Source organism: Nelumbo nucifera, chromosome 3 (genome assembly GCF_055504915.1).
Source record: "Nelumbo nucifera cultivar China Antique chromosome 3, China Antique-T2T, whole genome shotgun sequence".
Lineage (NCBI taxonomy): Eukaryota > Viridiplantae > Streptophyta > Magnoliopsida > Proteales > Nelumbonaceae > Nelumbo > Nelumbo nucifera.
Genome location: NC_142651.1, coordinates 45477262 through 45589203, shown reverse-complemented (window position 1 = coordinate 45589203; position 111942 = coordinate 45477262). Strand labels below are relative to the sequence as shown.

General features: G+C 37.0%; 4 protein-coding genes across 11 annotated transcripts; 3 read left to right on the top strand and 1 right to left on the bottom strand.

Moving 5' to 3' along the window:
- Nucleotides 1-11071: 11071 nt before the first annotated feature.
- On the top strand, nt 11072-27777 carry LOC104611434 (cyclin-T1-3-like). 2 transcript variants are annotated; one of them, XR_737667.3, is made up of 8 exons: nt 11072-11210; nt 17864-18205; nt 19089-19170; nt 24824-24958; nt 25187-25362; nt 25474-25625; nt 26017-27309; nt 27503-27777. XR_737667.3 is itself a non-coding variant. In XM_010278468.3 (7 exons), the coding sequence occupies exons 2-7, from the start codon at nt 17979-17981 to the stop codon at nt 27141-27143; spliced, it is 1899 nt and encodes a 632-aa protein (XP_010276770.1). In that variant the 5' UTR covers nt 11072-11210; nt 17864-17978; the 3' UTR covers nt 27144-27777. The 2 variants fall into 2 exon arrangements, 1 of the variants encoding a protein (XP_010276770.1); XM_010278468.3 differs by having other exon boundaries at nt 26017-27777.
- Nucleotides 27778-51331: 23554 nt separating this feature from the next.
- LOC104611433 (secretory carrier-associated membrane protein 4-like) lies at nt 51332-82879 on the top strand. Of its 5 annotated transcripts, XM_088900653.1 has the most exons (13): nt 51657-51780; nt 57074-57136; nt 57266-57376; nt 57457-57522; nt 57674-57707; nt 57820-57942; nt 70621-70683; nt 70789-70882; nt 71637-71682; nt 71774-71841; nt 72833-72881; nt 75202-75267; nt 82519-82879. In XM_088900653.1, exons 3-13 carry the CDS (start codon nt 57371-57373, stop codon nt 82549-82551), a joined length of 648 nt encoding a protein of 215 aa, XP_088756779.1. In that variant the 5' UTR covers nt 51657-51780; nt 57074-57136; nt 57266-57370; the 3' UTR covers nt 82552-82879. The 5 variants fall into 5 exon arrangements, with proteins under 5 accessions (XP_010276767.1, XP_088756777.1, XP_088756778.1 ...); XM_010278465.3 differs by lacking the exon at nt 57074-57136 and having other exon boundaries at nt 51332-51780; nt 57460-57522; XM_088900651.1 differs by lacking the exon at nt 57074-57136 and having other exon boundaries at nt 51441-51780.
- Nucleotides 82880-88160: 5281 nt separating this feature from the next.
- On the top strand, nt 88161-91798 carry LOC104611432 (phosphoribulokinase, chloroplastic-like). The gene is made up of 5 exons (XM_010278464.3): nt 88161-88941; nt 90330-90414; nt 90503-90587; nt 90755-90999; nt 91324-91798. Exons 1-5 carry the CDS (start codon nt 88385-88387, stop codon nt 91573-91575), a joined length of 1224 nt encoding a protein of 407 aa, XP_010276766.1. The 5' UTR covers nt 88161-88384; the 3' UTR covers nt 91576-91798.
- Nucleotides 91799-98814: 7016 nt separating this feature from the next.
- On the bottom strand, nt 98815-101216 carry LOC104611430 (protein BASIC PENTACYSTEINE7-like). 3 transcript variants are annotated; one of them, XM_010278461.3, is made up of 2 exons: nt 100859-101216; nt 98815-100067 (listed from the first exon to the last, which is right to left on the bottom strand). In XM_010278461.3, exon 2 carries the CDS (start codon nt 99917-99919, stop codon nt 99065-99067), a length of 855 nt encoding a protein of 284 aa, XP_010276763.1. In that variant the 5' UTR covers nt 99920-100067; nt 100859-101216; the 3' UTR covers nt 98815-99064. The 3 variants fall into 3 exon arrangements, with proteins under 3 accessions (XP_010276763.1, XP_010276764.1, XP_010276765.1); XM_010278462.3 differs by having other exon boundaries at nt 98815-99999; nt 100859-101139; XM_010278463.3 differs by having other exon boundaries at nt 98815-100732; nt 100859-101058.
- Nucleotides 101217-111942: the final 10726 nt, after the last annotated feature.

Sequence of the window (111942 nt, the reverse complement as noted above, 5' to 3'; positions counted from 1 at the left end):
AGCTCGAGCGCTTCGTATTTGCCTGTAACTTGGTTGACCACGAGCTGGGAATCACTGCAGATAACTACGTGCTTTGCTCCAACCTTGTGTGCTAGGTTCAGCCCGGCTATCAGTGTCTCGTACTCCGTCTCGTTGTTGGATGTCGCGAACTCAAAACGCAGTGCGTATTCCAACTTTGTTCCGCTCGGGCTGCGTAGCACTATTCCAGCCCCGCTGCCTTGCTGTTTGAGGAGCCATCTACGTGAAGGATCTAGGGCTCCTCATCCCAGTTCGCGCTTGGTCTAACTAGGAGAGATGCTACACTGGCTGCTACTTCACGGGGTTCGGACTCGATTGGCTTGGGAGCTCCGAGCTCGCCCGAGCTGGGGATCTCGGGCTCGATCGGCTCAGGGGCTTCGAGGCTAAACGTGCATTCTGCGATAAAATCTGCTAAGGCTTGGGACTTAATGGCAGTTCTTGGCTTGTACTGGAGATCGTACTCGCTGAGTTCGATGACCCATTTCGTCAGTCGACCGGAAACTTCGGGTTTGAGTAAAACTTGTCACAGAGGTTTATCGGTTAGGACGATGACGGTGTGAGCTTGGAAGTACGGGCGGAGTTTCCGAGCTGCTATCACCAGTGCATATGCTAGCTTTTCTATCTGCGGGTACCTTGTCTCTGCTCCCTGCAAAATTTTACTGACATAATATATGGGTCGCTGGACCCGGTCTGTTTCCTTTATTAGTACCGAACTGACCACCTCGTCGCTTGCCGAGAGGTACAATTCTAAGACCTCGCCCTCCTCGGGCCAAGCTAAGGTTGGCACACTGGCAAGGAAACCTTTTAGCTCGTCAAACGCGAGCTGGTAGTCTTGGGTCCACTCGAACCCTTTGCCTTTGATTGCTTTGAAGAAAGGTAGGCAGCGGTCTGCTGACTTGGACATGAAGCGGCTTAGAGCGACTATGCGGCCATTTAGCCTCTGGACTTCTTTTACTTTCCGATGTGGTCTCATATCTAGGATGGCTTTTATCTTGTCCGGGTTGGCCTCAATACCGCGCCGATTGACAATGTAGCCTAGGAATTTGCCAGAGGTGACGCCAAAGATACATTTGTTGGGGTTCAATTTCATGCTAAACTGACGCAGGATTTGGAAGACAGAATCTAAGTCTTGTGTTAATTCTTGTGAAAACTGTGCCTTGACGACCATGTCGTCTACATAGCACCCTATCTTCGTGTCAATCAGGGGTCGAAACAGCCTATTTACAAGTCTTTGGAAGGTCGCCTCGGCATTTTTTAATCCGAAGGGCATGACCTTGTAACAGTACAGACCGAACTCGCTTATGAAGCTGGTTTTTTCCTCACCGGACCGGTCCATCCGGATTTGGTTGTGCCTCAGTAAGCATCCAGGAAGCTTAGCAACTCATGTCCCGAGGTCGCGTCCACTAGGCGGTTAATTCTGGGGAGGGGGAAGCAATCTTTCGGGCAAGCTCGGTTCAGGTCGGTGTAGTCAACGCACATGCGCCACTTTCCGTTCGCCTTTTTTACCAGCACAGGGTTGGCCACCCAGCTCGGGTAATGGACCTCCCTTATGGAGTCTGTTGCGAGGAGCTTCTCGACCTCCTCGTTGACCGCCCTCCAGCGTTCTGGGGCTAAGTTGCGTTTCTTCTGTCTAACGGGTCTGACTATAGGGTCAATGTTCAGTTTGTGAGTTATAAGGCCAGGGTCAATACCGGGCATATCGGCCGCAGACCATGCAAAAATATCTAAATTTTGAAGTAAAAAACTCACCAGTTCGGTCCGTAGGGGTTCTTCGACGGAAGCACCAATCCGGAGTGTGTGAGCTGGGTCCATAGGCGAAGTCGGGATTGCGACTGTTTCCTCTGTGGGCGAAGCTCGTTCCTCGCCTTGCTTCGCAGGCCACTCCAGATCGAGGTCGCCGGCTGCCTTGGTTTTTCCCTTCAGGGCAGCAACATAGCACTTGCGGGACTCGAGCTAGTCGCCCCGCGCCACCCCCACACCGAAGTCCGTAGGGAACTTCATGGCCAAATAGTAGGTGGAGACCACCGCCCGTAGGATATGCGTGATCGGCTGCCCTATTATGGCATTGTATGGGGAGGGGGTCGCGACCACCAGGAAGTCATGGTTGAGTCTGACCGCACAAGGCCATGTGCCGACTTTCATAGGTACTGTTATTTTTCTGAGGGGCCTGATTTCCTCTCCACTGAAACCCACCAGGGGAGTGTTCGCAGGCTTCAGTTCACTCCTCCGTAGCTGTAGCTGGTCAAACGCTGATTTGAAGAGGATGTCTGCCGAGCTGCTCGAATCTACGAGTACGCGTCTGACCTCGAAGTCGCTGATCCTTAATTTAATGACAAGCGCGTCATCGTGGGGGTAGCGGACTCCTCGCGCGTCGTCCTCTGTGAAGAAGATTGGTTCTTCGGTCTTTGGTCTCTTGGGAGGGTTCCGCTCCTCGAGGGCCGCTTCGCGAACTGAAGTCCGGGCTGTTGCCGAGGTACACCCTGCTACCATCGAACCTCCCACATTTACATGGATGGTTCCCCGAACTGGCCTCTCCACCGAAGGCTGTCGCTGCAATGGTTCGGCAGGCCTGCTGCTAGATTCGGGGGCATCCTTTTCGTGCTCCCCTGGCCGATCTGCCCTATTGTTATTATTGTTGTGCTGTACAAAGTTTCTCAAGTATCCGCGACGGATGAGCCCCTCTATCTCGTCCCGGAGATTATTACACTGCTCGGTACTGTGACCATGGTCTGTATGGAAACTACAATACAAATTCTTATTTCTTTCGTTCGGATTTCCCTTTAGGTGAGGTGGCCACTTCACGTATGGGGCATCCTTGATCGTCATTAAGATCTCGGTCCGCCTTGTGTTCAGTGGCATGTAATCCATCCGAACTGCTAGGGGAGCTCGGAACGACTGGTTTGGCTTCGGCTCTCGGGCCGGGTTTTTCCGGTCGACTGGGTTAGAAGGCTTGCCTTCCCTCTTTCTTTTCTCATTTCCGCCCTCAGTTCGTTGGTTAATTTCTTCCTCTGTCCTCATGAACTTGTCCGCGAGCTTGAGGAATTCAGCCACGGTTGCGGGCTGGTTAGCTACCATGTGCCATTTGAATTCTTTATGCGTTACCCCTCTTTTTGCCGCCGCGAGCTGCACCGCGGGGTCTAACCGCGGTATCTGCAAGCATGCTTCGTTGAATCACTTGATGTAGCCCCGTATGGATTCTCCTTCCCTTTGGACTACTCCGAAGATGCTTTCCTCTGCTCTGGGGCACCGTTTGCTGGTGACAAAGTGTGCGGTGAAGACCTGCACGAACTGAGCCCAGCACTTTATCGACCCGGGGGCCAGGTTCCTGTACCAAGTGCGGGCTACCCCCCGGAGGGTGGTGGTGAAGGCCACGCACATGCATGATTCGCTGGTTCTGGCGAGGTGCATTTGGGACTGGAAGGCGTCAACGTGGTCGAAGGACCCGTCATACTTGTCCAGAGGTGGGAGCTTGAAATCTCTAGGCAAGGGGACCGCCAAGAGTTCTGATGCGAGGGGGGAAGGAACTGAGAGAATTGGGGCAACTCCTATCTCGTCCGAGCTTGTCTCTTCTTTGCCTCTGAGCTCTGACAGGACACAGGTGGCGGTTCGGCGACTTCGTCGGCACCTTCGCTGTTGAGTGGGCCTTGTACTGGCGCTGCTGGCCTCCGTGTTGCTGAGCTCGATGGGCTCGGAATGCTGGTAGTCTGCTGCTGCCAGTGCGCCGAATTGGTTTTCCGTAAGGGGGAACTCGGGCTTGGAGCGCCGAGGTGCCGACCTCGCGGGCGAGGTTCCTGACCCGCCTGCGAGCTGCGAGGCGGGGATGACTTTTTTCTCTCTTCGGCCTGGGTACGAGGCCTGGCTGTTAGGGGGGTTCTGGGGCCCGGAGGCCTTTCCTTGGTGGGGGTGCCCATCCTGCGGGGAGGCCTTAACCGGCCTCGGAGCAGGGTGGCGAGTTGGAAGTAGTGATTGGTTTAGTGGCAGTTGGGGGAACTGCTGTTGATAGTGATACTGGGAGATGTTGTGCAACACTTGGTGCTGGTGAAGCTGGTGTTGCTGGAACTGTTGCATTTGGGCTTGCATTGCCCGCATGCACTGCATCAGGTCGTCCAACTGGTTTTGGCTGACTGCCAGGGGGACGACAGTCGGTTCAGTAAAGGTTGTCTCAATAGGGGGAGGGAAGGGGGTGCTTGTGGCGCATTCAAACTGGGGATTCCATCCACTGAAAGGGGGACAGTGAACTGTCCAACGCACACCATGGGAACTTGAAGTTGTTCCCTGGTGGTATTTGTCTCTGTGCCGCGTCCGGCGTTGCTGGAAGAGGCCATGAGTGTTGGGTTTGGAGGGAGGCTTTTTGAAGCGTTTGGAGGGAGGCTTTTTGAAGCGTTTGGAGGGAGGCTTTTTGAAGCGTTCCCACAGACAGCGCCAATTGATGATGCACAATCCGGCCGGTCTTAGCTGTCAGCGATCTTGCCTCTGAACCGAGTGACAGGGAACCTGAAACGAAGGAGATGATGAAGCTCCGGGGAGGACCCGGTGTAAAGGCTCCGAAGCTTAAGTTAGAATCCTTCAAAGGCAAGATAAACCAGATAGCGCAAAGTTTGCATACCTCCTCTTTGGGGGTGGAGCGCCTTTTATAACCACCTCGCGCACTCACTCCTAGACTCCTGTCAAGTCGGGAATGAGTATTTCTGTGCTTCTGCCAGTCCGGGCGTCATCGCCTCTGCTGGGGCAGAACCGTCACTGCTCCTTTTGTCGGAGCCGTCTCTGTAATTGGAGGCAGTGGTGACAGGTGACGGTGGCAGGTGCGCCGCCCCTAGATACGGACTCCTTCGGTGTCAGGTACGGCGTGGTTCGTCCAATTCAATGCTCCGGAAGCGAAGTGCCTGGAGTGGTGCGTAAGGCAAAGTCTCGAGTTCGGAGAAGGGGAGGCCCCGAACTGTCATAAGACGAGCCCGTTCGGGTCTCTGCTTTGTGTGACGGGGTCAAAAGGGAGAGTTCAGGCTCCTCGCAGGGAGTCCGATCACTAAGTAGGGAGTTCAGGCCTCTTGCTAGGGAGTTCGAACTCTAGGTAGGGAGCTCAGGCACTAAGTAGGGAGCTCGGGCCTCTTGCTAGGGAGGTCGAGCTCTACGTAGGGAGCTCGGGCCTCTTTCTAGGGAGTTCGAGCTCTAAGTAGGGAGCTCGGGCCTGCTGGTCCCTTCCCTTTGACGTTTGTACCCTCGGTATGCTGTCTTGAGTGCCGAGCTGTTTGCCTTTTTTGCCACGTGTCGTGATTTGCGTGGTCGGGCCAAATCTTCTTTCATCAGATTGGTTTGTGATCAATTGCTTCATCATTGCCCGGTTGCTACAGGGCGGAGATCCTGTCGGACGAACCCAAGAAGAAAATTAAGAAGCAAACTTCTTCTCTGTGGATATCGTTGACAGAAATAAGCAACCCGACTTCACCACTGTTTGCTGATGATATCTCAATTTCTGTCATCGGCTCCAACCTCCATGCGTTTATGCTAACAGGTGTCTTGATTTCTTTCATGTCAATACATGGAATACATTAACTTTTATTACTTAATATTTACATAAAATCCCAATAACCAACATACACTTATCTTCAATAACTCCAATTACAAATTAAAAAGAATAATATTTAAAACCAATATTTTATAAACCAATAGAATAAATAATCTACCAAATCCACATTTATATAAAAAATTTGATTTTTAATTGAAAGAAATTTTAAAATATTAATAATAGAATAATTATTTTAATACTCAAAATTTACTAATTTGCACATGATATTTATCTCAAAATTTTTATAAATTATTAATTAATATTTTAATTTGCATTAAATAATCATGTATTTATTATTTACAAAAATAAAAATATTATTTATAAAATATTTAAAATGTAATATAAATTGAATCTATCAAATCCACTAATCTATATTTATATTAATGTTTTTTTTTATTTTAGAAATTTATAAAAATAAAAATATTAATAATGAAATAATTATTGTAGTAATTAAAAATTGTGAATTTTCATATAATATATATCTTTGAAATTTAAATATATTTGATATGTTTTAAGTTAGGACTATATTTTTATAAATTATCAGTTAATTTTGATTTTCATTTTATAATAACATATTTATTGTTTACAAAAATGAAAATATTGTTTCCCAAAATTTCGAGACTTAATTTTTAGTTAACATTTCTGTTAATGTTAAAATTTATAAGTAGTAAAATAGAAAAAATGATATAATAATTGAAATATAGTAGTTGTGTATGTTTTGTGCCTTGGACTTTAATATAAAATAAGATAATAATGGCTTTATGCATGTATTAATTTGTAGAAATCTATATAATATGTTTATTGGAATCTTGATTAATGCATATCAATAAAATTGTATGATATCTACACATTATGCTATATTAATTGTAATATATTTCTTCATATATACCGTCAAAATATACAATTCTTATATATTTATACATTATTTGTAGTTATTTTGACATTAAACCTATTATTTGTAATATATTTGTGGAATTAATATTCATTTTCCTAGCGTATCCAAGTGTTTTAATGTTTTTCGTCTGTATCGTTGCGTTTCCAAAGCGTATCCATATCCATATATGAGTTATCCGATACCAATACTTTAATCCTTGGTTTATACTTTCTCATAGTAGTAAAATGCTCTAAGTTGACTTAGCACCAACAAGTCCTTGTAATTGACCCTCATGGTTAATGAATAAATTCTGTTTTTTAAATAAATTTATTCATTTGAGAATGACAAGAGCGAAAAGGCACCTATTAAAATGCATAGGCAAAACATTTTTCAGGTAATGGCTATAAAGAATGGTGGATTTAGGACTATGTTCACCCTTACTTTGTTTAATCTCAATGAACAAGACTATGAACAATGTCTTCTTCTAAAGGGTAAGTTTGAAATTTTAAAATGTTACAAACTGCATGTGACATTACATGTGTAAGATAACTGATGGACTACTAATGGTGGGTACTAAATTGATAATTATCAGGAATTCAGGTACTACAATGGCACATTTTGAAATTGAGTAAATGAGACTTTGAAATTTTAAAATGTTACAAATCACATGTTGACGGGCTATTGATGGCAATTACTATATTGATTAGTTTTTGGAAGTTCAAGTACTACAATGATACGTTTTGAAATTTGAGTATTAAAGTGAGACTAACCCTAAATATGCAATTTACCCTTTATTTTTAAAAAATATTGAAATTTGAAAGTAAATTTAGAATTCTTATGTTTGGATGTGATGTATTTGACTACTTGCACAAATAACCGCAATTAGGGTGGGCTTTGGCTGAGCATTTGCCAAAATTTGAATGTGACTGGCTCGACGACTCGGTAATCAATACTGTGTAAATTCTTCAAATTGTATAGTCAATTTACACTTTCTATAATTTGGAAAAAAAATGTATATGGTCAAATACAAAATTTGGAAAAAAAATTGTAGATGGTCGAATACATCTAACTTTTTAATACTACTTTTGTAGTGTTTTAGAAGGTGGAATGACTTTACACTCGTGATTTGACCAATGATTTGGATTTTGCTTCCTTGCACTTCTAAAGAATCAAATTCTGTATTTAGTATTGCATTTTTTGTTTGTTTCAATATTGTCCATAAAAAGCAAACAAAAAAGAAGTTTTTGAGAGTATGTTCTTATGTTTTATGTGGGGGTATGGACCACAATAGGGTCCGGATGTAGTAGGCACGTTAGGTAAACACAATGAGTGAGCACTTAATATTTTTGTAATACATGTCCTAGTTTATGTGTCTTTCATCCAAACGATTTTATTCTGTTAGGCAGAAATTATCCATTATTTTATTATTTTTTTTCAAAATAATTAAAAATAAAAAACAATAAAAAAAATGTAAATAAGTCCCAACTCCCAACACGTTTAGGATGAAAGGCACATCCCCTACACTGTCCATGCAATGACTGATCCATAGATTCCGGGATTTACAATGAGTCATGAGGACCACCTATCTACTCATCATTCTAACCATTGTATGATTGCAAATTTCATTGATAGCATGGAGAATTTATTTACTAATGTTATGTTTGGTTTGAGGGAAAAAGTAGGGAAAAAAAAGGAAAGGAAGTGAGATCTTTACAAATATTGTATAGATTTTCCTGTATTTTCCTTCTTTTCCTTATTTTTTCCTTCAAACCAATCATAGCCTAAGGGATTCATTCAATAGATAAAGAAGACAGTCTAATCTGGACCACAACTGAAAAGGGTATTTTTACAACAGCAGCAGCCTATAATTAAGGAGTTATTACTTACAAACTGTCAATCATCCTCAATCCATCCGGCATTTGGCAATGTTACATGGGAGGTATTTTGGATAATTAAATGCTTGTCATCACCCCGTATTTTGTTGTTTCTATGGCGGTGTATACATAATATATGCTCCCAGTTTGTGCTGTGTTGGCTACAAAGTCTCAAAAGATTTCAGTTATTTGTCCACTTTGCAATTCTCATGATGAAACATTAGAACATCTATTTATTGATTGTGATGCATCACGATTCACGAGCTGTCTGGTTTGGTGATCTTGCTGATCGCGTAAATTCCGGTGCAGTTCTTTCGTTGCTCGATTGGTTGGCTACATGGGCACAGATAAATGATATTACACATGCAATCTTCTTATCTTTCCTTCTTTGCCAGGTGTGCTATTCTAATGTGGAACGTTTCGAAGATTAATTAGATGTTTGGCTTGGCAGTGCTATTCTAATGGGTCTAGTGCCAGTTTGGTTCTCAAATTTTTAGTTATTAAGTAGTATTTGAAAAAGACAAAAATGTCATTCAAGTGTTATTTAATTTTCTTTATCAATTATGTAAATATTGATAAAAAATTAATAGTCCCAAATCTTTACCTTTTCCATTCAAGAATTTTGAGTGGGCATTCTGGTGATCCCAAGTTTTTTGAATAGAAGAGGCAAGGATTTGAGACTGTTAATTTTTTTTTAATGTTTGGATGATTGATAAAGAAAATTAGATGACACTCGAAGGGCATTTGTGTCTTTTTCAAATGACACTTAATGATTGGTTAACAGCAAATACTAGATTCTCATATTTTGAAAGTTCGGGTACTGAATTGTCGCATTTTAAAGTTTGGGGACCAAAATGGCACTAGACCCAAAGTACAGGGTACTAATTGGGAATTTTCCCTATATAATATACTGAAATTTGATTTTAGAATATATATTTTATAATATATATATATATATATATATTATGTTAGAATATATAATAGAGTATAGATTATTAAAATTCGGTTTTAATCGAAATAACTGAAAACCGAACAAAAAATTTCGATTTTGGTTATTTCAGTTTTTCTAAATTTTGGTTTCAGTTTTTATTTTTTTTAGTTCAATTTTTAAAATTTCGGTTTATTCAATTTGGTTTTTAACCGAATAAGCCGAATGCTCACCCCTACATAAAGTCCTAGTATTTAAGGTATTTTCTCCCATTCACTCTTTATTAAATCCTACTTTTGAATTTGGTCTCTCTGATAATGTAATTTGAACTACTACTTTTCATTTAATTGAATTCTCTCTTATTCTTTCTCGCTAGATCATGTATTTATGGTATTTTTGTTTTTCATCAGTAAATTATTTAAATTAAATGCATATCTAATATTTTTAAGAGTAAAAGATTTAAACACACCTTGATGTTTCAGCAATTGACTTAGTTAAACAAATTTTTTACCCATTAATTATCTTTTGTATCCTTTAAATCTTTTTTGTTGCATTAAAAATTATGAAAAGATAGGAAGAATAATTTCTTTACTCATGCATGCATGTTGAGAAACTAGATGGCCCAGTCTCTCTTGCATCGAAGTCATGATCAACATTACACTCGGGTGATTTTAGGACGCTCGCCATTGAATGGTTAAGGAGGTAAGATGCCACTTCAAAGATCAGTTTGGCCAACTAAAACCGAGTGTTTCAAAGCCAAGCTAGCCAAGGATCTTGCACGTAAGGCCTTTTGGGTTGTTCATTGCAAATGCCTTTGTTTGAAAATTTGAAGAAGGGTGAAGGCTAAAATAGTCTTTCAGTTGATTATAGTTGATTATGTTAAGTCAATTTGTGAAAATTGAGGATATGTTTTAAGTATTTTATCCTAAATTTAGCAATACAAAATCTATGTAATTAAGACGTTATACTATATTTTCATCTAAGTGGCAGGTAAATCTAGGCCAAATGAATTATTGATGATGTCATAATTAAATAATAAAAACTTAAGAATAAAGTATAAAATTTAAATTTAACATAAAAATAAAATTGATTCATATTCTAGTGGCCAGTCAATGGTTCAATATTTCAGGTCAAATCGATCAATACATGATGTCATAATTAAACAATGTAAATTAAAAAATATACACAAAAATTATCAAAAAAACACGTGGCATATTGAAAAATGAAAAGTTCAGCATATTTTTTTTTTGCAAAAATATGATAAAAACGGTTGAGAAATTGAGAATTCTATTCCTGATTATAGTACAGAGACCATTAAAATATAGTACTGGGGCCGTTAAACTAAGAGAGAATGACGGTTCAGCCCAAGGCCAGAATTTGTAGGCTCAAAACATTTGGGGTAGGTGCCAGTTCGGAATTGATGCCAATTCACGAGTAGATATGGGTGCATAGAACGTGAATTTTTGATATTTTGAATGTTTATAGTTCTATAATGGAAATCAAAAATCTATAATGGGCCTGTCTGTACTTCTCCATTAAACTAATAGGGTGCAATTTCTATTTTACCCATTTTATGATAACGTGGCATTCCCAAAAATGTTCTCTGCCCCCAACAGCCAAAGTTTTTCCCATAGAAGGTGTGGATTGGCCACATCATCCCTCGGCGTGGCTGAAATTATAATTAATTTTTGTAATTTGAACCCGAAACACTGTCATTCGAGGGCTGGATGACAAACCCGAAACATTGTCAAAAGAAAATGCAATAATAAGAAGGTCTTCCAGTTATTCTTCAAGTAGGATTAGGACATCTTTGTAATTTGAAGCATAAATGGTGGAATCTCGAATTTATGGAATTGGAATCTTGTTGTGGGAGAGCCCTACTTTTTCTCTCTCTGTTCACCCAGTTAGGGTTTTGACGAGGCGATCTCTGGCGGAAGTTTTGTTCAGCCCAAGGTTAGATCTCTTATTCTTTTCTCTTTCCTCCTCTGAATTCATAAAGCTTCCTAGTTTCCCGTTCGCTCCGATTCTGTTATTTGCTTTTGCTACTCGCTTCTGATGCTTTATTTTCAAACTTTCTATTGGAGTTTTCGGGTTATTGGATTGTTGAAGTCCTGCGAAGGGCTTCGTGTTTGAAAACCCTAATTTTTTGGCTTTAATTGCGTGCTTTCTTTAATACAACTTTTCCTTAGCCAATTTGAGTTGTTATTCGGAAGAGAGAAGTTAAACGCTTCTCATAATGGCAACCCCAATTGGATACACCGTTTCAATCTTCCACTGGGGTTCTCTTTGAACTGCTTTCTATGTTTGACGATAGTAATGTGAAGCTTCCTGCAATGTTAACTGCATCCAGCATTGCCCTGAGTTTTTGCTGCAGTAAGAAAGCAGATATTGTAAGCAAAACCAATCGCAAAGTTGATCATAGGTAGGGGGATTTGGCGTGCCTTCGGTTTAAATATCCAACGTATCATGGAACCCCGCATCGTAATATATTAAGCCAATGGCAGCTAAAGTATTCCAACTAAGAACTTATTTTTGGGAACATATCTCTTACAAATAGATCTATATAGCTATCCATTTCTTTACTACTCTAATGTGAACGGGGAATCGCTTAGCAGTAATTGAAATTTGGCTACGAGTATCAAGGCCTTTTTAAACTTGATAAATGCATGACTTATTGGTTGTTTTGGAAAGGGAGGCATATTTGAGCTTCCAACTAAGAAACAATCATATCTCTATTTCAGAAAATCCCTTCCTGGCAGATACTTTACATGTCAAGAATATGATGAAACGAAACTGGTATTAGTTCAACCACAGCTGGCCACTTGAATATCCTTAACATAAAGTAGAATGCTGTTTTGGGACTATATCCTTTGTAAGAGTTCATAAGAGTCTTTTCTGTCTTAACCAAATGAAATGGATCCCAATGGACTTTGACCAATATAAATGGATCATCTAGTTGAAGAGATAGATAGGAATTATAGGAAAGGCTGTGGTTAATGGGACGACCCATGATAAAATGTAGGTGATTTAAATGTGATCAGATTCTGTAATGGGGGATGGAAACAATAGAATGATTTTCAGTCTACCAGCAGGAGGAAGTTTGAGAACATTATTAATGATTGTTCTGTTAAGGACTTCTATTCAATGCTAGATTAGCATGACCAAATATGCAAATCACTCCAGTATTGCATAAACTGGACAGTTTCCTGATGGGCCTTCAACACTACCCTATCTTGCTTTTTTTGACATTTTGCAAAGTGTCTCCTCTCCTTCCAAATTCGAAAACACGTGGACCTTGCACCAATTTGTTCAGAGATTAAATTAGTTTGTGGAAGGAGCAAACTAATGTGTCAGGTGTCTGATTTTGGATTTATGAAGAAATTATAACTCCCTAATGTGAACCTCAGGGAGTGGAATAATGGAGGTGCTGGAACATCGGGGAAACAAAGCCTTTGTTGTTGAGACCGATAGATGACTTAGATGGAAGGATGGAAGAAATCTCACTAGGGAGAGTTGCCACAAAGAAGAGAATAGAATAGTGCAAGTAAATCAGTCAGAGGCAAGAAACATGACGCAAATGGATTAATTAGGGGGATAAGGAGTAAAAAGTTTCTGCTGTTTAGCAAATGGATGATGTACTTTATTTCCAAAGAGATGCAGAATGACATTGAGGTGATTAGGAGGAAATCAAGAGAGCAATGTTGTCTCATTTTGAACTGTTGTGCATTTCCTCATCTGAATCATAGTGCGTAGTCAAATGATTGGATCAGGAGAATTTAACTAGAAAGGAAGAAATGGCATGTTGGGAAGCAGTATTGCATGGACTTTCCTAAATGGATGATGTGTTCATGTTGGGCATGCACTGGAGTCTTGCACTCTACACATTCTTGAGGACACATTCACATGAAATTTTCTTTCTATTCCTGGCTTATCTGACATAAATGAACAGCTAATGTACAATAAGAATGCCATTTTTCATATCAAAGGTTAGTAACAAATAAAACATTTGATGCCGGTATAAAATGTTAAAATTTAAAAATATAATTTTCCATAGATGTTTCCATGTGTTCATGTTTTCTCATCTTGCTGAGTTAGACACTTGGACACATGGTTGGTTCTGATTTCTGTGTATGTGTTGATGTAGCATTGTTGTTTTCAGCATAAATGTGGATAAGGCTATTGGACTTGAGGGTTTCACTAGGGCCCCCTGCTAGACTTGTTTCAGGAAGATGAATTGCCAGAGATTTTTAGAGAATGCCATAAGAAGAGATAGGATGATGTAGAATGACCTTGAGCTGAGCAAATCTCTCAAAAATATAATAATTAAAAAAAGTGGACAACCAAGAGAAGAAGATAAAGGAATTGCACCTTTCTTCTCAAATGAATTCACTCGAAACTTAATATTAGGCCTTCAATGGAATAAAAACCCAGACAATGAAAGTTCTTGAGCATCATAGCCAAAGAAAAGGAACTAAAATGAATGATTTTATTTTTTGCTGGTGCATAATTTTATTTTCTATCTCGCTATTCTCCTTCATCGAAATATTTTCGACTTCATTTATATTTATTTCCCTTAATTTGAAGACTCACAATAACTCCCCTGATGCATACTTATAGCTGAAATAACTTCAAAACTAACAAATCCCGCTGCCACCAGGGTTGGGGGGGTTTAAGGGGATGGGCTACCCCCATTGTGTAGCCCCATGAAGCAAAATAAATCAATAAATAAAGTTACATGCTCTCAGAGTGTGGGTACCCGTTGAGCCTCTCAGGTGGCGACTTATTAAAATTATTATAGATTTATAGATAGAGACCTTATCGTTGTCTTTCTCTGATAGACGAATCTGTTGTAAGAATTTTAATGAAACTACTCATCATTTTGAAACCTCTTTTTGAAATCACCAGCTGAGATAGTCTTTTTGAAACCTCTTTTAATGATAAGTATGGATAACGCAGAGGCCATTAAGAGCAGGGCTTTATGGAAGAACAAAATGCAAGGAACTTTCATGACAATTGACAAGGAACATTTTTCAGCTATGATGAGAGAAACCAATTTAATGAGCTAGCACATTGACTTCCAATCCTAGAGGACTTTTTTTTTGAAGATAAATAAAAAATAAACTTTAATAGAGAAAAAGGAAAGAAAATTACAGAGGACTTTGGGTGCTATAATATTAATGGCATTTTGATATGGCTCATTCTCGTTGTTCTCTTCCATAAGTGAATGAGGTAAAACTCAACTAGATGGTTTGAACTAAGGAAATCCAGGAAGTTTTGGCATTTGGGGGAGAGGTATTTACTTTGTAGAAACCAAGATGGTGAAATGTTGCTAATCTACTTGGGCCAACTTGGGATGGAACTTTAACATAAGCAAAATTGTGTTGATTACTTCATGGTTTTGCAATATTTTTTTGAGTGGTAGCTTTGTACTTATATTAAGAATGATATTGCCAACGAGTCAGCCAAACTGTTTGATGCCCTGTGTCCATGACCAAGCAACTCCCAACTCTCTTGCTAGAGTTATAGCCTGTCTTAGAGTGTACTTATGTTGCTGTGTTCCGTAAGAACTGTTTCTCACTTCTCAGCCTTCTGATCAATGATCACTACCTGAGAGTCTCCTTGAATTTCTAAAATTGTGCAGGTTAAGGCTCTTGCATGTTTTTAAGCCTTGAAGGGAGTTCTTGCAGTTCTTCTGTCATGGAGTTTCCCTCACCTATTGGGCCAGAGTAGAGAGCGATAAAGGCACCTTTAGCATGCCAGGGACCCAGGTTACCTATGCTGTAGCCATCAAAATGAAGTTAGAAAGGCCTTGTAGCTTACGGTGTTCACTTCCTTGCCATCCTTTGGCTGTTATGGGGTTTCCTTCATCTATTGAGCCAGAGTATAGAGCAATAAAGGCACCTTAAGTATGCCATGGATCAGGGTGTCCATTTCCTTGCAATCCTTTGACTGTTAGTGCTAGTGTCTGTTATAACCTGCCAGCCCCTTTAAAGCATCTTCTTTAGAGAAAGGATTAGAAATCTCCAATGTCCTAACCTAACTCACCACCCTAGATAATATATTCTCAACGACCTCCTTTGTTCTTTTTAATTTTTGTTATTACTCACTTCTCAAATTGACCAAAGGGCATCTGTCCTTTCACATCTCCATAGGATTTTCCCTCTTCTTTTTCTTGGGTTGAAAAAGATTGTAGAGAAGATAGATTTTAAATCATCAGGTGAGACCACCCTGGCATCCACACCCAAATAGAGAGAAGATATATTCCCAATAGTTCTGTTTCCAAAAAAAGATATATCCACAAACACTGAAAGCAAAAATTCTGTTTTCATGGATTGACAATTGCTAATAAATTTACAAATCTAGAAATTGAAGGGACTCCCAAGTGGTGATAGGTGGATGATGGATGAAGTCTAGTCCTCGGCTACGCCTTAACGCTATTAGAAGGGCAATGTTCCTGGCATATAGCTAAATACCTAATATTGCTGGATTCACAAGTCATAAACTTGGCTCTCTCTTTGGCTAGGTAGGGAATGTCTGAATTGGAGACTTGCCCTTTAGTGTAGCCATGTAGGTAAGTTGTATTTGTAAATATAGGAATTTGTCTATTTGGAGTTTTTGGCTGGTAGTAGCATAGTAATTGCTTTTCTTATATATTTGTACTCTTTTTGCTTGCTAAAATTGCACCATCTGTTTCTTATGTTAATAAAGGAGACTTTCAGGTGGTGATAGGTTGAATAATCACCTTCAAAGATGGTCCATGGCAGTTGTTGTATTAGGGAATAGGGAGCCAAACATCAGCTACAAGAATGAGCAGCTCATTGAATCATGTGGTGAAGTCCATTTTGCAAGCTTGGCAAGGCTAGGTGTTGGGGGAGAGTGAGTATTTGGGATAAACCTTTGTGGTTGCCTTGTGTCATACCTGAATATTACAAGGGTGCCCTATTGTCTTATTAGGTACTAGGGTGGAAAACATCAATACACAAATGAGCAGCTCATTCAATCATGTAGCAAAGTCCATTTTCCAAGCTTGACAAGCCTAGGTGTTGGGGGAAAGTATGGGGACAAGCCTATGTGATTGATTTCTTATCTCTATGTCTGTACAAGGGTGCTCTATTGTGTCGGGTGCTGCAATTTTTATTGTAAATTTTTTATCTAATACCATATCCAGCTGTTTCCTTGCTGTATCCATGTAACATATGTTGGCTTGTCATGTGGATGTGCTATTTTTTATCAGTCTTCATGAGAAATGCTGTTCTATCCTGCCCATTGTTTTAAAAGTGAAAGGTGCAAAAAAAGCGCAAGGGCCAATTTGCGTCTGAGGCGCGAGGTGCAAGGCGAGGCGTGTGCCTTTTTGAAGCAAGGCGCAAAAATACAAAAAAATGCTAAAAAATTAAAAAAAAGCCAAAAAATTTTAAACATAATATTGATAAAAAATATAAACTTAAATTTTAAAATAAATGTTTTAAAAAACCTATTATCTAAAACTAAAATACATAAACATAACATGTAAAGCGTATTCAAGCATGTAAAACTCACGATTTCTTTTTTTCCTTAATTGCATTACTTCAAGTAGCTGATGTGATGTAAAACATATTGCATTCTTGATTCTACAAGTCACCTTTGTACCATGCCCCTCGAGGCAAGCTCGAACAAGTCCATGTTAGGGTCTTAAATTCTTATTTCTCACATAAAAAGTAATGATTTTATAACTTTAATTGCCTTTTAAGAAGATATTTTATTAGAACGAATGAATGAACAACATTAGCAAATAGGGGATTCTCGGAGCTCCACTCTCAAGGGGCGTGGTCAGAGGTCCGGGGGCCCCCAGCTCAGCTGTTAGGCTCGAAAAAAAGCAAAAAGCACAGAATTTAAAAAAGGCGCATGCCTGGGCTATGGCACAAGGCGCATCAGGCGCACGCCTAGGTGTACCAGACGTGCACCTTTTGAAAGGTCTGTGCCTAGGACCTAGGCGAAGCACATACCCTAAGATGCGCCTCACCTGTGCATGTAGGCGTGCCTTTTAAATCACTGGTCCTGCTCTATTTGGGGTAGGGCTATACTATTTGATTCTTATTTTAGCAGAACTTTTTGATCTTGTTACCAATAAGAAAAAGCTCTCTCTCCAATCCCCTTCATATATAACTACCCCATATCCTTTAAATTGTTCAGCCTTAAAGGCAATATATGACATGCCTCTGCATATCTGCAGAATAACCCTTTATTTGCCTTGAGAAATTCTTTCTGTTCTCTTCAATTGCCCCATGATTCCATGAATGATGTGAACTTCCTTGAGATTCACCCAGTCTTTAGGAGGGATGGCGTACCCTATCACAGCTTTTGTTTTGAGCTAGTAATTGGAAGGTGCTAAATCATGAGTTGAAGCAGTGATGATGGATATGCTGTTACTAACCATGGATAGGTAGAGAGCAATGCAAAATTGTGTTAAAATATTTCGTCATGTTTTATTGTTGAACTAAATATTGAAGTCTACAGTTCTTCATAAACATTGCTGATGTACTACTAGAATTTTATGTGGAGTATATAAATATAAAACTATATATAACAAGTGGTTCTATGTTGCTGACAGCCTTCTGTTTTTTGCACAGGAAGCTACTCAATGGTGGTGATGTGTTCATACAGGTTTCAGTAATAAAGACCTTCTCTGTCAATACTAAGGATTTTTGTCTTCTGAATTATATGCCATTCTTGTAAGAGATATACATGGCTGGACTGTTACCTGGGGATCCCTCACATCATGGAATGGTTGAAAGTGGGCCTTACAACTTTTCCCAGGACAGGTCTGAAGAAGTTGGCCGCTGGTATTTATCTAGAAGGGAAATTGAAGAAAATTCCGCATCTAGAAGAGATGGCATTGACTTGAAGAAAGAGACGTACTTGCGCAAGTCATACTGTACATTTCTGCAGGATTTAGGCATGAGACTCAAAGTGTGAGTTCGATTTAGCTGTTGGAAGTTATTTTTGTCCTATTGTCCTTCAATATCCTTATTTTTTGTCTTTCCTTTATCTCCAGTTATATGAGGGATTTGTACTTAGTTTTTGCTTTATGAACTATTCTGGTGTTAGTTTGGTTTAGTTTCAACTATTAACTTTTAAGTCAAGAAACTAAGAAAAGGTAGAAAACAAAATGATGACAAGAACAGTGGTTGCCATTTTATTTGAAAACAATAGTACATGCTGACAACAACAACCAGCCACCAGCGGTAACAACACTCACGCACATCGCCATTTTTGGTAGAGGGAACAATCTTGATCATTAGTCAAGATCAAGGTTCAAAGTATTGATAAGATACACCCCATATTGGGCATATTGCATTGTATCTAAGGGTCACTGATACACTGTATTAGAAAAATTAGGTGAATTTCATAACTAAAAGTCAAAAAAAGTAAAGAAGATTGACCTTTTTACATGTCTGATACTCAGTTTTTGATTATTGAGTGCTTTGATACTTAGAACCTTGGTCAAGATGATGTTGTAGAAAGACGAGAGAGTACCTTTATGTAGTATGCATTAATTTTTATCATTGTAGACAGGGGTATCTTTTATTGTTTCATTGAGCGCTGTCCCTTTTGTCAAGAACAAGGTGTGAACAACCAGTTCTCCAATAATAAATTACTGCTTCTGGTATTACATATCTGCTTGTATTCTATCTTGTTTTTTTTTTTTTTTGTTTAGGTTCATATTTATTCTCTTAATTTGGTAACATTTTCTTTTTTTAGTCTTATATTGCTTTTTACTTCAAATTGGTATTTTCCCTTCACTGTAATTCTATCTATTGTCTATTGAGTGTGACTAAATTCTTTTGATTGCAGACCCCAGGTAACAATAGCTACAGCGATAATTTTTTGTCATCGCTTTTTTCTACGCCAATCTCATGCAAAAAATGATAGAAGGGTGAGTGATTATTGGTTGGCTTTAGTGGTTGTTTTTTCCTTAACTATTTAGTGTTTGCTTATTGCAAGGCGTTATTTGATCTTCTCTCTTTCTGGTTCATCTTGTGGTATGTAACACACTGTTTTATCTTGAATAGTGGTGAATATTAAATAACATGTTGCATTGGCTTGAATGGTGGCAAACATTTTTGTTTAAATTTCTTGGACAGTACAAAATAAGAGGACACGATAACGAGGTTAAATAAAAATTACCTCTAATATAGAGGTAAGTTGCCTTGAGGGTAGATGATAGGAACTTTATTACCCTGCCTCAAGTGATTTTCTAAATTTATTGTGCTGCAACATACAATATATCATTCAGGATGCCTTGATCAAGTCTTCATTCCAAGATGAATCATTTTATGCATCATTACCTCCTGACAACTTTTCCTTATTTCAACATTCACAGTAGCCATGTGAACATACAACATATCATTCAGGATCCCTTGATCAAGTCTTCATTATGAACCATGTTATTCATCATTACCTTCCAATGACTTTTCCTTATTACAGTATTTATAGTAGTCATGTGATCCAACACTGTTGTGATGCTCTATTTGATCAAAATTCTATCATTTAAGCAACTGATTCTGGCTGGTATTTGGCATAATTGTCAAGGTGTCTAGGTGATTCTGGGCAATAGTAGAATGCCTAGTAGCCTAGGCCTTAAGAATTTAACAAAAAAAAAAAAACTAAATTTTAGTTAGTTCCCTAGTTCTATACATCATTCAGCATGCATATTAATTGGAAAAGTGGGCGTTTTCTTTATTTAGAATATTAGGTTTTTTCTAAAACCATGGCAAACCGTTGTATCTAAGACAAGGCAATGGTATTTTAAATATATCAGTTTCTATATTTTCAAAAATAATATTTATATAATAAGTATTTAATGGAGCAATTTCATATCAAAAATAGCATAATTAACGCACTCTGCTACTGGTCATGGATCCTGTCTCGCCATTCCATTCTGTTGAGTGCCATATCCATTGTTAAATTATAGGTCCTTAAATCACCATCCTAGCTGACCCTTGCCCATTTGGCATTACTTAGTTAAGGTGTAGAACATTGCTCCTGGGAAATGCCCTAGAATGAACATGAAAAGACAAATCAGGAATTCAGGATCCGTCATCGTCATGATCATCATCCGTGCTTTATCCCAACTAATGGGATCGGCTACAAATCTGGATCCATGACCAATTGACCATGAGATTTCTTTTTTTGGCTCAGGATGGAAGGAATTCGAAGGGCAAAGGAGTTGAATAAGGAAAATTGTGGTTGAAGGTGACTCGCAGGTATAGTAGGATGGCCACAAGAGGATAAGGTGGGATAGTGGAACTTTAGCAATGAAAAGAAAAACTACAAGTGGCTGACAAAGGATACGGAAGTGAAGTACAGCTAGGTGAAGGAAAATTGGATGGTTGAAGGGCTTAATGGATGGGGCGGTCCATTCTATCAAAAAACAGGTATGGAAGAGTTTAGTGAGTTTGGCTGGAAAGAAGTATGAAACTGAAATGAGGAGGCAGGAACGTTAAAGGGTGGTTTGTTGCTATTATGGAACAGACTGGGGACAACAGAAGGTGATCTATGTGCTGGAAGGTAGAGAGAAAACAGGGTGGAATCTTTTTGCCTACTAGCTCTAGGAGTTTATGCTGAGGGTGGAGGATATTCAATTACAGGAGTGGTGCTTTGGTTTAGGGCCAAGAAAAGTTCAGAGGGGTAGGGATAGCTTGTTGGAAAGAACACCAGTAGAAGATGCTTCACCGATTAAATAAAACTGCAACCTATTTTTTCTATTTTACTTTCATCTTGAATTTTTATTATATAAAATTAAAAACCTTCTATAGTTGATAATTGTACGAAACTGCTCTATTAAATACTTATTGTAGTAGTATCATTTTATAAAATAATGAAATTAATATATTTAAAGATTTTTTATCATTAAGATATGATGCTTTGCCACATTTTTAGAGGAAATTTAATGTTTTAAATAAGGAGAATTGCTATTTTTTCAATTAATATGCATGCAGAATGGTATATAAAACTAGGGAAGTAGCCAAAAGTTACTTCTTTATATTATAAAATTCTTATTGCCTAGGGAGCCTAGATGACTGGGCACCCCAGTGTTGCCTAGAATTGCCTAGATGCCTTGACAGCTATGATGTCATGTTGCTTTACCACATGTGACATGATAAATTCCACATGTGAACTTGTTATTTATTGAATTTTATAATATAAAAATGTCTGATGACCCATAGTTGTGCCATTTCACATATATTTTGCCACATTTGTGGTCATCTAACTTGGCATATATTTTTCCATGTGTCACAAATTTGACACATGGCATATAATTTACCATATTTACAAATTTGTGATGTGGCATATATTTATGAGCATCATGACCCATTGTTGTGCCATGTGTCATGAAATTTTCCATTTTCATATACATTTGCATCTTAAGTTTTGTGAAAAGTTGGCCCAAATGTGCTTTCAAATCACTAAATAAGAAAAAAGACTTGTGCTTTTTGTTGCACAAGTGTTTCTGCTTTGTGTGTTTTTTCTCTGAAAATGCTGAAGCTTTCTTTTTTTTTTTTTTTTTTTGTAGAAGCACGAAAGTACCTTTAAAAAGCTTATCCAAACATAACCCAAGTTTTCTGCATTTGATAGCTTGTCTTGTTAATGTTGAAAAGATTTAGATCTTAAGGTGATCGTTTTACTATGTATTACATGGTCTTCGGTATGGGTATGTGTCTAGGAGTTGGGTTTATCCAACTTTAAAATCTTGGTATATTAATATACCAAAATTTTATCCAAAATTAATACACCAAGTCTCCAACTAGTACTAATGTATGGATGCATCATACCTTGGATAATAAATATTAATTTTCAACAATGCAAGTAACCTGTGCTTAATTTGGATATATTCAATTTTTTATCAGAATAGGTACATTCCATATACCATTGTATGATGTGTCCATATACCAATTTAGTACATGATCGTGGGAACTTATGTTAAAGTTGGGTTTATCTAACTTTTATCAGAATAGGCACATTTCATATACCAATGTATTACATGGTCTTGGCCTCTTGGGTATGGGTATGTGTCTAGGGGTTGGGTTTATCCAACTTTAAAATCTTGGTATGCGGGAACTCAGGCTAAAATTGATACACCAAGTCACCAACTAGTACTAATGAATGGATGCATCATACATTGGGTGATAAATATTAGTTTTCAGCGAATGCAAATAACCTGTGCTTAATTTAGATATATTCAATTTTTTTTATCAGAATAGGTACATTCCATTGTTGATATCCAAAAAGGAAAGCATCAAGAACAAAAGAGTGAAAAGAGAAAGTCAGATTGTATAAAATGGCAATTAAAAATCCTTGTGGTTCTGGAAAGAATCTGAAGGGCAAAGGAGTTGAATATAAGGAAGCTTGTTATATAAGGAAGCTTGTGGTTGAAGGTGACTCAGAGGTGGTAGTAGGATGGCTAAAGGAGGATAAGGCAGGGCTGTGGAACTTTAGCAATGAAAAGAAAAATTACAAGTGGCTGGCAAAGGATATGGAAGTGAAGTACAGTTGGGTGAAGAAATCTGCTAACTCCTTTGCTGACAGGTTAGCTAAGCAAGGGGTGGCTTGGGATTCTTTATTTTGGGCTATGTTGTATTTCTTCTTTATTGCTTTTATGGGGGCTCTTGCCCAACCCGGGGAGTTAAGATTTAAGAAAGTTTATCTCCCCTTGTAATTATTTTTGTTTCATTTTAATGAAAAGTTGTTATATTAAACAAATCCATTACATAATGTTGCATAGAAAATCCATATTTATGAGTTTTTTTCCTGCTGCAACATATTTATGAGGTTTAACTGATAAAAAAATCATGTGTATGAGATTTAAGAGGGCTTTCTGGGCCATTTTATAAAATAAAAAATGTTAGACTCAAGAAGGGACGGGTATGGTTATAGTGTACATGTTGGATAAGCTAAATCCATGCCCTTTTTTTTTCTTTATGCCAAGTTTAGATGGATTGGATATGTGTCCACTTAATTAGAAACACATCAAGTTTTGTTTGCTTTGCTAATGTGTCGGCCATTTGCTGATCCATAGACCCACTTGAAGATCACCTCAACTTCTCTTGATAAACTCCCAATCTCCCTCATTTCCTGCCTATACATTCAAGGTCCTTCATTGTTATTCACCAACCAGCCCACTACCAGCAAGGAGTATACTTCAACATCTATTTGATTCATGTTCAGCTGCCTTTCCTTGTAGGAGAGAAGTGATTTCTGCTTTCGGTGAGTCTCCAGTTCCTATTGAATCTGAACAAAGACCCAGTACAGATCCATTTCCCCTATGGTCTTTTTTTTCTTCGATGCTCAATCTTTATCAACAATTTATTTCCCATAGCATACTTTGTATAATTGGAAAAAGGCTTTGGAGTGACATACACTGCTGAGAAGAAAGAAAGAAAGGTGATGGAGTGGAAGCCCCCAGGTCTCAACAAGATTAAGCTGAACTTTGATGGGAGCTCTATAGGAAACTTAAGTATGACAGGCATTGGTGGTATGATCAGAGATTCCTCAAGCAAAGTATTGGCTATGTACTGAGGACCCTTAGCGGAAGGTGATTCTTTAAAAGCTGAACTATTAGCTCTGCTACAAGGATTAAAAATTGCCAAGCAAGCATATCTTGAGAACTTGGAGATAGAAGGGGAATAAAAAATGGTGATTTCTTGGACCAATTCAAGTGGTAATGTTCCTTGGATCTATAGACATCCATTAAGGGAGATAGTAAGCATAGCAAGGGAACTTAATACCTCATTCACATGGATCAGGAGAACTGCAAATGGAATGACTGATTCTCTAGCGAAACAGGGAATTCAAAGGCAACAGCTTTTTTGGGCTTTATTGTAACAATTTCTGTTGCAATGTCTACTTTCTAACTGCTGTAATTCTGTATTTAATTCTCTTAATTGAATAAAATTCTCATTTTTCTAATAAAAAAATATTCTAACATCATTGGGTAAAGGGATTTTCAAAATGGAATCTTTTCAGCATTCATCATTCAACTCCTAGTTCAGCTGTTATTAGAAACCACTTTAGGCTTCCTTTTACTTTATTTTGTCTTGTGCTGTTCTACTTTTGGAACTGTAAAATGTATCCTAAATTAATGTGTTTTGGAGTTTATTGTAGTTTTTGAAGTTATTATAGACTTGGGTCCATTGATGATTTGCTGGTCGCAAAATTATACTCTCCTGAGGAGAAACTTTGTACAGAGTACATTTCACAGAATTTCATTGTGGATGCTGAAACTCTTTTAACAGCTAAAATGTCATTACCCAATGTTGGTCCCAGCTATCTGGGGTCTTTGGAGGGTAGACTGGATGCGGTCCTAAACTTTGGCATTTTTATGCACAAAGTGACTGCTCAAGTTATGACCCCTATGCTGAAACTTCTACAACTGCTGATGAGTAGTGTTACTTACAGAATCTAGGTAAATCTATCTATATGGCTGGATATACATGCTGATGGAAAAAGAAAGGAGTGCTTGGGTGACATTTGTGCTGTATTTTCATTGATAAATTTTTAGTTATTGATGTGGTGAAAATGCTCTGCAGACCATTGCAACAGTCTGTATGTTCCTTGCCGGGAAGGTTGAAGAGACTCCACGGCCACTGAAGGATGTCATTCTTGTTTCTTATGAAATCATTCATAAAAAGGATCCAGCTGCTGTCCAAAGAATCAAGCAGAAGGTACCATCTCGCTTGGTGGTTTATGTCTGTTTGCATATTTAGTTTGTTGCTCCAAAGCCAACTTTCATCTGGTTTTATTTCCATGTTTAGTACAAGTTTTCCCCATATTTAACTCCAATAGAACAAGAGTTACTATTGAAACTATTTTTTTTTCTCAATACATTTCTTTTTATCCTTTATAAGTATTGTGTTGTTTTTCTTCTTATTCCTTCTTCATCCTTCATGCAGGAAGTGTATGAACAACAGAAAGAGTTGATTTTACTTGGTGAAAGGGTTGTTCTTGCAACTCTAGGTTTTGATCTCAATGTGCACCACCCATATAAACCCCTTGTGGAGGCAATAAAGAAATTCAAGGTTGCTCAGAATGCCCTTGCCCAAGTTGCATGGAATTTTGTCAATGATGGGTATGATGTGGCTATTGTGTTCCCTTTTTCTTTTTATTTCCAACTCAGATAATGTGCATTCAATAGTCTTTCGTTTCTTTATCTCTTAACGAACTGGAGAGCGCCATGCAGGCTACGGACGTCGCTCTGCCTGCAATTTAAGCCCCATCACATTGCGGCAGGTGCCATCTTCCTTGCTGCTAAATTCCTCAAAGTGAAGCTCCCATCGGATGGTGAGAAGGTCTGGTGGCAAGAATTTGATGTCACCCCACGCCAATTGGAGGGTTGGTGATCTTCCCTTCTTTGCATTTGTAATGTACTAATGTTGAAAACCATTGAGGCAGTATATTGAAGGCACAATGGTGTACATGTTGCAGATGGTGGAGCTGTCCATTTGGAAGCATTCCATCTCTAAGATCTGCATTGCCAAATATTGACCCAAGTGACTTCAACTCCTCTGACTGGTAGCTATAGTAAGAGTGACTATGTTGAATGGATGGTTGTAGTCATTTAATCAGGTCAATGGGCTTTTCCCTTCCAAATGGAGACATCCTGTCCCATTAGCTTGCAGATTGCCTTGTGCATCTGTGTCATTGATATCCTGTCCATCTGTGTCTTCCGAACAGATATCTTTTGACTTCTCTAATATTGTCATTATGGTCATGTTTCTTTCAGAGGTAAGCAATCAAATGTTAGAATTGTATGAACAAAACAGAGTACCACCTTCCCAGGGGAGTGAAATGGAAGGAAGTTCTCAAATTGGACCAAGTCACCGGACCCCAGGGAAAACTCCAGCTGGTAATGAGGAACAAGCATCAGCTAATGGTTATGGTCAATCAGGAAGTTCATCTACAACAAAGCCTGGAGCTGCGGTACCATCATCTCGGCCTGCATCTGACCAATCAAATGTTGACAATCATGGTGGGCCTCAGAGGAGTACTCAAACTCGGAGCAATGACCATGGGAACACAGAGATGAGAACTGTTGTTTTGGACAAGGTGGATATTGAAAATAAAGAGCGTCGGCACTCCGAACAAGATTTTTTTCATTGCAACAGGGAGAATATTGGAGAAGCTTCAAACAGGCCCAAGTTTGGGTCAGATGGACATGTGGAAGATCATGAAAGAAATGGTGGGAGAAGTGAAACCACTGAAGCGGGGGAGTGGAAGAATGAAGGTGCACAATCCAAGTTTGGAAACACCACTAATCGTAGAGAAGGACCTATAGGTCAGTCTCCACGGGATGCAATTAAGAAGATTGACAAGGACAAAGTCAAGGCAGCTTTAGAGAAACGGAGGAAATCTCGTGGTGATGTGGCCCGTAAAATGGATTTGATGGATGATGATGACCTTATTGAGAGAGAGCTGGAAGATGGAGTTGAATTGGCTGTTGAAGATGAGAGAAACAAGCGGGAGAGAAGGCAGAGCTGGTCTAAACCTTCTAACAGATTGGAATCTGAAAACCTAGCTTATGGAAAGGATTATGATGATGCTGCAGATGGAAAATACCCTGTGAGGGAAGGGCCATCGTCATGGGTTCCTGATGGAGAGAATGTGGAAGAAGGGGAGGTATCCTTGTTTGATGATGCTGAGCACGATCACCATTCTCCCAAGTTCAGCAACCGTAAGAGAAAGGCAGTTAGTCCACCAGACAAACATTTTGAGGGAAAGCAACGGCATGACTACACACCGGGATACCATCATAATCATAATCATGATTTGATGGAAGACGGAGGCAGGATGGGACGACATGGTTATGCAGAAAGGGATCACAAAAGGCATGTACAGGAAAATCATGTGTGAGACGGGAGCACCATCTGCTGCTTGGTAGTGTAGTAAGACAAACGTCTTTTATTGGATATGCATGACTGGAAAATGTGGTTTCCATGTATCTTAAGAAATCAATCATGGTAAAAAAATGGGAGGATGACCGATCAAAAATTGGAGAGATGCTTCAAGTTCCTTTCTGGTATGCCTTCTGAACCTAACAAGGCTGTTTATTCTTGTTATCTTTGAAAGTTTCTGCATCAAAAGAAGAAATGAGAAGGAAGAAACGTTGAAGCTTCACTTCAAATTAATCATAATTTATCGATCTTCATCCCCACTTCTCTTTTCGTTGGGGGGAGTACGGGTTTCAAATGTATGACAAGATCTTTCTGCAGGTTTACCACTATACAGACACCAGTAAGCAGGACATACAGTCAAACTTGTGCTCTACAACATGCGTGGTGAGGTCTTTGATCCGCTACATAATTGCTATGCTCATTTGTGACTGAATGATATCCAAATGTTTGGATCTATAAACCGAATTGACCAAGCCGGACTTGGATCTAAAATATCAGTTCAATTTGTAATGGTTTGAATGTTGATCCTCCCCAATTTAATCTGATTAAGATCCAAATCCCATAATATTGATTTGTATGTTTATGTGCCTATATAACGAAATTTTAATACAATGTTGGTTCGAATAATTAAATTATCCCAAGTCTTTTCTCTCGTGGAGGCTATTTCTAATTGAGAATTAACTGCTAATTATTGCATTAAAAGTCTGAAAATTACAGGAATTATGTACTAAGATGCAAAATGATATATTTATTTTTAGCTATATTATAATTTCAGCTCCGGTTAGATTTCCTTTAGTTCACCGTTCGGGATTATTTATAGAAGTTATCCACAAACATTTCAAGTATTTTACATGACCAAACTAGTCAAGTTTATTAAATATATTTTATGACAAAATTACCCCTGATTCTGGCTCAAGCCTGCATCGGGCCTGTGAATTTTAGTATGCATATATGTTATTTTATGTTATGTTATATATTTTACATATAAATATCAAGGTAAAATGCTGAAACCTTTTTGGTAATTGCAATCACCTTCCCTGAACTTTCTGACATAGTTGTTAGTTGTTACTAGACCCAGTCTCTTAGAGGCATGAAAATGTCCAAAATTATAGCACTTGTTTTTTTTCATATGACAAAATTATAGCGCTTGAAATATGTCAAATATTTCTATAACTTTTTTTTTATATTTTTGTTATTGTAATTCTATTTATTTTTATTGTTTAATTATGACATCATTGGTAGACTCATTTTATCCAAACGATTGGATTTTTTTTTCATGGGGATACACAATGGGGGGTAACGGGATCTGCTCCTCACAAAAGAGCGTTTCACATGCACATCCACTGTGCATTGGGAACATCTCCAGTGAATAATAACTAATAAGAACGGGAGATGTTCCCAATGAATGATAGGATGTGCGTGTGAGGTGTGTGTGAAGCGCCAAGTGTGAGGAGCAGATCCTCCCTTAAACACCTCTCAATCCTTGGTGTGGCATTGGCATTTGATCCCAAGTCTCTATTCCAATAAGTCAAAGATCCTACTAACAAAACCACCATCAGTTGGATAGTATGGGCCAAGGTTCAAAGTATTGATACGATAGGAGTTTCGATCGTATCGTATCAGTACTTAGAAATGGCTGAAACTTTATTTTTTTTTAAGTTTTTTTTTCACATTTTGGTTTTTTGGGAAGCTTTTAGCATGTTTTTTATTATTAAAAAAATTGGGGATCTGAAACACCTGGAAATAGGCGTTTTGGACCATATTTTTTTCGAAAGATATGATACGATATGCCCCATATTGGGCGTATCATATCAATACTCCGAACCATGTATGGACTGAGTTTATTCTCAACCTAGGCCCATGCCTATGCATTGGTCCAAAGTTTTGTTGCCTAAAGTCGACCTTGATCTATCCAACTTAGGCCCAACCCACATTAAAATTTGATGATGCATTCAAGTTGGGCTCATGCATGGATTGATAAATCATCCCTTGACTAAATACATCAACGTATGTTTATATCTATACATGAATGCAAACTTTTGGGTAGATAATAAAGATTTTACTAAAAAGATCACAAAGGATACATATTACAAAATCCCACAAAGAGGTGCGAGGTGCCACTGTAGTCTTTGATATGTTTGATGTTAACCATCTGAACCTTCTCAAAGCCCCTCTGTAGAACCAGGCTGTAGTCTTTGGCTTTTTTATCCACCTAGTTGAGAGTCACCTTCAATGATTATGTGTTCCAACCTCAGTTCCTTAGCAAACACTACTCATTTTAGAGCAACTTGGATTTCTGCACTCACTGAATCTCCCACACCAATAGAACCAAAATATAAAACTATGATCTGGCCCTCACCGTTTCTTAAAACTCCCCCAATTCTGGACACCCTGGGTTACCTTAAGCTATTGCCATCAAAATTTAATTTAATAATTCCTTCTCCAAGAGGTTTCCATCCACCAAAGGCTTGGTCTAACAACAGTACTTTTAGTAATTTGCTTCCAATTTGTCTAGAAATCATCAAAGGGAAAAAGGTTGAAACAGGTCTAGTGACTTTGCTCAACTTATGGCCTTATTTATGATACTTTCCCATAAACTAATCTCACCCCTCCCATTATCATCGAAGATTTTGGCATTCCTTTCTCCCAAACAGTTCACACCAAATCAATTCTCACACACCTCCACAAGACTATTACTTTTCTTTGGACACTTAAAAGAAAATCTGTCTTGGTTCTGTCCACCTACACCCAAAAAGATCAAAAGGCTTCTCCCAAAGGCCGACAACAAAAGGACAACAAGAACTTAGTAAATGGTAGCAACTTTTTTCATTTGCTTTGCAAAGGGTACACCAATTTGGGGGGATGCAAAGATTAGGTCTTCTTTTTTGCAAAACTTCCAGAATATTTATTTTTCCAAAGAGACAATTCCCAACAGAGGGTTGCCACATTTGGAGAATTAGGCTTGGACTAAATCTCCTTGCTATGAAAAGGTTGAGGATTAGGATTTGAGCATAGAGACGAGAAAAAAGAGGCACAGGAGAAGGAACTCAAAGAATTAGGCAACCAAATGTGACTATTTGAAGATGAGGGGTTCAAACAAATAGGTTCAAGAGTTTTATGGAGCAAGGCAACCTGGTCAAGTTCAATATCCCTTAAATCTCTCCTAAAGCCCAAATTCTAGTTAAGACCAGAGGAAACAAGGAAATAAGCAAACCTCTGTCTGCAATTATGTGCCTATATATCTATATGTATGATACAGCAATGCTTGAGCTATCTTAGTCTTGGCCTAGGTGTAAGTCGAAAAATCAAAGCCCAAACGTTTGGGCCTAGGCTTAGGTCTAGCCCAAAGACTAAAAATTCAAGCCAGATTGTCTAAAAAGTTGGGTTGGTCCAAAGTGCAGACTCTAAGCCTGCCTAATTTGCATCCATATGGTTCATTGACCACCCAATTAGATGGAAATGTAGTTTTTTTGTTTTAGTTAGTTTAAATTTTATTTCCCTGTTTTTCAGTTTCTCTCGCTCTGACATCGGATGACTTATGGCGGTCTAGCTTAATGCCACATAATCTTATTTCTTATTTACCGCATGGTAGCCATCGTATGAAAATAGGTCGTATTTCTATCCCTAGCTTAAAGTCAGAGCTGTCTAGTTCTACTTCCAATATAGTTCTTAGCATTGCAGCAGAAAGCTCTAGTTGCCTTAAAAAATAATAGAAAAAAACGGTCATTGAGAAATTTGTTGAATTTTTTAGATTGGTGGATTTACTGTTAAATTTTTTTTTCTAGTGTTTAAGATTATTTTGGATTTATTTTTCAAGATTTTAGAATCCTTGCAATGTCTATCATTTCCATGAATATGATTACAAAGTTATTTCGTTTAATTATTGACGTCTAGAAAATATGACCCGAAAACAAAACCGTTCTAGCCACCGGTTTTTAGGTCAATGGTTCAACCATCCAGTTTGAACGGATAGTCTATTTTGACAACAAAAATTAAAAATAATTACAAATAAAAAATGGTCAAAAACCATTGAGCAAGTAGACGGTTCGACCGACTGGGTCAATGGGTCATTGACTGATTCAATGATTTTTTGCCAAGGATCGGGTTTGGGGTAAAACGGAACCGGTTGCCTAGACGGTTTCCGGGCCGAACGGTCCTACCATCTGGGTCAACTAGGAGTTCTCGAATTATCACTGTATGATTGTATTCTTTTATATGACATACTTTGTTGAAGTAGTATTCAAAAAACAAGCACATGATAATCTCTTTTAAGTCTTTATATGAGTTTCAAGACTTGAGTACTTATAATTGCAAGTTTCTTAATAAAAAACTATTATTTTTTGTAATGTAGCAAATAGCAATGTTACAATTCCAATCCAGCCCTTGCAAAGAAGGGGTCTCTCCACTAGTCTCCTATAATTCCAAATCCCTTACATCTTAATGAAATTGGAGGAAATCTTACCTTTACTCGACCCAATTCTAGAAACAGTGGAAAATAGCCCATTATCATCCAGACCAAGGTTTTTAAAATTGACCCGGAGAATGAACCGGTTAGGGGTCCGGTTCCTGGGTCGAACGGTAGGCCCATTCTAACAAAAAATAAAAAAAAAGGTCAAAGCCATTGAACGATTCAAACGATTCAACCGCCAAGATCAACAGTTTACTGACCAAATTAACATTTTTTTGCAAATATCCGATTTTAGGGAAAAACAGAACCGATCACCTAACCGGTTCCCAATTTTCTGGTCCGACCGTCCGATCAGGTCCGGTTTTTAAAACCATTACCCAGACAACCACATTCATTCAGATCTCCTATAATTAAGGGTGGTTTAAAAGCAAACTAACAACCAATAAGATAAAGAAGGGCCCACCACTATTTTTAAAATTGCAGTTTTTGTTCTAGATAACGAAACTATGTACATCGGCGAACTGTCCCTAAATTTGGATGACAACAAATTCCAGGCATGACAACAGAATAATCAATAATGAGGTTGTTGACCCAATAATGAATTGAATGGATCAATCAACATTTTCTATTGACTTGTATGATGAATGAGATAATTTGTTTGCATGCATCAAAAACAAATTGCAAACATAAATCAATTGAGGGAAAGCCTAAATTCAAGAAGGAAAGAATACTATCTTTTGTTCGAGTTCATGCATAGGAGATCGGATTTAATTCTTAGAAGGCCGTGTTCACATCGTTCACACAGTCCTGTGCTGTGTTACATTGGGAATCTCTCCATAATTGTACAAATGGTGTGGGTATAATCATGTGAGGACCAAATCCTATTTCATGCATAGAATACCATCTACAACAAAAGTAGAAGAATCAGGGGCGTGGCCTAAAGTAATGAAAAAAAATGGGAAATGATTTTTAAGGGTCCACGATAATGCATATATTAGGGCTAGATTACTAAACCGGCTTGGCCCAGCTTCATTAAAGTGGAACCCAATCCAGGTCTATGTCATAAATGGGGTGAATGTGGATTCGCTAGAACCCAATATATTGATTCAATCTTAATATGACAAATCTAAAATAAATATACATATCTACATAAAACTAAGTTTGGTAAAGGTTATTTTGAGTCATTTTATTCATGATGAAATGTAAAAATTATTTCTAGTTCATATTACTAATAATATATAATATTATGGTACTTTTTATTTTAATTAATAGCAATGTCCTATCTGAATTTGATGATAACATTCAATTCAAATCTGAAAACTAATTGATCAAATTTGAATCTAGACATATTATATTTAAATCTTATCCACTTGTAACCCATTAATGGATGAAAATCAAGTTGCATATAAGGCAGAGAGAGAGAGAGAGAGAGAGAATAGACTACTTATTGCTTAACAAACTACTTGTTGTCCAAACTATAACCAATGTTTAATCCATTAAAGTCTTGTTAATGCATTAATAACTGTTAACCAACTATTCAATTAGTGTATAACTAAATTGAATGTTTAATCAATTACTTGTGTGTTATGGGTATTTCCATCCTTTCAGATAATGTTGTGGTTCGAAGATAGATAGCTTTTTGAACATACAAGAATTTGATGTATTTGGTTACAAAGAAAATGAATGAAAGAATAAGGGAATCCAAAAGAAGTGGTTATTTTCCCAATAGGGCAATCTAAAAAGGAAGTTACATTAATTGAGACAAAACAAGAAGTAAAATTTCTCTTCGACCTCTTTTATTTTTCTCTCTAAGGGGGTGTTCTTTTTTTGGATTTTGAGAGGGGGGAAAGTTGGTCAATGGGATTTTGGTTTCCATTGATCAAGAATCTCATGTTTTTTTTTTTCCAGATTTATGTGGGGATTAGGGAAAGTTTATTTTCCAGATGGGTAAGTGATACCCATCTCCTAGGTGGGTAAATAACTTTCCCACCTAGGGGGGAAGTTGCCAACACTTGAATAAGACAAAAATGCCCCTTTTAATAATGGATTTTTATGGAAAAAATGGTTATTGCCTTATTTATATGAGAAATAAAAGAACATGGGTAAATGCACTTACCCGGGTAAGTGTTTCCTAGGAAAAACTTACCCAGGTAGTTGCATTTACCCGGGTAAGTAATTTACTGAAAAGTGAACAAGGACTAAAAATAAAAGGTATAGAAGGTAGAGGTAAAGAGTGGAAAGTGAAACCAAGAAAATATGGGTCTATTCTATTCCAAGAGTAATCTTTATGTTCCTTTACCGTGTTTTCTTCTTTGGAACCAAATACAGTGGTCAGTGTATATATCTTGTCCATTATATCATGTTCTTTTCAGAGGAAACATGATAACACTGATAACATATATATCCATCTAATATGGGAGTCTGTACAATTGGGGTTTCTTCTTTTCTTCTTTTTTCTTCTTCTTTCTCTTTTTTTTTTCTTTGGCCTTTTGGGGTGGTGTGTGGTGGAAGGTCAGTGGATTTGGCTACTTCTTACATCATTTAGGCATTTTATGAAATTCCATGGCAACTTAGGCCATGTTTGGTTCAATTCTCACTCTTTCTCATTCTTACCCAAGATGAAATTCTAAACTGGAAAAGAATGGGTAAAAATAGGAAGAATGAGAAAATATTGCTATGAGTCAAACAATTTTTTTCCTAAAAATGAATTCTTTTCAGACTGACAAGTGTCCTATATTGCTCATTTTGATTATTTAAAAAAAAAAAAATTGTGACGGTATTCACAAACGGCTAGCCTAGGTCTCCAATAATCAATGTTTACCAATTGACATAGATGTTTTGTAAAAATACTTCCATAAAAGTGCTTTTATAAAAATACTTTCATAAAAATGATTTTATAAAAGTACTTTTGTAAAAGAGCTTTTATAAAAATACTTTCATAAAAGTATTTTTATAAAAGTGCTTTTGTACTTTCATAAAAGTACTCTTGTAAAAGTGCTTTCATAAAAGTAATTTCGGAAAAGTGCTTTCGTAAAAGTACTTTTTAAAAGTGTTTTTGTAAAAGTGCTTTTATAAAAGTACTTCCATAAAAGTGTTTTTATAAAAATACTTTTGTAAAAGTGATTTTATAAAAGTACTTTCGTAAAAGTGCTTTTATAAAAGTACTTTCATAAAAGTACTTCCATAAAAGTGCTTTTGTAAAAGTATTTCCATAAAAGTGCTTTTATAAAAGTACTTTTGTAAAAGTGCTTTTGTAAAGGTGCTTTTATAAAAGTACTTTCATAAAAGTGCTTTTGTAAAAGTGTTTTCATAAAAATATTTTCGTAAAAGTACTTTTATAAAAGTACTTTCGTAAAAGTGCTTTAGTAATGCACTTTTATAAAAGTGCTTTCATAAAAGTACTTCCGCAAAAGTGCTTTTATAAAAGTACTTTCATAAAAGTGCTTTCGTAAAAGTACTTCTATAAAAGTGCTTTCATTAAAGTAGTCCCATAAAAGTGCCTTTATAAAAGTGTTTTCGTAAAAATATTTCTGTAAAAGGGTTTTCGCAAAAGTAAACATTTATGACAACAGTTTTATAGGTAGAATTTCCTCAAAGAATGGAATGAGCAAGATGGGGCATGATTATTTTTCATGTTGCAGGCTAGTCAGTTTTTGTGCTATGGGGCCGATTTTTCATTCTAAAAGGAATGTGGCCCTAGGCAAGAATTTTGTAACCAAACATGGCCTTACCTATATAGTAAATATGATTACTTAATTAGAAATCATGAATGCTTAATTCAGAAAAGAAAGAAATTATTGGGTGAATTTTATTAAATCAACAAAAGTACTTCTATTGGAATATAGTACAATAAAATACTTCTATCGGAGCTAGCCAATTTCTGCTCTCCCACTTTTCCAACATTAACTCCACTCAATATTAATCATCATAAGAACTTTGGCTAAATGGATATTCACCCCACATTACAGACCGTCTAATAACTTCTACATGGGAATCAGCACAAGGGCAAGATACCCGATATTTTGTTTCCCTAATTTAATGTTTAAAATTCCATGGGCCTTCCATCTATTCTTTTAGTCATAAAACAATAGTATTTGAGCACCAAGTCATAAAGAAAAAAAGAAAAAAAAAGAGCCTAAGATTCATTGAAATAGTCGACATTTCTCCTAGAAAACTGAAATGCCATGACATGGTGCATATTTCCTCTTCATAATACTAAGAAACATAGCCATATGTATACAACCTCTATCATGCAAAAACATAATAGGGAATGTAGGAATCGAAACTAACCAGCTACAACTAAATTTGAGAGGACCAGTAGTTCCTTCATTCGAGAAGAAATGGTGCAACTGCAATGGCAAGCTCAACTGAACTTATTTAGATGTCAAGATAAAAACAAATAAAAATGGGAGGTGAGATTACATAGGTTGTAAAACAAGGAATGATAAAAGCAAGTTGGCCTATATTGAATAAAAACAATAAAGATTGGGGAAAACTAAGAAGAGAAACATGACCTTGATTTGTTTTGACAGTTTTCTATTGACTATTATATTCCAGAGTTTATTAGAATGCCAATAATGATGGAGGGGAGAATGGGTGAAAACAAAGGCTATGAACAATTTGTTGTTTATGGCAATGCATGTTTGATTTATCTCTTGCTTTATGTGAAAACTCTTTTTATTGTTATATATATTTGTGCCATGCTTTTTAGTTATTTGTCCTTAAGTTCTAAAGAAAACCTTGAGAAACCATTATCAATTATCCACTGGAATACCAGGTATTCCAGAGCTGATCTGTTTTTCCAAAATGTACCATTTGTTTCTTGACATGTCTACATGATGAGAGGTTTCCTAAAAGTTCCAATCATGAACATTGCTAGGGTTTTCTTTCATTTCTTTTACCTTGAGTATACATATTTTGGTAAGAATATCTAGGTTAGGACCCTCTCGAATAATCATCAGGACTTAGGTTTCTAACTAATCTAGACTTCTAAGCCTAAAGACCCTTTGGTCCAACAGCCTTTTCAAATAAGAGTAATCCTATATGATAGAAAGTCTGGAAGATGGTTTGGTTATGTGCATTTAAGACCACCTAATTCACTAGTAGAAGGATACAAATTAAGGTCCTTTCAACATGACATACCAAAAAGTATACTAGAAAATGATAGTCTGGCTCACTAAAGGGCTTTGGATGAGGAAAGGCCATAGGGTGTTAAGTAGGGATGCTCATCAAAAACCGAAAAACTGAACCTAATCGATGAAACTGAACCAAAAATTTCAGTTAACCAAACTGGTTGGTTTGGTTTCGATTGACCAATATGAAAAAACTGGCGACTAACCGGCCTGACTGGTATATATTTATATATTATATGCATTTTTCTTATATATTTTATATTATCTATATAATATATAATATATTATTTATTATTTATAATATAATATATTATATAGTTCTAGTATTTATATTATATATTTATATATAATATTATAGATATCAAAATCCGAAGAACCGAACTGGTTGAAAACCACACCAATCAACCGGTTAACCGTTTGATTTGGTTTGGTTTTGGTTCACAGTTTTCCAAAAATCAGTGGTACTGGCTCGGTTTGGAAACCGTGAGCAACCCTAGTGTTAAAGCACATCATTTAATACAGAAACATGTATAGTTGTATACTACCTGTATATTCTTTCTTACAAGTAATACAATCTTGTATTGATCAAAAAATGAGGAAAAACCATAAGAATATTCTTGATATTGTGTTTATTTGATGATGTTTAACCTTTTCAATCTCATAATATATATATAGCAAGGGCCATCTTCCTTTCTGTACATTATCTATTCTGTGTGCATACAGGTTGTATACTACCTGTACATTATCTATTCTGTGTGCATAGATACAAAAAGATTAGTAAATGCAAAAAAGAACTACAAGACATATCCATGAAATACTTGTGGGCTCCTACCCATGAATACAATCTGCCCCGTAAACCTGTCAATATGTTATCTTGTGTGTTATGTTTATTCTCAAAAAGCTTCTTGTTTCTTTCTGTCCAATTTGTCCAAATCACTACTGAAGGCACTACCCCCATATGATTTTTCAAACCTTTCAACTGTCAGCCCCATAACTATGCTCCCAATGACTTTGGGAAGCATAACTAAACTTCAAAACGTTCCAATAACTTTACCCACAGGTCCTTACAAGCTTGCAATGGATAAATAGATGATCTACCTCTTCTGTGGCCACTCCACACATTACACATCTGTTAAGTTCCACCCTCAATCCTCTCCTAGCTAGAAACCCCAGCTTTCTTGTTAAGCACTCCACCCTTGATTTGGAAACTGTTGTTCCACCCTTGTTAAGCACTCCACACATTACACATCTGTGGCTACCCACAAGTTCCACCCTCCAGGAATCCCTCCATCTCATTGGAAACTGTTGTTAAGCACTTTCAATCTCATAATATCATAATTAGCAATTTTGTCTACCCTTGATTTGCCTTTACTGTTTCTTACTTTAGTTTACATCTCTTTCCTCATTGCTCTTGGTTGTGAATCCTCATGATTGTTTCTTGAATATCATTTTCATAAGCCATGACCAAATATATCTACATCTGTAAATACCTTAAGGACTATAAATTGGACGAACATGCATTTCAGAATTCAGACATGTCAAAACCAGAGTGAATGATAATTGGGGGCAAGGGATGGGGAAGTGGACATTTTATTCTCTTCCGTACCTATCTATTTATTTATTTATTTTATTTTAAGGGGACAAGGGAGGAGCAAGAAAGCTGGGGTTTCTAGTCTTCTAATCTCCTCTTATCTTCTATACCTTTAACTTTTACAAGAAAATAAAGGTTGAGATGGCCATTTTAGTCCCACTAGAAATACATATACGCATATGTACATGCATACACTTTATACTCAATAGACATTTCATTACATTAGTTGTTAACCATGAAATCAAGTTGGTTCCTCAAAATATTGTTTGGTGGTGGTGGTTATTTGTTTAAAAAGAATGCTAATTATATGGAACCTACTGTGTTCGCTGAATAGTTGGAATAAGACTATAAAGGTGATGACGATGCTTATGTCTTACATTTCTCTACTTGATATTATTGTTTTTATGTTACAAGAGTCATACTTTTTGACGATTGATGATTTATGGACAAATGTAAGTAGATGCATATTCTCTTTTCTGCATCTGATTCCACCTTCATTCTTGTATAGGCCTTTCAATTTCTTGAAAAAGTCAGAAAGAAAAAGAATATTTTGAAAGAAATGCACCTACAATCATTGCAATCAGTGATACCTGAGATTGTATATATATATATATATACAGATAATTTCTTTTCTATTAATATAAATTGGGAGACAGGCAATTTATTCTATATTTGTAACTACTTACATTGGCTTGCAATTTAAGTACCTCTGAGTTTAAGAATGCTTTAACAGTCATACCTCTTGTTCTCTTGGCAACTAAGATGCTAATACTTCAAGTTAGTTTGACCACAAAATATTGCAAAGGCATACATGATGAAATGGTTTTGTTTGCAATACTCCAGTTTACATTATTCCCAGAAGCAGGATGTGTTCACTTTGCCTTTGAATCAAGCATTTGCGTATATTTACAACTTGGTAAAGGAAGGCTATGAGGTTTAAACATTTTACCCATTCATGGTGAAGAAAAATCAAAACAAAGATTTACCGTTTAATGATGAGGTATGTTTCCCAAATTTGTAACATGATGATTCATTGGTCACCATTCCAAAGTTATCCAGGATTTTAGTGCCATAATCAATATCAGAGAAGAGTGGAGATTCTAAGGTGGTGGTTGACAACATTGAATGATCTCTCATAAGCAGAAAACTTCCGATAACATTTTTTTTTTCACTAGAAAGTTGAAGCTGCTTTTCTGCTAATGGAGTAAGGGGAAATTTGGGGGGAGGGGGCTCTTTGATGCAAAACAAAGTTCAGGGGGATAAGTGTCACCACCCCCTAAATGCAGAGTGGCAGCTGTAATGTGGTTAAATGTGTGATTAGTTGGAGGCATCAAGGTATTTGTTTGATTTGTAATGAAAGAAATTATTATTTTAATACATCTATTGAATGAAAATTGTTGCCAACACTCTTGACTCTCAGGAAGTGATGATGGAATTCAAGCAATATTCCAAAGTTGAATATCCAAAAGGAAGACAACTATCATTACCAGCGGCTTGTATTATTAATATAATATGTCAATTGGATATTGTTGTAAAATTTGGAAGTTTTTTAAGATTCTTGTAGTGTTAATATGTCAATTGGATGTTGTATTTGAACAATTTATCTTTGGATTTTTTAATGTAATTAATCTTTAAATTACTATATGTTTTAAATTGTATTTTTTTTATTTATCAAAGTTTTCATGTATCAATTGTCATAGAATTTCGTAGGTATATTAAAATGCTAAATCATAAGAAAAAGTAATGTACCAAAAATGCTGAAATTAAGTAGGCATTTAATTTTTTTAAAAAGGAAAAAAAGTTTACGTCGGCGGTCCATATCCGGCAGCTTACCTATAAACAAGATGGAAAGTGGTGTTGCGCAGGACCTAAGGCGGCTGTCCAAAGCGCCGCTATAAGAAGGTGGATATGTTTTTTCAACAAGCCGGCCGCCAGCATAATCAGGCTCAGCCGGCGGTCTGAAAAAAAACCGCCGCTTTAGAGAGTTTTGAACCGCTTCGACCCAAGAGGAAAAGGCGGCGCTTTTCCTACCTAAGCTGGCGGTCCTAACCTAAGGTGGCAGCCACTTAAGCGTTGGACGAAAGACCACCGGTTTAGATTTAAGCCGGCGGTCTTTAGGTCTAAGGCAATGGTTTCGCGACCGCCGCCTTAGACCATTTTTCTTGTAATGGATAATGGTTTAGATAATAAACCAAATAAAGGTTCGAACAAGTAGCATCTATTGTGAGAAGATGTGAATGGGAAATAATGGTTCTTTCACAGGAAAATTAATGAACACACAGGGTTGGGAAGCGTTATTTCATGAGTAGACAACAATTTTCGATGAATAGTTCTTGCAGAACCAAACATCAGCTTTTGATAAATGGTTCTTGCAAAAGCAGGTGGAGACAAAGAGGGAAACAAGCATAGGGTTAGGAATTTTTGGTGATAGGTTCTTTCACGGGCAGAATGAGATGTAACATATGAGCATCTCTCCAGAGATGAAGAACACATAAGAGCATTGCCAGTGATGGAGCACGCGCACCGGAAAGAATTTGGCCCTGTGTGCTCATTTTTCTTTTATCATTCTCTTTAAATCATTATTAGATTGTAACCATTGATTTCAATTGTTGAAATAGACCACAATTCTTCTTGAACTTTGGAGTATTTGAGAGTTTTAATTTTCTTAATTGGATAGACTGTCAGTGTAGCTTTTAGTTTTCTTCCCAAACATATAACTTTGAGGATTGCGGTGGTGGATAAGAATAATTGTCCTACTTCATTTTCCTTGATTTAACTCTTTATCCCTATAGAGAATTGGACTGTGATAGTTTACATTAGTAAAATATTACAGACACTGAATTGCATGGATGACTAGCGAAGGCTTTTATTTTAGAAGCAAGAGTTTTTTAATATATAGATGAAATCTTTTAAAATTGGAAAACATGGGTTATTACATAGAAATATCTACTACACTATATATAGGGTCGTCGGAACAGTTCTAATTTCTGTGTATTGGAACTTTGTTACTCGTTTTTAGGATGGATTGTGTTTTCTTGATAATATACTTAGCAAGGTTCTTTGGATTGAGGCTTTTTTTGACACCTTTTGGGCTAGAGGAGAAGTAACCCAACTTCTCAATAACTCCAAGTATGATTAAACCTATTACTTGACACATGTTTAATTATTGGAATGTTTAAATGATATTATAATTATAAATTTTTATAATTTTATAAATAACAATTACCTATAATATAATTTTATATTTTTATAAATAATTGTAGTTGCTGATAATTAGTATAATCTTTTTTTTTTTACAAAATACTTTAATTTCAATAATAAATTCTGTAATTTTTTATTATGAATTTATCACTGGTTAAGTCTAAGAAAAAGTAACAATAATTACCATTAAATTTCTACTATCTCTAATAATTTATGACATGTTTTTCATAAATTATTGGTAATTTTCGGCTATTTCCACTAATTTCTGAAAATTATCATATTTTTTTTGGAAATATTGGTAATTTATTTTTGGTTAATTTCCATTTATTTCTACTGTGTTATGACAATTGGTTTTAAAGAAATGGTTAATTAAATATATTAATAATATAAAGATAGAGAAGTTGCCGGTACAGAGAATAGCCAAAAGGCTACTACTACAATACATAATTTTCATCCCATATCATCGAGTTCCAATGTTGTATAAAAATCTTAAAGTTGCATCCCTTGAATAGGCCCATTTCATCAAAGTTCTTTCCACCATTACACATACGTTCACAGGGGGATTGACCCTATTTTCAAAAATGCGGGTGTTGTTTACTTCTTCTTTCCATAGACACCAACTAACCATAAATGGTAATGCTTTCCACAACACTTTTCCTTTTTCAGAAAAGGCTTGAGAATGCCAATGAGCCATAAGGGAAGCCAGATCTAGAGGTGTAACCCAATTCATTCCAAACGACTTTAGAACATGGGTGATGGGTCCAAATTTTGTGAGAGAAGTTGCAAAGGATAAGCAAATGGTTCACAATCTCCTCCGCCTCACACAAACAATAGTGGTTCACCAACATCATGCCCTTTCTACTCAGAACATTGAGGTCCCTGAATTTTCTCTCTTCCATCTGATTTTGTCCAGCTCCAAAGGATTAGCTAACCTTGGCTTTGTTCAATGTATTCAACAAACCTAAAAGAGATTCCATCTCCCAATCGTTCACTTCCCTTCTAAGCCTTGGTACCCATATTGGATGGTTATTAGAATGAATATTCAAGGTAGTCAAAAGATAGAGGGGAATTCCAAGCTGAGGGGGTTACTGCTACACCAGCTGTCTTTCCATCACCTGACCCAGGTTCAAAAGATATGTATTTGAAAAACTCATCTCTATTCTGCATGATACTTCTCCAAACCCTAGTCCCATAGGGAGCATTAGGACTTCCAGATTTCCACCCTAAAGAGGTTTCCCCGTATTTGTCCTTGAGAGGGAGATATTAATTAAGAAAGGGTGAGCCTCAATCTGTTGGCTATCAGTTTGTATACGGTCTATAATCTTTTAGGTCCCCTGTGCCATTTTTCTTGGGAGCAAGAGTTACAAAGGTGGTTTTCACTACATAACGTTATTTCAACTGATGAGTGAAATTCTGAAAACACTGCTATTACATCAAGTTCAAGGATCAGCATTTCTTGTAAAATTCAATTGGGAACCCATCTGGTCCCGAAGCTTTGTCTCCAACTAGGTCCTTTATAGCCTACCAAGTTTCCTCTTTAGTAAACGAAGCTTTGTCTCCACTATTATACCTCACGATGCCCCTGTGGATGCAAGGATAAGCCATTCACAAGTTCTCACTAACCATACCTCATTCATCCAACACCTATTCCAGTTAGATCTTTTTATTTCTTGCAACAATATGATGCTCGACTTCCTGCTATCGACCAGATTCTTAACCCCCACCCTCTTGTTTGGGTCCTCCAATCCCCTTACGTTCCAAGATAAAATTGAGAATTTCAATGGGATTGATAATTACACAAGTTATCTCCCTTTATGCTTCTTCCCCCTCTAACACCTCCCCTACCCCGCCAACTTGAGACAATTATGTCTTGGTGCATGGCCAAATTTCCCCCATCATTCATCGTCCAATTCAATCTCTTTTGTTCCCTTTGCACCCTCGGAATTTTTTACGAGATTATTCACGGCCTCTTCTCCTTCTCTTGTGTTTCTTTTTTATGATTGCTTCGAATGGTGCCAACACTTGTTCTTCACGTCCCCTAGGAATTTGCTAATATCTTTTGTTCCCTTTCCTTATCTTGTTGTTCCACTTCAACCGCCTAGGAGATGTGATGTATGACTAGCGGGGAGATTGATACCACCTCCCTATCCTCCTCCTGTATCTCTTCACAGTATTTTTATGCCTCGTCGTTGGGTTAGAAGCTAGGTCTGAGTTTCTTGGTGGATGACACTAGTTCTGGCCTCTGGGTCAAGGTTTTCTCTTTGTCGGGCAATAAAAGGTGGGTTTGAGGGGATTCTGATGGTAAGTTGGTTTATGGTGGGCCGATGATTGATTGTGGGGGGGATATGGAATGGGTAAAGCCTCTATCTTGGGTTTGTGAAATGTAACGAATGGGCTATCTATTTGGTGGGCTAGTTGTTGCAGGTTGGGCTTTTGGGGTTAAAAGGGTCTTTGAAAGGGTTAAGGACTTTGTTAGTACTTATTTGCTCGAGAGAAATTTCTCGGTTCAAAATTTGAATTTACCTCCCTTGCTTAGTTGCTTCCTTGATTAGTCCACCCATTCCCTTATTAAGGCCGCGAGTCTCTAGAACTTTCCTGTCATTTAAGGCCTGTATTGGATATCGGATCAGGTCCTAGATCAGTCCACTCACATGCTTTGAATTTATATAACCTTTTTAAGCCTGTGAATGGGATTCTTGAGATGCTGACTACCGTCTTCAGGAAAGATTCCGATCGCTCTGTTTGTGTTGATTTCTTCCTCTTCTTGTGTCCCTTGGAAAATTTCTTGAGGGATCTTCTGGGCTTTGTTTTTCTCCCTCGTCATTCTGTTTCAGTTGAATAGGCCCTCCCTTTGCCGCTGCCCTCAGAATAGTTGCACCTTCTTTCTTGTACTGAAATGACTTCCTTTTTCCCTAAATTTTCACACACTAGTACGATTACTGGTAAGAATTCCGGCCATATAATGACAACGTAAAGAGTACCTCTTGAAACAATATTGACAGTTTCAGGAATCAATCCCTTTCAACTCACTTCCAATTAGATCCATTCACAACTCTCTCTCTCTCTCTCTTGTCACATATGAATTGTCAATTCTGATAAAATCGCCACGTAGCTCCCCTATCGTCTATATGATTTTACTGCTCGACAGGTGCATAGGTAATCCAAAGATCCTAATCCAACATGATGAGAATCTCCACTCATCCTCAATTATTCCCCTAACTCAGGGTCCCACTTCCCGATCCAGAGTTTGAAACCGTCGATCATCACACCTTTCGGCTATACCCTCAGGATGCGATTTGCCTCTTCCCCGACGGTAACAAGATAAGGAGCATTCCTTATGTCAGTTTTCTTACTTCCGGACACGAGTAGATCCAGTTTCCTCTTCAGAATAGGACTAAGCATAGTTGCGGAGATGGTAGGATCACCTTTAGACTTGCCCACTATACATCTTGCCAAATATAGCTTTCTCTCCTTGTTTGCATCTTCCTTAGTGACTAGGTAAACTACCGAATCCTCCTTCACTACTTTGCATTCCCCATGTTGAGGCCATGGTTGTAATCCTGCCACCTCTCTAAATGATCGGCTGTTTGCTTCTTTTCCTTCCCCATCCCGTTCACTTGTCCCTCCCTTCTCTAGCTTCAATCTCCCCTTGCACCATGGGGGTAGTAACGAGCCTTTCCCCCAGTTTTTAAAAGCTTTTTCTTCCTTTGTGTTGCTCACCATTACCTTCTTCAGATCCTTTTTTTGTCTGCTGAAAGGCTTCCATGCTAACTTATATTAGATATTGATTTCCTTCCTCAATCTGCCATTTTACTGCCTTTGTCTTCCTTCCACCGTTCACTGTTGCCTACAACTTCTGTTCAGGAGCTCTATCCATTTATTTAAACAAAGTCGAGGTATTGAGTTTCATTATGGCCTCTTGAATCCTTCGGATCCTCGTGGAAAAGCAGTGCTAATAGTTGAGAACCTGTTACAGTGGAGTTTTTGTCATTCTTCTTATCCATTAGAGCTACTTCATTCTTTTGATTCACTCAAATCTCTAAAAACCCTTGTAGGGACCTGCAGATCGCTAACGTGACTCAATTGTTCATCACATTCAATGCCGTTATCAATCTCATGTTGAAAGGGGCTCTGAATGTAGTGGAACAGTCAGCGTGGCAACCTTCGCAGAGTAGATGCATGGGTAATTTATTGTTGGGTATGACAATTCTTCATAAATTATTGGTAATTTTCTGCTATTTCTACCAATTTCAAGAAATTATCATATTTTTTGGAAATATCGGTACTTTTTTGTTGGGTAGTCTCTTGGTCAATTTCTATTTATTTCTACTAATTTCTAGAAAATTTATTATTAATGGTTGCTTAACGACAATTTTAAGTAACAGTATTTTCCAACAAATATACAATGATTTTCAAAAAACAAAATGCATAAATTTAAATGAAATAAACACAATGAGCAACAATCATCAATCATTTTTAACAAACAACATCAAATATAATAAAATTAAAACCTTCTTTTTCGAAGATTGTTGATAATTTTTTACGTTGATTTTTGATAATTTATCATATTTATAGGAAATTATGTTAATTCATTTTTGTAAATTTTTTGGATAACTTTTGGTAATTATGACAATTTTTGTTAAGTGTTGGTAATTTTCTATTATTTCTATTAATTTTTGAATTAATGAAAATAGATTTATTAGAAAACATAATAAATAATTAATTATTTTTAACATAAATTATTTATATTATTGAATTATAATTTCTATAATTTTATTGAATTATTTGATTTTTTGTAATATTATTTAAATAATTATTATAGTAAATAAAAATCCTAACTAGGTTGGCAATGAGATAATGGTCTTAGCTCATTGTGATAATATACTGAAGGATTTAAAGTTTAAACCGCATTAATAGTAAACAATATTCTAATAGTTTAAACAATTTCAGTTTTTTATTACAGTGTAAAATTAATTACATATGCTAGGCCTCAATTGCACTTAACCCTAGCCTAGGTCAGGCTAGGTTCAAGCCAGTAAGGTCAGGTTTGACATTTTAGCTCGGTCTCACTAAAACCCCAGGACCGTGCCCTAGTTTTCATATTTAGGGTTCGGCGTGGCTAAGCCTTGCCTAGCCCAACCAAATAGTAGAGCCATTGTCGATAATGTCAATTAGATTTAAGTTTTTTCGGTTTAAAAGAAGGAAAATTAAAAAAATATGAAATTTTAACTGTGTTTGAGAGAGAGAGTTCGATAGGACAAAAAATTGGAAAGCTCAAGATTAGATCGTTTAACTTGTAAAAAATTGTCAAATGACTAAGAATTGGAAAAGCTTAAAATGCCTAGTTCAGCCAACACTACCAAAAGGTTCCACCTAACTTATTGGAGAGTCCACAAGGTCATCATATTTGACATTTTAGCATGGTTTGATTAAAACCAAGGATGGAGCCTTGGATTTCATATTTAGGGTTGGGCATGGGATGACCTAAGCCTTCCCTAGTTCAACCAAATAGTAGTTCCATTGTTGATAGTATAAGAGAGAGAGAGACAGTAGAGTGGTTGGGGTGGCCACGAGCTGAGTCTTTTATGAGTTATTTGAGTTTGGCTCGTGAAAAATTTGGTTCGGCTTAGTTTAAACCGAGCTTCGAGCTGAATTCAAGATTGATAAATAGGCTCGTTTGCTAATCGAGTCGAGTTCGAGCCCAATGAAGCTCACCTCATGAGGCTCACGAGCCTACTATTAAATAATAAATTTTTATTATATATACATACATTTATAATAATAATTTTATTATATATATATAATAATACTTTTATTAATATAGTATTTTTATATTTTATGTATAGTAGTAAATAATTTTTATAATTTTTAATTTTCTTTCTGAAAAATAAAAAGTAATTTTATACATATAATTTTTATTTTTCAAAAAAAAAACTTGACTTATAGTCGAGCTCGAGCCGAGCCAAGCTTGAACTTGCGAGCTATGAATCAAGCTAAGCTTGAGCTCAATTCTCTACCTCGAATAGAGCTCGACCTTGATACTACTCCTACAAGCCGAGCTCGAATAGCCAAATATTTGGCTCGGTTTGGCTTGAATCCACCCTATTGAACGGGACAAAAAACAAAGAGAGAGAGAGAGAGAAAGCTAGTTTAATAGAACATGGTCAAAGACTAACAACGATTTTTTTTTTGGTAAGAGACTAACGACGATTAATTTATTTTATTTTTGGTATTGGTTACTTGTCTTTGCCCCCAAAGGGGCTGTAATTCAATTCTCCAACATAGCAAGGCTCGAAATTGCGTCTCGTTTGGGGCTACTCAATTTTGGGTGCCAATCAAACTACCAACCATATCTTGTAGCTAACAACAAATTTGGGTCTTAAAAATGTTTTAATAGTCATGCACTATCATATGCAAACCAATGGGACATTTCTAACAACTAGTAAGCATGCACGTGGTAATTCTAAACGATGATAAAGATAGTAATAATATATCCAACATTTCCTATAAATTTTTATGTATTTTTATTTTTCATTTTTATATTTTTGTTTTTATTATTAATTTGATATAAATCACAAAATCCAAATCTGATTATATAAACACCTCATCCAAATATGTGATAATCGGGTCAAGTTGTGAAGTTTCAAGTATCATTGGCAATCCTACCAGCTTGGCTAGACTCTTCTTTTTGTAGTGTTTTATCTTTTTGGTGTATATTTTTTATTCTGTTCATTTATAAAAAAATGTAAGATTTAAATAGAAGGAATTAAATGAGGTAAAAATTAGTAGTTTAATTTATAATTAAATTGGGACTAAATTAAAAAACCAGTATTTTAATCAAAAGAAAGTTCCATAATGTTATTCATATTTTAATAATAGTGTAAATGTAGAATTATAGATGTATTCAATTTTTTCTACTATTTTTTGTATTTCTGTGTGTGAAAATAATTTTAATATATCGCACATACTTTTTATTTAATATGATAAATATGTGATATTATACATGTGCCTGAATGTTTTTTTTCAAAATTTATGTATTTTAATATTTTATTAATATTTATTATTTATTTATTGCATTAAAAGTTAACACATTTAACCCAAAAGTTGAACTATTTATTATCAGTTTTTATACTTCACTTTTTGTTAGTTCTAAATTATTTATTTCATTTTCATTATCAATAAAAATAATTATTGTTTATTACACTTAGGGGTGGCCACGAGTCGAGCTCGAATAACTACATACATTTTTTAATAATAATAATAATATAATTATAGAAAATAATATATATATATATAATAAAAATATTATAGATATAACATTTTTATTTTTATATATAATAATAATAACTAATTATTATAATTCTTAATTTTTTAAATATCAAATAAAAATATTTTCTATATTAATTTTTTTATTTTTATAAAACATTTTTCTCAAGTCGAGCTCGAGCTTATAAGCTTTTGACTCGAGCCTCATACTACCTTAGTGAGCTGAGCTCAAATATCTAGCTATTCAGCTCAACTTGGCTTGAATCCACCCCTAATTACACTTATTTTTTAATTTGATTAATAAAAATATCATAAATGTGTCTAATTTTTTCTATATTTTTTGTATTTTTATATTTTTATTTATATTTTAAAAAGTTTATTAACCAACTATGACTTCATAGGTTGATTATTTTGATTCAGATGGTTGAATTACTTAGCCAACACTTAGATAAAAAATGGTACTGCTTTTTAGTTAATTTTAAAATATATGGATTTATATTGTTAAAAATATTGACATAAATCTAATTAGTAGCATTTATTAGTGAAAAATAACTTAAACATATAGGATTTAATACCTTAAGTATAAGACTTAATGAGAGGGTATTAAATGAGGTGAAAAATAATAATTGAAATTACATTTTCAACCCTTATAATTAGAGATGTATTAAATACACACACATACATATATATATATATATATGTATGTATTTTAGTAGCCATTAAAGCTATCCAAAAAAAAATTTCATATTACATTCACAATTTTATATAACAAGTATAGATAGGGATAGAGTTAGACAATCTCATAATAAGGAATTTTGCAAATAATAGGAGTAATTTAAGAGATTTCTCGTTGGAGTGGGGGGAGATTGTGAGCATTATCGTGAAATTCCTTTTATTTTTGGGTAAATGATAAAGACCCCCCTATACCATGGGGTCTGTGACAAAGATCCCTTATACAAAGACCCTCCGTACTATGACCATGAGACAAAGACCCCTTTCCGTTATCCTTTCGTCTATCAAAGCCGTTACGATCCCTTGTAATAACCTAGACAAGAAAAACACTGTTCATCTTCCCTACCTCACATACACTAACAACAGCGGCGGACCGGCAGTAATCCCCTCTGCCTCAGATTCCTAGGTCAAATGGCTTAATTCGTTAATTTCCGGGGTTCCGACGTCTGCAGACGATCCCGTTGATGAAGAGGTTACGGACACCGAGTGGTTCTTTCTTGTGTCGATGACGCAGTCGTTCATCAACGATAGTGGCCTTCCTGGTCAGGCTTTCTTCGCGTCGTCTCCGACGTGGCTTGCCGGGGGTGAGAGGCTTGTGAGCGGGCGAGACAAGGTCAAATTTTTGGCTTGCGGACGATGGTGTGTATACCTTTGGCCAATGATGTGGTTGAATTGGGTTCGACGGAATTGATTTTTCACAGATTGAGAAAGCTTGAACTCGTGACAACCACAACACCATAAGTGGCTGAGCAAATAATTCTATCAGCAATCTCATGGCTCTGAGTATTTGAATATTTAGCTCTGTCTGCAACAAAACAAGCTATTCCCTGGAGCTAAGCTACAGAAGCGTATCAGATTGGGATTCTGGCCATGGAAGCCTGTATAAACATCACAGCTCCTGAGTTTTGCATTAGGAGAGTTAGAAACGGAGGTTTTCGCAAAGGAAATCCGAGGGACAGGGAAGGTAAATGAGATTTCGGGGAGGTGCAGTATCAGGAACTAGAGCACAAGTCACAATTTTAAGCTTTTGATCAGATGGGTCATTGCAGAAATCCAATCTTTCTGGTGGAGGGGTGTAGGAAGAGCTTGGAGTCATCAGATACAGAGCCACAGTAAGAAACCGGAGGAGATGGATGTGTTGTTGGAGTTGGGTTTTCTGGCGTAGTAGATGGAGTCACGTTTTCTGGTGTAGTAGATGGAGTCGCGTTTTCTGGGGGTGGTGGAAGCAAGGCCCTTGGAGATATGTAAGGTGATTGTAAAGCTGAAACGAATGCTGATGATGGTGGGGAGATGAGGGATGGGGAATTCAATAGGGATGATTCAATTGAGCTCTTTAGGCATTGTTAAAGCAAATCGGAAGGAGATAACAGGGAGAGATTTCTTACTACTTGATTGGCTGCTGCAGGAACTTGATGTCCTGATGGTCAGAGGCTTAGTTGGAACTACAGGACTCTCCTCCAAAGCTATGATATCTAGAGATAATGACTCTTGAGGAAGTTGAGATGAAGAAAATACAAGCTTGGTGGCAGTTGTAATATCTCAAAAATTCAAACAATGCTTAAAAACCAGAATCCTACAATAGATTAAAGGGAAAAGTACGGATAAGCCCATTTCAGAATTCTAAAATCCAGGCCAATCAACAGAGGACGCAAAGCTTAATACAAATAACAAATGGACTGTTGAGAAACTGAGTTTGGAGAAGACAATGAACAGTAAAAAAGGTAATTTGGATATTTAAAAAATTATTAACAGTCGGATGAATTTTTTTTCAAAATTAATTGACAGAATATTAATAGAAGGGCTAACATCTAAAGTTTAGGGATCTTTGTCACAAAAAAAAATACAGGGGACTTTATCACTGACCCATAGTACAAGGGGTCTTTATAATTTATCCTTAAAAAAATAAGGGAAATCTGAACGGACGTAGGGATCTGTCTTAATATTGAAAAAGTTAAATTTAAATGCCATTTTAGCTTCTCAATGGGCTGGCCTGGATTTCAGAATTCTGAAATGAGCTTATCCGTATTTTTCCCTTTTTTCTTTGAGATATCCCGCGTTGTGTAGAAGCCGGGTAACCAACTCATTGTTACACGTTTTATCGTCGTTTTGAACTCAAAAAAGTGATAGGGTGTGTGAGAGAAAAAGGCAAATTTCTCTGTGTTCTTGCGGCACTTTATACGGAGTTCTATTTTCCAAAATCGGGTAAGGAATGAATCGTCGAGACGATCCGAATCCCTTTGAGGAAGAAGAGGTCAATCCGTTCGCGGTAACCACCTTGGAATCTCTCTCTGTTTCTGTCTATCTATCAGTACTTCGTTTTTTAAATTCCTTTAGTTGTACCCTAATCTTCAGTTTTGCAATTCTGCATTGGCACTCCGTGTCTGTTTGATCTGTGCACTGTTGCTACTGGTCATTATTTTGATAGAGTCTTTTGGCTTTTGAGCATGAAATATGGTTAGATCTGGGTTTCAAAACGTGGCTGTGTAAAGGCTCCATGAAATTATAGTTTCGTTGAGTTTTGTCTCTCTCAGAAAGTTAAAGTGGACTGGAAATGGACTGAATAATTCATAGTTTATGGATCTGGTGTTTAGGAAAAAAGGTGGCTAAGAGAAGAAAGAGGGTTAATAGACGTGGGAAGTTCTATGTACTCTAGAATTGTGGAATTGTAACCATTAGGAGTATTTTGTAAGTAACTATTGTGAATGTAGTTGAAAACTTTCAACATATCTCAGTCTTCGCCGTCCACTTGGTTCTTCTTGATTATCACACTCCTTGGACTTTAAGAGTGTTTTTCATTTGCTATTGCGTGTTAGGTTCTCGAATGATTATATGAATAAGTGTTCTGTTTAGGTATTTTAGTAGAGAATTAACAATAAGAGTTAGTGCGAGGATACACATTCCTGCTTACCCTTTGTTAGACATTTTGAGGGTAAGTTATGAGTTTGTTTTCGTAATGGGATGCAATGACTGGGAGATAATTGTAGTTAATATGTTAACAAGGCTATTGCTTCTTAAGAAACATTCAATAAATTGGAGCAGGGCTGTAGCACACTAGCACTGCAGTATGATAAAAATACTGGAGTGGAGAGATATAACTGCTTGGCAAGTGGACTGTGACACTAGGGGATTAGTTCTTCAATTCATTTTTTTTTTCCGGTTGGTAGAACTTCATTTCAATTATAGGATAGAACAAAAGTTCAAGTTTTCAGAAACTCAAGAGGGAATGCAATAAGGAATGTAACTAGGATGTGTAGAGTCATACCTCCCGTTGTATGTTTTACTCTGCATTGAACATCAAAAGCTTGAAGCCTGAAGATAAGCTTTACTGAACAATTGTTGATGTGTTAAAACAGTCTCTATTTATGAAGGAATAATTTCTCTCCCAATTTGAAGATTTTCTATTGAAATTTAGCTTTGAATTCCTAAAATGTAAGGTAATTGATTGCTCTGACTAAACTCGAAACAGTCTTTCATTAACAAAATCAAATGCTTAATGATGGTGAGCTTGTTTCATAAAACTAGATTTCTTAACACCTAAGAAACTTCTAATATAACACATCCCTTTACAGCAAGTATGAACTGCATCCAGTCCTAATCTAAATTCTAAACAAACAAGAAATTACTAAAACTAGTAAATTGTGATTTTACCATCAGTGTTAAACTGTTGACTAGTAGGAGAGCCTGTGCATATGTACAGTTGTACAACAACTGTATGGATAACAGGAAAAAAACAGCATAAGAGTTGGGGTTCTTGGGGTAGGAGAGGAAAAATAAGAGATATAGGAGAGAGAAATTTCCAGAATGAGAATGGAGTGGAAGAGATAAAGTAGGAGTTTTAGTACTTGGGAATCAAGTCAGGGGACTGGTGGACTGTAGTGAGTGGTTATGTGCTAGAAAAAATGACAAATGAGAAAAAATAAAAATATGGAAAAAGGAGAGGGAACACATACCTAATCTCATGCATGGATTGAATTTCACAATTTTTTTTTGAGAGCATTATTAAAAATCATAGGGGGAGCCATGTAATCTTCTCCCGCTATAACATATAGTATAGATTACAGGATTAAAACCGTAATTAAAACAACTTTCTAGAAAGAATGAAACTTAACTATGCAGCCACAGTGTTGCATGGGCATAGACATGGGATATGGGAGTTGTATCCAAATTCCAATACATATCCAAGAGCCTGCCTTGGCAGGATGAGAAAACATGGACTCAGGGGTATTCTATGGAAAGGTATATACTATTATTAAGATGATCCATATTTTTTTGGGGATACAAAGGAAATGGATATATCTGCAAAAAAAGGGGTGTTAAGTGTTGATTTAATATGGCATTTATGTTATACCCTAGTTGTTCATTTTTGTCAAATAAGCTTGGAGATGAAAATGAAATGTTTTATAAAAGTTTCCTCAAGAAGCCATAGAGTGTTGGACTCTGACTGATGTCCAACATGGACATGTTGTCCATTTAGGACTTAGGAGAGTCCATGAATCACAATGATTTCTCATCAGTTTTAGCTCTGACATTTTTTTGATGAATGAAGATAATTTATTAATCCAGAAATATGAGGCAATACAGGAGACCCAAGAGGAGGTACGAGTTGTTACCTCTTCTAGCAAGTATTACATCAAATTAAAAAACAGAAATACCCAGAAATAAAATTACAGAGCAGCCCAAAATAAATGTTTCCTTGAAGCCCCTTGCTTAGCTAACCCATCTGCTAAGGTATTTGCTGATCTTCCCACCCAAAGAGAGGTAACAGTCATGTTTCTTGTGAGCTAGTTGACTTTCCTTGACAGGTCTCTGTGTTGCCGCATAGCTGAAGCTGGGTCTGTCAGCCATCCCACAACAATCTTAGAGTCTCCTTCAACTACCAAGTGCTGAACTCCTAATTGCTCTGCAATCTGAATACCTTGTACCACCGCTAAAATCTCAGCTCTATTGGAGTCTCCTATTCCCACAGGGCCTGAAAACAATGCTAAGATGTTTCTCTCCTTATCTCTCAGCACCCCTCCTATCCCCGATGGGCCTGGGTTTCCTTGGCTGCTTCCATCAAAGTTCAGTTTTGTCCATCCTTCAGGCAGAGGCCTCCACACTACTGATTCCCTGTCCTTCCTTGTATGGTTGTTAGCCACCGCTATCCAGTTTGTCCAAATATCATCAAAGGAGAATGTATGAAATAAGTCCATTGTTCTTAACCAATGAATTGCCCTAGTCAAGATACAGTCCTCAACAGCTTGAATGCTTCTTTCCTTTTCCTTGAATACCCTTGCATTCCTTTCTTCCCAGATTGTCCACAAGGCGGTTGTTCTAATACATCTCCGCATCATTTTTCCTTTTTATGTAGGCCACACAAAAAAGGAAGGATTGAACAACTGACTTAAGTCTGTGGACAGATTCCACCTACACCCAAACAAAGAAAAAATCCAACTCCAAATAGCAGTCGAAAAGGAACAAGATACAAGTAAGTGGGAGCAATCCTCACCACTAGCCCTACAGAGTACACACCAGTTAGGGGACAAACACGAGGAAGGCCTTTTCTTCTGCAAGCAGTCCAAGGTATTAATCTTTCTATAAAACACCTCCCAGCAGAAAATAATAATTTTAGGTGGAACCGGTCTAGACCATAGCAGAAAATAGTTTTAGCTCTGGCATTGGTGTAAGCGTTTTGTAGTCATGGTGTTTTACTTGCTATTGAAATAAAAGTTCTGAATTTCTTAAGATATCTCATATTGGGTCAACAATGTTCACTTTAATAGCAACTATTTTCCACAAATGATGATAGATTGGATGAGGATCAGAGGGAGGAAAGGAGGACTTTGGATGCTATCTCATTAGATCAAAGGAGGCAAGATCTTTGGCATCTATAGTGAACCTCATCACTTTGTATTCCTAGATCAGTCAGCTAAATAGCTAATAGTCTAGAAAGAGGGGTTTATAAATTGAGGGTACTTTATGCATGTTCACATTGGAATATTTGATAGGTTCACAAACAGCCCTGATAGAACTGAACCAAACTGAAGTAATTATACCAGTTCTGGTTCTGGGTTTTGCTCCCAATTATAATTGGTGAAGACCAGGTTTTACCGTTCTGAGCTGATTAAAACCCAATCCTTTTATGTATTTAATAATATATAAAATTATCATAGTTTTCTTGTAATTTTTGTTATACTTTATGTCTAAAAGGGTAAATTTCTTAAGTGTGTAAGATAATTTTAGTTAAAAAAACTTGTTTTATTAACATATAAATAGGTTTACTATTTACTGTCTTTTTATTAAGGTTATATTATCAAAATTGAAGTTTCAAATTGGTATATTACAGGTAAATGTAGATGCTAAATACTTTTTGAGAAAAGGTAAGGTAAGAATTTTATTGCATAATGAAGGACATTACGGTTCAACAGGTCTCATGGGTAGGAGTGCACACACAAATCCCACCCCAGCCAAAGAGCCACACTACAAGTTCCACTGATTTTCGGAGTTTAGCAGTAGAAATATATTCTGAGGCTTAAACTCCTTAGTTACAGAATCCAAGGTCGAACCTTGCCCAATGCAAATCTAATGAGATCTTCAGTGTTTCTCCTATTGCAGAATAGCCTGTTGTTTCTCTCTGCCAAGATAGTTCCAATTACCGCAGTAGGGATAACCTTCCACACAAACTTTCCTCTCTTACTCAGCCCTGGCGGGTTCCAACTCAATAACAGATCCTTCACAATCCTCGTCATTGGCCAATTTAGCCCAGCTGTACTGAAAAAGTGCCACCAGATCTCAGTAGACAGTGAATATGCAAATGGTCAACAGATTCAGCCACCTGGCCACACAGCCCAGAGTTCTAGTCCTGAAGGTGCACTCTTCTTCTCCACAAATTTTCCTTGGCCAGACATTTACCAAGCACAGAAGCCCAGACAAAGAAGTTCAACTTTGAGGAGGCGATTGGGTTGCAGATTTGTCTAGCTGGAAAAAAAACTCCTGCTTAGTGTCAGAAAGAAAGACTTAATAGAGAACTGTCCATCAGATCATCCTTGCTCCATTTCCACGTCCACTTGTCCACTTGTCTTGCATCAACAACTTGATTGTTGACCTGTTAGCCCAATTAATAATCAATTTGGTTCTTGGTCTGGTTTTATAGAACCAATAGGGTGTTGGTTCAGAACTGGGTCTTTATAGTTGTCTTTTTGTTTTGGGATTGGGTCCTCCCTTTTCTGGACCCGACCTGACCCATTGACAGCTCTATAAACAAAAGAACATAAAAGGGCCAGATATGAAAAAATAATATAGGATTTTTAGCAAAACATATCATGATTTTGTTCTTTACTTAATAAAAGTGCATGCATTTTCATATGAATTTAACTATGAATAAATATAAAAAAGCTTTACAAACACTAATTACTGTGTTGTAATACGAAATGAGACCTGAAAACAGATTTCACTAGAAAAAGAATGATAATAAGAAGATTTTGCCTGAAATGTTGTTAGGATTGCACATATAAGTGAAGGACTTGTCATTGCTAGCATGTGAGACACAATAATGTGACATCTGAAATTTACTGTCTTAGCTGTTGATCTGATGCTGTGATTTATTCAAAGATATCACTATATGGGAAAATTAATAATGAGATGTGAGTTTCTGCTGACCCTACTTCTATACATTTACAAGTTACAGGATTATTCTAATGTGCACTTCATAGATTATGAATTTATTTGTTTTCTATTGCTTTTTTTGATGCCACTTATGTGATCTCTTACAGAATGGCTCTGCACCTGCTTCAAAGTCACGGATTCCTTCATTCTTACCTCAATCCTTGGGTTTTGGCCACAAACATGATGCAACTGTAGACATACCACTAGATACTATGAATGTGAGATAAATTAATTAATTATATCCTCAAGTTACTCCTTGAAGAGCTGAGTTGTTTATAGGAAGGTATATTGATATTAGCAGGATCCTAAGAAAAGAGAGAAAGAGCTTGCAGCTTGGGAAGCAGATTTGAAAAGGAGGGAGCAGGTTATCCTTTATCTTGATGACCTAGTTTTTTAAATGCTTGTTTGCAATTACATTTTCTTTTTATAAATAAGAGTTTCTCCATGTTTTCTTTCCTTTAGGATACTTATTTTAAATATTATTATGATATTTAACATTTGCTCCTCTATGGCAGGACATAAAACGTAGAGAAGATGCTGTTGCTAGAGGTAAGCTTTAAAATTACATCCTAAGGTGATATTATATAGAGACATGCTTAGTTTCTCTCCTATATCTTTCTCTATAGTAGTTAAGGTGTGCTTTCTGATTTTGTCAATGCAGTTGGCATCCCCACAGATGATAAAAACTGGCCTCCATTTTTTCCTATTATTCATCATGACATAGCAAACGAAATTCCAATTCATGCCCAGAGGTTGCAGTATCTAGCTTTTGCAAGTTGGTTAGGTATGTAATGCATCTTTGTTATGTCTTCTCTTTGTTGAGGAAGTTTAATTATTTCTGTTAATCTTTACTTTAAATTATTTACCCTCCACACTTTTCAAAGAAATCCTGCCTAGTTTTGGGTGGGTTTGCCCTCTAAGGCTCTAATGCTTGCAATTCCCACTTGTTCCCTGGGCTTTTTTTTTTTGCAGTGCAATTTCATTTGTACTAGTCCAAATGCATATGAGTACAAATGAGAAGAATGCAAAATTTAGTTACATGTGCTTCAGGCTTTACCTTACTTTGTCTACACCACAAACAAATGAGGCAAAGTAGAAGTCATAACAAATTTAAAGAAGAATTTACATTTTATTTTCAGTCCCATGCTGTTGTGCCATAATAAAATTGCATTGTAAACAAATGACTCAACGAGACCCCAATTCTTTTTCTACTAGAACTACAGTCTTGAGGCAAGAATCTTTAAATAACCATTTTAGTTTCCTTGGAAGAGGGTGGGCCTTGGCGCTATGGTTGGGTTGCTCCTTTGCAGCTTGGGTGACCAGGGTCAAATCTTGGAAACAGCTTCTCTGTATGTGAAGGGGGTAAGGCTCTATACATCTGTTCCTCCCTTGATCCCACATTGGCGGGAGCCTTGTGGACTGGGTTGCCCTTTTTTAGTCTCCTTGGAAGTTGCAGCCAAGTAATATCTTATGATTTGGGGGACATGGCTACAAGGAGCAAGCATGCCAATATGGATATGGACATTTGTTGATAGGAGTTTGGATGTATGCATATTGTTTTAAAATACAAAAGAAGAGAACTTTAACCCTTTGAGTAAGTAGGTAATATACCTTTATCTTCAAGCCTTTTTTGTTGATAATAAATAAAATGGAATTTTATTAAAGAAAAAGCTTAAGGAATTTGGTCAAAAGAGAAGCAAATTCTGCAGCCGGTACACTTGCTAAACAAGGGGTGGGAAGGAATGATTTATTTTGGGCTGTACTGTAATCTTTCTCATGGGGAGGGCTAAGAGTGTTTATCCCTCCCCCTTTTTTGTACTAAATTTCTTATTTTAATAGAATTGGTTCTATTATTGATAAAAAAACAAAAAGCTTAAGATACACAGCAGAAATAAGAGGATGATGAGGTAACATCCTGACAAGAAAAAAAAAACAAAACAAAACATGGATGTTAAAGTTTAAGGAAACAGAAAAGAAAGACCCTTCTGACCTTTCCAAAGTGACCCAAAAATCAGATCCAAATGAATCTTTTTGTATATTAGCAAAATCTGGTGAGGTCAAGATCCAGTCTAGCACATTTATTTCCTATTTCCACGTAATGCCTCTTCCTGCTTTTTGTTTGTCTTTCAAAATCCTTACTACTTTCTTTTTTTGATCAATAACCAGAAACTTTCATTAATTAAAGAAGATACAAGTGAACATCCTGGTGAGAGATAAACTCTTTCAACTCTCTTAACTTTCATTACTTTCCTTCCAAAAATACAGCTCCAGAAAATCTTTCCTTACTTGCTGCCTTGAAGCACAGACCATCTTCCGTCTCATGGTTCATGTGCTGATCTTCACCTTGTACCAATAAGGAACAACTTATGAAGAAGGCAATGGCCTATTTATTGTTAAGAAATTGAGAATAGTTTTGAATTCTGGTTCAACATGGTGGAGGGCGAATTCGAAGTAGTGGGAAGGTGGAGAAAGGAAGCATTGATTTAAGCAAAACTTTACAAACTCGAAGAAGTGAAAGTTTCTGGTGTTCTTGAAGATTAGAGAATAAAATTCTGTTTTGGGAAGATCTATGGGTAGGGGAAACCCCACTTAAAGACCAATTTCTTGATCTCTTTGCAGCATCAAATCTCAAGGGGGAAGCTATATCCATGTTGGGAGTACTGTGTCCAAATGGTGTGAATTGGAACTTGGGCTTTAGGAGGGGACTAAGGGAAAATGAGTGTGAGTCTTTAATCCTATTGTTGGACCTTCTAGGGCAAATCCACTTGGACCCTTCGCTGGAAGATTCTAGAATCTGGGTAGGCTCTCCACACGGTCTCTTTTCTTGCTCTTCTTTCTTCAGAGTACCCCCAACCCCCTAGGTGGGGATTTCTTTGTGAAAGAAATTTGGTGCACGCTTACTCCCTTGAAGATTCAAGCCTTTTGCTAGGAAATATTCCTTGGTAAGGTAAACACTTGTGATATGCTACAAAGAAGAAGGCCATACATTTGCCTTTCTCCTCATGTGTGCTCTTTGTGCAAGTGGTGAGACCCTATCTCATTTAATGATATCCTATTCCTATTCTTTTGTGCTTTGAATTTGGGAATTTGTGCTTCAAATTCTTCGAATTTGACAACAAAAGAAAAGAGAGATGGTAATGTGGAAAGCAACAAAGGCAACAATTTGTTGGGTAGTATGGGAAGAAAGGAATAACAGGATTTTCTTGGAAAAAAACAGAACAGTAGAGGAAGTGATTGATAGCATCAAGGTGAAAGTAGCTCATTGGGTAAAATCCTTGGATAGCTTTCAAGTCTTCTCAATCACAGTCATTGACTCATTGTAAGAACCTGGTCTAAAGTAGCACAGTCATTGAGAGTAAGAGATAAAGTAAGGCTGGAGCGGAAACCACCAGAAGGCAATAAAGTGAAACTGAATTTTGATGGGAGCTCCTTTGGAAATCCGGGCCTTTCAGGAGTAGGAATATTCAAAAATTCTGAAAGGAGGATATTGAGTATGTTCTTAGGACCGATTGGCACCGTTCTGAAGGAGTGCAAATGGGCTAGCTGATTGTTTAGCAAAACAGGGGGGCATTGAGACAACAATTATTTTGGGCTGCATTGTAATGAGGGATAGAATAGAGTGATTAAAGGGATCATCAGTCCCATCACCAAGTTGTATAAACTGTTTACAGTCTGAAATTTAAATAAAATACATGTTTACTGATCAGCATAGTTTTTAAGACGATGTTAGGCGACATTGGGGCGTCTAGGCGATAAAAAGTTTATAGTATAAAAATCTAATTTTTGGCTAGTTCCCTAGTTTTATATACCATTCAGCATGTATATTAATTGAAAAAATAGCAATTCTCTTTATTAAGAACATTAAATTTCCTCTAAAAATGTGGCAAATCATCACATCTAAAAGATAAAAATCTTTTACATATATTAATTTACTTATTTTCAAAAATAATACTGCTATAATAAGGATTTAATAGAGAATGTCACATGAATTAGCAGCTAAAGAAGGTCAACTTTATATGATAAATATTCAAGATGGAAAGTAAAATAGAAAAAACAAGGATGGGGTTTCTGTTTTATTTAATTAGAGAGAGAGAATAGAAAAAAAACAGAGCCTCTTTATAATTCTATTCTTTCTTTCTTTTTCTCTCCTCAAAATCCTTTGTTCTTTCAAATTTCAATAGTAAAACATTAAAAGAAGTGTGCAGTTATGGAAGGAGCCCGGAAAGCGAAGGAATTGAACATCAAGAAACTTATAATTGAAGGGGATTCAAAGGTGGTGATAGGGTGGCTGACCAAAGAACAAAATGATCTTTGGAAGTATAACAATGAGAAGAGGAAATTCAAATGGCTGGTGCGGGAGATGGAAGTTAAGACATGTTGGATTAAGAGATCAGCTAATTCCCTAGCTGACGGTTTAGCAAAACAAGGGGCAGAAAGGGATTCCTTGTTTTGGGCTAAGTTGTAATGTTAGTGTCCTTGTATCTTTGTATTTTCTTCTTTCCTTTCTTGAAGTTCTTTGCGACTCTTGGAAGATAAGTGTGTTTGTCTTCCACTTGTAAATTTTCTAGTGATGAATTAATGAAAGTGTTATTGATCAAAAAAAAAAAAAAGAAGTGTGTGTGTGTGTGTATATATATATATATATATATATATATATATATATAATAAAATGTATTTTAACACATACATTAATAAGATACAACAATATAAATGATATTATAAAGGTGCCTGCCTTGTCATTTTTGTCGCCTAGGCAGGCACCTAGTTGCTAAAAGTCAAGGCGTTTGGGCGAGGTGCCCAACCAAGGGCGCCTAGTCGCCTAGGCGGTGCCTTGACAACTATTCTGATAAAAAAAGAGCCATGGTGTATCTTCAAAAGGAGGTAGCAGCTTGGCTGAAAGAATTCCTGGATGTAGCTTTAGTCTTGAGGAAGTCATAGGCCTGGAAGAACTCGATAAAGATAAACGGAAAGGTATTCGTAGAAGAGCTACGATTCAATAGAAAGGGCTGGTTTGTCACAGTCTCAGAATGGTTTGGTGAAGGTAGAAAACAGATGATTTGTGTCCCTATGGGAAAACAGAGCAAGGGGTGGGTACTGTTTGTAAGGGAGTTGCACAACTTCTTATGGAGGAATGAAGGAAAACCAAGAGATATCCAACCCAACCAAGCATCGGAAAATCAATCAGCTATAGACGGTAATAAGGAAGCTCTAGAAAGTGAAGGTCCAACCTATCAGAACTGGCATAAAAAATGTGATACTTGCAAACAAAAGAGTAAGTAGGTGCCTAGGTGGGGTTGTGTTGTAGAGGAGATTAAACGAAAGCTGAAAGTGGAGGGGTGCTTCTATCTTCAACCGTTTCAAGAAGACAAGGCGTTGTTAGAAGTAGACAACCTTGTGGAAGAAATACATGTGTTTCCCATCCAAACGTCTGAAGGAGTAATGGTGATTAGTCAGTGGTGTTCAAGTGCAAATCGTGTAAATCTGACAGAAATATTCCGCCTAAAAGTGCTAGGGCTCCCATTTCATCTTTGGTTACCCAACAACTTCAAGAAAATCACAGCTTTGTGCGGAGGAGTCCTGGGAGATTTGGATTTGTCCAATCTCAGTGCAATAACGTTGAAACTGGGAGGAGTTAGAATAGAAACAATCCTGAGAACAGTGAAGCTAGAAATAGGTGAAATGCATGAGGTGGTATGGCTGTTGTTGTCGGTGGAGGAGAGACTTTGTAGAAGCTTGCGGGAGGCAGAAGATGATGACATGGTAAGGATTAAGGAAGGGGGAAGTGTGAAGGAGAAGTTTGACCATTGGTGCAAAGAAAAGGTAAATGTTCAGACCATGGATTCGAAAGAGGTTGGTCAGAATTCTAAAGAGGGACTATAATCTGGGCCATCCATTCCAGATTGTGGGGTTACTAAAAGATCCTATACTGAGGTGGCAGCCGGAGGGGGCGACATAAAGCATAAAAATTTTGAAAGTGTGCCAAAAACCAACTTGGGGGTTAAACCGATTGAACCAAACAACCCAACCCCAACTTATATTTTAACCGGGTCACGTGACCACTTAAAAATGCAAGTGAACAGCCCAACCCAAAGGGTTGGAGATGGTAGTTGGGGTCTACCGTTGTCTAAATTGACCCCTGTAGCCTCCTTTGTTGTTGTGGTTTTTGAAAAACCCTCTCAAACCTCTTCCTAAAGCTCCCAGAAGCGCTAGTATAGGAGTCGCCCATGCGGATAACAACTAGAAATGGAATCTGGTGGCAAAAATGAATGCTACAACCCTAAACAAATCTAACCCAAAGTTTAACAAGCCTGAGCATGAAGATTCTGAGGTAGAAGATGACTGGGAAGACCTAAGGCAAGATGATGTGTTGAGTCAAAACACGAAACTAGCATTGGAAGCACCCCATCCACTAAAACATACAATTTGTGGAACAACGAGCTGATAGGAACACAGATCCTGTTTGGAGAACCCTCTAGCGAATCCGTGTCGGCCCCAAAAGAAGAAACAGTCGCAAGCACTGCCTCACTCTCAAAGGCAGTCCTAGTTGTAGCCAACAATGATCCAGGAGAAATTCTAAGGGAGAGACAAGCTCAGGATATTCAGGACAGGGACCCAGGTGTTAGCACTAAAGAAAACAAAGATACATAGGAGGAACAGAATTCGGATGCTATCCCAACTTTGCTTGTCAAGGACTCTCACTGAGTGGGTTTGGATCAAAGGAAGGAAATGGACTTGCTGAATCAGGGAATCCCTACACTCTCATCTCCTTTTCCACCTTTTGTCCCTTTGCTTCCTTCTGAAGAGGTCTAATTTATGTCTTTCTGCCTATGCAGGTCTAGCCAAAGCCCCACCTGCTAAGGAACTCTCAATCAGAAGTGCCATAGTCTTGGAGTCCGAGAACCTGTTGGTTGGTAGGGTAGAGGAAGAGAGGGCTAGAATTGTATCCTTAATCTTGGAAAATCTAGCTGACCCGACCTTAGGTTTGGAATGTGCTGATGTTAGCCTAAAGCACCCCATTACCCAGACGAAGGACTTATTTCCAGCCCAAAATGAGATCTTGAAAGGAGTAAAGGAAGTCAAGTGAGGAAGGATGGGATAGGAGTCAGGATGGCAGGTAAAAAGGCAGAAGGAAAGAAAGTTTACCTAAGAAAGAAGAGTAGGCAAAGGAAAAGGAAAACAAGTGAGATTGAGAGGCTTAAGTGGAATAAATTATGAGAAGGAGGAGAGCAAGAGTGTGAAGAAAAGAAGAGGGGATTGTTGATTAGTACTAGCCCAGGGGTGTCACAAGTTATTGCTATGAAGTATGAAGACAATAAGTTGGAATGTAAGAGGACTAGGAAGTGCCAAGAAGAGAAGTCTAGTCAGATATGTGTTCAGGAACAAAAAACTAGACTTGATGATGATTCAAGAGACCAAATTATCAGAGCTGAACAGAAGGTGGATAAGGAGCATTTGGGGAGCCAGGGGTCTGAGCTGGTCATATGCACCTTCATGGTGAGCTTTAGGGGAAATTTTGACCATATGGAGGAATAAGGAAATGGATTGTGTGGAAGAACTGATTGGTCAGTATTCAATCTCCCTAAAAATTAGAAGAAAATCAGATGGAAGAGAATGGGCCTTAACAAATATGTATGGTCCTAATTCTTACAGAGACAGAGAGGCTTTCTAAGAGGAATTATGCGCTATTAGGCGTTTGTGGGAGGGTCAATGGTGTGTGGAGGGTGACTTTAATGTCATCAAATACTCGGGGGAAACAATCAACCCAAACCAGGGCCTCACTACTAGCATGGGGAAATTCAATAGGCTAATTGACTCCTTGGAATTGTGAGACCCCCCTTACTTCAGGTGGACTATACTTGGTCAAATTTTTAACCCCCCAATCTGCTCCAAACTGGATAGATTCCTCATATCTCTTGATTGGGAAGAAATGTGGGGATCCTTAATAGCAAGAGGGCTACCTAGAGTTACTTCAGACCACTGCCCTATTTGTATTGAGAAAGAAATCCCAGGGGGAGGCCCTTCTTCGTTCAGATTTGAGAATATGTGGTTTGAAGACCCCACATTTAGGACTAGGTTGAAGGAGTGGTGGGAGGGATTCAGACCTCTGGGGAGGCTGAAATTAATAGGATTTGCTAGGAAATTGAAGAGGCTAAAAGAAAAAATAAAAGATTGGAATAAAGCCCATTTTGGAAGGTTAGAAGAAATAAAATATAATTTGGTGGGGAGGATAGGGAGCTAGATAGGAAAGAGGCTCTCAGAATTATTTCAAAAGAAGAAAGAGAGGAAAGATGGAATCAAAAGCAAAAACTAGAAGAGATTTTATGAAAGGAGGAAATTTGCTGGAAATAGAAACCAAGGTGTTAGTGGCTATTAGAGGGGGATGGAAACACTAAGTTTTTTCACTCTCTTGCAAATGGAAGGAGAAAGAAGAATTTATTCCTTAGTGTAGAAGAAGAGGGTCAAGTGGTAAGAGAGAGTTAGGAGATTACAAGGATTTTTGTAAATCATTTTAAGGAAATTTTCTCAAGTCCACGTGGAGTGATGTCAAACTTGCCAAAGTTGGAAGGGGATGTTCTATCAGAAGAGCAATCACTCTCTCTAGAAAGGAGATTTTCCATGCAAGAAATCAAGGAAGCAATTTTTTCAATGGATAGGTCCTAAGTCCCTAGGCTGGATGGCTTCTCCATGACCTTCTATCAAGAGTGTTGGGATATGGTAAAATCAGACATCTTGGAAGTCTTTAATGAATTCTTTTCCAAAGGGGAGTGTTTACAAAATTTGTTCAAAGGTCTTATCAGGAAGACTAAAAAAGGTGTTACCCTCGATCATTTCTCCATTCCAAGGTGTTTTTGTAGAAGGAAGACAGATTGTGGATCAAATCTTAGTGGCCAATGAATGCGTCATTGAAAGAAGAAAGGGTAGAGAAAAGGGGCTGGTTTGTAAAGTAGATCTAGAAAAAGCCTATGACTTGGTTAATTGGGAAGTCCTCCTAAAAACATTAGAAATATTGGGCTTTGGAGTTAGATGGAGATCTTGGATTAAAGGGTGCAAAGGATTTCTTCTTGGCTAAGAGAGGAATTAGGCAAGGACATCCCCTATCCCCATTCCTGTTTACCCTAGTGGCAGAAGTTCTAATCAGAATGGTGGCAAAAGCTAATGGTCAAGCCCTTATTAGAGGATGGAGGGTAGGTAGAAATTAAGCAGTTGTTATCCATCTCCAATTTGTAGATGACACCATCTTTTTCTATGAAAGAAATGATGAGGTAGTGGTGGAAAATCTGGAGGTGTTGTTGTAGAATAGTTTTGTGGGAGTGACAGGGCTAAGGATAAATTGGACCAAAAGTGGTATTATAGGGGTCAATTTGGAGGAAGGAGAACTAATAAGATTTTCTAAGATCTTGGGTGATTAGAAGCTGGCCAATTAGTTACCTAGGTCTACCTTTAGGAGGAAACCCTAGGTCAGTTGGATTTTGAAAACCAGTCTTATAAAGGTTTGATAGGAAGTTAGCCATGTGGAAGCAGTGATTTAAATGGCACAACGCACAGGCGAGGCGCATTTTGGGGTATGCGCCTCGCCCAGGTCCTAGGCGTACCCCTTTCAAAAGGTGTGCGCTTTTTTTTTTATTCTAATAGCTGGGCTGGGGCTCCGCCCCTTGATCCCCGACTATGCCCCTCAAGGCAAGCTCGAACAAGTCCGAAGCTCCGAGAAACCCCTATTTTCTAATGTTGTTCATTCATTCATTGCAATAAATTATCTTCTTAAAAGGCAATGAAAGTTATAAAATCATTATTTTTTATGTGAGAAATAAGAATTTCAGACCCTAACATAGACTTGTTCGGGCTTGCCTTGAGGGGCGTGGTACAATGGCGACTCATAGAATCAAGAATGCAATATGTTTTACATCACATTAACTACTTGAAGCAATGCAATTAAGGAAAAAAAAGAGATTATGGGTTTTACATGCTTGAAAATGCTTTATATGTTTGCTTTTATTTTTAAATTTTCATTTGAATACACTTTACATGTTATGTTTATGTATTTTAATTTTAGATAATAGGTTTTTTAAATCATTTATTTTAAAATTTAAGTTGATATTTTTTATTAACAATATGTTTAGTATTTTTTGCATTTTTTTTTTGAATTTTCTGACTTTTTTATTTTTTTAGCTTTTTTTTTTGTAATTTTGTGCCTTTCTTAAAATGGTGCATGCCTGGCCTTACACCTTGCGCCCTAGGCGCAAATTGGCCCTTGTGCTTTTAAAACACTATGTGGAAGAGGAATTATATCTCGTTGGGTGGAAGAATAACCTTGATTGGAGAAATACATGAGAGATTTCCTTTGGGATCTAGGAGAGGAAAGGAAGGACCATTTGATCAAGTGGGAGCATGTTAGCAAACCTAAGGAACAAGGGGGTTTAGGAATTGGGAAATGGGAACATCCTGATAAGGAACACAACTCTACTAGGTAAGTGGCTTTGGAGCTTTCCCTTTGAGAGTTACAGACTATGGCACAGAGTGATTGAGAGCATTCATGGGGTGGATGGAAATGGCTGGGATGCAAAAGTTTCCCCTCATGGTTCTTGAAATTCTCCCTGGAAGGCAATTCATGAAATTTACCCTACTTTCCTCAATTCCATTCGGTTCGATGTGGGACAAGGTAATAAAATTTTGTTCTGGGAAGATCTTTGTGTAGGGGAACCCCACTTAAAGACCAATTTAAGGGGGAAGCTATATCTAATTTGGGAACGCTGTGTCTAAATGGTGTGAACCAGAACTTGGGCTTTAGAAGGGAACTAAGGGAAAATGAGTGTGAGTCTTTAATTTGTTTGCTGGACCTTTTAGGGCAAATCCACTTGGACCCGTTGCTAGAAGACTCTAGAATTTGGGTAGGCTCTTCAGATGGTCTCTTTTCTTGCACTTCTTTTTTCAAAGTACTTGCATCCCCCAACCCCCTAGTTGGGGATTTTTTTGTCAAAGAAATCTGGTGCAAGCCTATTTCTCCGAAAATTCAGGCCTTCTGTTGTAAATTTTCCTTGGCAAGGTAAACACTTGTGATATGGTGTAGAGAAGAAGGCCATACATTTGCCTTTCTCCTCCTGTGTGTTCTTTGTACAAGGAAAGTGGTGAGACCCTATCTCATTTAATGACATGTTGTTCTTTTGTGTTTCGAATTTGGAAATTCTTTTGTACATTCTTTGCTGCAGATGGGCTCCCTCTCAAGATGTGGCAGGACTTTTCAACTATGAATTCTTAAGACAACGAAAGAAAAGAGGGGATGGTAATGTGGAAAGCAACAAAGGCAGCAATATGTTGGGTACTTGGGTAGTGTGGGAAAAAATGAATAATAGGATTTTCTTGGAAAAAAGCAGAACAATAGAGGAAGTGATTGATAGCATCAAGGTGAAGGTAGCTCACTGGGTAAAATCCTTGGACAGCTTTTAAGTCTTCTCAGTCACAGACATTCTAAGAATCTGGTCTGAAGTAGCACAGTCATCGAGAGTGAGAGAGAAAGTAAGGCTGGAGTGGAAACCACCAGAAGGCAATAAAGTGAAACTGAATTTTGATGGGAGCTCCTTTGGAAATGCGGGACTATCAGGTATAGGAGGAGTAATCAGAAATTCTGAAAGGAGGATACTGGGTATGTTCTTAGGACCGGTTGACACTGGAAACTCACTAAAGGCTGAACTTTTGGCATTACTACAAGGTTTGAAGCTAGCCAAACAGATGGGATACAGACATGTTGAAGTGGAAGGGGACTCAAAACTAGTCATTTCCTGGGCAGCAAACAACAGCCATACCCCAACATGTGATTAGGGAAGTGGAGAAGATTGCGAAGGAGGTTGAGGCTGAATTTCAATGGGTCCTAAGAAGTGCAAATGGACTAGCTGATTGTCTAGTAAAACAAGGGGCATTGAGACAGCAATTATTTTGGGCTGTTTCCAAGGGATAGAAAGAGTGATTAAATGGGATCATCAGTCCCATCACCAAGTTGTATAAATTGTTTCTAATCTGAATTAAATAGAATACATGCTTACTGATAAAAATTTTCTAGGAGGGGTGGAACATTATTTAACTGAAGGTTGGTGGATTAGTAGCTTGTGGTTAGGGGTTAATTGGATGTTGCTTGTGTTAGTGGTGAGTTGTTTCAGTTTCTTGGATTGTATAAATTGATTATATTGTTGAGTAGAGCAGGAATGAAGGATTCTGTTTTAGGAGGTCAATCATGCCAAACACCCTTGAAAATTTCCCATTTTTTCCTCAAAATTTCCCATTTTTCTGTTAATTTAAGAAAGTACATGCCAACCACCGCAAAATATCTTACCAGAGAAAAAGGTGTGTGTGTTGGAATGCATTAAGATTTTTGAAAAGCTAGGAGCAAGAGAAGGTACCTAGGGCTCTAAAGCTCAAAAACTCTAGAATCAGATCCATTACGGAGAAGAAAAACTGGATCAGGCGAATCAATAAGTTATGCTGTCCAGAATCCAGATATGGATATGGACATGGGCACAAATATAGGAAACAGGGATTCTACTCTCCATTTTCTTAATTCCTAGACATGGATATGGTTATGGGTATAACAGTACAAGTATCTTGTGTAATATGCTTATATCATGAATTTATATCTAGTTTTTGGAGGTGAATGTCATTTCTGAAGACTTGTGTGTTGCCATATTTAATTAAGTTTCTAAATGAGCAAATTTTTTATAGCATAACTTGTTAAAACATACCACTTTTACATAATTCAAAAGTTTTAATGCTATAGAATACACCTAGAAGTATCCATGCAGTATCTGATCTTGTAACTGACACCTGTACATGCAAGTATGGGTATCGGAGAGTGTCATAATTGATGAATGAAACCCATAACCTTATCACTCTCAAGGTCTCTAAGACCTGCAGTGCAAATACCAAAGGGTGGCTGAATAAAGACAATACTGGGTTATGGAATTACAACAATGAAAGGAGAAAGTTTAGATGGCTGGTTAAAGACATGAAAGTTAAGACCAGTTGGGTGAAGAGATAAGCTAATTCATTTGCTGATGGGTTAGCTAAGCAAGAGGTGGCAAGGGAATCTATGTTCTGGGGTCAGTTGTAACTCTAACTTCTATTCATGGGGGCTCAAGCCTCAGTTGGGGAGATAAGAAAGTTTATCTCCTTGTTTGTAATTAATATTTCTGATTGATTAATGAAATGTGTTATTGATCAAAAAAAAAAAAAAAAACTATGCCCATTGAAGATGGGGTTGTTACTTACCTCTGAAGTAGTATTCTAGAATTTTTGTTGCTATTATCCAGTTCTACAGTTGTATAGTTTCATGTTAATAAGTGATGCATCTAGTTTTCTTAGTCAAAGGATATGTGAAGTTTACTGTTTACCTGTTTGTAATAATTTTCCTTTCCATAATATAACTTCCCTACAACCATGTTTCAAGAGTAAATAATTGTTAATAGTTTTCTTGCAGGTATAGTTCTTTGTCTTGTGTTCAATATTCTTGCTGTGGTTGTATGTTGGATTAAGGGCGGAGGTAAGTTGTTCTGGTTAACAACAAGTATTCATTACACTTGAGAGAGTTATTTTGATAAATTTTGTTTAATTGGAAGCTCCTGAGAATAGGGTTTATGATCTGCAGGTGTCAAAATCTTTTTCCTTGCAACAATCTATGCTTTACTTGGTTGTCCTCTTTCATATGTCCTATGGTACAGGCCTCTTTATCGTGCTATGAGGTAACTTTCCCAATTATTCACCCATCTTTCTGGATCATTTTGCTGTCTGTGCTAGAGGATGTTATATATAGAGCACCTTAGAGCTAGTGTTCATTCTTCTTAGACCAAACTGTTAGTGGCTAGAGTTTCCATGTTAGAATGTTCTCTTTTTTTAATTTTTTTGATCAGCAACACAGAAATAATTTCATTAATTAGAAAACAAATTATGGATACAAGAAGTCGTGAAAGAATCCAGCTTTAGTAAACCAATCCAAAACAAATTTACAAATGAGCCCAAAACATGTGTTCTTTGAATCCTTGCTTAGCTAAGCTGTCTGCCAAGCTGTTGGCAGATCTCCTCACCCATCTCACACGGATTGACATGTCCCTTTACAGCCGTTTAAATCTCCTGAATTCATTCCTCAACTGCATGTCACCCCTTCCCCCTTCTGCAAAATGTTCTCCTATTGGTGGAGGCCTACCTAAGGTCCTTGGTTTTATCCTTAGACCAAACCGTTAGTGCCTTTTGATTTCAGAGGATGATTCAGATCTTGTGGGGCCAATGCTTTTTAGATTGTAACGGAAAATTTATTGTTAAATATATATTAAAATGTATAAAAGAAGAGGATAAGAAGTCCTATAATATCATAGGGCCTGTTTTAACTTCTAGTAGTTAATGTGTCTGCTGAGATAGGAGACACAGATTAAGTTTTCTGCATGGTGTGGCTGTATGGATTTAACTTTTTCATGATCACTACTTGTTTCTGTTTGACAGGACTGATAGTGCACTGAAGTTTGGATGGTTTTTCCTATTTTACTTGGTGAGTTTCTACATGTTTTAACATCTGGTTAGCATTTCTCTTCTCTTTGATGAGTTTTTGTCCTTGTGCTAATGGTATGACTGTGGTGCAGCTCCACATTGGTTTTTGTATATTTTCTGCTATAGCCCCTCCAATCGTCTTTCATGGGAAATCATTGACGTAAGTTTTGTTGTTATTCTTCTTTCCTTTTCTTTTCTCTAATTGAGAGGAAATTGAATTTGTAAGGTAGTATTTAGCCTTTTGATCTGGAGTTGTAGAGAGAAGGAAATATTGTTACGTCTTCCAACTGAATAAATAACTGTAAAATGGCAATCTTTTGCATGTAGATTTATAACATCAGGTTTTTACTGCATTTCCTTGAGGAAATTGGCATTAAATGACTAACATAGGAGTTGTTTCCAGTTTACCTGTCATATTTGTTGTTAATCTGCACTTAGTCCTTCTTATTCATGTGTTTTGGGAAATAACTCATCTAATCGATGCAAAAATTGTAAACAAAATGTTTGGATGTTTTTATTTTCGTTTTCTATTAGTTTATGTATTAAGATAAATGTTACTGAGTAAGTATTAGCAAGATGTAGGCTCTATTAGATATTTCTGGAACTTGTGATATCTAACAGAACAGTGTTCATTTGCTCATCACAGCTTGATGATGAGTTTGAGCATCAACAGATGTATCCTTAGCCATATGCATCCCTTTGCCTTTGGTTGGAATGACTAGGAATAAATAAATAATGACATTTTGGAAGATGAGTGTTTCTCCTCCCAAGAAGTTGTCCAGTTAGATCAAGTCTCTCTTTGCACATTTTGTTATCCTAGGATTCTTGAGAAAAAAATCTCCCTGTACTGTTGAGAGTTTAGACATAACAAAGTATGATAGGAATTTGTGGCTAACAAATTGAAGATGATAAAATAATTTTATTTAAAGAAACAAATACTTGCATGAAACCTTAACCTCCCCCCTCCCCCCCCCAAAAAAAAAGAAGGAATACAGAGAGCTGGATATTTATTTTCCATGAGTGCTTGTGGTCAAGGCCATGGTCTGTTCTCATGCTATATTTTTTATCTTTTTGTTCTTTGTACCACAGAATCATCAGCTCAGATCACCTAATTCATGAAAACTGAAGTGAACTTTTCTTTCCAATCTCAGGGGTATACTTGCTGCAATTGATGTCTTCTCAGACCATGTATTGGTGGGGGTAAGTTATTTAATGTGTACACATCTTTTCAACTTAGTAACCTGAAATAGTACTTGTACAATGCAATTTCAGTTGAAATATATCTTATTTCTACAAAAAATAAGTTTACAATGCAAATCATCAGTTTTTCTGGCTATATTTCCTAGAATATTAACTAATGGAATATTTTGACCGAAGTATCGTTAATATTTTATTGGAATTATGTAATCCTAGCCTAGGAAGTCTTTTACAGATATTGCAGCTTGCTCTCACTCTTTTTGTTATTTTGATGCATTTCATTTGGTCATGTTACTGAGAAAAAAATTCTGGGATTCAATTCAAGTGTAGGGGACTTCATGGAAATTACCAACTATGAACACAACTATGAACAGAAGAGCCATTAAAAATGTGTTCCTTTTCAATTCGCTATCCAGTATTTGCAAACTTGTTGGACACAATTAGTTCATCCAAGGCCACACGCTTAGGGATTTATAGCATAGAAATCTAATTGGTTTAGTATCTCTAAACTGTAGCTATACTTTGTAATTAAAGATTGAACTGGTATTTCTCATTGTCTTAATGTGATAACCTTAATGCTGGGGAAAGGAATGCGTTTTATTTTGGATTTAAAGAAGTGATTTTATATGAATCCTTTCCCCTTTATGAGGCGGGAGAAACCAACAAGGAGAAAGAGGTAAACAAACCTACAAAGAGGTGTGTTTGCAAGGAGATTATGAAATTTTAGCAGTCTTCTGCAGGGTTTACTAAATTTGAAGTGGGGGAGGGATCAAGAACAAGATTATGGGAATATGATTGGACAATGGAGTTAGGTGGGGAAGTTATGTGAGCTATGCACAAGATTATATAGGTTTAGTTCTAATACTATTAGTCAGTATTTTGAACTGATGTAATCAGGTGTTTTGGTGCCCAACATTTAGAGGACATTTTTTGGATTGGGAGCTTGAGAAGCACATTTGTTTTCTTAGAAAACCTGAAGCTGAACAAGTTTCTCCTTATGATAGTGATGCTGGATGGTGGAAAGAACACTGCAATGGTCAGTTTACGTTTAAGTCTTGCTATGATGCTGGTGGAGATTGATATCAGGGGGATTTGGGACAAAGGGACAAATCCCATTACCTCTGGAGTGGAAGCATTTACATGGTTGTTGACCTTGTATTCTCACAATTGATCATTTGAAGAGGGAATTTAAGATGAAAAGTTTATGTTACATGTGCAATAATTGCAAAGACACTAGGCATTTATCTCATGCAGTGTGGTGAATTTCTTTTGGAGCTTCTTTTCTCAATTTTGATTACAAATCTTCAAACCTTGCAATTCAGGTATCTTTTCTTTGTGGTCAGTCAGTGGTCACACATACAAGGATCTAAAAAGGCCAATTTTAGGGTTGCAACTTGGTCTGGGTTATCCTGAAGCTAATCCAAATCCAACATGAAAAAAGTCAGGTTGGGTTCAGCTCATCTTAGGGTTACGGTTGAAAATTATGAACCTGACTTAAATTCAGATTGGGTTATGGGTTGAGACCTTGGGCAAACTCACCCAACCTGAACCTAAACCTAATTTTTCTTCATATGAATATGTATGTATCAACAATTCTAAAATTAAAGGCAAAATTTCCTAGTACAAGTATACTACTTCTAATGCACTATAACTACGTCTTTGTATATATTATAATGCTAAAGTGAGCTAGCCTTAATCCATTGATCTTAAATCTAAGAAATAAGATGATTATAGCAGAAATAAGTAAAAAAATCAGGTGCCAACCCACCCAACCATAGGGTTAGGGTTGGGGGTTCAACTCAGGTTGAGTTATGGTTGACCCCAACCCGACCTAACTCGGCCCAACTTGCACCCCTAGCTAAACTCTTTTGGAGTTGCATTTCTTTTTGCAGTCTGCTGCAGTAACCTCAGAGAGAGGAATAAAGGATTGTTTGATGGAAAAAAAGAGGAATGTTGACATGTTATATGCTGATATTGGCACTAAATTGTAGACTTGGTTTAGGTGTCCCCAAAGTTTTTGGGAGTAGATCTTCCTCTGGGTTGAGTTTTAGGAGACTGTTTGAATTGTATTCTGATGTTGTAAACATGTAATCTGAATTAAAATCTGGGAAGGTTGTTTCTGATGTATGTAAAAAACCTTAATCATTCTTACTTTCTTAGCTAAACAATGTTAGAAGTGTTAAAGATTGGACCTACTAACCACTTAACCATCCTTGTCTTTTGAAGTTCTCTTTGTTCTCGTTCACTCAGTAGTGTGGTTTATTTAAACCATGGGTGTTGTTCCAAGTAATGCTGGGATATAATTAATGTTGTTTCTCTGCAGATTTTCTACCTTATTGGATTTGGGTTGTTTTGTTTGGAGTCACTCCTGAGCTTGTGGGTACTTCAGGTCAGAGCTAGAACCATTGCCACTGTTCTATTTATATCTTTTGGTGCTATTTGATTTTCCTTTTAATTTGTCAAGTTATATTCCATCAGTTTTGTTAGACTTGAACTGGATTTTATAGTCTAAAGTTTGAACTGGGAACTGGAAACAAAATGGTCTTTGATTGCTTGGTTCTTAGAAATGTTGATTTGGTCAAACAGATCCCAAATACGTACTAATAGACAAGGATTGAAATCAAGGTTCAAAGTATCGACATAGGCCGATACGCCGTATTGGTGCTTTTTTTATGTTTTATTTATTTTTATTTTTTCAAAACCGGTTCAGAGGGGTCGGTTTAAGTCCCGGATACCCTCTGAACCATGGTCTGACCCGATACAACCCCTGGAGGGGCGTATCGGGAAGCCATTGGCACGATACGTATCGGTCGGCCGATACGTGTCGATACTTTGAACCTTGATTGAAATATTGATACGATACGTCTGATACGAGACATATTGTATCGGTTTCGTTAGTGTTTGGCATGGGATATGCTACAATTGGAGGTGTGTCTTGCCAGTTGTGCGTATTGGACCGATACAGGTGTGTATCGGTCCGTATCGTATTGTATCAGCCAATACATATTGACACAGACTGATATACATCGATATGCTACCCACGAGACGTGAATGCACATGTGCACACCCTTCTACTAAAAAGAGACCAGTAAGGATTCAAACCCGAGTTTGGACCAAAGAAAGCTCTTAACGTTCGCATCCATCAAGCCATTATGCTACTTCATCTTTTGTGTTTATGAGTAAAATAAAATAAATTTTGTTACTTTATTGTTTAAATGCAATTCAAATAAATAATACATAATAAAGTTAATTCCAACTAAAAATTAAAAAAGTAATACTTAAAATCAGTATTTTATAAAATAATAGAATAAATAGTATGTCAAATCCACATTTATCTCAAAATATTATTTGAATCTCAAAAAAATTATACAAATATAATATTAGTAAGAGAATAATTATTTTAGTACTTAAAATTTATAAATTTGCACATGATGTGTATCTTATGTATATATATTATATATATAATTTACATTAAATAAAATCATATTTATTATTTAGAAAATAAAAAATTGTTTACAAAATATTCAAAAATATAATATTAAATTGAATCTATCAAATCTACTAATCTACATTCATATAAAAAGTTTTTTAACTTTAAAAAAGTATAGAAATAAAATTATTAATAATGGAATAATCATTTTAGTAATTAAAATTTATGAATTTGCATATGATATGTATCTTAGAAATTTTAATAGATTTGATATATTTCAGTTGACCTCTTTGTTAATGTAAAAAAAGTAAAAATAATTGGTATAATAATTGAAATATAATAGGAAATTATGTTTTGCATTTTGGACTCTTGATTGATACATTATGAATAAAATTGTATGATATCTATGCATCCTATTATATTTATTGCAATACATTTTTTCATATACACCATTAAAATATACATTTTCTATGTATTTATACATTATTTGACCTTAAATTTAACATTATTAATGTATTAAGAAATTTTTATGTGTTTCCCTAGCGTATCCAAGCATTTCCATATTTTTCGTCTGTATCTATGTGTTTCCAAAGCGTATCCGTATCCTAGTTGTTCCATACAATACTCGATGCCAATACTTTAATCCTTGTTAATAGACCTGTTCATGTGCTGGTTAGCTTGACGGGTCGGCCCGACCTGACCTGATATTTTTTGGGCTTGGATAAAATTTCAGGCCTGTGGGCTTGGGCTTTCTCGAATAAGCCCGGCCCGGCCTAAGCCTGACCCGATACTATTATATATAATAAAAATATACATTAGTTATATATAACAAATATATATAACATATATCTGTTTATTAAATTATTATTGTAATCTGAAGAGCTATACTCGAAGTAGCAAGGAAGAGAAGAAAACCACAGAACTGAAGAGAATGTCGAACTGTACTAGCCAGTCGACCAGTCCTTTATTTATAGATGAATATAGTACAAGGTACAAGAAATTATTGGGATGCCCCTGATTAGTGATGGGACACCCAGATGACTTAAATCATTAAACAGGATTAGGCCCATTAACACAAGCCCAGTTACAAGATAAGTTAAACATAAGAATGGGCTTTTAAGAACTCTTATCAGCCGAACATAACTCTAACATTCTAACACTCCCCCTCAAGCTAAGCATGGATATCAATCATGTTTAGCTTGCCAAGTATGTCCCTAAACTTCGTTGATGCCAGCCCTTTAGTTAATACATCTGCAATCTGCATCTCTGATGGAGTATAAGGCACACAAAGTTCTCCTGAAATAATTCTCTCTCTGACAAAGTGTCGATCAATTTCAATATGTTTTGTCCTGTCATGCTGCGCAGGATTGTTGGCAATGTTGATAGCAGCTTTATTATCACAATACAGCTTGAGAGGACCCTCAGTCTTGATACCAAGCTCATTAAGGAGAGTCCTGAGCCATAAGAGTTCAGCAACCCCGTGTGCCATAGCCCGGTATTCTGCTTCTGCACTTGATCTAGCCACAACATTCTGCTTCTTACTGCGCCATGTGACTAGGTTTCCTCCCAAGAATGTACAGTAACCTGAGGTTGATTTTCTGTCTCCAACAGATCCAGCCCAATCCGCATCAGTGTAGGCTTCAATTTCAAGTCTGTTGTTTTTTCTAAATAGAATTCCTTTCCCTGGGCAAGTCTTCAAGTATCTGAGGATTCTTTCCACTGCTCTTATATGAGGGGTCTTTGGTGAGTGCATGAATTGACTGACAACATGCACTGCATAGGCAATGTCTGGCCGAGTAAGGGATAAGTATATCAGTTTTCCTACCAACTTTTGGTACCTTTCCTTATCACAGTATTCCTCACCCATTGATTCTTGTAATCCATGGCTTGGTTCTATTGGAGTGTCTGCTGGCCTGCACCCTATCATGCCTGTTTCCTCTAGGAGATCTAGCACATACTTTCTTTGACATATGTAGATTCCTTCTCTTGATCTAGCAACTTCAATTCCAAGAAAGTATCTCAGATTTCCCAGGTCTTTGATCTCAAATTCTGAAGCTAAGAACTCCTTCAGCCTCTTCATCTCTTTCACATCATTTCCAGTAATCACCATATCATCCACATACACAATGAGTGCTGTAAGTTTGTCATCCTGTCTCCTTGTAAACAATGTATGATCTGCACTGCTCTGAGTGTACCCTACTTTCTTCATGGCCAAACAAAGTCTCTCAAACCATGCCCGAGGAGATCGCTTCAAACCATATAATGCTTTCCTTAGTTTATAAACCTTCTTTCCAACATCATATCCAGGTGGGGGTTCCATGAATACCTCTTCATGAAGATCACCATTTAGGAAGGCATTCTTCACATCCAGCTGATGAAGTTCCCAAGAGAATTTTGCTGCTAGTGACAGTAGAACCCTGATTGTGTTGAGCTTTGCTACTGGGGCAAAGGCTTCCTTGTAGTCAATTCCTTCATTTTGTGTAAATCCCTTTGCCACAAGTCTGGCCTTGTACCTCTCAATTGACCCATCTTCCTTGTGCTTTACTGTAAATACCCACTTGCACCCAACAGTGCCTTTCCCCTCTGGTAGGTCCACCAATTCCTATGTCCTTGCTTTCATTAGGGCTTTCATCTCCTCATTCATGGCTTCTTTCCACCTTGGATCAGATGCCGCCTCTGAATACCTGGAAGGGACACATACAGAGGAAAGAGCAGACAAAGGAATGATAGGCAGGGGATAAGTGTGAGTAAGAAACATAATCGGCTATGGGATGCCGAGTGGTACAAGAACGGACAGGCTTACGGAGAGCAATAGGAAGATCCAAATCTGAATTGAGTGAGTCAGAATTACCTTGGATTGCAGAGACAGATTGATCTGAGTTCAATTGGTTGCAATCATGAGGTTGAGGGGCCTTCTTCCTTCTACTGTATGTAAGTATCTCTTTCTCTTGTTTACTGGAACCTTCAGAAGCATCAGCCGAATCTGGAGAAGCAACTGGCACAGTGGAAGTCTCACTAGGTTGACTCGGAATGTTACAGCTAGTAGTAGTGGAAGGTGATGAAATGGGAACAAAAAAGAAGGGAGAATGAGAATCCTCTTCCAACCCACTACTCTCCCCCTGAAGAGGATTCTGAGAAGACTAGAAATAGGGTTGAGACTCAAAAAAAACTACATCCCTGGTGACATATTTTTTCTTGGAGACAGGATCATAACACTTATACCCCTTCTGTGTAGGAGAGTACCCCAAAAATATTCCCTTTGTAGCCTTAGGATCCAGTTTGGTCTTCTTTGGATCCTTCACATGTATGAAGCATGTACAACCAAAAACCCGCGGGGGAAGAGGAAATTCTGAAAGAGTGGGACACAAAACAGAGAAAGGGGTCTTCATACCCAGTACCTTAGATGGCATCCGATTTATCAGGTATGATGTAGTGAGAACAACTTGAGACCAATATTGCTTGGGCACATTGTGCTGAAAAAGAAGGGCTCGAGCTGTCTCCAATAGATGCCTGTTCTTGTGCTCAACGACCCCATTTTGCTGAGGGGTGTAAGCACATGATGATTGATGTAACATGCCTGCATCTTCCATGAATGAGTTCAAGGATCTTTCAAAGTATTCAGCTGCATTGTCTGAACGGAATTGCTTGATCTTTTTATCAAATTGTGTTTCAACCATCTTGCAAAACATCATAGTTATCCGGGGAACTTTTTCACGCCCTTTCAATAGATAAATCCAAGTGCACCGAGAATAATGGTCAATAAAACTGATAAAGTAACGAAAGCCATCAATGGAAACAATGGGTGAAGGACCGCAAACATCAGAATGAACCAAATCAAAAGGGGCTTGAATTTCATTACTAGAAATTGGATACATTGATCTACATTGTTTTGACATTTGACACACATCACAAGCTAAACTCTGACTCGGAATGCCCTTACATAATTCGGGAAACAACATTGCTAAGGAAGAAAAGGACAAATGACCTAGCCTAGCATGCCACAAGTGCAGCCTAGCTATTGACTCCACACTTTCCGGACTAGTAGTAGAAGCTTGCAAGGCTGAGTTGACATCTTCATCAAAATAGTAGAGGCCCCCATACTCATGACCACTCCCAAATTTTAGCAGCTGTGGGGAAGTGATGAACAGTTCTGGCCACCCTAGGAGTCATAGAGGCCAGCAACCAAGACATGACTGTGGCATTTTCCTTGCGCCACACAGTGTATTCAGGACTGCCAATTTCTGGTTGTTTCTTGTCTCCATCCAAATAGCCTGTGAGCTCACGAGAGGTAATGAACAGCATTGCTGAGACAGACCACTCTCTGAAGTTATGCTCATCTAGCAGCACACTTGTAATCTGCAAGCTGTGCAGATTAGGGTTTTCCAGGTTTGAGGACCTTATAACTGGTCTGTTATCTCTAGAGGAAACTTCACCGGATAGTGAGGACATCCTGACTTCAGTCCAAGAGTTGTTCACAGTGCTGTAGGTGGTTCTGTTTAGGACTGGCCGAAGTGGTCACAGTGTTCACAGTGCTGGTAGAAGTGTTCACAGTTCGGGTACTGTGCAGTGCTGTTTAGGACTGAAGAAAATCTGTAACTGAAGTTACCACAGTTCTGCCCAAGTCCTGCTGGGGCACGAAGCTGCAACTGTAGAGAAGGCTAAGTCTTTACCACTTGTTCTGCGCAAGTCTTGCTGGAGCACGAAGCTGCAACTGTAGAGGAAGCTCTCCCCCTTTCGGCTAGTGCTAGGACTGCTGAAATCAGTCCTCAAGTAGGTCTGTCCCATACAGACCTCTCTTAGTAGCCCAATAGCTACTATTTGCTAGAGAAAATCTAGTAGGACATCTACTTCTGGGTCTTACTTCCCTTGAGTCCTACAACCAAGAGAAACCCTAGGTTCGAACTTGCTTTACTCTCTTACACTCCTAGGTCTTCACTGCAGCAACCCAGAAAAGGAAGATAGCAGATGAAAAGACAGCAAGAGAAGAGAGTGCGCCTGCTGAAACCAAGTAGGAGCTAATGCTCTGATACCATGTAATCTGAAGAGCTATACTCGAAGTAGCAAGGAAGAGAAGAAAACCACAGAACTGAAGAGAATGTCGAACTGTACTAGCCAGTCGACCAGTCCTTTATTTATAGATGAATATAGTACAAGGTACAAGAAATTACTGGGATGCCCCTGATTAGTGATGGGACACCCAGATGACTTGAATCATTAAACAAGATTAGGCCCATTAACACAAGCCCAGTTACAAGATAAGTTAAACATAAGAATGGGCTAATAAGAACTCTTATCAGCCGAACATAACTCTAACATTCTAACAATTATCAAATATTAATTTACTATTCAGGAAATATGAATTAAAGAGGCAAAGCCTGGCCTGAACCCGACCTGTGAACAGGTCTACGTGCTAATAGCTGCAACATCTAGTGTTTATTGTTTTATGCTTATTTTGATCTAAATAGCTTCAGAAAGATAATCTAGAACCATTTTTATTTTTATTTTTTATACATGTTGAGTCTGACAACATTGTATTCCCTAGTCCCTACTATTTTCTAGATTGGTCTTTCTGCAGGGTCAAGCTTGTTAACAACATAGTTGTGCTATATTTTTGTCATCTTTTGATAGGTTTATAATTTCTTGTCTATCTAACCCAGGACTACGAAAGTTGAAATGGCTCCCAACCAGGCTCCACTACACAAATTAAAATGACAAAAAAAAAAAAAATCCTTTCATGCCAAATCAGCCCAACTCCCAAGAATTGTCATCCTGCCAACATAAAACTTCCTGGTTGGCTTCCTTCCGTCTATTCAAAGGAGTAGAATAATCCCCATCACTTTCTTTCTCCCTTTGAAACGATTTGCTCTAAAAGCGACAGAAACTTCCAAAAAAGTTGTGCAGCAAGGAAAAAGGCCAAGAATGCATTGCTTCTGAACTTTAAACAGCATAAAGCCGGCTTCCAAATGAACTTTAAAGCATGTTCAGAAATTAATAATATGTAAGAGTTTATCCCAAATTCAACAGTATGTTAATATATTCATTCCTTGCTTGGGTACCATACAAGAAGATGATGCATCATGTGTGTGACTCTATTCTTTGTTGAGCCAAATTTTTAGTGTACGTGTGCTTTAGTACTGTGTAACAATTGCTAACTTACCTTTCTCACTCGCATCTGTTTGCAAAGGTTGACTTTTTCCTTGGTTCTTGCAGAAAATTTACATGTATTTCAGAGGGCAGAAGTGAAAACCGATTCAATGATCAATATACCAATTGAATGTTCTACTGTAGCTGCTGCTTGTGGTGTCCCGACTTAACCCTTTTTTTATATATATATATATATATATTTTTTTTTACATTTTACCCGTTTTATTTGTGTTTGATGAATTATTGATGCACACCGAGTAACATTCTTAGGTAGGTGTGCTATATATATAATATATCTTCTAGGTTCCCATATATTGTAAGAACTCATCTCTCTTTTGTGCTTCTCTTTTACCATTCAGTGTACTCTAAGCTGTGTTCGTTTGATAGAAAATATGAGAGAATGAACTTCCCTCAAGTTTCTGTTTCACTCTTATTCTGTGATCGGGTGTTTTCCCATCTGTCTCCGCTGAAGACCAACTTGTGTTTGGATGATCTTATGTGGAGATTGTGATGATCTGGCTGGACTATTTTGAAGGTCAGGAGATATATGTGGATCTCAGATCCCTCCAGTTGATTGAAACATCGAAAGTTCACAGATCAATCAGCATGTGCATTGCACTACGTACCAAAACCCATGGAACGCTAACCTAGTACAGTGTGGTAAGGTCCCTTCACTAGTGTTTGGTTTGTCATCTTAGTTGGTCTTTATGCTGTTTAATCAATGGGCTCCGGCTTCCAAATGACTGGTGGTGGTAGGTTAGTTGCTGATAGGCTTATGGCTTAAATGGAGAAAGATGTTGATCGAAATTTCTTTGCCCACGCAAATTACGCTGTAGCTCGAAGGGGTCCCTAAATAGTGGAGCGTCGAGCGTGTGCATGGCGGTATGCTTGCAAAGTTGGTTGACGCAGTGTTGATTGTCTGGTTTGGTCTTTGGAGCATCCGGTCTCTGCCCAATAATCGTCAATTTCTAATTATTCAGTGTGTTCCACAATGTGATGAATCTATGATACCGGAAAGGTATGATGTCGAAAAAACTGATAACCAATCAAAGTGGTAATGATTATTTATCAAATTCACTTGGGACGGCGTTGATTGGTCAAACTCCTTCCGGCAACAAAGAGTTTTCTTTTTTTTTTTTTAACTTTTGAAAAGCAAAATCAAATTGGTTTTCTCAATCTGGTTTGAATATGGTGATTGGACTATTTGAATTGAGAACCAACATAAAAGATAAAACTATTCTTGAATTGCTTTACTCTTGCCGATTAACAGTAGCTGAAAATAGCCTGAGATGGTCACTTGGCATCCCTCTGAATGCCACTTGGATACTTAAATAGCATTTTGAGCTAAGGTGTGAGCAGCCATATTTATGTCACTTGGATACTTCAATATAATATAAAAAACGAAAGGATTTTACAATCAAATTATTTTTCAGGTTTATTAACAGAGACAGAGCTAAATATTTTACCAAAATATCCTTAATAATAAATAGGGCAAAATGCTGAAACATCCCCTAAAGTTTGATAATTGCAATCATCTCTCTTGAACTTTTTGATATAGTTGTAAGTAGTCCTCCTCAGTAAGAATCCTCTAATAAGAGGTATAAAAATGTCCAAAATACCCATGCAGTTACTTTTTCACTGAAAAAATTATTTTCCAAAATTTCTCTTCATATCAATCACTGCCTTAAGTCCTTTCACTCTCTTTTTTGAAATTGATTTATTTTCTGAATTTGCCCTTCATATTTTTTTTATCAATAACAGAAATTTTATAAAAAGAGAGATAGAAATTACAACCAGGAAGGAGGGGTAAAAAGACTTAACCCTCCCTAACAAACTGAAAAAACATATTACAATATAGCCCAAAAAATATTTGTTCTTCCCAACCCCTGTTTGGCCAAGGTATCAGCCATGGAGTTAGTGCACCTCTTGGCCCATTGAACCCTTACAGACATATTCTGAGTTAATTGAGTAATTTTCTTTCTTTCATTAGAGAACTTCCACAAACTGGACACTTCCTTCTGCAACCATTTAATAATCAACTGAGAATCTCCTTCCACCAACAACTTACTAATATTCAGTTGTTTAGCTCTTTTAAATCCTTCTAGAGCTGCCAAGATTTCAGCTCTCAATGAGTCCCCCCAGCCTATAGGTCTTGAGAACATAGCAATGATTCTACCTTCCTCATCCCTGAAGATACCGCCTATACCAGAATGGCCTGGATTTCCATCGTTGCTACTTTGAACTCTCTTTCTTTTGTTGTCCATAAAATTTGTATTGTTTTTTTTTTTTATGTAGAAATCAGCCTCAATATTAATTGCATGGGTATTTTAGACATTTTTGTGCCTCTTGTTAAAATATTTTAACATGGGGGATCTACTTGTAACTGCGTCAAAAAAGGGAAATGACTGTAATTACCAAACTTCAGGAGAGGTTTCAGCAATTTACCCTAATAAATATTAGTTTGATTCCAAAATATGTGTTTGCAATTGATAAAAGCAAGGTTTTTAAAACTGATCCGAACAATGAATCAGTTAGGGGTCCGGTTCCTGGGTCAAACAGTCCAACTGTTTGAACCGAATGGCCGACACTTTCTAACAAAAATTAAAAAATTAAAGAATTAAAAAATAAAAAAATGGTGTAAACCATTGAACGGTTCTCCGAATGCCCAAATCAGCGGTTTGCTGACCAAATCAACATTTTTTTGGAAAAAATCCGATTTTGGGAAAAAAGAGAACCGGTCACCCGATTTTTCTGATCCGACCGTCCGGTCCTTTCCAGTTTTGAAAACCATGAATAAAAGTACTCCTTTATAAACACTAAAAATGCAGTCTTGTCATTTTAGATTTGAAATTTATTTTATTTTTCTTGAATCGGTTTTCGACTTTTCATTCCCACAGCAGGAAAGAATCGTTCATTAATCCCTTAAAAAAATACAAATAGGATTTTTTTTTGTCTAAGGTATAATTGAACTTTTAAAGAGTTATAAATGTTATTTAATGTTTCTTTATTGAAAAAATATAGTAAATTGATGGCATGGCAATGGAAAAGTGGAATAAGTAATTAACTCTAAGGTCTAAACTATAAGGGGTGAATAAATTAATAGATAGACCGAAAGGCAAAATCGTAGTGCAGGTTTACGTAACTGCTATTCAAAGATATTATTATTATTATTATTATTTTCTTTTGTTACTTGTACAGTAGTACACATTACAAGTGAACACTATGTTTGGTTTGAAGGTTAATTGACACCTACAACCAACCAAAAGCCTTATCAAATTTAAGGATTTAGCCAGTAACGACGGAGGATGGTACAGGATGAACTACAAAGGCATGTACAAGGACCTATGCAACCAATTAAGAGTGAATACACAAACAATTGATGCAGATGGTGCTCGCTGTACATGCCTTTGTTCTTGTTCATCTGGATCCCACTGGGCACCAAAGCAATTTTTCAACGTGGAATCCCCACTTAAACCGAGCCTGGGCTAGGGCTACCCAAGCTCTTGCTCAGTCTGGTTTAGCCAAATAAGCTTGGAAAAAGAAAATCACTGGTTGAATGTTGTAGTACCCAATCGGGATTTGTTCCTCACATGGTTTTAAAAAATGATCCGGAAATGAAACCATTCTGACCATCAGTTTTCAGGTTGATGGTCTGATCGTCTGGTTCAAACAGATGGCCCGTTTTAATAAAAAATTTAAAATAAAAAATGGCAAAAAATTGTTGAATAGGTCCATGGATCGACGGTTTAATGCCCGGGTCAATGGATTGCTGAGTTTTTTAATGATTTTTGGTCAAAGACCGGGTTTGGGGTAAAACGAAACCGATTGCCTGAATGATTCCTAAACTGAATGGTCCGACCATCCAAATAAATGGTGGTTCGAAAACCATGGGTTCCTCATATATAAAGAATTTTCATATAACGCACCTCATACCCACCTCACAGCATATTCCACCATGTATCGAGAGCATCTCCATATAAATAACAATACACAAGTATGGGAGATGTTTCCCATGTATGGCTGGGACTGATTGTGAAGTTTGTGTGAAGATTGCTATGTGGGATTGCTGACATGTTTATTCCTAATTCGGTTTTATAGCCCCTTGTGCACGGTCTTGTTTGTAGCATATCCACCTCAACCTAGCCAACCTAATAGCTCTACATCTATATCTATATGCTATTATAAGATATACAAATGACCTGTTAATATTTCTGGAACTCTACAAAAATTTGTATTGCTTTCAAGATGAGGGCAGAAGTATCAATTTGATCAACTGTAGCATTCCCCTTGAAGCTATGGCATGGCATTTAGGGCTGCAAACGGATCGGATTGGATTCAGTAAAAGGTATATCCAGTCTGATTTGATAAGAAATCTGACCATTCTGAATTTAATAAAAATCTATCAAATTTTTAAAATTATGATTCAAATTTAAATTTGAATAATAATATATAATTGACTAATCGATTGGATTGGGGCATATTTGAATTCGATTCGTTAACTAAACATATCAACCTTTTATTTGATCCAATTTATTAAGACCAAGGGAGGTATCCGATCTGATTCTTACCATATTGCATTCGGATTCAAATCGGATCTGATCGACTTATTTGCAGCCCCAACGGCATTACTAATTTACATGGTTTGAAAAATAAATAAAAAAACATAAAAAATAAGAGAAGGATTAACCCATATGGTTTTGTTATTGTTAAAGTAAATACCATTCCATCTGAACCAATCTTGATTTAGCACCAGCTTAAATGGTAATTCTGGAAGTGTTTGAATCTCAATTTAAAAGAAGGATTTGTCCAATTGCTCCGGGCGTGCACGTTCCAGTGGCAGCACTATCTCATTGCCTTCAGCATCGGGACTATCATCAATGCAACATTGGGTCAGAAACAGGAGTTCAATCTAATATACACCTGGTATTAAATAGGTCCAACAACAGTTTACTTTGGAAAATCTGGATTACATCGAACAGTTGCCTTGTATCCATCATAGGGAACATTTATTTTCTTCATTTCTTGTGAAGGGTTCATATTATGTGCAGAACAACTGCATTAGTTAGACATTTTTATGACTTACTATTGTATCATCTGGAAGGTTTTCAGCACCTGAGAATCATGACTCAGTGACATGGCTAGAATCAGTGTGCAACTAACAGAAATTAGATATGGATCCTAAAATACAATACTGGGCTAGGACACTAATGGACAATTCCAGGTCTACTCAGTCCTGGAATTACAGAAACCATGAAAGAAGTTTTCTGGTCACTGTCTTTTGTGGCTCTGCAGACTCTGGCCGAGTGTGGTGGTCCCAGAAACTTAACCTTACACACAGAACAACCAGTGAACAACATGAGGAGAAGAACCCAGCCAAGAAAGGAAGGAATTGGACTGAATTCTATGGCCCCATAGCTCCCTCACTCCTCATCCTCTCCCATCTCATCTGCAACCAACCACCCTTCTGTTGCCATGTGTCATTCACATATCCAAACCGAAGGAAATCACCACCAAGCTTCTCCATGCGCCTTTGGTCATCACAAACATCATCTAATCAACAAACAAATAGTAAAATATACTTTTTGGGTTAAAAAGAAATAATAATTGAAAGGACAACTTTACTCGCAGCGCCCTAAGTTTACTCCAACCATGTCTCCTCTCTTGCCCTCTAATTTTGTCCAAAACCAGGGGCAGTCATGAACACATATAAAACAGCCATCAGCAATTCAGTATCCCATAATCAAAATTAATCTTTTTTTTCTTTTCCTCCAAAACACCTATCAATTCTCTCTCTCTCTCTCTCTCTCTCTCTCTCTAGTCTATATCTCTTCCATCCCCATTTCATGTGTCTTGATAGAAGCAGCTAAATTCACAGAACCGACCCCAGAACTTCTCCCCTCAGAAGATTCTAAGAGGCCTCTGTACAGAAACAATGGCTATGTGCACAGTCTACACAGCCCATTCTCTGAACTCAAGCTGTTCAATCTCCACACCAACAAAGACTCAGTTGGGTTTTCACCAAAAACAAGTATTCTTTTACAGCACCGTCAAGAAAACCAGCAGGAGGGGCAGCAGCAACTCGTCAGAGATCACATGCTCAGCAGAATCAAAGACAGTTGTGATTGGGTTAGCAGCAGACTCGGGATGTGGGAAGAGTACCTTCATGAGGAGATTGACAAGTGTGTTTGGTGGTGCAGCCGAGCCACCCAAGGGTGGAAACCCAGACTCAAATACCTTGATCAGTGACATGACTACTGTAATTTGCTTGGATGATTACCACTCACTTGACAGAACAGGAAGGAAAGAGAAGGGAGTCACTGCTCTTGACCCAAAAGCAAACAACTTTGATCTCATGTATGAGCAGGTCAAGGCCCTCAAGGAGGGAATTGCTGTTGAGAAGCCTATATACAACCATGTCACTGGTCTCTTAGATCCACCTGAGCTTATCAAGCCTCCCAAGATCCTGGTCATTGAAGGACTGCACCCAATGTGAGTTTCTAATATTCATGTGCAAGTTCTTTGTTTTCATCTCTCCTTTTTCTTTTCCGTCACAAATCAGTAGTTCTGGTTTTCTTCCTCTCCCTTCCCTGCTTCTGACGGATTATTTTTTCTCTCTAAAGCTGAATTATATTACAGTTCACTACTTTGTTTCCAAATTTTGGTCGGTGGCGGTTGCTCTTTGCTTTACTGTTCTCTCTCTTGCATTTTGTAAAGAGGGCTCTGAGTGGAAAGTTTGTTCAGTCCGTCAGCATTAGATACTACTTTTTTCTGAATTTTGTTACAGAGATTGAGATGCTTCTCAATCTTGGGTTTTCAGTCACCTTCAACCTCAGTCTATCGGAACCACACCAAGAAAAAATCTTCATCCAAATGGATAGGATGGTTGTTCTCAACTCTTAGCTTGGTGCCACGTGTCTAGTTGACCCATGGGTAATTAATGATTCTTAGCCGTCCGATTTGAGCCTTGTTTGACCAAGTAATTAGAATAACTGGTTCCACAAACTTTTTGTAGTTCTTTCGTCAACACAGACCCTTTAAATTAAGGTGAATTCGTAATTCCTAGCTGCTAGATGCTAGGGTTCGAGTATGTCTTTCTGTTTCCTCTATGATTTCTCTAAACCATGTAGCAGACTGATAGAACCTAGTTTTGGAACCGCCCCATGTTAGAACTGGTTTTGGAAAGCACCGAGTTGCCTGTAATTTAGGCATTTAGGTTCACTAAGCACTATAGGGTGGTTATTGGTTCACAGTAAGTACCACGACAGATCCAAAAGGAATTTTTCAATCACAGATACCTTTAGACATTCAAAAAAAAATTGTGAAACCAGTCCATTTATATCAGGAAGGATTAATTTAATCAGAATAATAGCAAACTTTTTGGACTGTAGCTGGCCCTAGTGGTGGATGATGGCCAAGCCTAGCATATTGCTATTTTATCATTCTTGACAATTTGTTGCCTTTTATGGCTTCTGTGGAGATATGGTTTCTTTATTATCCTTACTGCCAACACTATTTTATTAATGACAGTATTATAAGATAATGACTTCAATCAATCTTCAGTTCAACAAATATATTATAGCTTAATATCTGCAATAGTTTCTGTTATTGCCCTCTCTCTCTCTCTCTCTCTCGAATGTGTGTCCTGTTCTGGACCACTGAGGTGCTTTTTGTAGCCCATATAAAATTACTTGTAGCTCAATATAAATAGTCTTTGACTACAAATTCATGATGAATGTTTAATACCAATCCTTGTTTTAATATTTGAGCAGGCATCTAATTTCAGCTCATGAGCAACTCCAAAATCCAAATTGAATAGCTTCTTGTTTTTCACACCATTTTTACAAAGCTAATTTCTCAGTTGTCTTCTTGATTGCTAGGTTCGATCCTCGTGTAAGGGAACTCCTGGACTTCAGTATCTACTTGGATATCAGCAATGAGGTCAAGTTTGCATGGAAAATTCAGGTAACTGATGCAGCATCCCATTCTGAAGTGTTGGGCATATCGATTAGTACTCGTCCATTTTCTTTGCTCTGACCATATGGAGTTGCAGAGGGACATGGCAGAACGTGGGCACAGTCTTGAAAGTATTAAAGCTAGCATTGAAGCCCGAAAGCCGGATTTCGATGCATACATTGGTAAATTTTCATAACCATATCTTAACTCTTGGCTTGTTTCAGTTGTTTGATCGGTTCACTAGGAAATCAGGCTATTTAAGATTTACAATTTCTGTTCCTTTGCTCTTGAAACCTCTCATCTTCTCTCTACTGATGTTCAAGTCTGATGTTATGGTTTCATCATGCAGACCCACAGAAGCAATATGCAGATGCAGTGATTGAAGTCCTGCCCACCCAACTTATCCCTGATGATAATGAAGGGAAGGTTCTGAGGGTTCGGTTGATAATGAAAGAAGGGGTCAAGTTTTTCAGCCCAGTTTACCTATTTGATGAGGGCTCCACTATTTCCTGGATACCCTGTGGCAGGAAACTGACTTGCTCATATCCTGGCATCAAATTCTTCTATGGCCCGGAGACTTACTATGGCCATGAGGTATCTAATCCCAGTTTTCTCAAATTTAATTCTGTTAGTTGGCACCACTCAGTAGGCTCAGACTGGCCAATAAATACTATCTCATCTGCACAGATGGCTCTAGCTTTTAATACATACCCTTTCTTCTCTGGGTTTAAGAACATCAAACACTTTGAAACTTAGTTGACAACAATACAGACAAACATCTGGAAAGAAAACACCTGAGAGTCTCAATTTAAAAACAAGTTTCCAGTTCTTAGAGTTGAGTTCTGGTTGAACCAAAGAATTGCAGAATGTTCATGATCATTGTTTTTTTTTTTTTTTTTTTCTTTTTCTTTCTTTTAGGTGTCTGTGTTGGAGATGGATGGGCAATTTGACAGATTAGATGAACTTATTTATGTGGAGAGCCATCTGAGCAACCTCTCTACAAAATTCTACGGTGAGGTTACACAGCAAATGTTGAAACATGCAGATTTCCCAGGTAGTAACAATGGGACAGGTCTCTTCCAAACCATAATTGGATTGAAGATAAGAGACCTTTTCGAGCAGATTGTCGCTAGCAAGGCCGCAGCTCCATTAGAAGCAACCAAAGCCTAATAAAATGGACTTAGTGCGGAGTCAGCGCAATCATCCTTCACGGTTTTTTTCTCTTCATCTTCATCGAGTGTAAGCCCCTCATTACATTGAGAACACTCTTTATGTATTTCTTGTTGTAACCTTGTGGAGATTTGTAACATAAAGGAGCAAAGGAGATATGAAATGCTGTTCATAAGATCAAACACATTTCATTTGGAAGCGTTGTTGGTACCTTTGGGTCAAATGTCTACAATGACTTCAATTCCATTTTTTTCCAACTTGGATGTACTCAATGCAATCTGGGTGAACACAATACCTCAAGTAGGATTTCTCTTTCTTTCCAAAACTTTCTATCGTCCTAGATTTCTGAAAGACCTCTAAAGAAAGATACAAATGGTGTTAATTTTAAAGGATAAAAGAAAAATATTTTCCCACTTAATGAATAAAGCTGGTAGAGGCATAGAGGTCCCTGTTTGCCATCCATTGGATACTATACTTATCCAGTCTAAACACATTCATGGATGGGCAGAAAAGAAGTTGCAATACAGAGAAAGTAGGGTATCCAACACCTCACCTACTACTTAAATATCGAGGGGCTTTCTGATAAATAGGCTGACCTGGATGGCTTAAATAACTAAAAAATAAAATATTTGAGGGCATAGTAATCAACCCAACTTGCTGAAGTGGCTGAATTGAATGATTCATTACTGTTTAATAACTAAATCTTCAAGGGTGTAGTAATCAACCAAGCAATCAACCAAGCTTTACCTTCAGCCATTAAAGAGTCCAAAGCCTGTTTAATAACTTATTCACTAAAAGACAAAGCGATAAGTCATTCAGCTCAACTTTCGCTGTTATCAACGGACCAAGTTGGTTAAAATTGTTGCTAATACAAGTGCTTTTTACATCAGACATCAATCAAGAACATTTTTGTGAGACAGGATCCGTGTCCAAATTATTTCAATCTACTAGGCCACACAATATTGCCCCACACTTTACAGCAGATATTTGTTGATTAATTTGTGGCCTTCCAAGAGTACAAATATTTAAAAACAGCCTTATAAGATATTAAGGTTGGGGAGGTTATAGGTTGTAACATGTACATTGAACAATCTCTTTATATCAGTCAGTGTAATGGCTATCAAAATCGAATCCTTGTCGGACTGGATTGAACCAAAATCAGGCTTAGCACTTAGCAGCAGCTTGTTATGAATTATGAAACCAAAGCCGGGTTACACAAAAACCAACGAAAAACAAGCAAACCAAACGAACTCACTGAAAAAAAAATGCTTGAAATGCCCATATCAATGTTCCATCTGATGATATTACCTTCTAAACCAGTGTCAGCGCCATAATCGCAAATGACAAAACTTTTAAGACAGGTTTGTACCAAACTGCAGATACATGAAGGTTAGGCAGCGTTTGGTTTTGTCATTTAGTGGTGCAAGGGCAACCAGAGGTCCATGGTGCAAGCATCTTTCTTCTTTAATCTTTATGCTCATCAAATTAGATGAAACCATCAGTTTAATTTTTAATGGTCCTTGGGCGTGAACATTCACTTTGGGAATCCATATCACGTATTCTTTTCTCCCTTTTTTTTAGTTTTAGATATGGTCCGGTTCACTATAAGAACGATCATTGAAAAATGCATTTTTCTAAAATTGGAAATACAATTCCCGGAAGGATAAAAGAAAATTTTTGAAAATTTACCCTACCATCCAGCATGATTCGGCCATCCATATGATGAATTTCCCCTTCCTTCATGGTTACGTATGGATGGTAGTGGATGGAGTAGCTTAAGTCATAACTTTCTAATCAAATGTATATAACTGGGACCATTTGAGTAACTGGTTTGGTGCTGGTCTTTTTTAATAATAGACACGTCTGATGGTGGGTCTAGATCCTCTTCGCTTATAGCCACAGCAGCTCAAGAGGGCATCTCAATTCCTTCCTTATTGGGTAATCATTCCTAGCCTGGTGGCCAATTTGGGCGGGCTTGGGTTAGGATTTTGTTAAAATTTGAATGGGCCCAGCCTAGGTGGTCAGGCTTGTTCAGCCTGTAACTTTATGGGCTGAGCCTAGATTTTGTATCTCAGCTGGTCTGGATATACACATACCCATGATCATCCCTACTACTCAGGCTGACCTAAGCTCAGGCCGAGTTGTGTTAGGTTAAGTTCAGGTTGGGCGTGGATTGATGAACTCCTGCTTCACCTTGGGTTGGGCTAGGCCTGAGTCTGAGGTTTGCATCTTAGGGCTGGGTTTAGATTCTCAATCAGATCCAACTCCCCTGAGTTCAACCCTTAGTTTCCTTTCCATCCTCAGTTCCTCAGTTCTTGCTTGCTTTCATTGTAACATAAAAGATAGCTATAATGAGAATACCCTCATCATCTATGCTATTATAAAGCGGATATTGCCTTGGTTTTGATACAGTTTATAACAGTAAATTTTATTATATAATGTAACTTATATCTTTACATTTGCAACATAGCATGTATCGTGTATGCTATTTATAATAAAGGCAATCGCACACTAAACAATACATAATTACATACATTAAAAATCAACACGATAGAATCATCCCATTTCATGTATTTGATTATAAAAGTCAGGTTCCAGCTGACAGTGATAAGTTGCCTTGAGAATTTTGAATATTTTATAAGTCACGTGGCGAAAATTACTCTCATGTTTTTAATTTAGAGAGCTGAGCTTTTGGGTGAAAGAAACCCAATCCCTCTTGGGAGAAATGGTGATTATCTCATTCAATTCAATGGAGAACATTGGGTGTCTCAAAGACCATGTGATGAATGCAGCCTCATTGTAGAACAGCGAAGTGACACTCACCATGTATTGTACCAAAATGCCAAATTCCAACCAATCCCATGATCTATTAACTAGAGATTACAATCATCTTCCATAGCAACCTGGACAACAAATCGATTAGGGATCCAGTTCTCAGGTTGAACAGTCCAACTGTTTGAATCAAATGGACAGCCCGTTTTGATAAAAAAATTAAAAAAATAAAAACCCGCCAAACCATTGAATAATTCGAATGGTTCGATTGCCCGAGTCAGCAATTTGCTGACCAAATCAATGGTTTTGGAGAAATAACGGTTCTGGGATAAAACAGACTCATTCCCGGTTTTTCCAGTCCGGTCCGATCCGATTTTGAAAATCATACTTCATAGAATTAAGACTGCCAATGCCCGGTAGTATTTCACCCTCCCGTCTCTCTTCAGGTCATGTTTGGTTTGCTAAACAATAAGAGAAAAAAAAAAAAAAAACAGAAAGTTGAGAAGTGATACTTTTGAAGTGACATTCATCACCTTTCTTACCTATTATATTTCGGTAAAACACCTTTTCATATTTGAAATTTATGGTACTTCATTCATCTATTCTGAAAAAGTGTTCTGGACTTTAATTGAATAATGGTAACTCAGAATTTAGGACTTGATCAATGGACGAGTGTACGTGGGTTTTCTTGATGTCATAACAATGTAACCTTTCCTTGATACCCAATGCACGGTGGTTCTTTAAAAAAAAAAAATGCACGGTGGATGTGCATGTGAGGCGCCCAACTGTGAGGAGCAGATCCGTTCTCTCATGATGCTCTACACACTCCTTTGTCCTTAGTTGCTGTTCTCATTTTTTTTAAGTATTAAATACTTAAACTACGCAATCAGGTTTTTCTAAAGAATTACTTCAAGTACTTTAAGTTTTCTGGCAAATGGACATCATAGTTAAAATATTGATTGGAAATATGAAATTTCAAACTTGTCCTCCAATTTTTTTTTCAAAATTTCATCATAAAACCCAATTGTTCTTCCTATCCAATCAAAAGGAAAACTTGATGACAGATGCCATAACCGAACTAGATTCAAGAAATGGAAAATTTGTTTAATGTCTGCATCCAGATGGCAACCAGAGACTGAAATTGAATCAAGAACTCAATCTCAAACCTCACCAAATCAGGTTTTGGGTAATGCCTAATACTTGCTATTGGTATACTATAAGGAGTGAGAAAATTTTTAACAAGACTAGATGAAAAAAGGGTTTGGGCTTGGAAAATGTGGACAGGTTATCAAATGATAACTTAAGCTTGCAGGTTCAAGGTTTAGGTTTAGGAGAAGAATATAGACTTAAATTTCATGGTTATACAGAATTTTCCAGAGAAAGAAATTTCAAGAAGTAGAGAATGAAAAAACAATTTGAAAGGAGTGCCCCCCCACCCAGGGCAAGAAACTAAAGTTCTACAAAGATGTAATTTCTAAGAGATATTTCTCCCTCCAAGGAAAAAAACAACGAGAAACTATAGTTTTGGATAAGTTGAAGTGAAAACATACTAAAGATCAATATACCAGCCTTCCTTGAATAAATTGATTACTATTCTCCAGGTTATTGATAGCATTCCAAGGGCTGAAATAAAAATAAAGACATTGAGACAAAAAAGAGATAAAGCCTAGAATCTCACTTAGGTTTCTTAAAGAACCCGTTCATTCATCTCTGACAAAAACATAAAACTAGAAGGCTCATTTTAGTCATGGTTTTACTGGTTAACTGGGCAGTTAGTCCATTGAAACCATGAAACATGTTATTTAAGCAGGACCCAAAAATGTCACAGGTCTAACTCTTAAAACAATGAAAAGAACAGTTTACAAGTAAACAAAGTGTAGGGAGTAGCACTGTTCACCATAATTACAAAGAATGCCACTGGATCCTAAAGAGAAAAAACACGCATGGCAAACTACCACCCCTCACCCCCAAACAAAACTGAAAACTACATGAAAAAGGGAAAAAAGTCAGAGAATCACTTCATTGAACATTTGAGTACTCTATCAAGGACCCCCAACTTCCCAAATCCCAAGGACCATTAAAGTTCAATATAAACACCCTTCTAAGCGCCCATGTTGATAGAAATCCCTATGGAGAAAATCAAATAACTCAGCCTTGGGGAATTAAAATGCTTTACAATCTCTGTTGCAATGAAAAATATAAGCTAGCATTGAGAAATCACAAAATTCTATGGATTTCATTGCACTCCATAATAAGAGTGAAGGGCTGAAAAATCAACAATATCCCATCCCCCAGCTTTTTTCCAAATCCAAAACTACAATTAAATACAACTATACAAGACTGTGCTTGTTTTCTGATCAGTAACACTAATAACACTTCTATTAATGTAGGAAAATACCCCTCATTGGACCACATTGTACTCTGGTTTATTTTCTTTTTTTATTTTATTTATATTTTTTCATTTACTATAAAAAATACCTTTCATTAGTAAAACTTGTTGTAAGACAGTGGATTTATATTAACCTAATCGACCCAGTATGCACCCGAGTAAGACTGGACCTGTTCAGATCAATTGTTCACTTAACTAGAGCCATTTGCATCAACTAGTGCTATAACATCCTGGAATACCAATTAAAGGGAAAAAAAGGCAAAGACAAAATATAAGAAAATTCTAGAATGTGGGAGGTCTAAAAACATTATAAATCCCATACCCACATATGCCCATCAACAACACACAATAGATTCATTTTATGGGGAAAAACCCGTATTCCTCCCCCACACCACACTGACATGCTTCCATGGCCATCTTCCTCAAACTTTTGAAGTGAGACTGAGTGCCAAATGGCCCAAATCCACCAGCTTACACTTGTTTTGTCATGCTAATGAAGTAATGATCCAAAAAATAGAGAGAACATCCCCAACCATTAGATGACAGGGAAGCTCTAATATAAATGCATCACAAGCTAAAAGGAAACAACTGCCACCATCTACATAATTCCTGAGTCCTGACATTGTAGTTATTCTGTGGCCATTCCATCACGAGTCCATTGAAGGTGCAAGTTGGCTCAGCTGGTAACAATCCTGCCTTCAAGCTCCCCTCTCCGTCCCCACAAACCAAGATTTTGTAGCAAAAAATAAGGAAAAACTAGTGATTCTTTACAATTCCCAAGCACTTCTTTGACCCTTACGAATCTAACCTTTTGATGTAACCGCTCTCTACAAATATAGGTACTCCCTCGCCTAGAACCACTGATGTAAGGATTTCTGATATTCCCAGAGCATGCCTGGGTCTGGAGATCCAGTCCACATATGCACACCTAAGAGATTAGAAATTCAAAAACCCTTTTAAATTTTCATTATAATACCTGATCATGGTTCAAAGTATCGATACACCCCGATACGATGGAAGGGTGTATCGATACTCTGAACCCCACACGTATATCATGTTTTTTAGTTTTTCTTTTTTTTCTCAAAACCTTTTCAGAAGGGTTGGTTTAAGGCATGTCTACGCCCTGAAATAAAAGACCTGTATTTCACATATCGAAAGGCACCAATTTGATACGATATGCCTGATATGGGGTGTACTGTATCAAAACTTTGAACCTTGCACCTGATATTCCTAGCTCATAATCTCCTCCACTCTGAGTATTTTGACCTTGGTCAAAAAGTTGGTCTAGAGCCAATTAATTTTCTCTACCAATTGGATGTAATGAAATTAATTTCAAACATTATTTTGTGCTCCAACCATGTGTAGTAAGCTGCCAAATTCTTGTTACCAACTGTTTAGGTAATACTAGAATTTTCAGGGTTTTATAGATTATATATATAATGAATAAGCGATTTAAACAACCATAATGAGCCTTACAGACATCAAGTTTAACTTGCTATTTGACTAGATCTAGATTCTAGAGATGGTTCCTTGGAGAAGAACAGGGCTTAAAGTAATCAATACACCCAATTCGCACAAACAGGTGTATCAGGTGTTTGATATTTAACAACTTTTTCTTTTTAATTTTTTCCAAAATTGCTTCAGAGGGTCGGGTTTTAAGCATGCCTACCCCCTGAAAGTGGTCAAAGTTTGAAACACCCCTTATTTGAGAGCTCCTGATACCGGACATATCGTATCAAAATTTTGAACCTTGGATAAGAGGAAGGACAGAAGGGGGTTGTAGTAAAATTAGGAGGCATTGTTGATTGATTAGCTACAGAACCTGGTGAGGTAGGAAAAATGGAACCCAGACAAACATTATAATCAAGATTCAAGACTAGCTGAATTAAAGACCCTACTATCTAAAGCACAATTGAAATATATAAAATTCTTACAACAAGGAAAAGAACAGAGATAATTTTACAACCCTATACAGCTGATAAAAATATTATACTATATCTCTAAGTTTAACCTCAGGAAAGAAAAGAATCAATTATGTTGCCCACAAAAAGTAAACTTGTAGTATGAAGAAATATAGAAAGGAACAATAGAAGGAAAAGCCATTTACAGGTGATGTAAAGTAGTTAATCTTGATAAATTAAAATCCCAACTAATTTCTCATCAGAAGAACCTAAAGGCAGGTCTTTGTGATATGACAGCAAATCACCTTTACAAAACTGCTTTATCATGTCTCTAGATACAGCAGGAAGTATATCTAAACAGCAAAAACTTGAATTAGAGAAGCATGAAAACAAAGCATAAAAGAAACCACTTTTCAAGTTTTCACCTTTACTTGATTGTAACAAACTTATTGGTACCATGTCTAGCCCAATGATCCTTCAAGTCAACTGGATGAGAAAGGTCATAACCTTCACTTGCAAGTCTCTGCAGAAGCTTTGCATATGCACCATTACTCATTTTCCTCCCCGCCATGCGTGCTCCAGGCCTTGTGGTACTCATTGGGAGAGGGTATTCAGATATGCTTGTGGTGCAACAGGAGGATTGCCATCCACCGGCACCCCATCTGTAGCACTGTCGAGCTACACCAGTGCAGGAGCAAATTGGAGCAGGCATCTGTGAAAAATCTATCGTGGTTCCATCTATGACAATATCCAAAATTTTCTTCTCATGCTTTACAGTGGATATAGAATTATTCTTCTTTTTTGTAGAGACAGAGGGCTTCTTTTTGGGTTGCTTTGGCCTTAAGACCTTGGAAGCAACACGATTAGACTTCTTTGCAGAAGGCTGCTGTTTTCTGATCTTTGATGATTTAGTCCCAAACTCACTACTTTGTGTTTGTCCATCTGTTGGTACACCCATACCAGTAGGAACAACAGGGATGCCTCCGTCTGTGTTCAGTGGAATTGCCTGAAGTGGAGACGGACTGGCTTTATTGACAGGCAAGAAGTTTCTAGGGTGAACCCAACAGTGCCCAGCATACTCCATAGCAGATGCTCCTGCATCAGCATGAGGAATCATGGAATTTCTGTTGCCATATGCCCCCATCTTTAAAAAGGCAGTTTGATGTCCAGAGGTTCCACCAGGGACTTGGACTCCAGAGACGGGCTTCAATACTGCATCTACACCCACGGACTGCTCCGAGAAATTCCAATTCCGAATACCCAGTCCACCTTTCTCATCCATGTAAGCCAGTGACAAAACAATCCTCAAATGATTTCTTGTGCAGGGAAACAGACTACTATATCCGCATACTAGAAAGGAAACTGTAATGTGACATTAATGTAGAACAAACCAGCATCAGAAATTCCAGAGAAACGTGGAGAAACACCAACTACAAACAATGGCACAAACCATATTATAAAACAATTAGCCTAGACAAAATAGCCAAATGTAACTTCAAATTGTCTCTAAAATCAGTCATATAACAAGAAAATAATTAGTCAAATCGCTTCAGAGAGTCCAAAAAAAGGAACCATGATCAACAGATGAACTCAATACCAAAACTGTATGCCTGAAACTGACACCCTCGGCGCAAAATACAGGGCCCCTTGTCGGAACGTTTAAGAACAGCAGGTATAACAGTTGATCCATGGATTCAGGAAGAAAATGATTCTAACTTTACAGAATGTACTTTTATAGAAACAAAAGATCACTTCAGAACAGTTCAGCGCAATATTTAGCATCGATGAAGTCTTTCATCAGACATCTTAAATGAAAATAAAAAACAAAACTTGATCTATTGACTCCTGAATGCACAATAAAATGTAAACCCTACACAGTGCAATAAAGCTAATGGATTAAAACCAAAGAAAACCAATTTCATCATATAAAAACACATAAGCTGAGAAGGAAACCAAGACCCATGCCAGTAACCACTCGAGACCCTCAAAGTCAGAGAAGAAACTGTTGATACATCGTCTGGGTCATCAATCAAACCAAGCCGAACCTAAGAACTTGCAAGGGGAAACACATATTCCCGTGAAAGAAGAACCAGAACTACACCAAAGTAAGTACACCCATCAAAGACGAGCATCAAAACAAACATGCAGTAAAGATTCTCTATCCACAGAAAAAAGTAAAAGAAGGATTCGAAGGGCTAGAAAGATGGAGAAAGAAACTTACTAGATAAACGATCACCAAGAAAGACTTCTAATTATCCTCGTTTATTTTTGACGGAAGAAACTCTTTTCCCGGTAAACATTTCAGTCTTTCCTCTTTTCCATCTTGTTGGGTGTAGTAGTAGTAGTTCAGAGAGAGAGAGGGGGGGGGGGGGGGCGAAGGAAAAAACTAAAAAGTAACTTTGTTCTGTTTCTATTGGTTTTGCAAGCACAGAGATGCCTCTACTGCCATGAAATACTCGCTCTGCGTACCTTTCTTGGGCTGCTCTTCAAGTTGAAAAATACAGTCATAAAATTAAATATTTTTACGGTTAAACGATTTTTAACAAGTGCAAATGGCTAACTTACGCCATGTTGCGCTTCAGGTTTTTGACCATGAAATATCAATATTTAACGGGTGGTGACCGGTGAGAGCGATTGAAAGGTAAAACTTTTTGGTGGACAGTGGACAGTGGACAGTCCGGAAGTGGGGACCACTTGGACTAATTATAATAAATGGTGGGTCCCACTAAACGGCCCATTTTTTTTTTAACTTTAAAGGTCAAAAAAGCAACCATTTCGGATGATCGCAGCCGTCGAATCCATGTCTCATTGAACTTTGGAGAAATGACCTGACGGAGGGTTGGTATCGATCTGTATTTTGTATCTGACCAAGTGCAATTGAAAAGAGACCACACACTGTAGAAATGGAATCACATGTATCGGACGGCTACGGATTCGGCTTATAGGCAGAGCTTATCAGCTTAACGTCTGTGGAGTGTGGAACAGTGGAACCTCCTTTTTGACTGATTAAAGTGATCTGGATCGCTGGATTTGAAGTATATATGCTGTGGTACGGTACGGATGAACAAAAGTGAATGAATGTAGTGTAGGGGTTTCGAGTTTCGAGTTTCGAGTTTCGAGGCGAGGAAAGATTCGTTCAGGTGTAGGATAAGGGTCTGGTGGCGTCTGCGTAGAATAGAAACATGCCGTCTCCCAGCACCTACCTATATAGATTACCGGTAATAAGTTGGTAATCGACTTATCTGAAAACGGGGCGGGGCAGGGTGGTCGGGTTTTGCCTGCCCCGTCTTCGATCCCGAAGTCAAATGCCCCGCCCCGAACTCCGGCGGGTTATACATCCTAGCCCCATCCAAAATTTGCCCCCCACTTCATTCCCATTTGTATTTTTTTACAAATTTATAATATATAATGTTATATAATATAATTGGGGCGAGTTTAAGACCAGGGTCGGGGTGGGGTGAACAAATACCATCCCCGCCCTATACTTAATTCCTAGAGTTTTGGGTTTTCTCGAATTTACCCTAGACAGATCAGTGGTCAAAATGCCCTGATTGAGGCATTGCCCCATGGAGACAGGCCAAATTTCCATATATATATACTATTTTTTATTTTATTTACAAAAAATTAAGAATTATAAAATCTATCTATTATTATATAAAAAATAAAAAATAAAAAATATACATATAAAAGATGTTTTTATTTTATATATAAAAAAATAAGAATTATAAAAATTATTTACTATTATATATAAAAAATAAAAATATTATATATAAAATTAAAATTATTTATTATATATATTTATATGTATATATATGTATGTATGTATGTATATAATAAAAAATATTTATTTATTATACTAATCTTGCGAGCCTCACGAGACAAGCTTCACTGGGCTCGAACTTAGTTTAATTAACAAATAAGCCTATATATCAGGTTCAAGCTTGATTTAAACCGAACCAAACCAAGATTTTTACGAGCCAAACTCGAATAATTCGTGAGAAGCTCGACTCGTAGCCACCTAGTATTATTGGCATCGGGTGCTGCTGGGGCAGAGATGCAAAAGTGTTAAGTCGTCTGAACTGTCTGATAAGGTTGGACCGGATACCAACTCGGCATTACTGATCATCCGCCAGGTTTAATAGGGGGGCATGGGCCGGTCCTGGCCCACATAGGTCACTGAATCATATATTAACGCACACACATTAATGTAAGCCTGAAGGTTTTAGAGCTGAACCCATCCTGCTGTACATGTGGGCTTGAAGTGGGCCTGGGCTAGGTGAAGGGCTTGGATGAAAAAACACTTTGTCGCACCTAGAAGCTAGAAATTTCTGAACCAAACGTGCTGTGCAATGTGGGCTGGGTTGGATCTGATCATCTCTACTAGTTAGGGTCATCTCATCTGCCTGGTGCCTGGCGCTAGCAATATCAGTGTGCTTGGTAGTTAAAGTGGTATAGCCAATAACTTTCTCTAGTTTTCATGTGTAAGATTTGAGATCCGATTGACTCGGTTACAGAAGTCTGGTTTGTGGGTCAACCCATTGGTTCTCTAGACTATACAAGAGAAATGCCAAGAGTGTAGTTTTTGTTTTCCTCGTACTGCTTACAAATGCATCTTAGGGGCTGTTTGATAATGATTGAAGTGACTCAATTAAATGACTTATTGCTTTGTAATCAATCCAAGGTGTCATTGATTAAGGAGCTTAGAAGTAGGACCCCGGACCTTTGATCATTGGGGGCATACCCTCTTGCCTCACTTCTCAGGCCTTTTAAAACAACGAAAAAAATAACTTATTTAAGAAGTCAAATTTCATTTGACCCCCTACTATTTTATTTGAATGGAGTCAATTGTAAAAAAAAAATCTTTATATAGATATAAAATATTTTTGAATCTCAGCGGGGCAATTGCCCATGGTGGTTTCTAAATAGGTCCACCACTGCTTAGAATTCTTTATTCAATGATTCATTCACTTAAGTACAAATTAAGCAATAAATCATTCAGTTCAGACACTTCAGTCTTGATCAGATGTCTCCTTGCACTACACACATCTGAAACATTGTGGTAGGATCCACAATCCGCCCAAACTTTTGGTGCACAAACCATCTAAGATTAGATAATGTTGTGGGTTTATGGTAAATGAAACACTTTTAAGTAGGGGTGAGAAAATGGGTAAGTTCTATCCGAAATTGAATGGAACCAGGCCAAATTAATTTGTTATAGGGCAGGATTTGGTTTCAAATGTTTGGAACTGACCCCCACCTAGGCTAGTTCCAGGTTCTAGGGGCTTGGCCTTGGTGGAACCTGCCTTGAAATAAACCTCAAAATACTTTTGGAGATGTGAAGATTGGACCTAAGCACTCATGATTAGAAAGGCTATAGTCTCACTTGACCACTGAATTACTTAAGTTATTTGATCATTTATTTTCATTTTAATATTTAAATGTGTATAATAAGTAATGTAAAAGGTAATATTTACAAAATGTAAATTCAAATTATAAGTTTTGAACCATATAATGATAATCTACATATTAACTTACTCAATTTAATCAATAAAGATAATATAGTATAAACTATATATTATATTTATTGACAATCATGTTTTTAAAGAACATGCTTCTTTTTTTTTTTTTTTGAAAGGGGGAGGGGGAAGAATAAACAAAGAATATGTTCCACTGGTAGACCCTAGAATCAACCCCAAATCCACTAAGGCTAGAACCAACCCTACACTGACCTTCACAATATAGGTTCTGGTTCCAAAAACCTGGAACCGGCCCCTATAGGGTAGGATCTATAGTGATAATCTACATATTAACTTATAAATTCAAATTATAAGTTTTGAACCATATAATGATAATCTACATATTAATTTACTCAATTTAATCAATAAAGATAATATAGTTTTAAACTATATATTATATTTATTGACAATCATGTTTTTAAAGAACATGCTTCTTTTTTTTGAAGAGGGGAGGGGGAAGAATAAAGAAAGAATATGTTCCACTAGTAGACCCTAGAATCAACCCCAAATCCACTAAGGCTAGAACCAACCCTACACTGACCTTCACAATATAGGTTCTGGTTCCAAAAACCTGGAACCGACCCCTATAGGGTAGGATCCATGTTTCTGCCATGGAACTGAATCAAACTAATCCATGCTCACCCCTACTTGTAAGTGGCACATGATGAGCAAAAGAAACATATTTAACATTATACATGCATATAATTTCTACTGAAGGCCGTGCTTAGCTGTAGTGCAAATCTTGACCAAGTGTAAAATTTGTATCTGATTCGGTTTTGCTTTTATTTATTTGTAATTATGACTTGTATCTTTATCTGATACAAAATTTGTATTTTTTTGTCTCTTTTGCATTTACTGGGTAGTGCAAGTTTTACATCCCAAAATTGATGCAAAATTTGCATCACTTTCCTCGTACCCCAATTTTTCTCATATAAAATGAACCACATCATCTTGTGTGTAATATTACACGTACCATGCCACATGCATGTATTTATGTAAATGACTATCCATCAATTTAACTAGTAGGTGAGTTGGGAGCCTCTCTTGTATGATTGACGCGATATCATAATTAGTGAATAGTTGATTCCAAGTCAAAACATAGGGGTGCAACTTAGAGCCTCAATTAATTCATCCTAAAATTCTACATGAGTTAGGTTTAGATTATCAATCCTTGGGTTAGGTTAGGACTAAGCATTTGGGCTTTTTATTTTTTGGGCTGGGCCCGGTTCTAGTCCTTAAGTAACACGAATACAGCCCAATTATATACATTTATACGTATATGTGTAAATTTTTGCATATATATTTACATATATACATACTATATGTGTATATATCTATACTACCTATAAAAGAGCGAATGTCTCTTCTTTTTGGAATTTTTCATTAGATGTTTTCTATCTCCCTTGTTTAAGCATACAATGGGCATAAAGGGGGCATATATGTCCTTTATTTTCATTTTTGAAACTGTCTACTTATAACCATTCAAAAGCTGTCTATGAATTATAAATAGTTTTGTCTTAGAAATACTGTCACATGCAAATGCACATGCATATTTACTAGTTTACATAAATGTATACATACATGTATAATTTTAGAGTGGATTCATTGACCAACTGAACCTGAACTCGGACTCGATCCTTAAACCCAAATTTCAGAATTGGACCTGACTTGACTATCAACCCGGCCCAACCCGCCTGACTTGCACCCCCTATATGGATACTTTACTACATCAAGTTGATCAAATTTGCAAAATTTTACCTTCACTTTAGTACATATACTATTCTATAGGCTGAAGTTTATCCTCTGACTTGAGAGGTTTTTCAAGATATCATGTTAGCCACTTTGAATTACGAACCAATCATCTCACACAAGGCCACGCTAATGCTATTAATTCCAGGAGATTTTGGGATTTCATTGGAATCCCATGAAAGATTTCGTTTTTCTTTCAAAATTCCAATTATGATTGGTGAAAGTTCATGTCCTAATTTATATAATACTTATCAATATATTTATATATTTCATTATGTTTCATCTGTCCCTCTCTTTGTGCAGTGGGCTGCTCCTATTTCATTATTTTCATCATTATTGCTTCCTATCATAATTTAATTTCTTTAGGTTTCCTCTTTTTCTAGCTTTTACAACATCTTATAAGATACCTAGAATTTAGGCATAATGAAGGTTTAGAATATAAATATTATATATCTTACAATATGGCATATTGGATTGGTTTGCAAGGCGATTGATATGCAGAATTTGATGCCATTCCTCCTATGTTGTAGGCATTTTTTGTATCACCATTACATCGGTGTGTATCATACATAAATGAGTATTGTATCAGCACATTAAGTTCTCTAATTATTCATTGATTATTGTGGCCTTGTCAAATTTCAAATCCTTCATTTAATGGATTAAATCCCACCATCTACGTTTTCAAATCCTATCATTTAATCCACTTCCCCATTAAATGAAGATTAATTTAAGAGTCATATGCCATTAGGAAGATTTGAACATTAGACATAAAATTACTGACTACTAAGTTAAATTACAACGATGTGCTGATTGAAACAACATGGGCTTTATTTAGATTCTAATTCAATCACATTTAATTCAAACAGATAGTGTTAGTCAACCAAAAAATTAGAAATAAAAGAAAAATAATAGTTAAAATTAGTATTTTTAAATATTTATAAAATTCATATTGGTTTCATATGAGAATATGCCTAAATATTTTAACTCTTCTAGTATGACTTCACATAAATTATTAAAATATGTTTTTTTTTTATTTATTTATATATGATTTGTAGTCATTCGATTTAATATTGTTAATGCATTTATGAAATTTATATGAGTTCCCCCTTAAACTTTTGTCTAACTTACTCATTCCACCGGCATTCCGCCATATCCATATGTATCCAAAGCATACTGCAATATATATCTTAAAAATAGCCTTTGTAATACCTTGATACTCTTTAGCTGAAGTTATCTGAAAATACATTGATATAGTTCTTTTTTTAAAACTTGTCTTAAATTTGTCAAGTTGAAGTCTTTGTAATTCAATTTCACCTACACCAACAAAATTGTCACTTTCAAAAGTTTCATGAAATTCTAGTAAAAGTAAAAACATGGGATATTCATCTACCATGGGTATCATGAGTATTATTATTTGTTTTTCCTTAACAGGATAAGAAATGCTCTCTTCCCAAATACAAGAACTTTCACAAAAGCGTTGAGAACCAAAAATAAAGCAAAAAAGATGAATAATCTTCCTGATCTGTCACGCAATGATGACTGATGAGGTGTCTATATGAGAGATGGAGAGGAGCTTAAGATAAAGGAAGGTATTACGATCCCAATTAAGACATAACGTAAATTCCGTCTATTTTGAAGGAGACAAGAGACTCCGACAAAAATCATTTTAGGTAAAATTCTTCAATTCATATCCCCAAAATGATAATTTGGTTTTAAGTAAAATTAAAATTCTTCAATTCAAATCCTCAAAATGATAATTTGGTTTTAAGTAAAATTCTTCAATTCATATCCTCAAAATGATACTTACAATGACTCCCAAATTACCATAACTCTCTGAACTAACTAACCCCCTACAAATAAGGCATTAAACACTAAACTCAGCCCTGTACTAACACAAGCACGAGTTCGGCTTCAGCTAGGGCAAAGCCCGTTCAAGCAGCCTTTACTGCCTTGCACTGAGAATATCTCCTTACTTATGTGCTTTATTTTATAGGGAAATATTCCCAATGCAAGGTTGGGAAAGGCTGTTAGAATGGTGTGGGCACAAGTTTGCCCTGATGGAAGCCGATCTCCACAAGCACTATAGACGAGTTTCACATACAATTCCAGAAAATCAAATTATTCCCTACACATCACTAACAACGTGTCCCACTTAATTTGTAGGGGTTATAGTTGATAAAAGCAACTTTTGGGCCCTAATATCAATAAAAATAATCCTTTTAATATAATTTCTAAAATAGACTAATTTTTTTTTTAAATCTATCAAATAAGGGCAAAAATGCTGTTCATCTTCTTACAACACTGCCAAAGAAGCTGCTATGGTTTATAACCAAGCGGCCAAGAGGATCATGAGGTAACAAAGCAAAGCTCAACTTCTTTGAAATGAAGCCGTATCGGTTCCATCACCATAACCACCACCAGCCAAGAGATGATGCTTCTTCGTCCCCAACTCAACCTAGAAGAATTTTTCGGCCACAGGAGGACAATCGGATACTTCCACGACCATGTCCTTTCCTTTCAAAGAGGAAATATTCTACAATCAACACACCAGTAGTGAAGTCGAACTGAAAGAGCAAATCTTTGGCTTGGAATCGTTCTTGGAGCTTGAGCCTGAAACAGCGGAGCTGGTGGGGAGTGTGGAACTGGAAGCCACACATGGACACCCTTGTGTTGGTCGCGTATCTTAGAAGCACATTTCCCCTACGGCCTCTGTCGAATACCCTTGTAAATGTTCTTTCAAGCTCGGGTTTCCTTCTTTTAGCTCTTCCCTTCTCTATTCTAACTGTGTTCCTCTTTTTAGTACTCTTGTTATTACCATCCGTCCCTACACAACATTAAACGACGTGAGGATTTTTTCAATTTTTGGTGTTTAAAAACTTTTAAACCAACTAAATTGCCAATTCTTGTATATGGTGTTTCATGTGTTCTAATTGTTTCAAAAGAAGAACTCATAGCAGCTCTGCTCCAAACTCAGATGCAAAGAAGAAGAAGAAGAAGAAGAAGAAAAAGGAAGAGGAGGAGGAGGAAAGAGAAAGATAGAGACTAGAGGTGGGGAGATTTGTTCGGTGGTCTGAAGGAGGAAGGAGATGAATAGTATTTCTACCCTTTTTTGATATTTTTTAAAAAAAGTTGCCCTATTCTATAAATTATGTTAAAAATATGATTTTTATTGATAATAGGACCCAAAAGTTGCCCTTATCGCTATAATCCCTAATTTGTACTACTTCTACTCACCCAATTTTACTTACCCATTCCACCTTCAAATCTTATCCCATTATTCTCAAAGGCACTAATTAATACCTTGACACATTGACTCCCTTTAATAGACATGTGAATTGAGAGCTCTCATTGGGGTAAGGGAGAAAGGAGAAGCCATTTGACGTGGCCTCAACTACTTTAGTATATACTAGTAGGGACTCATGTGTTGTATGAGCTTTGTAAGTGAAAGCTAAACAATAGAAATACATATGAGTATATAATTATTTTATATTTTAACTTTTTAATAACCAATCTGGTCCAATTCGATTCGAGTTGGTCAGTTTCCTAGCATTTTTTATCGGTTTTGGTTCAACAATTTTCCAATCCAACCAAATTAGGTCAATTTTAGTTTGACCAAAATCGAACAAAACTGAACCAATCCGACCATAGATATATATTAATGTTTTATATTTTAAGTATAATTTTTTGATACAAGAAAGTGGGAGATTTCCCATATCTCTTAGTCTAAAATATTTTATATCATAAAGTTATTTTTTTTAATAATACCATTGCAATTTACTAAATTTAAATTTAATTTTTAAGTTTAATTCTTTTGGACAAACAAACCAACCCAAAAATAGACCCAAACTGGTACAACCCGGGTTTGAGGGTTTTCACTAATGGTTAGTTAGTTTGAGGTCAAAAACTCCCAACCTGACCAGGTTGATTTGGTTGGTGAAATAGCATGCAACCAAACTGAACCAATCCTTGAACTCTCCTAATTTTAGCTAAATTAATAGTCTAATCTCTAATAAATAACAATAGTTTAACCTCCAATAATTATTGAAATTTTATAGAAAAATACACAATTATTGAAAAGAAATTTATAATGAAAATACAATAGATATCTAATAAAAATATAATAATTACAAAAATACAATAAATACTGAAAATATATTAAATTAGTCAATAAATAGTGTAATATCAAATAATAGTTTAATCTCTAATAAATTTTAATCAATAAATTATACAAAATACATAATTAATAAAAATAAATTTATAACAAAAATACAATAAATTAAATTTCAAAAGTTAAACAATAGTTGTTTAATCTCTAATAATTATTGACAATTTTTTGTTAAATAACAAAACCAAAATATATTTACAAATAATTATTTAAAATACAATAAATATTATTTTATTATATATAAATATATAATGAATATACACTATTATTGTAAAATCATTACTAATAAATATTAATTTTTTTGAAAGTTATTTTCAGTAATTATTAAATGATATAAGTGAAATTAGTTATTTACAATATTATTTAGTTATCTATTAGTCAATAAATAGTATAATCTCAAATAATAGTTTTATCTCTAATAAATATTAATTAATAAATTATAAAGAATATGTAATTACTAAAAATAAATTTATAACAAAATGTGGGGGAGAGGATAAATAAGAATTAGAGATAGCTTAGGAGAATCCCTCTCCTAAATTAGAGATGATTAACTTAAGAGATAAATAGGAGTTAGAGATAATTTAGGAAATAAATAGGAATTAGAGACAATTTAGGAGAAATTGGGAGAAGTGGTGCCACTTCACTAAACATTAGAAAAGCAAATCCCTCTTTATTTATGGTTGTTAGAAATAATTAAACCAATGTTGTTTCTTTATTGATTTAATGGGTCATTATGTGAAATTAAAAAAATTCAAAATTCAAAAGAGTTTGGAGTAAGGAGAGACATGGTAACGTGGATCGTTTTGATATATATATATATATATATATATATATATATATATATATATATATATATATATATGCATTAATTTAATTGCTTTCCTGTTTGAATGCCACAAAAAGATGGCAACCCTCACAATTTGCCTGAAGACCCATTATATTAGATAAGCAAACTAGAAAATTGCTTCAGGTAAATCATACATGAACAACATGAATTTGACGCCCATTCTAAAGTTCATAGGACTAATCTGAAAAAGAAATGGATGGATGCACGTATGCCTCTGTTGGCTTGATATCTTTTTTCTTTGTATGATGGAATTTCAAAGCAGCAATTGAATTATTCTATTCCTACGAATAAAGGAAAACTTTTGCTTTTTTGACATTTGTGAAAAACAAGATAGATAAAAGAAAGATCATATAGGGCTACCAGTTACAGATAAGCCTTCACATGGACAAAGCTCTTATATTACTAAGACAACGGAGCAAAGAAATTGTTTAGTTAGCCTAAAGCCCTAAACAATAGCAAAATTGAAACCCAACCAAATATACTAGCACTAAATTGTACTTTGACATTGTTGAGAGAGTTGAGCATTCTATGTATGCATCTCTGTTTCTCCATAAAGAACCAGTAAGGGCATATAAGCTTGAAAAAATGCATTTTGCTTAAATTTAGAGAAGATTCAGATCAATAGAGAAGCAAGAAGAGAATAAAATAGGGTTTGGGATTAAGAGAATCGTGACTCTCCCAACCCCCAAATATGTTTTATTAGGTCTAATTGTAATTAAATGGGTAGTTACAAGAAGAGTCCGGCTGCTCCTCAGAGCACTACTCACACCGACCTCACAGAATGTATCGGCCACACATCAGGAACATCTCCCATACTTGCATGATGGGATGTAGCTGTGAGGTCAGTGTGAGGAGTGCTCTGTGAGGAGCAGATCCCAATTCTTACAAGAATGCCCTTATGGCAGTAGCTATAATAAACAAATTAATGGATATAGGGCCCAATACCTAAGGCCTATTGTATAATAAAAGAAAGGTAGGAGCCCGGGCTCGGCCTATTACTTCAACAAAACATTTACTACTTACAATTG

Coding starts and splice junctions, on each gene's coding strand:
- LOC104611433 (XM_088900651.1), top strand. CDS start 51,724: ATGAATCGTCGAGACGATCCGAATCCCTTTGAGGAAGAAGAGGTCAAT. Junction 57,377..57,456: donor TACCACTAGATACTATGAAT/GTGAGATAAATT, acceptor TATTGATATTAG/CAGGATCCTAAGAAAAGAGA. Junction 75,268..82,518: donor TGAGCTTGTGGGTACTTCAG/GTCAGAGCTAGA, acceptor TGGTTCTTGCAG/AAAATTTACATGTATTTCAG.
- LOC104611430 (XM_010278461.3), bottom strand. CDS start 99,919: ATGGATGAGAAAGGTGGACTGGGTATTCGGAATTGGAATTTCTCGGAG.
- LOC104611432 (XM_010278464.3), top strand. CDS start 88,385: ATGGCTATGTGCACAGTCTACACAGCCCATTCTCTGAACTCAAGCTGT. Junction 90,588..90,754: donor GGATTTCGATGCATACATTG/GTAAATTTTCAT, acceptor TTCATCATGCAG/ACCCACAGAAGCAATATGCA. Junction 91,000..91,323: donor AGACTTACTATGGCCATGAG/GTATCTAATCCC, acceptor TCTTTCTTTTAG/GTGTCTGTGTTGGAGATGGA.
- LOC104611434 (XM_010278468.3), top strand. CDS start 17,979: ATGGCTGGACTGTTACCTGGGGATCCCTCACATCATGGAATGGTTGAA. Junction 19,171..24,823: donor ATGCAAAAAATGATAGAAGG/GTGAGTGATTAT, acceptor AATGCTCTGCAG/ACCATTGCAACAGTCTGTAT. Junction 24,959..25,186: donor TCCAAAGAATCAAGCAGAAG/GTACCATCTCGC, acceptor TCCTTCATGCAG/GAAGTGTATGAACAACAGAA.